Source organism: Papio anubis, chromosome 5 (assembly GCF_008728515.1).
Source record: "Papio anubis isolate 15944 chromosome 5, Panubis1.0, whole genome shotgun sequence".
In the NCBI taxonomy this organism is placed as follows: domain Eukaryota; kingdom Metazoa; phylum Chordata; class Mammalia; order Primates; family Cercopithecidae; genus Papio; species Papio anubis.
In genome coordinates this window covers 121,711,575-121,848,463 of record NC_044980.1, presented here as the reverse complement: position 1 = coordinate 121,848,463, position 136,889 = coordinate 121,711,575, and the positions used below count along the sequence as shown (strand labels likewise).

At 36.8% G+C, this 136,889-nt stretch overlaps 1 protein-coding gene across 1 annotated transcript; it reads right to left on the bottom strand.

Moving 5' to 3' along the window:
* Nucleotides 1–58,607: 58,607 nt before the first annotated feature.
* Nucleotides 58,608–126,770, bottom strand: SLC27A6 (solute carrier family 27 member 6). Its single transcript, XM_021939658.2, has 10 exons — nt 125,119–126,770; nt 112,614–112,817; nt 109,207–109,365; nt 107,792–107,916; nt 76,402–76,596; nt 68,818–68,908; nt 65,186–65,384; nt 64,117–64,214; nt 62,539–62,669; nt 58,608–59,137 (listed from the first exon to the last, which is right to left on the bottom strand). The coding sequence occupies exons 1-10, from the start codon at nt 125,597–125,599 to the stop codon at nt 58,961–58,963; spliced, it is 1,860 nt and encodes a 619-aa protein (XP_021795350.2). The 5' UTR covers nt 125,600–126,770; the 3' UTR covers nt 58,608–58,960.
* Between the last annotated feature and the right edge of the window lie 10,119 nt (nt 126,771–136,889).

The window sequence follows — 136,889 nt, the reverse complement described above, 5'->3', positions numbered from 1 at the left end:
TTAATCAGTAATAATAACAAGACAACTCAATTAAAATAGAGGAAAAGTCTCAAACACTCTACAAAAGCAGATAAATAATGCCCAACAGGCACATGATAAAGTGTTTAATATCACTAGCTGTCAGGAAAATGCAAATTAAATCTGCAAAAAAAAAAAATACTATTTCACACTCATTAAAACAGATAAACTAAAAGACAATAAGATCAATTGAAACTAGAACTTTTATACATTGCAGGGGTGCATAAAATGGCACACCATTTTGGAAAAACTGATATGGCAACATTTTACATAGTAGAATATGCACCTGTTCTTTAATCACAAAATCTCTGAAAATAAACATTCTGAAGCTAGACAGAAAAGAGTACATATTGGCCAGGTGTGGTGGCTCATGCCTGTAATCCCAGCGCTTTGGGAGGCTGAGGCGGGCGGATCATGAGGTCAAGAGATCAAGACCATCCTTGCCAACATGGTGAAACCTCGTCTCTACTAAAAATACAAAAATTAGCTGTGCGTGGTAGCGCGTACCAGTAGTCCAAGCTACTCGGGAGACTGAGGCAGGACTTGAACCTGGGAGGTGGAGGTTGCAGCGAGCCAAGATCACGCCACTGTACTCCAGCCTGGTGACAGAGGGAGACTCCATCTCAAAAAAAAAAAAAAAAGTACATATTGTATGATTCCATTCATACAAAGTTCAAAACAGATAAAATGAATATCTGGTGATAAAAATCAGAACAGTGCTCACCTGTCAGGCAGTTAGATTAATTGGAAGGGGTCACAGGAGAATTTTGTAGGGTGATGGAAATATTCTATATTTTACTTGTGTACTTTAAGAGATGCATTTTATTACATGTAAATTTTTACCTTAAAAAGTACAATCCAATGTCTTATCTCTCTGATCCTAATTTCTGCCACGACTCTCTCTACTGAAGCCCCAGTATTCCCTTTAATGTTCCTCATCCTTTGTACTTCCCATTCTTTCTGCCTGGAAACTCTCTTCTCCCAGATAGCCACACAGCTTCTGCTCCCTCATTTGTCTGTGCACAAATATGTGTCTCAAATCAAAAAGGCCTACCTTTACTGCCTTATATAAAATGTCACTATAATCCCACTTTAGGCCTATTTCCTGCCTCCTTTTTCTTCTCCTTCTTAATACTTATTACCATTTGTATACATTATGAAAGCAGAGACTTGTTCATTTTGTTCTCAGCTGTGTCACAACTCCTAGAACACTGCCTGACACTATACATATTTGTTGAAGAATTGTTACACCAAATGTATCTTCATGATACTATATTGTAAAATCAAAGATATATTCAGTCAAAGGTGATATTTTTAGGCAAACTATTTGTCTATATTGTGAAATAATCCTGATTGATATTATTCAGTCAGAGGTGATATTTTAGGTGAGTTATTTCTCTGTATTGTAAATTAATCCTGAGGTCGCTATTATTAGAGGATTACTGGATTTACTCAGCCGACTCCAAACAAGATTCTTTGACTCCATTTGTAGTTTCTCAAATGTTGTGATAAAGTAGACAAGAAAAGTCAAGTATCAAAACAGCTTTTGCAGTCTTCTCCGTGGGGGAACTCTGAAAATATTCTGCAAAGGAAAGGAAGAAAATCAAGATGGAGTTTTATACATAGATGGAATGTGCTATACTCGAGTGATTTGAAGAGCTACCAGATATATTTTAGGACCAGAAAAGACCATATATATATATATTCTAGTAAAGATGACCTAACAGAAAATTATTAATAAGAATTTATTGTTTTTATATCATTTTATTATAACCAAATAAACTATAAGACCACCAAAGGTCTTACAGTTGATTGTTGGCACACCCAGCTGTGACTATCACCAATAATGTTATTAAAACTCATGTTAATATTAAAGTGAATTGCTTGGCTTTTTCATCTATTAAATCAGTAACTATATACATTAATAATTCTGTGGTGAACAAGAAAGATGATGACCATGCTATTATAGTGTTTACAGTCTACTGGAGGTTGGTGGACAATAAACACGTAAACAAATAAATGAGATATTCCTAGTTAGTGATAAGGCTAGGAAGAAAATATGGCACTCTGCTGGAGTGATATAGGTTGCCTATGATCTACTTTCTTTAGGAGGAAACATTTAAGCTGAGATCTGAATGGTAAGGAGGAGCATTCCAGACACATGGAAAAACAAGTACAGAGGCTGTTAGAAAGTAACAAGCCTAGTATGTTTGAGGAATGATGTGGTTGGAACATGTTGAATTCTAAGAAATGAGATCAGAGATGTGAGGAAAGGCTATATCATGTAGAGCCTTGAAGGCCCCGTAAAGAATTTGGTGTTATTCTGAGTGAAATGTTTTAATCAGGGAAATTACATAAACTGATTCATGATTTTAAAAGAATCATCTTAGTACTGTTTAGAAAATTGCATGTAGGAGGCCACAAGTGGAAGGGAGACCTATGGTTAACTATTACAGTAATCCAGGCAAGAGGTAATGGATGGTAGATTGCTGTAGAGAAGTGGTTCTCAGCCTGGGATAGTTTTGACCTAGAGCATATTTGGCATTGTCTGGAGACATTTTTGGTTGTCACAATTGGGAAAAGGGGTGCTACTGGCATCTAACAGGGAGAGACCAGGGATGGTGCTAAACCCCCAACATTACACAGGACAGCTCCATACAACAAAAATGATTTGACACAAAATGTCAATTTTGTCAAGGTTGAGGAATCCTGCTCTAGGCTATTAGTATTATAAATGGAAATGAATGGATGAAAGTGCTATCAAGAAGAGGACTTTTTACAGATTAGATGTGGGGAAGTCAGGAAAAGGCAGAAATCCAGAAAGACTCCTAGCTTTTGTGCTTGAGTATCTGGCAATGCTATAGTGCCATTACTAAGATGAAGAAGACTAGGATAGAAGCACATGGAGGGGGAAAAAAAGAATTCTCTTTTGACCACATTAAGTTTGAGATGCTTATTGGGCATCAAAAGTAGATGATGGTGAGGTAGGCTGCATATATGAGTATGAATCTCATATTCATGGAGAATAGATTTGAAATATGAGACATCTGCACAAAGAAGTTATTTAAACCATGGGAATAGATAAGATCACCTCGAGGGAGATCATAGCTAGAATAGAAAATGGAACCTATGACAGAGAGTTAAAATTGAATAAATGGGGTAGGAATGAGATTCATGCATTTGATACTGAAGTAGCAAAAAAACCTGGACACCAGAGTAATGAAATTTAAGAAAAAAATATTACTATTAGATCGAGCCAAATAAAATTGCCCAAATAATTCGAAACCTACAAAAACATAAATTTCCTATATTTCAACTTAATAGAAAAAGTGGCCAACTATATCAAATGCTACTGAGAGATCAAGTATGATTTGAATGAGTATAGAGATTATGGTGACATAAAGGCTGTTAGTGACTTTGACAAGAGCAGTTCCAGAGGAATAGAGGGGTGAAAACCCTGGGTTTTTTTTTGTTTTTTGTTTTTTTTTTTTGAGAGGGAGTCTGGCTCTGTCGCCCGGGCTGGAGTGCAGTGGCCGGATCTCAGCTCACTGCAAGCTCCGCCTCCCGGGTTTACGCCATTCTCCTGCCTCAGCCTCCCGAGTAGCTGGGACTACAGGCGCCCGCCACCTCGTCCAGCTAGTTTTTTTTTGTATTTTTTAGTAGAGATGGGGTTTCACCGTGTTAGCCAGGATGGTCTTGATCTCCTGACCTCGTGATCCGCCCGTCTCGGCCTCCCAAAGTGCTGGGATTACAGGCTTGAGCCACCGCGCCCGGCCGAAAACCCTGGTTTTTTAAGTCAAAGAGAAAATTGCTAGTGAGAAAAGAATCAATCAGTTCTTTAGATTAAGAAGGATATAGGTTTAGAAAGATATCTTTTTTTAGAGATGAGGTCTTGCTCTGTCACCAAGGCCAGAGTGCAGTGACATTATCATAGCTCACTGCAGTCTCAAACTCCTGGGCTCAAGGGATCATCCCATCTCAGCTTCCCAAGTAGGTGAAACTATAGGCACATGCCACCACACCTGGCTAGAAAATGTGAGTAAAGATACAACTAAGTTACTAAGTTAATAATTTTTTTTTTTTTTTTTTTTTTTTTTTTTTGAGACAGAGTCTCACTCTGTCACCCAGTCTGGAGTGCAGTGGCACGATCTTGGCTCACTGCAAGCCCTGCCTCCTGGGTTCACGCCATTCTCCTGCCTCAGCATTCCCCAGTAGCTGGGACTACAGGTGCCCACCCCCACACCCGGCTAATATTTTGTATTTTTAGAGATAGGGTTTCACCATGTTAGCCAGGATGGTCTCGATCTCCTGACCTCGTGATCCGCCTGCCTTGGCCTCCCAAAGTGCTGGGATTATAGGCGTGAGCCACCGTGCCTGGCCATAATTTTTGAATAGAAAAATGAACTAGTTAATTAGATAATTTTCTTTCTGTTATATATAACTCTGCATATTTTTAAATGTCTATTATCCATATCTCTTGTACAGTTTATATGTATTTTACTATATTCAAGGCAGCCATAGTTTTAGCCTGGTCTGGTATTCCTAGCTCAGTCTTCTCTTTAAAGAATATACTTTTAGAGACACATTTCTATTTTGGTACATCCACCTCACTATGACCATCTTCGTGGATAGAAAGATGTTTACAATTCATTATATTTTGTATTTCAGAATTTTCATGTATCTCATCAGGAAGTTTCTGTCCAGGGCTGTGTCTGGTTCATTTTTAAATAAATGGACTCCTGGAGTGAAAGAAAAAAAATTATAAACTCTTTCCCAAACCCACAACTCCCATTGTCTCAAAAATTTATCTTTAGATCTTGAAATCATACAATCTAAGACAGTTGAGCAATATCTACACTGATCACATGTTGCCTGGTTTTAACTTGCCTAAGTTAATCAATGACTTGTTTGGAGTTCTTGGTCACATTGTTGCCGGCATCATTGCTGTGCTGCAGGTAGGCATGTCACCCTTGGCAAAGACAGCTTTGTGATTTGTCATTCTTTGAGCCTTATAGGTCAGCACAGCAGTTAGCAATGACATCTTTCCTCCAGATAGGTTGAAGGAAGTCTCCTTGCTCCCACCAAAGGCCCCACCTAGATTCTGGATACCATCCCTCAGAAGCTTCTGTTCTGCACTTATCCCCATGCCTCTCCTACATAAACAATATACCTCTGTCTACTGGATCTTTCTCATTGGGCATGATATTATTTTTAAGTGAGGAGATGATAATATAACTCCTTTTCTACAAATATCATCCCATTTTTCTTCTCTCCATAGAAAAACATTTTGAAAAAGTCTACTCAACTTCTTTCTATTTACTTATTAACTCACCCCAGTATGGCCTCTCCCTTCCTCTGTCCACTAAAACTGCTCTTGTCAAGGTCACCAATAATCTCCACATTACCCAATACATAATCCATGTGTCTGGCTAAGGACCATGTCTATGCACTCAATTACTACACTTTTCAAACATATTCAACACATCTCTGATCACTCTCTACTTTATGAAATTCTGTTATTACATCATATTCCCCCTTACTTTTCTCCTCGCTGTTTTCCTCCTCTAGGCTTCTTCCTTCCATCCTTCCTTCCTTCCTTCCTTTTTTTCCTTACTGCAGCCTCAAACTCCGAGGCTCAAGCATTCCTCCCACCTCAGAAGCCTCCTGAGTAGCTGGGACTACAAACATGTGCCACAAACACGCATGTCCAGTTAATTATTTTTTAAAAATTTTTTGTGGAGAGACAGTCTTGCTATATTGCCAAAGCTGGTCTCAGAATCCTGGCCTCAAGTGATCCAACCGCCGTGGCCTTCCAAGTAGTTGGGATTACAGGCATGAGCCACTGCACCCTACCCCATCACCTTTTTTTTTTTTTTTCCCCTTGCGGTTCTTCTATTATCTCCCTTTTAAATGTCCACAATCATAGGCTGAAGTCCTGATTACTTTTTTCTTCTTCCTCTGTTACTTCACCTAAATGATATGATCTAGGCCCATAATTTACATGTGCCGACTTCTCCCTGAGCCTCAGACTCATATCTCAAACTGCCTACTTGACCTCTCCACTTGTATATTCCAGTACTTCTAAAAAATACTATGGTCAAAGTGGAACGCTTGATTTGTATCCTATAAACATTTTTTCTTCAAAGTCTTCTTCCATGTTAGAAATTGACAGTACTTTGGGCCCAGTGACCAAGCTAGAAACCTGTGAGTTATTCTTAACTTACTGCCCTCACACACAACAGTCATTTTATCAGTAAAGTCCATTGCTTCTACCAAACTATTCTCAGGTCATTGAAGTTTCTGTAATCCATTGTGGCCACCTTAGTTGAAGATTTTCCTGCTTTAACTCTTCCCCCCGGTCCATGCTGTACACAGCAGAGTGAACTGTTGGAAACATAAGTGAGAACACCTCACTTCTCTGCTTAAAACTTCTTGTTAGCTTATTGGCTTCCTACTACATTTAAAATGAAGTATCTTGGGCTGCCAGGCCTTACAATATCTGCCTTTCTTCTCTTTTCTCATCTATGTATTCTTAACTCTTACTGCTCCAACCACGATGGATTGTGTAAGAGTTTTGCTGCTTCAAAGTCTTGCAGTTACTCTTCTTGTAAGACTGTTTCCCAGAATTTTCCCATGCTGGCTCCTTCTCATCCTTTAGGTCTATCTAGAGTAGTTTCCCTCAACTGAACCCCATATACTTATCATATTATTGTGTTTATTTTTCTCTTAGCACTTACCATTCAGCGGTCATCTTTTTTAAAAGTTTATTTATAAAATGTACACACTAAATGAAAGCAGAGACTCTATCAAACTCTTATCAGAGTATGCCCAGCAGTATAGTTCCTGGGAATAATAGAAACTCAATAATACATGAGCAAATCAATGAACATTTAAACTAAATTGAGTTTTTCTCCCTCACACTTTTAAAATCCTCTGGTTAAGTAATTTCAAGTCATTTTCCACCTTATCCCCAAAGATATTATAATATGCAGTTGACCCTTGAACAAGGCAAGGGTTAAGGGAATCAAGCCCCTGCCCAGTCAAAACCCTGTGTTTAACTTTTCACTTCTCCAAATTTTAACTACTAATTACCTACTGGTGACCAGAAGCCTTACTGATAGATAACATAAACAGGAAATTATATGCATTATATAATTATAATATGTATTATATACTGTATTCTTTTTTTTTTTTTTTTTTTTTTTTGAGACGGAGTCTCGCTGTGTCGCCCAGGCTGGAGTGCGGTGGCGCAATTCGGCTCACTGCAAGCTCCGCCTCCCGGGTTCACACCATTCTCCCGCCTCAGCCTCCGAGTAGCTGGGACTACAGGCGCCCGCCACCTCGCCCGGCTAGTTTTTTGTATTTTTTAGTAGAGACGGGGTTTCACCATGTTAGCCAGGATGGTCTCGATCTCCTGACCTCGTGATCCACCCGCCTCGGCCTCCCAAAGTGCTGGGATTACAGGCTTGAGCCACCGTGCCCGGCATATATACTGTATTCTTACAATAAAGTTAGAGAAAAGAAAATGTTACCAAGAAATGCATACGAAAGAGAAAATTCTTTTATAGTACTATATTTATTGATAGCTTAAATTTACATTGTCTGTTTCCAAGATGAATTATCTGTCTGGAATGGTGGGCAACCACAGCTGCAACCTCAATCTACAATACATATCATGCAATCTGACTTTTTCTTGTAGTGTCATGGCTTTTTGCTGCTTCTTGGGAGCTCTTTCAGCATCACTAGTGGTACTTTGTGCGGGTCCCATGGTATTATTCAAGGTTTATGATATTGCACTAAACAGGATGAAAAATACAGGAGATCCACCAGAGATTACTTTTTACTGTGATATGCAATTTGCTGAAGACATAAATGGCTCACACAGAGGTGATTGGCTTCACATGGCACGTTTTTTTTTTTTTTGAGACAAGAGTCTCACTCTGTCACCCAGGCTAGAGTGCAGTGGTGCGATCTCAGCTCACTGCAACCTCTGCCTCCTGGGTTCAACCTCTGCCTCCTGGGCTCAAGTGATTCTCCTGCCTCAGCCTTCCCAGTAGCTGGGATTACAGGCATGCACCATCACACCCGGCTAATTTTTGTATTTTTAGTGGAGATGGAGTTTCATCATGTTGGTCAGACTGGTTATTAACTCCTGACCTCAAGTGATTTCCCCACCTCAGTATCCTGAAGTGCTGAGATTACAGGCATGAGCCACCACGCCAAGCCTCACGTGGCATTTTAAGCAGATAGAATACTTGAGCTCACAGCAGTAGCAACAGGAGGTGGCTAAAAATTATTACAGTAATACAATATGCACTATAGTTAATTTTATGCATCTATGATTTAATATTTCATCTTCACATTTGTTTACATTTCTCTTTGAATGGTGCAATGTTCAGTCTGTGTGTGCATAAGTCTTGATAAATTTTAACTTTTTATAATAGACTTGTACATATTTTGTGGTAGTAAATGATAAATAGACTAGTATATCCATATATTTTATATATTCATGACACACTCAACTTTTTAATTTTTGCAATATTTCTGTACAGGTTATGAGTTTTCTCAAATTGTCCCGAATCTCCAAAACATTTTCTAATCTATCTACTTTAAAAATCAGCATATAAGTGGCACAGTTCAAACTTTTTTTTTTTTTGAGACAGAGTCTTGCTCTGTTGCCCAGGCTGGAGTGCAATGGTGTGATCTCGGCTCACTGCAACCTCCACCTCCCAGGATCAAGCAATTCTCCTGCCTCAGCCTCCTGAGTAGCTGGGATTACAGAAACCTGCCACCATGGCCGGCTAATTTTTGTACTTTTTTTAGTAGAGATGGGGTTTCTCCATGTTGGTCATGCTGGTCTCCAACTCCTGACCTCAGGTGATCCACCTGCCTCGGCCTCCCAAAATGCTGGGATTACTGGTGTGAGCCACCACGCCTGGCCCAAACTTGTGTTTTTCAAGGGTCAACTGTAGTTACATCTTCGTGTGCTCCAGGGATCTTAAGCCTAAATACTGTTTTGACAATTGAATTTATTTGTATATATCATATTTACAAATTCTTTTACTTGAAAGAAACAGAATGCCTAAAATAATAAGAGTTTATATTTTGCATATAATTAGAAGTCCAGGGGAGGGTGATGACCATAGTTGTGTCAGCAGCTGAGCAATACGATACTCTAAGATTGCCATCTCTCAGATTCTACAAATCGTTCCTCTCACAGTCCAATGGTAGCCACTGCAGTTCCAAGCATCACACAATTATATTCAGAGGCTGGAAGCAAGAGCAGCACAAAGGAGAAAACTCTCTGCTTCACTTGTCATTATTAAAAAGGAAATATATTTTCCAGAAGCCCCTCTATAAACTTCTCCTAGCATGTTATTGGCCAGAAGTGGGTCACATGCCCACCCTGAGACAAAAGAGCAGGGATTTTGATACTAAGGATAGAAGGAATGGCTTCTTTGTGGAAAACAAAGAATGAGGGCTATATTCTACACAAGTTTAGCCTTATTTGGCATTCCCTCTTTGGCTCTGCTCAGTGAAGGCAGCACATCACACTTGCCCCAGTTTCCACTCCATTACTCTACCCACAATCTTGGCAGGTCTTTCAAAACATGAACATTATGATTGAAGCAGACAGAGAGGCCTAGTGCTTTCTCTATTTAGGTAATATATGTCTGACTTTTCTACGTGGCCTCTGTGGCCAGTTTATATTGTCAATTCTGTACCCATATTAAATTTTAAAATCTAGCTATGAAGAGTTTAAGTGATTTCACATAACCTCCTTTCTGAAGACTAAATTTGGCAAAAATAGGATTTCTAAAGGATTGGAAAAATTAATATTGCTTTGATGCCAACATCTACTATCACAGGCCAGATTTTTTTTTTACCGATTTATTAAAAAATTGATTGGAATATCTTGATCTCATACTATATTACAGGAACAACCCCTCCATCACTAATATGCTACCCCCAAACACTGGTGCTACTGGATTTTTAAACTTTAGAGAGTAAAGAAAATAATCTTTGGGGCTACAACAAAGAAAAAACTTAATGGAACATTTTATGCACAAATTGTGTACCTTTTGTTAGCCTTCTAAGTCAATTGTCTACTTTCTAGGTTTCTGAATGAATTTGTGCTTTGGCTTCACCTTATTGGAATACCCTTTATTGAATATTTAGCACTAATCAGGCCCTAAATAAGCACTTTACATTCATTATTTAATTTGATACATATAGTAATCCAATGTGGCAAAGTTGTCTTCCCCGTCTTCCACCCTGGCTCCAGCAGTTTATAAAGAAGAACGAGGCTCAGAGAGGTGCAATGGCCTACTTGGGGCCATGTAACTTGAAACTGCAGTGTAAGGACTCAGTAGGAAGTCAGTTTATCTGATTCCAGAAGCCCTTACATCACTATAGTAGACCACGATCTCTTGCATGAATTTCTTATCATTCTTTGGGAAGCAAATTTTACCTCCAGCTACTGGTTAGGGCCCCTGTCTTCAAGGCTTTGATAAATGCCTTGCACACTCTTCCATGTGATTCCGTTGCCTGGAATATAAATAAGACATCTTAATTAAGCAAAAGAAGACGTTGGAGGTTGGCTGCTGTCTCCTCTAAGGCTATGCAGGCCTCTCTACCCTATTTCATCTGATTGAAGTCTACTGGTAGAAGGTGAACTGCCAAATGAAATATTATCTTTACTTTCCTCATCAGAATAACCTATCCAAAACCAAGTTCTGTAATCAGACACAAGTTTCTTGGAAATACACAGTTAGTGGTCCTCAAGCTGTTCTAGTTTGTGGTACCTCAAAGTGTGAAATTTGGCCATTGTCTTGGAACAGTAATGGCAAACACTTTCATAATGCTTAGGATATTACAGTGTGGGTCTAAGTATTTGTATTAGTTTTTCCTGTGGCTGCTGTAACATATTACCACCAACTGGGTGACTTAAAACAACAGAAATTTATACTTTCTCAGTTCTGGAGGCCAGAAGTCCAAAATAAATACCACTGGGCCAAAATTAAGATGCAGAGCTCTGCTCTCTCTGGAGGTTCTCAAAGATAATTCATTCCTTGCCTCTTCTGGCTTCTGGTGGCTACCGGAATTCCTTCATTTATGATCACATCACTTTTTATCTGAGTCCATCTTCACACTACCTTTGTCTATATCTGCCTGTGGTCAAATCTCCTTCTGTTCCCTCTTATATGAATACATGTGACTGCATTTAGGGTCCACCCGAATAACCCCCCCATCTAAAGATCTATCTTTATCGTATCAGTAAAGACTCTTTTTAACATAAAAAGTAACACTTAGAGTTTCAGGATTCAGGAATTAGGACCAGATATCTTTAGGAGCTATAATTCAGCCTACTATGGTATTTTATGCATATAACTCAATCACACAGCAATTGAGTTATATATTGTGATTATTGTCATTTACTGATGAGAAAACTGGGGCAGAGAGAGATTATACAACTTACTGAAGCTCCACTAATCACTAAGCAGACTTGTCTAGATTTGAACCCAGTAAATTTTTTACCTTAAAAATTTGCTATCACCAGAAGTAAGTGAAAAAATAATTCATATTGGAGAATTCCCCAGACACAGTGTGCCAAGATAGAAGTCAAATGACAAGAGGTTTCTCCTTTAAAGGCAGTCTTCCTAGGTTATGGAATTTCCCCACTTTCTCATCTTTGGCAGGACTCCTTGTTTCATCGTGTACTTTATCATCTTATACATACACAATCAGTTTAAGTGCAGAGCTTTTAGAGTAATATGAGAAAAGTATGCTGTACAAACTGTATGCAGTTGAGATATTTTCTGAACTAATGAATTCTTAATCAATCTATCAAAATAATGCCATGTTTGAGTTGGAAATAAGCAGTATCCAAACCTTTCTAGATATTCCTTATTATTATTATTTTTTTTGCTTTTAAACACAGACCGTTCTAAAACAGCTTGCTAGACTCCTGTACTCTCAATAACCCAGCTATTTATAGCTTCTTCTGCAACCCCTAGATCCCAGGAAAGGGTTTTGTAAACTAAACATCCGTGGACTCAAACTTGTCAAATTCCTAGCAGGCAACCCCATAAATTTTGGACTAAGGAGACATAAAGTCCCTGTCCCTTAATATGTTTGATCTGCTTTTTGCTCGAGTCAAAGATATACTCACTTTGAGCTTTAACCCAGAAGCAATATCCATCACTACCCCTGGCCCACTGATAAAAACTCATCATACACCTACCTACCTGTAAGAGAGACTGGGAATGTAGTCTAGGTATATGTCCTAAAACAAGAGAAACTGAACTTTTGCTGATTAACTAACAACCTCACCCATATAGAACCTTCAAAAGAAATATGCCTGAATATTATACCACAAACATGGTAGAGAGATAATGTAGACCCAGTACTGAGACCACACAATCTTCAGGGACACACAGGTAGACTCAGATTTGAATGCTGTCTCTAGCCCTTACAAACTGAGGCTCCTAGCCAAGTTACAAATTGTCTCATCTTACAGTTCAGATAATTAACTCTCAAGGGGACTTGGTGAAGATGAAATAAAATAGTGTGTTTAAAGTACTTATTGAAGTACTCATTCACGTAATCATTTAATAAATAATTACTATTATTATTACTATTTTAAAGTTTTATATACAACTTGTTGCGAGAAGTCAGGGACCCCAAACGGAGGGAGCAGCTTAAGCCGTGGCAGAAGAACATAAATTGTGAAGATTTCATGGACTTTTGTTAGTTATCCAAATTAATACTTTTATAATTTCTTACGCCTGTCTTTACTGTAATCTCTGAACATAAATTGTGAAGATTTCACGGACACTTATCACTTCCCCAATCAATACCCTTGTGTTTTCCTATGTCTGTCTTTACTTTAATCTCTTAATCCCGTCATCTTCTTCGTAAACTGAGGAGGAAGAATGTCGCCTCAGGACCCTGTGATTGTGTCAACTGCCCAAATTGCTTGTAGAGCATGTATGTTTGAACAATATGAAATCTGGGTATCTTAAAAAAATAACAGGATAACAGCGATGTTCAGGGAACAAGAGAGGTAACTTTGAACTGGCCGCTGGTGAGCCTGACGGAAGAGAGCTATATTTCTCCTCTTTCATAAGCAAATAGGAGAAACATCACTAAATTCTTTTTCTCAGCAAGGAACATCCATGAGAAAGAGAATGCGCCCTGAGGGTAGGCCTATAAATGGCCCCTTAAGCAGCGTGCCATCTTTTCTGGTTGAAGCCGAAGGGATGAAATAAGCCTCGGTCTCCTGTAGCACTCCCAGGTTTATTAGGAGGAGGAAAATTCCCACCTAATAAATTTTGGTCAGACAGGTTGTCTGCTCTCAAACTCTGTTTCCTGAGAAGATATTATCAACGACAATGCCTGCCTGAAACTTCATTAGCAATTTTAATTTTGCCTCATCCGGTGGTCCTGTGATCTCGCCCTGCCTCCATTTGCTTTGTGATATTTTATTACCTTGTGAAGTATGTGATCTCTGTGACCCATACCCTATTCCTGCACTCCCTCCCCTTTTGAAAATCGCTAATAAAAACTTGCTGGTTTTATGGCTCAGGGAACATCACGGGTCCTGCCGCCATGTGATGTCTCCCCTGGACATCCAGTTTTAAATTTCTCTCTCTCGTGCTCTTTCTCTTTATTTCTCAACCCAGCCGAGACACTTAGGAAATAGAAAAGAACCCAAGTTAAGCATCGGGAGCAGGTTCTCCCGATACAACTATATCTATTACAGATCTTCCTGTTGAACCAGAGCAACCTAAATATATGAGTAAGTTAATCATGGTATATGCATTCAGTAGAATAGACTGCAGGCATTTAAAAGTTATTATTGCAAAGGCTACATAATACTACTGAAAAATGTCATAAAATGTTTTAAATTTTAAAAGTAGAAGACATTTGGAAAAATGATACATTTAAATAGGTTAAAAAATTTTTAGTCACTATAATGTATGAGTTTTTTACTTTTGACTTTTTTATGTTTTTGAATTTTTAGTGACTATTTGACTGTTGGGCTTTTTTGTTCTTTTACCTAAAACTTTAATAAAATATTACAGATATCATTGAAATTCCTTTGACAATCCTAAATACACTACTCATCAATTTCACAGAAAACCATTTCTTGAGTTTGCATATGTCTTTCCTGACTAGGTATTTTACTGTTTATGCAAGTATGTTTACATAAAATATAACATTTAGTTTTTTAAATTATATGAGTGGTACCCACTCTTGCTTTGTTTTTTTTCCCATGAAATATTATGTGTCTAATATATATCTGCATTGATTCTCTAGATCTAGCTTCTTTATTTTAACAGTTCCATAGTAATTCGTTGAATGAATATACTACAATCCATTCATTCATCACCATAGTTGGATGTTAAGGGGTTTCCAATTTTTTGCTATCCCAAAGAAACATTGCAAGTAACATTCTTTTAAATATCTTCTTGTGAACATATGTGATAGATTCCCTAGCATATATTAACAGAAGCAAAATTTCTAGGTCATAGGACATGGTAATACTGAGGTTTATTAAATATAGGCAAATCATCCTCTTACTGAATCATTTTCCTCTAGGAATATATAAGATCCAATTTTCCATAGCTTTTTGTGAATTCTTTTAAGTGCCCCCCACCTCTTCCTTCTGCCAATCCTATGTTTAATGCTCTCTTTCTACGGTTTTAATTTTCCTTTCACTGATCAATTATGAGGTTTTCATTTTTCATTTTTTTATTTTTCATATGTTTATTGGACATTTAGATTTCATATTCTCTTAACTGTTTAATTCTTTCTTATTTGTATTTAACTTTAACTCTGATTTGCAGGGTTCTGTATGTTCTCAAAACTAAACTCGTTTTAAGATATAAATATCTCAAATGCCATTGTCTATATTGTGGCCTTGATAAATTGTTTAACAAGTAAAGTTAAAAATTAAACAAATATTTGTTTACCCTGGTGGGAAATTATAATTATTTCCAAGTTGTTTTTATTGTTATTAATACATGTGGTTCACTGAAGGCATTGCTGAGGGCAAATGTATATTCCACGCAAATCAAAGAGACAAGCGACAGAACCGCTTGCAGTTCACTTTTCCTGCAGCTAAAGACAACAGACTCTAAACATGCTGCCAACTGTGGAGGATTTTCATGCTGCTCATCCAGGCTTAAATATCTGCTAATTTAGATGATGGCTGCAGTCCATTAGTTAATAGTATTTACAACAAAAACATATGTCCAGTACTTGGAAGGACAGTCATTAGCTAATGTGAGTCATTTACGGATGACATAGAGATAATTCATATTGTCAGTATGAATTCGTATTGAGTAATATGACATCTACTAGTGTTGACCTTAAGAATAGATGTTGATAGTTATTTATGAATTGACCATTAAGGTGCTCTTCAAAAGTCAACTCACCCATCACCCAGTTATGAGGTACAGACTGAAACAAACACTACAGCTTTAAGGAAATCGGAGAGACATGAGAAAAAGAAGATGGAAAGAGTCAGAAAGGACTAGGAGGACAGAGATTGGGCAAATTAAAGTCTAGAGGTACTAGGTCATATTGCAGTAACAAATAATCCCTAATAATAATGGCTTAACCCAACAAAATTGTTTTGTTGCTTATGTCATATGGTCTCTGCCCAATGTAGTTACTCAGGAGCTAGACCCTAATGAACAACAGAACTTCCTCCTCAAATTGATATACAGTTGACTCTTGAACGACGTAGGGGTTAGGAGCACCAACTCTTACACAGTCAAAAAATTCAAGTATAAATTTTGACTCTCTCAAAAGTAAACTAATAGCCTACTGTTGACCAGAAGCCTTACTGTAATATAGTCAGTATCAAAAATAAAAAGGCAATTAATGCATATTTTGTATGCTACATATGTACAATCTACTATATTCTTACAATAAAGCCAGACAAAAGAAAATATTAAGAAAATCACAGAAGAGAAAATATATTTACTATTCATTAAGCAGAAGTGGATTATTCTAAAACTCTTCCTCCTCAAGGTCTTCACATTGAGTAGGCTAAGGAGGAAGAGAGAGGATTGATCTTGCTGTCTCAGGGGTGTTAGAAGTAAAAGAAAATACATGTATAAATTGACTGGCACAGTTCAAACTTGTGTTGTTCAGGGTCAACTGTATATCATTTCTGATCACATTTGGTTGTCTAAGGCAAGTCTCATGGCCACTGGAAACTTCAGGGAGAACTGATGTGCTTTCCATGATATGCCTGGAAAGAGGTGTACTGGAAATATTTGATAAACAGCATAGTGACTACCAGCAGGCACTATTCTGATTACCAGATATTGGTTCAATTGGTTCACACTCTGTTCCATACACAGAATATATCTATTCCCACCCCAAGAAAGACAACCCCAAAATCACACTCAGTCATAGCTCAGTATTATGGACCACTGTGTTAAATTTATCAGCCTCTGCCTCAAGTTTGGATGTGGCAACTTTTGATATGGAGACTTATTAACAACAAAAAAAGACAAGTTAACTTCCAATACACACACACACACACACACACACACACACGTGAGTATAGCAGAAACAGACAACCATAAGGTGGGAAGCATTAGGAGACCAGTTCAGGAAGTTAAAAACTGCTGCAAACTGCCAATTCAGAGTTTTTTTCTATGAGCCTTCCCAGTGAGCAGGATCAGGAGGCTACCTGGTACTTCCTTCATTGATCCTAAACTAGGCATAGGATGATACCTGGAAAAGACAGATACAAGGAGCTCCCCAACTCAGTGCTTTGTCAAATTAATGCAACAAATTAAAAACCCTATGTAGCATGAAAAGGCAGAATACGACACAGTTTACTTTTTAGCCTAGACTCGTCTTTCAGTTTCTAGATCTGCAAATTAAATTCCCTTGTGGACTGACTAATTTATACTCCAAGACTCCTTTAGCAAATGTAGTTCTCATCTATTTTCTCCTCATTTTCTTCCTGCCTGTGCAATTGGCAGCCCCTGAGCTCATTTGGACTGAAGTCTAATATCTGTGCTTCTGGCATCTAGTTTGTTTGGTCCCAACAGAGCCTTCCCTTTACAGAAAATAGATTTATGAAAACAAAGGGACATTTATTTTAAGATGGAAAATGTTGGTTAAAGGCAAATACCTAATATCACAACTGTTTTCAATAACTGTGACACAGTGGCTGAAAAATAAATTCTAAATGAGAGAGCACGGGGTATTTTTCAAGATGTAGATTATACTGTTCTTCAACAGGAATAACATCAAGAAATGATGGGACAATCTGAAGAGAAATACAGAATGCCACACACCAAAGGGAGTAACTCTTGAAAAGAAAGGCGTGGGGAACTTTTAAATCGAACCAAGTAAAGGAAGCTCCCCCTTGCTATCGAAGTGTAGTTTGCACACCAGCGGTGTGGGCATCATCTGAGGGTTTGGGAGAAAGCTGACTTTTGGGTCCTGAAACTTACAGAACCAGAGTCTGTGTATTAACAATATCATCTGCTGATCTGTCTGTGTTAATGTTTGTATTTATCTAAATTGTAAATATTGAAAGTTAAAAAATAGAAAAATATAATTTGTTCAGATATTCTTGCACTCTGAAAGCATCACAGTCCTGACAAGTAACTAGTTTCAGTAACCAGTAATTATTAAAATCAAATAGCCTCTTTTGTACTGAAAATAATGTGGAATATTATTGCCAAGAAAAAGTTTATGTGAATGGAAAGCAATTAATATAAAATTTGAGAAAACTAATTTAGCCAGAATAATGCCTTATCATTTATATTTACATATATCTGTACATGTACACAGATATAGAAAATGCAATATAAATAAAACTTGTAACCTTTGTCATATAAGCATCTTCATACAATAAAGGATATTTAGACACAGAGAAGTTATCCAAGGTTATAAAATTTGTTAAGTGGCAGAATATAGAATAGAATTTAGTTCCCCCAGCCATAATCTTACATTATATTTGAGACAAATATTTTTATTAAGATTGATTCCAACATATTCCATGATGAATTTTAAATAGGAATTGTGTTACAGCTTGAATGGTATGAGTTTTATTCTCATGTTCTACAATTTTAAAATTAATAACAAATTTTCATCTTGCAATTAAATATTTTTTATAATTTATAATAATATATTCTAAATATTTTATGTTGTTTTATCATTATGGACTTACTCTTCCACTTTCCAAACAAAATAGGAGGGTAATTAATTTAAATATTAAGGCTTTAACTCAGAAAAATTTTTATTTCACTGAAGGTTGTCACAAAGTTTAAAATGTGAAAGCTTTTCTCATACTTGATTGGGTTTTAATCTATTCAGTTTTGATAATGGAAACCATAAAACATATGAAGTGTTTAAAACTATTTTATTAAATAAATATTTCTCATGTGTCATTCACTTGTCCCATACTTTTTTGTATTCATAAATGTGAAGCTATCTTTGGATATCATTTTTTCTTTTTGTTTAAAAGATTAATATATATTAGCTTCAAATATTTCTATGGGTAAATAATAACTTTTTGTTTAGATCTATGAAGACTTTAAAAATAGAGAAAGTAGGAAACAAAAATATATTTGTTAAAACATCCAAAATTGCATGAATATCATGATTATAATACTAAAACATTCATGCACAAAGGGTGAAATGCAAAAATAAAAAGGCTATTTTACTAATATAAGGTTGTAACTTTTTGTCATTCTCGATATTCTTAGGATTATATATTTTTTCAATAAAAAGTGAGCTCTCTCTGTCTCTTTTTAAACATATAATTATATGTATATATACACACAGGAAAAGTGCTTTCTAATAATATGCTGTGGCATGAATTTTCTTCTTAATGATAACTTTAAAGAAATATAAGATCTTAATTTTAACTGAATTAGAGATATTAATCTTTTCCTTCATATTAATAGCCAGTGTTTGGGTTCTGTTTAAAATTTTTCAAATCCTTAGTTCATAAAGATTTTATATCATTTAAGAACCTTATTGACCTTTACATTTAGATTTGCAATCAATTTGTAACTTTTGATTACGGCTTATGGTATTAAAACATATTTTTATTATTTTTCCATATGAATATTCAATTTTCCCAGCATAACATTTTGCAATCAATATCATTTCCTCACCATTCTCCAGTGCTTCTTTTCTCACAAATCAAATGTCCATATATGCCCAGATATATTTCTGCGTTTCCAAGCCTCATCATTGTTCTATTTTGCTGTCTTTACATTATTATGACAATATCCTAATTATTTTAGCTGTATATTGTCTTTAATCATAGACTGAATTTACTCAATAGAAGAATATTTATGTTTACAATTTATTTATCCATTTCTGTAAGTTCTATTTTTCTAGAAATTCTAACATACATTTAACTGAAGTCCCAGAAGGAAAAAAAGAAAATGAGACAGAAAAATATTTGAAAAGATAACAGCAAAAACTTTACCAAAACTAATGAAAGACTTCTTCATTCAGTCCATAGATTTAAGCAACTGAAACTTATTTCCAGGTAAAATTCATGTTAGAGGAAGATAAATGGGTAGAAGGTAAAAGAAGTCACAAAATTAAGAAAAAGAACATCAAAGAGACAGGATATATAGAAAGCGAATACCAAGATTCTAGGCTTTAACATAAACACTATTGATTTAGTTATAAACTCAAATACTAGTTATATTAAATGTAAATCTACTAAGTGCTAGAATTGGGATTTCTTTTAGAAGTTCTCAGCTGACTTAAAGCTATTGTGTTGTCTCTGCAAGAGCTGATTCATTTCCAGTTTACCCTTCTTCCTAGAATGTAATCTTTTGAACCCTAATCTAAAGCATTGTGGATTTAAAAGGGTCCCCACCATTGATGGGCTATGGAGTCCAACTTTTGTCTCATATGTCAAAAATTATTTCAGCAGTGCTGCTGAGCTTCCCTGGCACCACTTCTGGGGTGATCAAAGGGGCCTGGGCCAAAGGAGCCCCAGATGCCATTCCTGAATTTCCGCTTTCTCATTCGGTAATTCGTTACTACCTTGTTAAGATGCTGATCATGTCGAGTAAATTTCTTAGAACATTTTATGCAGGTTTTCTAGGTTTTCTTTCAGTGGGAAGACTGTCCTAATTATCTAGTTTGCTGCTATCAGTTAAGGGAATTCCTCTCTCTCTCTCTCTCTTTTTAACCTGGCATAAAAGCTATCATTTCACCTCTTTCAAACCACATTAAAATGGTTTCTTCAATTCTTAAACTTCTTAAAAATAATAGTATAAAAATCTCATTAAAGTCAGAGAATCTCTTAATTCAACCATCAATATTATATTTAGTATTTGCAGACTTTGACGTTCTTGAGCACTTATTTTATTGACATATTTTGAGCACTTATTTTTAACATTTACAAGTCAAGAGTTTAGTGGATTTATTCTGTACATTCTCCAGGACCCAATTTCATCAATATTAAAATGGGCATACGTCTTATATAAGGATGTTTAATATCAGCTTCTTTTAACTTAGCTAACCCTAAGCAAAAATATAATAATAATAGATAAAATATTAGCACTTTGCAGCAAGTGGACTCCAACTACTTATAATCTGAAAAGAGCACCAAGAAGCTGAAAGGAAGTGCGGAAATGAATATGTACAGAATACATACAGAAGACAAATTCCACTTTTTCTCAGTTTTCCTAAGATCTATTGCTGCTCTTTGGATCTGCTCTCAGATAGTTGGCAGTTTAGCTAGTATGCAAATAATGTTGAATTGTAGGCTCATTTGACATTTCCTTCCCATCTAAGTTTCATAGTTGTTATGCTTGGTTATTCTTGATAATGAAAACAGAGCCAGATGGTAACAGGCTCTGTGAGACATATACCATAACTTAAATGTTCTTAAGGGAGTTAGTTTTACATAATTCAAAGGATTTTGGTTGCTTTTCTTAGTGTGAATAAAAAATGTGCAGTCAGAGACGAGAGGGACTCAGTTACTTTAATACCACAAACTTTGCTTAATGCAATTATGTTTGGAAACTGTGGAATAGGAAAGATTTTCGGGTAAAAATCAAAGTCCCTGATGACTACTGAATAAAGACTGTGATTAGCAAGGTAGTGAATGATGTTGAGAAACAATAATTAATGAAGGAAGATAATTAAGAGATATATTTTAAGGTCTTGCGTGAAAAGCAAAGAACAGTTTCTGACTTGAATGATTAGGTGGATGGATAATGAAGACATTTGCTATTATCAGAAATACAGTAGGCTGAAATCCTGAGATCTTTCAATCTTTAAGAAATGAATTTAAAAAGAGGGGTAAAGGCCTTTGAGATAAAACAGAGTAGAACTGGAAGAAAGTTATTACCGAGAAGTCAAGACATTAGAGCTTCAAGAAAAATAAGTGCTCAAAATGTCAAATAGAGTCTGTAAACAGAAAATACTGAAAACCGTTGGATTTAACAATATGTTTATCATTAAGAACTTCTAGACAGCAATTTTAACATCACTATGGCATCAAAATATAAGATTTCAGTGAGTTAAGATGCAAAGGAAGTAAGGAAATGGAAGTAACAAGGGCATAGAAGACTTTGGTAGCTATAAAAGGATGCAAAGTCAAGGGAGGGCTATTTTTTTCCCTACAAGGAGCTAAATTTGGAGATGAAGGTAGACCTAGGGGACTTAGAGGATAAATATAACGGAAAAAGTTTATAATTGATAGAAAAAATACCAAGTGAGAAAGAGGACTCTTGATAGAAAGCAATGAGAGTGGTTGGCCATGAAACTGTAGTACATTTTAACAACAGAAGGTAGGCAAAAGTCATTTAATACAGGTACACATAAATATGTATAGAAGGTTAGCTGTGTACATGAGGCACTATCATACCCTAAACTATGCAAGATACATTGATTAAGCAACACTTGGAAATATCAGTTGAGGTTGATTTATAATATAAATGTTATAAACAAGAGAAATAAAGTAATTTTAATAGTCATCCACATAATGAATACTCAAAATAGATTAATTTGTGAACAAACTTAACAAGATTTTAAGGAAAGAATCTATGCATGATTGAACTTGAATTATGTTATGAGATGAAAGGGAGTTCTTAAGTTCCAGAAAGGCTATATTCTCACCAGTAAGACTGCCCCTAGACTTCTAGGACATCCAGTCTATCAACCAAAGCAAATGTTAGTGGTAATTATAAGGTGAATATGTGAGATGGCAAAAGTAAAAAAGGAAGGCATTCCCAAAAGTGTGATACAAAATAACAGATGAGAAAAGGGGTTTTGAGGTATTAACTATAATTCATGGCATCTGGTAATCTCTAGTATTTACACTGGTCTTTGGAATTTAGATTAAAATCACACATCATTGTTTGCTTGGTTTACACATTATCACAGCACCCTGTCCCATTTAGCACTTGTCATATGGTGATCCTAGATTTTGGCATACCTGGATGAATCTTAAAACTAAGAAAGACAGTGCTAGAGTTGAGTAAATATGTTGAGTTAGAATAGCTAAGAAATTTTTGAATTAAAGTAACTATGTCCGTTGGTGTTTGCTTTAAATCAGCCCCAGCCAATGTATTTTGCCTTAATCTAATTTGACTTTGATGAACATACTTGGTATTATAAACTTAGCTGTTAAGACTATAGTAAATTAGCTAAGGCTGAACTATTGACCCATGATGAAAATGCAGTCACAGGGAAGAGGCCTAGGAGGCTCATAAACCCCTAGAAGCTTTCTCACAGCCTCCTGATAGTCTCCAGGTTAGAAGCCTATGCCCTAGAAAGAAATACATTTTCTTCAGCCACAAATGATCAGGAAAGGATTGCACTTATAGTTTTTAAAGGAGAAAAAAGAAGAAAAAGAAAAATCAAGTTAATTTCTCCTTTTTCTGTTAACTTGCTTTGCTTTCATTCTTTCCCCTTTCCATCTCCCTCCCACTTTGGGAAAATTAACCGCTAATTTAACTATTGTTTTCTGAACACAGAAATCAATGCAATATGCTCTATTGGCAGATAGAGAGGTCAGTGGTTCTCAAACTTTGGAATTAGAAACATCAGAAGGGCTTATTAAAACACAGATTACTGAGTTCTGTCCCCAGAGTTTCCAGTTCTGTAGGTAGGTCTCGAGTGGAGCCTGAGAACTGCATTTTTAACAAGTTCCCAGGGGATGCTGATGCTGCTGGTGCTGAATCACCACTGAGAAGTGCTTTATAGCTCTAGGTAGCTGCTCAAAATACTCTTTCCCTTGCATGTTACTTAAGAAATTGATTCCTTCCCCCTACCATCTCACTGCTTCCTAGATTCAATGAAAATTCAGGCCTGTATTAAAATCCCAGAGCCCTCCCAAATAGTTATGTGCCTCAGGAAATTCTCTGACCTTCAGGGAATCTTGTGGAAATTAAATAAGAACCTGTTAAGTTAAATGGCTACCAAGGTGACTCGCTGCAAATCCAGAAGTCTACTGGTTACTAACACAGTGCCAATAGGAGTCAGAAAAATAGCCTAAACCAGAGCATCTCCCGTTGCTATGGGAGTTAAGTGTGTATCACTTGGACACCTGAGCAAGCCCTTAAAAACCTCATCTGTAGTCTGGAATTTGAGAGTCTTCAGTTTTTTACCTCTGGATGTGTTATCTCCCCTCTATTTACATATATTTGTCATTGAAATATCATTTCCCCATATGGTTGCAATTTTCCTGATAATCTGCAATTTTACAGATTACTTATATTTACATGTATTATTTATTTTGTTGTTGAAATATTTCCTCCTATCATTGCAATTTTAACAATAAACTTCAATTTTACAAATTACTTAATAAAATTAAATAAACCTGAATCAGAAATTAAATAAACCCGAATTAGAATCATTGTTCTAATTGTGTAGTTCTTAACCTTTTTTTAAGCCCTCCCTGGACTTATTTTGGGAAACTGTGGAAAGCTACAGATACTTTCCCCAGGTAAACGCACACAATTTGTTGGGGAAGCAGAGATCTCCTGAGGGATCTATTTTCCAAATTAAGAACTCCATGCTGTAGGTTCTTCATATTGCTTGCTTCCTAGTGAGTGAGCCGTCTCACAATCCTATGATATGAAGCACCAGTTCCAAGAAGATTTAAGAAACATGGGGTAGGCCCCTACTGACCTGACATAGACCTTGGCATCTATATTAGTTTTAACTGTTGTGGTGAATTCCCACAAACTAAACGGCTTAAAAGCAACACAAACTTATTATCTTACAGCTCTGAATGTCAGAAGTCCTAAGATCAGGATGTCTGTGGAACTGCATTCCTTCTGCAGGCTCTAGTGGGAGAAGCTGTTCCTTGCCTTTCCAGCTTCTAGGGGCCACTTGCATTGTTTGACACAGGGCACCTGCCTCCATCTTCATGGCCAACAGCCTAGCATCTTCTAATCTCTCTGCTTTTATCTTCATATCTCTAACCACCCTGCCTCCTTCTTTCCCTTACTAGATCCCTGATGATTACACTGGGCCCACCTGCATAATCCAGGCTAATCTTCCCATCTCAATATATTTAATTTAATCATACCTGCAAAATTCCTTTTGCATTTAAGGTAACATATTAACAAGTTCTGGGAATTAAGATGTAGACATCTTTTGGATGCTGGGGACACGTTGTTCTATCTACCACATTATCTATATTATAATCTCTCTCGCACATATTGGTTTTTGGTTAATTATCATTACTTTGTATGTTAGTCAAATAAAATTAATAGTAACTGTAAACATCAGTTAAGCATTTTTAACTTACCTCTAATGCTTGGTAGGACATAGTGGTTTCAATAGCCACTCCATGGAATATGAAAAGCTTTTTAAATTAGATACTTGTACCCATAGGATATTAATGTTCTTTATTGTCTCTTTTAATCCTGTAATGTAAAATCTGTACACTATGACAACCTGGTCAAATTATCTTATATTTTGAGACTAACTGACAAAATATTTTTTAAAAAAAGAAAAATTAGTAGGCATCTTGATTTAAAAGTACATGAAGCCAAGCATGATGATGCTACCTGTAGTCTCATCTAGTTGGGAGACTGAGGCTAGAGGATGATGTGAGCCCAGGCACTTGAGTCCAGCCTGGGCAACATAGGGAGCCTCTTTCATGAAAAGAAGAAGAAGAAGAAGAAGAAGGAGAAGGGGAAGGGGAAGGGGAAGGGGAAGGGGAGGGGGAGGGGGAGGGGGAGGAAGAGGAAGAGGGAGGAGAAGGAGGAGAAGGAGGAGGAGGAGGAGGAGGAGGAAGTACATGATATAAATAATCAAAAGGTCTTGTACTTAAGTGTAAAAAATTATGAAAATGCAGTGAGAAAAATATTATTTCACAGAAATATTGTCAAGATAAAGTGTTGTGGGTTTTTTGTTGACCCCATTCTCTCTATGAGTTTTTAAGATAAGGCAATTTTAAATTGCATTAACATTAGTAACATAATATTTAGAAAAGGAAATCACACTGATTATTTCAAAAAACATTGTTTTTAAAATACCTATGTGCCAGGCACTATGCTAGACAATAGAAATACACTCCATTTTGCACTGTTGCTATGTCATTTTAAAAAGAATTTTTTTTTTTTTTTTTTTTTTGAGACGGAGTCTTGCTCTGTCACCCAGGCTGGAGTGCTGTGGCCGGATCTCAGCTCACTGCAAGCTCCGCCTCCCGGGTTCCCGCCATTCTCCTGCCTCAGCCTCCGGAGTAGCTGGGACTACAGGCGCCCGCCACCTCGCCCGGCTAGTTTTTTTGGTATTTTTTAGTAGAGACGGGGTTTCACCGTGTTCGCCAGGATGGTCTCGATCTCCTGACCTCGTGATCCGCCCGTCTCGGCCTCCCAAAGTGCTGGGATTACAGGCTTGAGCCACCGCGCCCGGCCTAAAAAGAATTTTAGGTTTATATAACCTGGAGGGATTAATCACATTGCAATTATAGGAAAAGAACTAACTTTTAAAGTCAACAAAATCAGTGTACAGTAATTTCTCTGAATTATTAAATCTGCTTATACAGATGTATTAGCAAAAAAATGCATTACAGTAGTTTGTTTATTATCATCTAGGTCATGCATGTTAAGGCTGTGACCCATCTGCTTTTCAAATATTCAAACATCGCCATCAGCACATTTGAAAAGAGTTTATTTTTTCTTTCAATTTTTTATGTTCTTCCCAAACATCTCTCACTCTGAACTATAATCACTTATAGAATTTATATTCTGTTATTTTTAAACAAACTTTTAGTATACTGCAATTTTAAACTGTAATAAGAGTGTTCTATTATTGAGGTGTTTTAAAAATTAATTTTTAAGCCAATCCACATGCACATGATACTCCAAATTGACTCAATATTTTCCACAAATCAGGTTCAAATCCCTTTTTCATTATTATACTTCAGATATACACATATTCTTAAAATTCTGAATTTGATAAATAAGTAGGCAGACACTATTTGAGTTAAAAGTTTTACAACAAAGAAGTAATTAATTCCTATCCTGCAGCAAAGTAAACATGGGAGAAGATGAGAAAACCTAAGTAGTGACTAGTGAGTGTATCAGGTCACAAAGGTGCACAGGAGATGAAATTAGTCCTTATTTACTATGATAACTTCATGCTGGCATCTGCTGAAATCTACCTAATCATATTATCCCACATAGCCTACATCACTTGCAGCTGAGTCTTCTCCCCAACCTTAGAGCTTTTTGTTCCAATTGTTTCATTACAGCAATGCCTCTCTAGAGAGCCTGGAAAAGTACTACAAGGCTGTACTCCCAAGCCATACTGGCAAAAAAATAATTCTCCCAGGCTTTCTCAGACCCTTTTTGCTCAGACCTGCCACAGGCAACTCCTGCCCACACTGTATATACCATGTTGGATGCAAGAACCCTTGGGCTCTTGCTATTGCCCAAGGATTTACTTGAACTTCTGTTCAAAACTTCCATCCTCTAATTAGGGTTTCTATTCTTCTTTTCCCTGGCATTTGGCCTGAGATTTCAGCCAGGGCACAGAACCTTGTCTCTGGGAATCACGCCAACATCTAACCCTATTGTATCCACCCACTTACAGTCTGGCAAACTTGAATATTATCTGCTGAGACAGAAAACACTGGCTGTGACTGACTTTGTGGCTTAAACTTCTGAAGCTCATAAACTAAGTACTAACTTTTTTCTGTGTTCTGCCATAATTAATAAGCCTACCTGGAGGTAATGGATACTTCTTGCCCTAGCTGGTTAAGGGGTGTTGAGGACAGAAGAGAAGGGGGTCATTCCTGGGATAACTGGGTGAGAAATACAAGTGTAAGTCTTATTCTCAAATTCATATAGACAAGGAAAGGGCAAGTATAAGAGTGAATATATGTAGGGGAAGCTCTTTAAATGATGTGGAATTCTTGAAATTAGGTGACTTGTGAAGCGAAAATGTCTCTACTTAAGAAAGCAATGAAATCAACAATTCACAAGTTTTAATTTGTGAGTGATTCTAAGTAGTGTGGTGAAATCTCATACCGTCCCACTCTGTCCTACTCTGGAAGTGAATCCTCCCTTTGTTCAGCATCTCCACGCTGTAGAGACCACTCACCTGTTAGTCACGTAGTAGCCCTGTGGATTATCAGATCAACTGTGGTGGTAGCTCAGTGGTTGGCTTCAGGTATTAGAGAGCAAAAATATTCGGGTTAGAATAAAAACTTATCTGCACAGGTGAGAGACAGAAATGTGAAAATTAACCAGTTATTTTGTGTATGTGTAATTTTATTGAATTTTTTCTTGATGTAAGTTAAATTTTAGATTTTTAAAATATTATGAGGAATGAAATGTGCTGAGGCAGAAAATAATTCACACCTTTACAGCTTGTTCTTTTCTAGTCACAGTGGTTGAAAGTTTATACCGCAGGAAAAAACGCACAAAAATAATTAAAAATGGATAACTCATCCTCATCACCTTCTCCTTATTGAAGGCCTTCAATCCTAAACCTCAGATGTTGCCAAATAATATGAGTGGAACTTCTCATTCTCTCTTTCATTAAATTTATATTTTTGAAATTTTGTTGAAGTAATAATATTGCTTTTGCTAGACAACTGTATTTTTCAAAGCACAATGTAAATATTATTCTATATGGTAACAGGAAAAGAATTCAGGCACCCACCCATGAAGGTGTTGTGTTCTCCTGGTGTAAGTAATTAATAATGCAGAGAATTAAACTCTGTGAGGGGAGCTGTATATTAACAAGGCAGGAGGCATACAGGAGTCCCTCTTGAGCCCCAGTTTTGCTTTCTGAGATTTCAGTAACCTGCGGTCAACCATAGTCTGAAAATCTTAAATGAAAAATTCCAGAAACAAGCAATTCACAAGTTTTAACTTGTGCGTGATTCTTAGTAGCATGATGAAATCTCATGCTATCCCACTCTGTCCTGCTCTGGGTGTGAATCCCCCCTCTGTTCAGCCTCTCCACGCTGTAGAAAACACCCACCTGTTAGTCACTTCTCAGTCCTGTGGGTTATCAGATCAATTGTGGTGGTATCTCAGTGGTTGGCTTTAGGTGATCCTTAATTTACTTAAAAAGGCTCAAAACCCAAGAGTAGTGATACTGGCAATTCAGATATGTCAAAGAGAAGTGATAAAATATATTTTAAAAGCTTAAAATTCTCAACTTAATAAGGAAAGAAAAATATATGCTGAAGTTGCTAAAATCTATGGTAAGAGGGAGTCTTTCATTCCTAACATTGTAAAGAAAGGAGAAAAAATTTGTGCTAGGTTTGATGTCACACCTCAAGCTCCAAATGTTATGGCCACAGTGCATGATAAGTGTTTAGATAAGATGAAAAAGGCATTAAATTTGTAGGTGTAAGACATGAACAGAAACATGTTTGACTACATGTGCTGCACTAGAAAGCCTAGAAAGCATTGAGCCTGTAAGACTTAAGCAACAGATTCCCTTGAAATGAGGGAAGCAAGGCATTTACTGCAAGTAAAGGATACTTGGATTTAAGCATAGGTTTGGACTGAAAAATATAAAATTGACTGGAAAGGTGATATCTGCCAGTGAAGAAACTGGTACTGCATTTCCAGCAGAGTTGAAGAAGCTGTGTAAGGGGAAAGGAAGCCATCCAAAGCAAGTCTCCAACTGCAGTGAAACTACACTGTTCTGGAAGAAGATGCTCAATAGAACCTAAATACATGAAAGTGCAAAGGAGGCTCCAGGGAATCACATGAAAGGACAGATCAACTCTGGTACTAAGTGGAAATGTAGGACATATGATAAAATCATGCACAGTGTAGAAAGTGTTCTCAAAAACAAAAATTAATGGCCCCCGTTATGGCTACACAATAAGAAAACGTAGGTGACAGCCATCTAGTTTATGAGATGGTTCTACCACTGTTTCATCCCAGGAGTGAACAAATACTTGGAAGAGGAAAGGTTGGCATTTAAAATCTTATTAATAATAGACAATTCACCTGGCCATCCTGAATCTCTCTGCCTTGAAAATGAAAATGTTGAGATTGCCCTTATACCTCTAAATAACAACCTAACTGCTTCAGCCCCTTAACCAAGGCATCACTTGGTTTGTCAAGGTCACATTCACTCACCTGGTATTTGGTTTTTAATAGATCAGCAATTGATGCAGACTATAATCTGGACATAATTTAAGGCTGGATATCATTCACTATTTCTGATGAAAAAACATTCATCAAAGTTGCAATGGATGAATTAAAACCAGAAGCTGTAAATGCCTGCTGGAAGAACTTACGGAATAACATCATAGTCATGAATGATTTCAAAGGTTTTCTGGGAATTTATAGAGAAATTAAGAAAATCATTCATGTAGCAGTTGTTTGAGCTTTATGTATATTCTGATTATTAATTCCTTGTTAGGTGGATAGTTTTCAAATATTTTTTCCCATTCTGTGGGTTGTCTCTTCACTTTTTCGTTTCCTTTGCTGTTCAGAAGCTTTTTAAGTTGATGTGATGCTATTTGTTCATTTTTGCTTTGGCAGCCTGTGCTTATAAGGTATTAATCAAGAAATATTTGGCCCATTGAATATCCTGGAGAATTTCCCCAAAGTTTTCTTCTAGTAGTTTCGTGTGTTACATTTAAATCTTTAATCCACTTTGATTTAATTTTTGTATATGGTGAGAGAGACAGAAGTCTAGTTCCATTTTCCTACATATGTATATCCAGTTTTCCCAGCACCCTTTACTGAAGAGACCATCCTTTCCCAAATGAATGTTCTTGGCACCTTTGTTGAAAATGAGTTCGGTGTCAGTATATAGATTTGTTTCTTGGTTCTCCATTTTGTTCCATTGGTCTGTTTTATGCCAGTACCATGCTGTTCTGGTTACTATGGCTCTGTAGTACAATTTGAAGTCAGGTAACGTGATTCCCGTAGTTTTCATTCTTTTTGCTAAGGACGGCTTTGTCTATTCTGAATCTTTTATGGTTCCACATAAGTTTTAGGATTTTTTTTCTATTTCTGTGAAACATGTTTTTCATATTTTGTTGGGGATTGCACTGAGTCTGTAGATTGCTTTGGGTGATATGGACATTATAACAAAATTAATTCTTCCTGTATAAGAACTTGGAATGTTGTTCTATTATTGTATGTGTCCCCTTCAGTTTCTTGCATCAATGTTTTATTGTTTTCATCGTAGAGATCTTTCACTTCTTTGTTAAGTTTATTCCTTGGTATTTTATTTTATTTTTAGCAATCATAAATAGGTTGCTTCCTTGATTTCTTTTTCAGATTGTTCGTTGCTGAAATAAAAATGCTGCTCATTTTTGTATATTGATTTTGCATCCTGCAACTTTACTTAATTTGTTCATCAGTTATAATAGTTTTTGATGGAGTATTTAGGTTTTTCCAATAAGACTACATAACCTGTAAAAAAAGGATAATTTAACTTCTTCTTTTCCAATTCAGATGCCCTTTATTTCTTTTTTTTTTTTCATGGTTTGATTGCTGTAGCTAAGATGTCCAGTAATATGTTGAATAATAGTGATGAAAGTGAGGATCCTTGTCATGTTCCAGATCTAAGAGGAAAGGCTTTCAGTTTTGCCATATCCAGTATGACACTAGATATGGGTCTGCATATATAGTTTTTATTGTGTTGAAGTCTGTTACTTCTATATCCATTTTTTGAGGGTTTTTTGTCATGAAGGGATGTTGAATTTTATGAAATGCTTTTCAGCATCAATTGAAATGATCATATGGTTTCTGTCCTTCATTCTGTCAATATGATATGTCAAAATGATTGATTTGTGTATCTTGAACCATTCTTGCATCCCTAGGATAAAACTGACTTTGTCCTGATGAATGATCTTTTTAATGTAATGTTGAATTTGGTGTGCTAATGTTTTGTTGAGAATTTTTACATCAATATTCATCAGGGATATTGGCCTGTAGTTTTCTTGTTTTGATGTGTCTTTGCCTGATTTTGGTATCAGGGTAATATTGATCTTGTAGAATGATTTTGGAAGTATTCCCCGCTCCTTTATTTTTTAGAATAGTTTTGAGTATACTTGGTATTAGTTCTTAAGTCTTTGTTAAAATTCTGCAGTGAAATCAGTTCCCAGAACTTTCTTTGCTGAGAGACATTTTATTAGGGCTTCAATCTTATTACTTGTTATTGATCTGTGCAGGTTTTGGATTTCTTCATGGTTCAATCCTGGTAGGTTATGTGTGCCTAGGAATTTGTTCATTTCTTCTAAGTTTTCCAATCTATTGAGACATAGTTGCTCACAGTATCCTCTAATGATCTTTTAAATTTCTGTGGTCTGAGTTGTAATGTCTCCTTTTTCTTCTCTGATTTTATTTATTTCAGTCTTCTCTCTTTTTTACTTAGTCTGGCTACTAGCTTGTCAATTTGGTTTATCATTTTTAAAAAACAACTTTTTATTTTGTTGATTTTTTGTCTTGTTTTCTTCATTTCAATTTTAATTCTGCTCTGATCTTTGTGATTTCTTTTCTTCTATTAATTTCAGATTTGGTTTTCTCTTGCTTTTCCTTTTCTTTAAGATGTACTTTTAGGTTATTCATTTAAAATTGTTTAGCTTTTTTATATAGATGCTTATAGCTGTAAACTTTCCTTTTAATAGTGCTTTCACTATTTTCCAAAGGTTTTGATATGTTATGTTTCCATTATCATTTGTTTCAAGAAAATGTTTAATTTTCTTCTTAACTTTTTCATTGACCCACTGGGCATTCAGGAGCATATTGCTTAATTTCCATGTGCTTGTACAGTCTCCAAAATTCCTCTTATTATTGATTCTAGTTTTATTCCATTGTGGTGAGAGAAGATATTTCATATATTCTCATTTTTTAAAAATTTCTTAAGACTTGTTTTGTGTGCTACCATATGATCAACCCTTGAGAATGATCCATGTGCTGAGGGAAAGAATGTATATTCTGCAGCTCTTGGATGAAATGTTCTGTAAATATCTATTAGGTCCATTTGATCTACAGTGCATATTAAGTCCAGTGTTTGTTGCTTTTGTGTCTGTAAGATCTGCCGGATACTGAAAGTAGGGTGTTGAAGTCTCTAGCTATTATCTTATTCTGATCCATATATCTCTTTAGCTGTAATAATATTTGCTTTATATACACGGGTTCTTCAGTGTTGGGTGAAGATATATTTATAATCATTATATCCTCTTGCTGAATGATGGCATTCTTTGTCTTTTTATGCAGTTTTTATCTTGAAATCTATTTTGTCTTATATAAGTATAGCTACTTTTTCTCTTTTTTAATTTCCATTTTCATGGAATATCTTTCCATCTCTTCATTTTCAGTCTGTGGGTGAAATATGTTTCTTGTAGGCAACAGATCATTGGGTTCTTTCTTTTTAATCCATTCAGCCATTTTGTGTCTTTTGATTGGAGAGTTTAGTCCGTTTACATTCAATGTTATTATTGATGAATAAGAACTTACTCCTGGACAGGTGCAGTGGCTCATGCCTGTAATCCCAGCACTTTGGGAGGCTGAAGCAGGTGGATCATGAGGTCAGGAGATTGAGACCATCCTGGCTAGCATGGTGAAACCCCATCTCTACTAAAAATACAAAAAATTAGCTGGGCGTGGTGGCACACACCTGTAGTCCCAGCTACTCAGGAAGCTGAGGCAGGAGAATTGTTTGAACCTGGGAGGTGGAGGTTGCAGTGAGCCAATATTGTACCACTGCACTCCAGCCTGGGTGACAGAGCAAGACTCCATCTCAAAAAGAAAAAGAAAAAGAAAAAAGGAACCTACACCTGCCATTTTGTTATTTGTTTTCTGCTTGTTTTATGGTCGTCTCTTCATTCTTTTTTTACTTCCTTTTTATTTAGTAAAGGTGATTTTCTTATGTTTTAATTTCTTGCTTTTTATTTTTTATTAATATCCTGTTGTATGTTTTTTATTTAAGGTTACTATGAGGCTTGCAAATAATATCTTATAACCCATTATATTAAACTAATGACAACACTGATTTCATAAGCAGAAAAACACAAAAATAAAACTAATAAAAAATCTACACTTCAACTTTGTCTCCCCACTTTTAATGTTTTATTCTTTCAGTTTATACCTTATTTTAATGTCTATGGCTTGAAATTTGTAGTTGTTATTTTTGATTGGTTCATTGTTTATTCTTCCTACTCAAGGAATGAGTAGTTCATACACCATAACTATCAAGCTATAATATTGAATGTTTTTCGTGTACTTACTATTACTGGTGAGTTTTGCACCTTCAGATGATTTCTTACTGTTCATTATTGTATTTTTCTTTCATATTGAAGAACTTCCTTTAGCATTTCCAGTAGTACAGGTCTGGCATTAATGGATTCCCTCAGTTTTTGTTTGTCTAGAAAATCTTCATTTCTCCTTCATGTTTGACATGAAAGCTACAAGACAAAATCTTTTCCACTCTTCCCTCCCCTTTCTGCAAGCAAGGAAGTCTCTCCCCATGGCCACCACAACCTCAGGCCCACAATTAGTACTGCCTGGCTACTGATGATGTTCACTCAAGGCCCAAGGGCTCTTTAGTCAGCTTGCAGTGTATGCTTCCAGGCTTGGGACTCTCTACTCAGGGCAGTGGGCTCCCCTCTGTGCCAGGACATGTCCAGAAATGCCATCCAAGAGCCAACGCCTAGAATTGGAGACCCCAAGAGTCTACTTTGTGCTCTTCCCCACTGTGGTCATGCTGGTACCTAAGCTACAAGACAAAGTAGCCTTTACTTTTTCCTCTTCTTTTCTCAAGCAGGAGTTTCTCACAGCCACCACAGTTGGGAATTTTCTGGGTCACACCTGAAACCAGCCCACCTCTGAGTCTCACCAAGGCCCAGAGCAAGTACTGCCTGGCTACCACTGCTCACTATTCAGGGCCCAAGGGCTCTTTACTCAGCAGGTGATGAATCCTGCCAGGATTAGGCCCTTCCCTTCAAGGCAGCAGGTTCCCTTCTGGCCCAAGGTATGTCTAGAAATGTTTTCTGAGAGGTAGGGCTTCGAATGGGAGTCTCAGGACTCTGCCCATTGCCCTATCCTACTGTAGCTGAGTTGGTATCCACGTTATAAGACAAAGTCCTCTTTACTCTTCCCTCTCTTCTCCTCAAGCAGAGGGAAGGAGTCTTTCCTGGAGTTGCAAACTGTGCTGCCTGGGGTTGAGGGAAGGGTAGTGCAAGCACTGCCTCGACTGCCCAGCTGATATCTCATTAGGTCAAGTGCCCCCCATGTTCACCGGCTCCAAGCCCAGCACCCCACCTGGACCTGGCCAGGAATTGCAGTCCTTGTGGCCTAGGTTGCCTTTCAAGTTTATTCAGGGTCCCAGAGCACTTTAGCCCATGGTAGTGAGGCTTGCCGGAACTCAGGTTTCAACTGCTGGGATGGGTGATTCTACTCTGCCTAGGGCTAGTATAAATATTCCCTCCACGGGTGCTGGCTGAATTCTGCCTGGTGTCACTTTCCGCTATTATGTCAGAACTGAGTTCTAATGCAAAGTCTTATAGTCACTGTGCTCTCCCTTCCCCAAATGCAGAGGTTCTCTCTCTGCCCCATGTGGCCACTGCCACATGGAGGAGTGGTGGCATCAACAATTCAAGACTGTCTTCCCTACCCCTTTCAGTGCCTCTTTCAGTAATATAAATTAAAATCAGGTACTGTGACCACTCACCTGATTTTTGCTTCTTATGAAGGTGCTTTATTATGTAGATAGTTGTTCAATTTGGTGTTCCTGCGGGGAGGATGATCAGTGAATGGTTCTATTTGACCATCTTGCTCCACCTCCTCTTCTCATTTGCATTCTTAATAAGTCACTAGTGAAGAGAATACCAAGACCAACAAGTTTTACCCTTCAAGTGAAGGTCAATTACACAAACTTTATTGTTCCTTATTAATGGAAGAGGGTAAAATCATCATTATCGTTATCACTGCCACCACTTAAGATAGGCTTAGGAAATTAAACAAATTGGGTCTTCATTACATTTTTGTTTTGTTTTGTTTTGTTTTGTTTTTTGGAGTTAGAGACTCTTACCCCTGTATCTTGCCACTTACACTCCAGTGAACTATTCCATCAGCAAGGAGCTTCAAGGAGTATCTTTCTAAATTTTCTTCTTTTTTTTTTTTTTTTTTTTGAGACAGAACTTTGCTCTTGTTGCCCAGGCTGGAGTGCAATGGCATGATCTTGGCTCACCACGACCTCCATCTCCCCGGGTTCAAGCAATTCTCCTACTTCAGCCTCCCAAATAGCTGGAATTCAGGCGTGCATCACTACACCTGGTTAATTTTGTATTTTTAATAGAGACAGAATTTCTCCACGTTGGTCAGGCTCATCTTGAACTCCTGACCTCAGGTGATCCGCCCGTCTCAGCCTCTCAAAATGCTGGGATTACAGGCATGAGCCACTGCGCCCAGCCTCTAAATTTCTTATGTCCAACTCATTTCTTCTCTTCTCATGTTCCTCCTTCAACCCTTTCCCAACCAAGCACATTCCCTCTTCCTGGAGTCTGCTAAGTAAAAGTAAATAAATGTTATATATGCTATTTATTCCTGTATTAACTTGCTGATTGTTGGATATGGAATTTAGATAGGTTTGTAATGAATAGTACTGAGGAATATAATTTGTTTTGTTAATTATGATAATTGCCATAATATATTGATTAATAAAATTTGGGAACTCATCCCTTCAGGAATGTTATTCTCCACTATAATTACATTTTTATGGGAAAGTAAAGGTATCTTTCATCATTTCTGCTGCTATAAATTCAATTATTGTCCAAATAAGTCAATGGCTATAAATTTAAGTATTATTTTTCTTTTTAGTTTAGTTTTTTTTTTTTTTTAAATTTATTTATTATTATACTTTAAGTTGTAGGGTACATGTGCATAACATTACGGGTTTGTGTATACTTGTGCCATGTTGGTCTGCTGCACCCATCAACTCGTCATTTACATCAGGTATAACTCCCAATGCAATCCTTCCCCCCTCCCCCCAAGTATTATTTTTCTAAATTAATGTGTCCATTGATCCATTCAATTGAAATAACATTGTACAATGTAACCCTGAAATTGGAGAAATGGGCATCTCTATTTTTGCAAAATGAAGGCTAAAAACAATTTTTATGTTCTGTAGATAAATGCAACAAACTTTCTTTTGAGCATATTCAGGGCCTTTATATCTTCTGTTAATTTCATCTGTACAATATTTTTAAAGGTAGACTTATAATCTGTATTTTACAGATGAAGAAAACAAGGCTCAGAGAGGTAACTTGTTAAGGTCACCCAGCTGGTAAAAAGGCAAAGCTGTGATGACAGAGAACAGAGAAATCTTGACTCCAGTTTCACTTTATTTACGAAGTTTATGACTTGAAACAACTTATGAGTTTAAATAGGAACTCATAATTGCTAGACATCAGATACAGTCAAGGTGCCAGTGAATCTAATTTTCAGAAATTATTAATTAAAAGAAAATATTTGCTACAGTGTTAAACTTATGCATCTGCAATGTGGGCCAGTAGACAGATGGCACTGTTTGACCAGAAAAATCTTTAAAAAAGTAAAAAAAAAAAAAAAAAAAAAATCACTATCAGTAATAATCAAGAACAATTTCTATTGTTTATTTTTAGTTTATAGAATATGTTCAAATGATATCTCTCCTACGTGAAGACAGTATATTTTCCCAAAGTGCCCAATATATAAGTAGATAAAATTAAAATTCCAATTATACAAATAAGCTTACTCAGTAACATATATTTTTTAAAAAAGGTATCTCTAACTTTAGCCAATTTAATTTCTGTTTAATTTAGCCTCCTAGCCTTCATTTGGTGCTGATAACTTTAAATCAAAATCATACACATTGAACAAATACTTGAATATTGATATGCAGAGCATTTATGCAGAATCACTAAATGCTTACTATACCCTTGAACCATGGGGGAAGGATGGCCAAGTAAAAGAACATCCATGGATTGAGAGGCCACAGATACACAAAGACAGAAGACTGGAATGACCCACATGGGTGATGATTTAGAGTTGGAGTCCTAAATATGAACTAATGCTTAGCTTAATATAATTATATATGATTACACCCAAAAAAAATTCACAGATATATATAGGTTAATATACCAGGTATATTTCCTTGATCTGTCAGCCAGCTGGCAGGGCCTAGAAGCAACAAAACACCAGTAACATCCCAGTCCTTGGATTCTTCTATTCTCCAATAAAAGGAAACAGGAATGGCTGATGGCCGGACTGGGGCAAGTAGTAAGCAAGTTGAGCCTAGAGTATCTCTTGTAGTGCCAGAAAGTAAACCTGAAAACCTTAGAGAAGGGGATGGATTTATTGAGCTGTCATAAAAACATTTATTAACTGTTCACCCTCTGAAATCATGTTCATACTGCAGTACATTAAACAGATTCACAGGATTTTTTTGGAGGGGGGGAATTTTTTAAAAATAAACTTTTTATTTTAGGATACTTTTATATTTACAGGAAAATTGGGTCATATAGAGAGCACCCATATATATGTCCAACACCCAGTTTCCCCTATTATTATATCTTAAATTAGGGTGATATATCTGTGAAAAATTAATGAGCAATATTACTACATTATTATTATTTATTCAATTTTCCTTAGCTTTTACCTAATGTCCTTTCCTGATCCAGAACCCTATTCAGGACATCATATTACATTTAGTTATCATTTTTTGTTTTTCCTGACCTTGGTGGTTTTCAGGAGTGCTGGTCAGGTATTTTGTAGAATGTTCTCAATTAGGATTTGTCTAATGTTTTCTCTCAATAAGACTTGGGTTATCTATGGGTTGTGCACACAGTCTTTTTTTAGTCCAGTGTCGATAAGTAACATTTTCTATAAAGCATGTGAGAAACCTGATTTATTATTTTGTTCTTTTATATAATATATATAGAACTTCCCCCTATTTTCTGAAAAACAGTTGATTTCTTTTAATGCACACTCCATTTGATCCAAATATCTTTTCATGCTTTCATATAGCATACAATCAGATCATAATAGTTTCAAATAGTGTTCTCGTTTTTTATTTAAATAGGCTACAAAGTTAAGGAAATAGAAAAATCAGATACTTTGATGTTGATAAAAAGCATTTGATCATTTATAGACTTCCTCTGTAAGTATAATAGTTTGGCTTGCTTTTTAATCATCAAAATATTTGACTAATGCAAATTTATGAAAATAGGTTTCATCATTATCTTTTATTTAAGCCAGTTAGATCACATTTCTCCTTTATTGGGTTTCTGTGGTAACATCAAAAAAGAAGTGCTTTTTTGTTTATTAAAGTCAGTCTAACAGGAATTTGTTCATTACACTTTTGCATTTTTGGCATAAGCTTTCATGTATCATCTTTAATATTTTTAGCTTATTTGAACAATAATATCATATGGTCTGAATACTGCTACTTTAATGCATTGATATTTTAATTTTCCACAATTTTTAAAACCTATGTCTGTAGAAAATGACATATTTTTGGCTCAGACATCCACTTATAAGTAATAGTACATTCAATAAATAGCACAAAGTAGAGTCACAGTGAAAAAGATAGCACATGAGCTCCCTGATTATTTGCATTTCCAATCTGTTAGCATAACATTATATGACCTGCCCTTCACTGGTATGTGTCCTGTGTTCTCATCCATCATGCACACTGTGGCTTATAAAATCTCTTGGCTGCTCCTCCCATCCCAGTCCTAATTTACAAACAGAGAGAAAGAGGCAAAATGTCTGTCAATTCTAAGAGATCCACCTTGTGCATCATACCAGAAGTTCCAAGAAGTACAAGTGATTGATAGATCATCCTCTGAGTATCTATCTGTAAAGATTCATTCAGGCAATTTTTCCTGTGTGTTAAGAATTAAGTTACCCTCTGGGGAATTTAAATTTTCTTCTAACCACAATTAATCTAATTTCCATTTTGAAAAGCAAGAGAACAACACTAATTTCGACCTTCTTTCTCCTACCATTTTCACGGACATTAGGTCTAAGTTCTTGAGAGTGTGTGAAAGACATTTGAGGAAAGAGGAAAGATAGCCTTGAGTTACCAGCCATGCAACAGTCTCTGAAACAGTCATTGTTTTATTTGGTTCCCAAATATCCACACAGTTAGCCACTGAAATGCTCCTCATTCCCTCCAGCCTCTTGAAGTCCAATGTCTTTCTCACTAATTTCCTGCCAACATTGGAGTCGTAGTATTCATTTTGTTTCTTAAATATTTTTTATCACTTCTCACATGTCTCTCCATTACTAAGACTGGAAAAATTCTTCTCTAGATGAAAGTCCCATTCTTCTTGAACTCCTCTTTTCTACATTCTCCTAAGGACATTACTTATCTTAAAAATTAAAATTGGAAAGTCACCTTTCTCCCCTGTTTTTTTGTCCTGGCAACTTGGATTTTGGCAGGAATTCCATTTCTCATATGCTTCTCCTCTCCCTCATCTTCACACTGCTTAAAGGAGCATTTGGGGAAGCCAATCATTATTTCTTATTCTTGCTGCCCCTTCCCCTGAAGAACTGCGCAATAACCCCTTTTTGACTGAAGAGCCTGGGTCCCCATGAAGAAGGATCCTGTAATACTTGGGCAATTATATAGAGTAGTAAATTCCTACTCTCCTCAGAGACCTATGGCCATTTACTTATGGGGAAAGAATACCCAAAGTTTTTTAGGACTGTTGAATCAAGGACTGATTTTAATGTACTGAGAACTGCAGTAAATCATGGCCCATGTGTTGGAATAGGAGTAAGTAAGAATCAGCAGTTAAAGTGATTATTGGCTTCCTACTGGCTCAGATGGGTTCACAGACATACCCTGTGGTCATTTCCCCAGTTCTAAAACATACAATAGAAATGAATATATCAAGCAAGTGGCACAAACCATATAGTGCTTTCTTCACCTAAAGAGTGAGATCAATAGTAGTAGGAAAATACAAGTAGAAGCCCTTAAATTCTGTGTCCTCAGCCTAAGATATACATCAAAATTAAAAATGATTTTTACATCCCCCAAGGAATGACAGAGATTTGTACCACCCTCAGAGACTTAAAGGGTAGTAGTCTCCATCACACCCCCAAACAATTTATCAGTTTGGTGCCTGCATAAAGTAGAGCGATCATAGTGGATGACAGTAGCTTACTTGTTGTTTTGATGCATGTATCATCCTACAGAATGATCAAAAAAATGCCAACTATGTTGGAAGCCTTGCTTCCATTTGTTACATTAACTTTAGAAGGTAGACGTTTCAATCTTTGTAGAAATTCTACAAAGATTCAAGGGCCTCACATATCAGTGAAGTTTTTAGAGGCACAGAAGCCCAGTTGTAAGGAATGTCCTATTGAGATATTCTCTTCAAAGTAAAGGACAAGTTACTGTTTTTTGTAACTCTTAAATAGTAAAACATGTGGGAAGTCTCCTAGGGTTTTGGGAGCAATTGCACAATTTCACACTGGTGAATATTGCTTTGACCCATTTATCAGGTAGTACAAAAGATTTTTGAGTTGTTTATGGGTCTTAGAGAAAAAAAGGGATTTGCAGCAGATGTAGGCCAAAGTCTGAGCAGCCGTGAAGCTGGCATCATATCCGCAATATTTTATGATTCAAGATATATCTTTAATGCCTGAAGTTTTCCATTTAACAATATATTTGGGAGATCTTTCCAAATTAATATGCAGAGAGTTGCTTAATTTTTATTGTAGTTTTGATGCATGTATCATAATTTATTTAAGCAGCCACCATTAATGCACTCTTGGATTATTACCAGGATTGTTCTATTACACATCATGGTTGAATTAATGACCTTGTAAATATTTCTTTTATAAATACAGATGCATCTGTTGAATACATTCCCAGAAATGAGAATGCTGGGTCAAAGACACATGGTATTATAGTGTTTATAGATATTGCTGAACTGACTTCCATACAGTTAGATAATTCTATGTTCCCACAAACAATATATGAGACCATCTGATTCCCCATTTCCTTGATAAGTGTAATTTCAATAAGTATTTCTCTTACAATAAATAAAGTTGGACTTTTTTACACCCCTAGGGATTATTTTGTCTATGTTCATGCCTTCTCCCCATTTTTCTTTTTTTTTTTTTTTGAGACGGAGTCTGGCTCTGTTGCCCAGGCTGGAGTGCAGTGGCCAGATCTCAGCTCACTGCAAGCCCCATCTCCCGGGTTCACGCCATTCTCCTGCCTCAGCCTCCCGAGTAGCTGGGAGTACAGGCGCCCGCCACCTCGCCCGGCTACTTTTTTTTGTATTTTAGTAGAGACAGGGTTTCACCGTGTTAGCCAGGATGGTCTCGATCTCCTGAACTCATGATCCACCCGTCTCGGCCTCCCAAAGTGCTGGGATTACAGGCTTGAGCCACCGCGCCCGGCCACTTTTCCCCATTTTTCTAGTGTTACTTATCTTTTACTAAACAAGACCGAAGAGATTTCCATTTAAGAAATTACGCCTTATCTGTGATGTTAATTCCAGATATTTCCCCCAGTTTTTCATTTGTCATTTGACTGTATTTCTGTCATAGTTACCATTTGGTTGTGTTGCTCTAGCGAGGTTAATGAGTGATCCAAAAAGCTGCTTGTCTTAAGTGGGTCCCAGAGCAAGAGAAGGCTCTGCAACAAGTCTAGGCTTCTGTGCAAGCTGCTCTGCCAGCAGATCATTGTGCCTTATGATCCAGTATGTCCAGTGGTACTTGAAACATTAGCGGCACGTAGGAATGCTATTTGGAGCCTTTGGCAGGTCCCTATGGTTGAATTACAGGCCTGCTGCTAAGTGTTAGTAGAAAATGCACACTTGATCATTGGCCACTAAGTTACCATGTGACCTGAGCTTCCTATCATGAACAAGGTGTTATCTGACCCATCAAGCCATATGGGCAACCACAGCAGCACTCCATCATTAAATAGAAGTGATATATAGGTTATCAGGCCCTGAAGAAACTCTGAAAACACAAGTAATTTGTATGAAGAAAGAGCCTGAATGTACATGGTCCCGACTCCTGCTACACTGCCTTCTCTCTCCCACTCTGCACTCGTAGCTTCATGGGTAGTTACCTATTAGTTGACAGAGAAAGAGAAAACGTCAGCCTGGATTACAGATGTTTCTGCAAGTACCATCCAAAAGTGGATATCTGCAATTTAAGGGCTGTACTCAATGGTTTTGCTTGATGGTCAAGGACTAAGTAACATTATTAGAAAATTGATGACAAAGAAATTTAAAAAGAGGTATACAGATGGATCATTCTGAATGGTCATGAAGCCACTCTGAATGGTCAATAAACATTCTGAATGGTCAAGATGTTTGTGTTCTACATAAATGCTTATCAGGGGTAAATTCAGCAGAGGAGTATTTTAATAATCAAGTGGATATAGTGACCTGATCTCCGGCTACCAGTCATCCTCTTTCCCTGTCACTCATTCTCATAAACAAAGTGGCCATGGTGGCAGGGATAAAAATTATGTATGAGATAAGCAATATAAACTTCTATTTACCGAGGCCAACCTGTCTACAGCCATCACTGAGTGCCCAATCTGCCAGAAGCAGAGACCAACACTGAGGCCCAACATGGCACTATTCCCCAGGCTGATTAGCCAGTGACCTGGTCACAAGTTGATTACATTAGTTCACTTCTTTCAAGGAAGGGGCAGCATTTTGTCCTTACTGGAATAGATACTCTCAATACAGATTTGTCTTCCCTACATGCAATGCTCTGCCAAAATTCCCATCTGTTTATTTATAGAATGACTTATCTATCATCATGGTATTCCACAATGTATTACTTTGACCAAGAAACTCACTTCACAGACAGAGGCAAGGCAAAAGGCCTAGATTCATGGAATTCACTGTTCTTATCATGTTCCTCTCTATCCTGAAGCAGCTGGATTGATAGGACAGTGGAATATCCATTTGAAGAAATAGTGATACTGCCAGCTAGGTGACAATACTTTGCAGGACTGGGGCAGAGTTCTCCAGAAGGGTGTATATTATCTACGTCAGTGTACAATATCTTTCTCTCAGAGCTGGGATTCATGAATCAGGAACCAATGAATGGAAATGAGAGTGGCACCACTCATCATGACCACAGTGACCTACTAGCAAAGATTTTTCTTCCTGTTCCTGCAATTTTATGTTCTGCTGGCCAAGAGGTCTTAGCTCCAGAAGAAGGAGTGCTTCCATCAGGTGATATCACAATAATCGTTGTGATAATCATTATCACAATATCACATTAAACTGGAAGTTAAGACTGCTATCTGGCCACTTGGGATCCTCATGCCTTTGAGTCAACAGACCAAGAAGGGAGTTATGGTGTTGGCTGAATACATTGTTTTTTTTTTTGTTTGTTTATTTTGTGTGTATGTGTATGTGTGTATATGATATATTTTGTTTTCTTTCTTCTCTTGTTCTCTATATAATGTATAAGATGTATTGACCTTATATCAGTATTTAAGCATTGCTAATTACATAGTACTTACGTTATGGGATATAATAAAAAGAGTAAATATCACTCAAATACTTTATCTTTTCTTCTGGGAAAGGGGTCTGTGCTTTTTCTGTTGTATGCAGGATAACTGTATCATGTCAGGTGGTATTATGACCTTGTTATTGTATTTATTTGAAAATTAGGTGTGGGTTAAGGAGTGGATTTAGGTGCCAAGTTAATAAAAGGTAAACTTGTGTTGGTTAATTTTACGTGTCAACTTGACTGGGCTAAGGAATATCTAGACAACTGGTAAAACATTATAACTGGGTGTGCTATGATAATGTTTCTAGAAGAAATTAGCATTTGAATTAGTAGACAGAGTAAAGAGTATTGGCCCTCACAAATGAAGGTGGGCATCCATCAATCCATTGCGAGTCCAAGTAGAATAAAAAGATGAAGGAAGGGCAAATTTCTCTCTTTCTTCTTGAGGCAGGACATCTATTTTCTCCTTTTGTATATTATAGCTTCTGGTTCTCAGACCTTAGGATTCCCGGACTTAGAACAGCACCCCCAAACTCCCACTGCTGGAGTACTTAGGCTTTCAGTCTTGGACTGGGATTTACAACATTGGCTCCTCTGGGTCTCAGGCTTTCTGAGTCAGGCTGAATTGCATCATTGGCTTTCCTTGTTCTGCACCTGGCAGATGGCATACTGTGGGACTTTTCAGCCTTCATAATCACATGACCCCATTTCCATAAGTTTCCTATTTATCTGTTTCTCTCTCTCTCTCTCTCTCTCTCTCCCTCCTATTGGTTCCATTCCTCTCTCTCCCTCCCTCCCTCCCTCCTATTGGTTCCATTTATGTGGAGAACCCTGATCAATATAATGTGATTTCAATCTTCTTAAATTGGGTAACACTTGTTTTGTGACATAACATGTGATCTATCCTGAAGAATGTTTTATATACACTTGAGAAGAATGTATATTTTCCTGTTGAGTGAAAGATCTATGTATGTCTGTCAGGCCCATTTGGTTTGTAGTGTCATTCTGCTGCTTCTTCGTTAATTGTTTTTCCTGGATATTCTGTCCTTTGTTGAAAACGGGGTAATTGAAATATTCTATCATTGTATTGCTATCACTTTCTCCTTTTAGATCTATTAGTATTTCTTTTTATGGTTGGGTGTTCTGATTTTGGGTGCATAGATATTTACAATTGCTATATTTTCCTGTTGAATTTACCCTTTTGTCATTATATAATGATGCTGTTTGTCTCTAGGGACAGTTTCAACTTTAAATCTAATTGTCTGATAAACATATAGCCACTCCTGCATTATTTTGATTATCATTTGCATGGAATATCTTTTATTTCTCTACTTTCATTTTGGTTTTTAATTTAAAGTGAATTTCTTGTAGAGAACATATAATTTGAACTTGCTTTTCATCCATTCAGTCACTCTACATCTTTTGATTGGGAAGTGTAATCCAATTACATTTAAAGTAATAACTGATAGGGAAGGATTTACTATTGCCATTTTGTGAACTCTTTTGGTTTGTCTTGTAATTATTTGATTTGTTTTTTCTCTTATTGTCTTTGTGTTTTATTGCTTTTTTGTATTTATAAGTTTTAATTCTTCCTTTTCCTTTGTGTAATGTCTATAGTTTTTTATGGTTAACATGGAGGTTACATGTGGTATCTTTTAGTTATAACAGCCTAAGCAGATAACAGCTTCGCCTGCATGCACGAAGTGTATACTTTTACCTCTTCTGACCCCCCAAAATGCTATTGATATCACAATTTACATCCATTTATCTTGTGCACCCATTAACATAATTTAGTTATAGTTATTTTTAATACTTGTTTTTCAACTTTTATACTAGAATTAAAAGCAATTTACCCACCATCATTATAGTAATATTATCTATATATTTATCTTTGCCAATGAGTTTCACACTTTCCTATACTCTTCTTTTGCTGTTTAGGGTCCTTTCATTTCAACTTGAAGAACTTTGTTTAGTATTTCTTATAAGGTAAGTCTAGTGGTGGTAAACTTCCTCAGCTTTGTTTGTCTGCAAAAGTCTTTATCTCCTCATTTTTGAAGGACAAGTTTTCCACATACAGTATTCTTGGTTCACAGTTTTCTTCCTTCAGTACTTTGAATATATTCTTCTACTTTCTTTTGGTCTGCAAAGTTTCTACTGGGAATAAAAAAAACACTCATTGTCTTATTGGGGTTTCCTTGTACATGATAAGTCAGTTTTCTTCTTGCTGCTTTCAGAATTCTTTGTTTTTAACTTTTGAAAATTTGATTATAATGTGTCTTGGTGTGGGGCTCTTTGGTGTCATCTTATTTGGTGTTTTGTCTGGGTCCTTCCTGGATATGGATGTTTATTTCTGTACCCCGTTTTGGGAGGTTTTCAGCCACCATTCATTTGAATAAACTTTTTCTCCTTTTCTTCATTTTCTTCTAACAGTCTCATAATAAATATATTGTTTGGCTTGATCGTGTCCCATAAGTTCCTGAAGTTATCCTCATTTTTTATTCTTTTTCTTTTTGCGCCTATAACAGGATGATTTCAACGACCTGTATGTATTTGAGTTCACTGATCCTTTCTTGTGCTTGATATAGTATGCTATTGAACCCTTCTACTAAAATGTTCAGTGCAGTTAATTGTATTTTTTAGTTCTATGATTTCTGTTTGGTATTTCTAAATATTTCCTATTTCTTTGTATCACCTGGAAAAGTTGTGGTGCTAGATGTGTGGCCCAGTTTTTTTCTCTCCTGAGGGAGAAGCTGAAAGTGGGAGTTTATGGCTGGCTGGCTCTGCATTGAGCTGAGAAAGGGAGCTGTGACAAATGCCTGCATGCTCATTTAGATTGCATGTACTTTCAAAACATTGCTTTGTTCTCTGTCTCCCCACCAGCATAGCAAATGCTGGGCCCTATCAGCTTACAAAGACAGGCAGATTAGAGGCCAGTCCCTCAGAGAGCAGCCAGAAAAGTTGAGTGGGTGGTATAGATGTATGGTCCAACTATTTCCAGGCAGAAGCTGGAGGCTTGTTTTTATTGCTGAAGGAAGCTGGAAAAGAGAAGCCAAGGAAGTGAGCACATGCCCATTCAAGTGCCCAGAGGACTAGTGATTGCCTGCCCTCTCAGCTCCCAGATGAAAGGTAGTTAGAAGCCAGATGCTCAAACAGCATCTGGAAAAGTTGTAAGTTTAAGTCTACCTTTTCAGAGAGGAGCTGAAAGTTGGGCTTTATTGCCTGCTAAGTCTGCACTGAGCTGGAGAAAGAGGTGTGGGAAGTGCTTGCACACTTGTTTGAAACTGCCATTTTGTTCTCTGTGGTCCTGGGGAGGTAGTGAATACTTGAGTTTTATTCGTTCATTCCCCATCAGTTTCCTGGGTTAGTCAAGTCAGGGGCTAGTACCTCAGGACCCTTCACTCCTTGGGGCAAAGCTGGGAAATGGGGGTTCCTTCCACATTGTATGGTACTGTGTTAGGGGTAGGGTTAATGATAAGACTATCTCAGTTTTTCTTGCCCGTTTTGATGTATTTTCTAAGTTGTCTAGTGTGCAGGAGTCCCTCAAGTAGTTGCTGGATCTTTTTCGGAGGGTATTGATCCAAGTGTAACTGTTTATTTGGTATGTCTGTGGTTAGAGAGAGTCCTGAGCCTTGTATTCTGCCATCCTGCTGACATTTAGAAATGATTCTTGAGAGGGGGAGAGAAGATGATTTCTGAAACATAAATTATGAGCATGCCTTTTTTTTTTTTTTTTTTTTTTTTGAGATGGAGTCTTGCTGTGTCGCCCAGGCTGAAGTGCAGTGGTGCAATCTCAGCTCACTGCAAGCTCTGCCTCCCGGGTTCACGCCATTCTCCTGCCTCAACCTCCCAAGTAGCTGGGATTACAGGACTCCTGCCACCACACCCTGCTAATTTTTTTGTATTTTTAGTAGAGACGGGGTTTCACCGTATTAGCCAGGATGGTCTCGATCTCCTGACCTCGTGATCTGCCTGCCTCGGCCTCTCAAAGTGCTGAGACTACAGGCGTGAGCCACCGTGCCCGGCCGAGCATGCCTTTTGATAACAAAAAGACATTCATTTCATGGCAAAAAGAATAAAAGTAACTGGCCTATAAATGTAAGTTGTTTAGGATATTATGAAAATGATGGTGTCCCCATCTGATGACTTGTATATTCTCAATTAAGAACAAGGAGAGCCATCAGCTGAACATAGTGGGGTAGGTGGGAAATGAAAGATTGGAAAAGCATGGGAAAGTATGTTGTAGTCAAAGTGGAAAAAACCTGAGATGATTAGATGGAGATTGGTATTGGCTGATCATATGAATTAGGGTGAGAAGAAAACTGTGGATCCTTTGATGAGCTTGTCAGAAAATGAGGTGTAAGGACCAAGAGGCGAGTACATTGCAGCAAAATGGCAGGGCACTCATAGGTGCAGAAAGCATAATAGTCTAGAAGGGACCATGAGGTACAAGGAACACACCACCTCTTGACAGCGATATATGGTGTACAAGAGTTAGAGCCTCCACTTTAGTGGAGTTAAATGGTATCCTCCAGGGACAGCAAGGCTTCTTTTTTATTCTTTTCTTTCTTTTTTTTTTTTTTTTATTTTGAGACGGAGCTTGACTTTTGTTGCCCAGGCTGCATTGCAATGGCGTGATCTTGACTCACTGCAACCTCCTCCTCCTGGGTTCGAGCGATTCTCCTACCTTAGGCTCCCAAGTAGCTGGGATTACAGGTGTCTGCTATCATGCCCGGCTAATTTTTTTTTTTTTTTTGTAGTTTTAGTAGAGACGGGGTTACACCATGTTGGCCAGGCTGATCTCAAACTCCTGTCCTCAAGTGATCTGCCTGTCTCGGCCTCCCAAAGTGCTGGGATTGCAAGCGTGAGCCACCATGCCCAGCCAGAAAGGTTTCTAATAAGGTAAATAGTTGGAAGGATGGCTTTGGGAATACACTGAACATTTATAAGGAATTTGATGTACTTAGTCAGGTCTGGGGTTGCAAGAGGGCCCAGAGGAAAATCTGGGAGGCAGAGACAGAGAATGAGAATAAAGAAGTAGAATATTACACATGACAAGAATTCAAAATCCTTGTTAAAAATACAAGTTCCCAAGGCTTACACTCAAGTGTTTCTGATTTAGTACATCTAGGTGACAACCAGGAGTATGCATTTTAAAAAATATCACAAAAGTTTGGTTTTGCACTCTAGCCTTGAGAAACATTTATGTTTTGCTGGATGCTGGGGAGGAAGGTAATAAAGACTTCATGTAGTGATTTTATGGGGAAGGAAGAGCTATCACTGTTTACAAGGTTAGGTGTGTTGAACTGAGAAACAGTTATTCATTCACATTTTCAAGTCTTTTACCTCATTGTTGAAATGTGACATAGTACACAGATAGTAATCATGAAGATATGATTCTATCTCTAAAAGGATTACAGTCAAATAGTTTACATAGATTAAATGTCAAGCTTCATTAAATCAAGAAACCAATATTCTGAATAAGGAAAAGCACTGCAAGAAGTTCATAAAATAAACTCCACTGACATTTCTAGTGCTGCATTTTAACTTTGATTTTAATTTACTGAAGACATTGCTCCAAGTTTCTTTGTAGAAAAGCCACAGTTCCAGTAATAAATCCCTTCACTAGTAAAACAGCAACAGATATAACATGACTTCAAAGAAAGATCATCTCGAATGTGGTTCAAACTTGGCTTTTGTTATACATGTTAAAATTTACACACAAATTTATGGCAATTTGGGGAGAATCAATAGCTAGAGTATTTTTCCTCATAAATTAACTCTCATGTATAAGATTTGTTAAAAATATCAGATATTTTGTAGTCTCCTTTTTAATGGTCTTAAAATAATTCATCTAAGTATGTCAAAAAGTGGTGAAATCTGTAGTAAAATGAAATATAGCAACAGAGATAATATCAGCTTAATATTTATTTCTACTGAGAAATGGTTATCTTAAATTCCTTCCTATTAATATAATACCACTTAATCAATTTCTTGCTTTCTGCCTTATATTTTTCTTAAAGAAAGCAATTTATTTGACTTTTCTAATTGTCTTAAAAGAACACATAAGCAGAATACAGCAATTTTTAAATTCAAATAACACAAAGAGTATAGACTAAAAAGTAACAAGTCACCTACACTCCATCCAACTCCACACTTCTTAATTAATTAAAATTGTTTAAATTGTCTTTACAAATACTTCTAATTCTCGGAGAGGATGTGGAGAAATAGGAACACTTTTACACTGTTGGTGGGATTGTAAACTAGTTCAACCATTGTGGAAAACAGTATGGCGATTCCTCAAGGATCTAGAACTAGATGTACCATATGACCCAGCCATCCCATTACTGGGTATATACCCAAAGGATTATAAATTATGCTGCTATAAAGACACATGCACACGTATGTTTATTGCAGCACTATTCACTATAGCAAAGACTTGGAATCAACCCAAATGTCCATCAGTGACAGATTGGATTAAGAAAATGTGGCACATATACACCATGGAATACTATGCAGCCATAAAAAAGGATGAGTTTGTGTCCTTTGTAGGGACATGGATGCAGCTGGAATCCATCATTCTTAGCAAACTATCACAAGAACAGAAAACCAAACACCGCATGTTCTCACTCATAGGTGGGAACTGAACAATGAGATCACTTGGACTCAGGAAGGGGAACATCACACACCGGGGCCTATCATGGGGAGGGGGGAGGGAGGAGGGATTGCATTGGGAGTTATACCTGATGTAAATGACGAGTTGATGGGTGCAGCACACCAACAAGGCACAAGTATACATATGTAACAAACCTGCACGTTATGCACATGTACCCTACAACTTACAGTATAATAATAATAAATTAATTAAAAAAAAAAAACACAAATACTTCTAATTCTCAATGTATTTTTAACAAATAAATAATAAGTACTCTGTACTCTTTTTTTTCCTCCCCTTTGGGATACAGCATGGGTATTATTCCACATCAGTATATGCTGAGATGTCATGCTGAGATGTCAGTCACTGTAATAATTGCAGAGCATAACGAAGTATTGATTTTATCAATTTTTATTTAACTTTTTTTAGGTTGTCTCCAAATACTATTATTAATAAATGCTATCCTTAATTGAACATATTTTGACATAAATCCTGGCTCTCTATCGAAAGTGATTTTTTTTTTCTTTACTCCTACAAATAGAATTGTTGGCTGGGTGCAGTGGCTCATGCCTGTAACCCCAGCACTTTGAGAGTTCCAGGCAGGCAGGTCGCTTAAGGGCAGGAGTTCGAGACCAGTCTGGCCAACATGGCAAAACTCCATCTCTACTAAAAATACAAACATTAGCTGGTGTGATGGTGCATTCCTGTAATCCCAGCAACTAGGGTGGCTGAGGCACAAGTATCACCTGAATCCGGGAGGCAGAGGTTGCAGTGAGCTGAGACGGGCCACTGCAATGCAGGCTTTCTGTCTCAAATAAAACACACACACAAAAATCAAACAAACAAAAACCCTTTCAATTAGAATTGATGAGTCAAAGTTATCTGTGTTTTATGTTCTCGTAGATACTGTTTCCAGAACACTTACACTCATTTATACTGCACCCATTTACATTCCATCAACAATGCCTATAAAAGTCCTAGTTTTTATATATTGCCAGATATAGATAGATATATCATCTTTATTTCAAATTGAAGTTTCCTAATTAGTCATGAGTTTTAAGATTTGTTTCCTGTTGCTGAATAAGTATCTGTTATTTTCCATTGGATTTGCCATTCTTTATGCTTATGGTTGCCATTTGTATTTCATCTATGGTAAGTTTAAACCAAGAAGACAATGTTATAAATTTTGCTTTAAATAGTTATATACTTTTGTTAAATTGAGAGAAATAAAATAATATTTTATATTTACCCACATATTTACCATTTCTAATAACTATTTATTTCTTCCTGAAGAGATAGGTTTCCATCTGTTTTTTTTTTAGTTTAAACAGCCTCCTTTAGCATTTCTTTAGACAGGACTATATCTAAATAGACAATCCTAGCTATGAATTCTTCTAGATAACTTTTATCTGAAGCTGCCTTTATTTTACCTTTATTGTTGAAGGATATTTTCATTGCCGGTAGGATTCTGCTTTGACAGTTTTTTGTTTATTTAGGATCTTAAAGATATTGTTCCGTTTTCTTCTGTCCATCCTACCTTTAATGAAAAGTCAGACGTATTTCAAACTGTTATTCCATTATGTAATTTTTTTTCTGACTCCTTTCAAGAATTTGTTTTAAATTTGATTTGCCAGCAGTTTGATTTTAATGCCCTTGGCGTGGTTTTCTTTGCACTTTTTCAATTTTAGGTCTGCTGAGTATCCTCGTAAGTTTGGGCTTCTGTAACAAAATACCATAGACTGGGTGGCTTAAACAACAAATATTCCTTTTTCACAATTTTGTAGGCCAGGATGTCTAAGATTAAGGTGCTGACCTATCTGTGTCTCTAGAGGGTTCTCTAGAGGGACAGAACTAATAGAATAGATGTGTCCTATTTGTTAGGATAGGACCTTTTTTCTGGTTTACAAATGGTTACTTTCTTACTGTATCCTCACATGCTTGAAATTACTTTAAATATTGTATCTATTACTTGTTTTTTAAATATTTCCCATTTGAATTCTACTTTGTAAGAAGTAAATGCCATGACTCCTGCTTTTTGTCATTGTGGTTATCACTAGTTGATATATATTTATAATTTAGCTCTTTTCTATTTATTAGGTTTATTGTAATGGTAATGCAGGTGTATTTATAGAGCAAATCTTGCTCTCTTTTTTTACCCACGTTCTAACTATTTTTTAATTCAAGAAATTTTTCCACTATAAATGTAGATTTGTGATGGGAAAACCTTTATATAATAATGAAGGTCATTAAATAAATGTTTCCTCTCATACATTTCTTAAATTGTTCAGGTGATATATTTTATCATAAAAATACTTCTAAAGTATATGTTGTAAAAGTGTAAATTCCCTTTCATTTACACTTTTATATCATATACTTTAGAAGTATTTTTATAATAAAAGTATTTATATCACCTGAATAATTCAAAATTTACTTCCTTCATCTTCTTTCCATTTCTTTACAATTCTCCACATTTCTCAATGCCTAAATACAACTTTCTTCACTAGAGATAAACACTGTTATTAGTATAATATTTTTCAGATACTTTTCTATGTATGTATACATGCATATATAAAATAGTTTTATAGAATGTTTACATAACTTTATCTTATTGTATGAATTGTTCAGCAATATGAATTTTTTAATTTATAGTATGGCTTTACGAATCAGTATATGTTAGCCTACCTTATTATTTTATGATCACATAATATTCTACCATAAGACTGTATTCACATTTATTTTTCTTTCTTCTGATGTATAATTATTTTTATTAAAAGGGATAAAGATTGATTAAGACTCTTTGTGCACATGTGTATAATGTATTAAAGGTATTACATGTTCTCTAGAAGTAGAATGCCATGTTGAATGGTATATACCTTTAGCATTTTAATAAGTACTGCCATATTGCTTTCCAGAATGGCTGTACTTATTTATACCCTCAACTGAAGTCCTGGTAAGCTAAAATTTCCCCACATTGCCTGTTCTCACATTTTTCTCATTAAAATTATTTTGCCTTTATATTTGTAAGTATTTTTTATATACTATAAATGTGACAACTATTCTCCCTAGTTTCTAGCTCTTTAAAAACTTTAATCTTTATTGTCTTGTCTTAAAGAAGTTTTTAAATTAATGACATATTATTTTTATGTCATGAATTATTTTATCTGATGCTAGAAGTTTTCTGTAAGTAAGAAAAAGGCAAGAAAATTCATGGCCTCAATTTTCTACAATTAAGTATCCTGATAATTAATAATCAGGATACTCTGTAATTACACAGAGGCCCCATCTTTGTTTTTATGTGTGTTTACTGTGTGGTTGGAGTTCTTTTTCCTTTGAAGTAGTTTTTCACTGCACATAGTTTGGTGTTTTGTTTCCCCACTCTTCTCTCATGGTTTCTTTGCTAATCTAAACTCACCTGTTTTATATTTTTTAGTAATATTTTTAAGAGAGTCTCGTTGTGTCACCCAGGCTGGGGTTCAGTGGTACAAACATAGATCATTGCAGCCTTGAACTCCTGGGGCCAGCCTCCTGAGTAGCTGGTGCTACAGGCACTTGCCACCATGCCCAGCCTTATTTATTTATTTATTTATTTAGGAAAAACAGGGGTCTCACTATGTTACCCAAGCTGGTCTTAAGCTCCTGGGCTCATGCGATTCCATTTAACCTCCCTAAGGCCTGAATTTACAGATGAGTCACTGTACCTAGTTCCAACCCTCCATTTTCAAACGGATTGTTCTCGCTATAACATTTTGTCTTTCATTGCAACAGATTTGGCAGGAGGAGGAGTTTACCCATATATCCAGTGGGGTGATATATGTATGCCTACTTCACAATCATGATTAAATCTCGAAAGTTTCTAAAGAGTAAGAAATAAGAAACATGTTCACTCAGATTCATGGTACTTAAAGAACACTTACAAATTAAAACTATGTAAATAAAGGCAAAATCATTTTTAGTGGGAAAGGCAAAAAACCAGGCTAATTACAGATATAAAAATAAATGTCTATTTATTCATTTATTAATATGTTTTAATAAAGGAAATTAATCCATTCTAATTTATATATTGGTATATGAGTATGCTTACATGTATTTTTTCTATTTACTATTTTTTGTTGTTTCTCTTTCAAAATTCCTACTTTTTACAAAATTATATGTCTCATAAAATTTGACATTTTATATCTATGCTATTTGTGGTTAACCTTTACATTTTAAAAAATGTTTTAACTTTATGACATGATTTCTCAGCATTTACAAAATTAAACTCTCTACAACTTCTGTTCCAATCAAAGCAATCTTTTTAGCATATGAGAGACTACCTGAAGCAAGGAAAACTTTCCTTTTGGTTGTACATGGAACTGGGTTTATGGGCACAGGGGGTTCTTCCTATGGAAGATACCTCACCATATTAAGAGTCATTTCTGCGGTTCTAGCTTGAAGGGAATACTGGAGCCTGGTGCTTCCAGCTTGAGATAAGCACAATTGTGCTCATTAGATTATCCTTATAATAAATTTCCCCATTAACTACTCACAAAATTGTCCAAACTTGTAGCCCTTTTTGTTTTTGATCTTGATGATAATTCCATGGTTCTATTCTAGTCTACCCTTTTCCAGTATGATGAGTGGTTTAGACAGATCTGTTGGATTTTATCAAGTTATCCCTTTTATATATCTTCCAAAAATTCCTAAGTGCTCTGAGCTTACCAGTTTTCCTGATCTGCTGTTTCATATATTTATATTCCTTCAATCATCTTAATGTGGGTTTCACACAAAGGAGATATCAGTGCTTGCATTTAGTCAGTCAGCTTTCTTTGATTGGAAGTAAACAATTAAGTACACCAGAACCAAAACTGAAAACACTTATTATTATTATACTTTAAGTTATGGGGTACGTGTGCACAGCGTGCAGTTTTGTTACATAGGTATATATGTGCCATGGTGGTTTGCAACACTCATTAACCCATCACCTACATTAGGTATTTCTCCTAATGCTATTCCTTCCCTAGGCCCCCACCACCTAACAGGCCCTGGTGTATGATGTTCCCCTCCCTGCGTCCATGTATTCTCATTGTTCACCTCCTGCTTATGAGTGAGAATTTGAGGTGTTTGGTTTTCTGTTCTTGTGTTAGTTTGCAGAGAATGATGGTTTCCAGCTTCATCCATGTCCCTGCAAAGGACATGAACTCATCCTTTTTTATGACTGCATAGTATTCCATGGTGTATATGTGCCACATTTTCTTTATCCAGTCGGTCTACCACTGATGGACATTTGGGTTGGTTCCAAGTCTTGCTATTGTGAATAGGGCCACAATAAACAAACATGTGCATGTGTCTTCATAGCAGAATGATTTATAATCCTTTGGGTATATACCCAGTAATGGGATTGCTGGGTCAAATGGTATTTCTAGTTCTAGATCCTTGAGGAATCACCACACTGTCTTCCACAATGGTTTAACTAATTTACACTCCCACCAACAGTGTAAAAGCATTCCTGTTTCTCCACATCCTCTCCAGCATCTGTTGTTTCCTCACTTTTTAATGATCACCATTCTAACTGGCATGAGATGGTATCTCATTGTGGTTTTGATATGCATTTCTCTAATGAACAGTGATGATTAGTTTTTCATATGTTTGTTGGTTGCATAAATCTCTTCTTTTCAGAAGTGTCCCTTCATATCCTTCACCCACTTTTTGATGGGGTTGTTTTTTTCTTGTAAGTTTGCTTAAGTTCTTTGTAGATTATTATTATTTATTAGCCCTTTGTCAGATGGATAGACTGCAAAACTTTTCTCCCATTCTAGGTTGCCTGTTCACTCTGATGGTACTTTCTTTTGCTGTACAGAAACTATTTAGTTTAATTAGATCCCATGTGTCAATTTTGGCTTTTGTTGCCATTTCTTTTGGTGTTTTAGACATGAAGTCTTTGCCCATGCCTATGTCCTGAATGGTACTGCCTAGGTTTTCTTCTAGGATTTTTATTGTTTTAGGTCTTACGTTTAAGTCTTTAATCCATCTTGACTTAATTTTTGTACAAGGTGTAAGGAAGGGGTCCAGTTTCAGTTTTATGCATATAGCTAGCCAGTTTTCCTAATACCATTTATTAAATAGGGAATCTTTTCCCCATTGCTTGTTTGTGTCAGGTTTGTCAAAGGTCAGATGGTTGTATATGTGTGGTGTTAGTTCTGAGGCCTCTGCTGTGTTCCATTGGTCTATATATCTGTTTTGGTACCAGTACCATGCTGTTTTGGTTACTGTAGTCTTGTAGTATAGTTTGAAGAGCAAATAAATTCAAAAGTTAGCAGAAGCAAGAAATAACTGAGATCAGAGCAGAAGTGAAAGAGATAGAGACACAAAAAACCCTTCAAAAAAGCCAATGAATACAGGAGCTGGTTTTTTGAAAAGATCAACAAAATAGACTGCAACCCAGACTAATGAAGAATTAAAGAGAGAAGAATCAAATAGATGCAATAACAAAATAATAAAGGGAATATCACCACTGATCCCACAGAAATACAAACTACCAACAGAGAATACTATAAACACCTCTATGCAAATAAACTAGAAAATCTAGAAGAAATGGATAAATTCCTGAACACGCACACACCCTCCCAAGCCTAAACCAGGGAGAAGTCGAATCTCTGAATAGACCAATATCAGGCTCTAAAATTGAGGCAGTAATTAATAGCCTACCTACCAAAAAATGTCCAGGACCAGACGGATTCGCAGCTGAATTTTACCAGAGGTACAGACAGGAGCTGGTATCAATCCTTCTGAAACTACTCCAAACAATAGAAAAAGAGGTAGTCCTCTCTAACTCATTTCATAAGGCCAGCATCATCCTGATACCAAAACCTGGCAGAGACACAACAACAAAAAAGAAAATCTCAGGCCAATATCCCTGATGAGCATCGATGTAAAAATCCTCAATAAAATACTGGCGAACTGAATCCAGCAACATATCAAAAAACTTACTCACCACAATCAAGTCGGCTTCATCCCTGGGATGCAAGGCTGGTTCAACATACACAAATCAATAAACATAATCCATCACATAAACAGAACCAATGACAAAAACCACATGATTATCTCAATAGATGCAGAAAAGGCCTTTGACAAAATTCAACAGCATTTCATGCTAAAAACTCTCAATAAACTAGGTATTGAGGGACTATATATCAAAATAATAAGAGCTATTCATCACAAACCCACAGCCAATATCATACTGAATGGGCAAAAACTGGAAGCATTCCCTTTGAAAACCGGCACAAGGCAAGGATACCCTCTCTCACCACTCCTATTCAACATAGTGTTGGAAGTTCTGGCCAGGGCAATCAGGCAAGAGAAAGGAGTAAATGTATTCAAATAGAAAAAAAGAAGTCAAATTGTCTCTGTTTGCAGATGACATGATTGTATATTTAGAAAACCCCACCATCTAGCTCAAAATCTCCTTAAGCTGATAAGTAACTTCAGCAGTCTCAGGACAAAATCAATATGCAGAAATCACAAGCATTCCTATACACCAATAACAGACAAACAGCCAAATCATGAGTGAACTCCATTCACAATTGCTACAAATAGAATAAAATACCTAGGAATACAACTTACAAGGGATGTGAAGGACCTCTTCAAGGAGAACTACAAACCACTGCTCAAGGAAATAAGAGAGGACACCAAATAAATAGAAAGACATGACATGCTCATGGATAGGAAGACTCAATATCGTGAAAATGGCCATAATGCCCAAAGTAATTTATAGATTCAATGCCATCCCCATCAAGCTACCATTGACTTTCTTCACAGAATTGGAAAAATCTACTTTAAGTTTCATATGGAACCAAAAAAGAACCCACATAGCCAAGACAATCCTAAGCACAAAGAACAAAGCTGGAGGTATCATGCTACCTGACTTCAAACTATATTGAAAACACATTTTTAATCTAAATTATGTTATTGGATTATAGGACGGGACACATAAAATTAAAATATTTCAGAAAAGTTTAGTCTTTTATTCAAAATTAGTAACTTTACATATTAGAAAGTACATTTTTAGTGATTGTCCAAACCGCTAGCCATCATTTATACTTAAACCCTTTAATATTACAGCAAATATTTAGTTATGCACTGAATCTCCAAACAGGCAAAAAGAATAATCAACTAAAGTTTATATCAATTAAAAGAAAAAATCATTATGCAACTAAAAAAATTCTCTCTCATATTAAGGAAACATAGCACATGCCTAAATAATGTTAGCTCCTTTTCCCCATTTCATAGTAAAGAATCATACAGTCTCCTCTCACTCTTCCTAAGAAAGCATATGAAAGTTCTAGATATAAAAATCTTAAAGTTTTATCTCCCCTAACATTATTTGATCATAAAGTTCCCTGGTCAGTGGAACATAAGACTTTTTCAAGTTATCCATGAAGTAAAGTGGTTCAGAAATTTTCAGTGGATTAAATCCTTCTTCCACCAACCGATACTTCAATAGTTTAAATGTTCCTGTTGCTTCCATTTTTTCCTGTAAAGCAATTACCAGGATGAGTAGAATCATTTAATAACTATAATATATTAATATAGAGTTAATACTATAGACCGTAATATTAAATTATAACATTTTATATCTAGTGATCTCTGTATTTTCTAATAATTTAACACTAGAAATAAAAAAATGTGTTCTAGAATATTAAAATATTTGATTTACCTGTAAACTTTACTCAAATATAAACTCATTCAGCATATAAGAATTATGAACATAATCATTAAACTGATTATAATTATGTCTAAAACACATAGGTTATCTCTTCAATTCAATGCCAATATAATATTATGTATAGAGAATGCTGTAAGATGCTGAGGAGATAAAAGCCACAAAAGACAGCGATTTCTACTACAAGTACACACAAATCTATTATAAAAAGCAGAATACTGTAAGAGCTAGATGGGGTACAGAATGTTCTAAAACATGGCTTAAATTTACCCAAAGGGTTTACTTGAATGCTGTAAAACTTGAGGTATGTCAGTGAATTTCCAAGGTCCTCACAGGATATCTTGTTTTCAAGAGAAACTCAGTGACATCTGTTAGTCACCACTCACAAACTACTAGCTCAAGGTTTACAGTTTCAGTAGTAATTTGTAATACATTCAATGATGTCATTATCTTTGCAAATTTGGGTTTTTGGTAGCTGCTGGGATAAAAAGCAAGTACAGCCAAAAATCATCGTGAAACATGAAATCAGACTGTCCCTGTCCAATCCAATCTAATTCCAAGGTCTGAAGAACTGTGCAGTGCCCAACTTACATCTCCTTAATAAGTGACTGCAGTTATTTGAAAATGAAATGAAAGCATTTATTTATTTATATGGATTATTTTTTCAGGTGGCTACTCATTTGTTAGACCTAAATACTTATTGTTTTTCCTTAACTAGTGAATAAACACATGTTTAGGTATTTGCTTTGACCCAAGAGTACTATGAGACATTAAAGATGCCATGAGTCTAGAAAGTTTAAGAATCTCTGTTTCAAGGTGTTTAAAGGAGATAAGAGTGTATCTCTTTGTGGGAATCTCAGGTATGGATAAACGGTCTGTTTAAGTGAGATGACATGTAGAGACCCATACAGCATTCTATGAGTAGCTTGGCCATTTTTATTTATCCTTTTGGACTATTTGAGTCAACTTCACTTTGAACCCCCTTCCCTGATCTCCCTTCCTTCCTCCATCTCCCTTGATCCAACAGTATAGATATGGCTATACAAGCACATATATCCTTTTACTCTTCTCTTAAAAATCAGCAGCTCACAGTATTTATATAATTTAGTTTTCTGCCATTTTTAAGCTTAATACTATACAAAGTATATTTTCCTGGGTCCTGTAATTTTCTTCAAAATAGAACTTAGAAAATTGTTTTATAAGGTCTCATTTAATTGTCATATTTTAATTAACTTTGCCCTTATTTATGAACTTTTAGAGAGTATCAAAATTTTTACTACTATAGTCTTTTGAGAAATGTATGCATATGTAACATTTATACATCTTTGATTACTTCCTAAGATGTATTTTGACTAAGTCAAAATATATGCAAACTGTTAAGAGTGTGATCATATATTACCAAATTGTTTTCTAGAGAGGTTATAACAATTTGTGTTTCTATGAGTAGAAATAAAAGGACCAAGTTCATTTTATCCCAGCCACACTGAATATTATAACATTTCACTTTTTTGTGACTTACTGGCAAAAAGAGTTCTATTTTTTAATTTGTGCTAAATAGATTTGTAATACAATACTTGTTTGACTCATTTTATCAGAAGTAACTTCTACTTTTGCATTCCTTTTATGAGATCATTTATTACTAACACTCATTTATTAAACAAATATTTGACTGCTGTCAGGCTTTATTTCTAACTATAGCAAATACTTGCATAAACATAACAGTCATAGTCCATGTTCTTTTTAGGTGTTTAAAGATCCTAAAATGCTTTCTAAATTTGTGCAAGGCTGATCTAATCTTCTAAAGTAGTCTTGTGCTAAAATATTTTTTCCATTTAATTAAAGTGAATTTTATGTTGCCCTGGAAAAAAATTCTTAAAATATTATTTGTCCTATCAACTTTCTACTCCATCAAAATATATTACTTATGGGGTGGGCTGAGGATGAGGAGGGACAAGAGGGAGATTGGTATGGTTGTAAAAGGACAACATGAGGGAAACTTGTGATTTTGAAATTGTTCATATCTTTACTGTGGTCATGAATGCATGAAGTTGCATGGGTGATAAAACTGTATAGAAAATATACACCCACAAATGAGTGTAAGTAAAGCAGGAGAATTTTTAATAAGATAGGTGGATTATGTTGACATCCTGGTTGTAACAGATCTGCAAAATGTTATCCTTGGGGGAAACCAGGTGAAGGATATACAAGTTCTCTCTTATTTCTTACAACTGCATGTGAATCTACAACTATCTCAAAAAATTTCATTGAAAATATATTACTTCTGCTTCATAGTTACTTACCTTTAGTGTTTCAGAGGGTTGTTGTTAAAATAATCTGAGACAATTTAAAAACTCAAAATAAAAAAGGCAAATGAAATATGTATTATGATAGTTCAGAGGATGTGTCCCATTGAATAAGCAGTGACTTGGCTGCAGTGATTGCTTGGCAAATACTATAAACCTGACTATGATACAGGCTACTGCTCCACTAGGGGTCTAATAGTGAAATAACAAATGTATTCAGAAAAAAAAATATCTGTGTGGTTGGATGTTAAGAGATGATGAGTACTAATTTGGGGAAATTATATTTGATGCAAAATATTAAATAAATGAATGGTTGAATAAATAAGTAAAGTTACCTAGTAGCTAAGGAAATTTGTTTTCTTTTTAACTGTACTTCTACCAGTAACCTAACAAGAGATTAAATCCTCATCCCAAAATAAATAAACTCAGAATTTCCCACATGGGGAAGGTCCAGGTAATGGGGAATTTGGACAGAACAGCAATAAAAATTAAAAGCAGGATTGCCTAAAGCCAAATGCCTTTAAGTTCTACACACATCTTGCCATCTCTTTGATGTCTCCTTAATGGAACCTAATTCTAGGCACATAGCACCAAATATTTTCACAAGATGTAAGTAAGATGTGGTTTTGGATTGCCACTGTCACTGGGACCATCATTTTGCTCTGAGGTCCTGACTGAAGAGGAAGAGAGCAATTCTATAATTAGGACAAAGACAGGTATGCCCTAGCATTTCACCATGCCCCCTTTATAATTAGGCTTCAAATATGGCATCGATCTGCATCAACTCCACATGCCACGCCTCTCACATAACTCACATGTTATCTAAAAGATACAATATTATTTTGCAATTAAACTACCTCCTTGTTTCCTGGTTTTATATTTAATAGTAAACTGCGCCGCTAAAATTACCTGAATTCTTAGAAATCGTGGACACGCATAAGCTGGTAAAGATGTTACAACTTGTTCATAAACTTTTTCCAAATCTAAAGATTTATTTGGTTTTAAAATAATAGAAGCCATTCCTGCTCTTCCTTCATAACCTGAAAAAAAAGTTTCAAATAGAGCCATTTGTAAGTACCAAATAAACTTTAAAAGATAATTCTGTACATGCTAATTGGCACACATGGAGACATTAAATCTATTTCAGTAATAATAAGACAACAGTAGCATAAACAAGTCTGTATCCTTCCCCGAACATATGATTTACCCCCTAGAAACATTTAAAGACAGGGAAGACCAGAGTCTATCTCTAATTGCCTATACTACAGAAATGAAATCCATGGAATGGGCAACACTATAAATTACAATGAATTTGCATCCTACCACCACTAAAACAAATATTAAGAAAGAAAACATGTATTAAATGGCAACTATATTCCAGCAGAAATATATATCCTAAGCTTTAATGTAAAATATGAAGGGCATATTTTATTTATTTATTTATTTATTTATTTATTTATTTATTTGAGACGAAGTTTCGCTCTGTCTCCCAGGCTGGAGTGCAGTGGTGCGATCTTGGCTCACTGTAAGCTCTGCGTCCCAGGTTCATGCCATTCTCCTGCCTTAGCCTCCCGAGTAGCTGGGACTACAGGCGCCCGCGACCATGCCCGGCTAATTTTTTGCATTTTTAGTAGAGATGGGGTTTCACTGTGTTAGCCAGGATGGTCTCGATCACCTGACCTCGTGATCCGCCTGCCTCGGCCTCCCAAAGTGCTGGGATTACAGGCGTGAGCCCCCGCCCCAGCTGAAGGGCATATTTTTAAGAAACTAGAAACTCGCATTTCCATAATTAATTCCACAAATCATTTAATGATTATCATGCCACCTGTGGATCTTTACAGGGGTCAGAATGTCCTGGAATCTTTCTCCAACACTCGGTGGCTATTTATTAAGTAATCATTCTCTTCTTCTGCTCTCCCATCCAAACACTCACATCACTGATCTCCCCTGCATCTAAAAGCATTTGCTGAAAAATGGAGAATGGCTGTCTTATGACTTCAAATTGGTCACTTTTCTGTGACATTTTCAACATCATGAGACAATCCTCATATGCATAACTATAAGGATAATGAGTCCAAATTTAAAAGTAATTTTTATAAAGAGCCATCTTAACTAAAAGTCAGTATTTTTAAACATTTAAAGTAGAACATGTTCTTGTTTAGTGGTATGTACAAACACTAGTCATAAAAAGAAAAATAATAGACTAATAAAAAGCTGTAACTAATTCCAAGTAGTGAGTCATTGATCAGAGTTTTCAAGCTTTACTTAAAAATACACACAGGCATTAAAATTCAGTTGGTACCTTTCCCGTGAAGTGACCATGAACTTTGTTAGCTTGGTCAAGGGCATTACTTGCCAAGGCAGTAATAAAATCTTTATCTTAACACACAAAAATTAAAATGTTGAATTAGCAAGACTATTGCAAAACTACAGAATAGTGGAAATTCTATTCTAAGAATCTTTCCCAAATCTGAAATATATTTATACCTGATATAGCCACACCATAGACGTTTGTTTCCTGTATGAAATCCAACATTCCAATAACATCAACAACCTCAGTGGTTGAGACATTTTCTCCTTTCCATCTAAACGAAAAAAATCAAATTCCAGTTAGTGCACCTATATTGGAAAAACTAGGTACCCAGTTTTAGTTTTAGTGTCTTGTATTTGGCTCTGTGCAAGCACCTACTGACCAACATAACTGTAGTTTTCAAGCTGAAAGGCATTTCTAAGAAAGCACTTTGTTGGTAATTCAACAAAATCAGCATTGGTCTTTTAGTTAAAATTACTTTATATCTCATTGTATAAATTGCTTTCTATGTTTTATACATAAAAATAATTGTAAGGATTATCATTACAAAAATATTATTTTGTAAAATAACAATGAAGTACAAAACATTCCTTTTCTCTGGTGATAAGAATTGAAAGTAAAGCTCTAGTTGCCTTTTAATACACTGACCCACTTCAGTTTCTAGGTGTTAACCCCTTTGGCTCCTTTAATGCTTTTGAATGAATATTTTGTTTTAATTGAAATAACTTTATATAAAGTGAGCTTATAACACGGTACAAGAAGGCAAGGATGTAGAAAGTTACTTATTCAAGCATTCATTCAAGTCATTGGACTAGTAAAGCAAAATAATTTCATAGACCTAAAATAATCTTAGGGAATTAAAAAAGGAAAAGTACGAAAGGGGATTTTTGCTGTTTCAAAATTTTTATCATTAGGCCAAGAATTAGACTACAGTTGACCAAACTGGCTTTTTGTTTTAACCCTACCATTTATATTTTACATCTGTCTGCCAGCTTTATTTCCTTAAAAAGAAGCTCACTGATTTGTTCTAAACTGATTCAATAAAATAATTATAAAATTTTACAACAAAATTTAACTTGTGGTTCAGTCTAGAAACAGATGGCCAATAAATTTTTTAATGAGAAGACATGGAGATAAAAGGGCTCTGTCTGCCTTGAAAGCTAAAGCATATGTGGTCTCTGATGTTTCTATAGAAGCATGGTTCACAATCACAGAACAAGCTGTGCATCCCATGATATTTCATACCTGAAAGTGTCTCCGGTACGGTCCCAAAAATAAAGGAAATTGTCCTGATCCTGGACTATCAAGTCTCCAGTGTTAAGGTAAACATCTCCCTTCTTAAAAACATCACAAAGCAATTTGTCTTTTGTGTGCTTGTAAGGCCCAGCATAGCCAAAGAAGGGATTTTTTGCATGCACTCGAGAAATGAGAAGTCCAGGTTCTCCTGCAAGAAAGAAAGACATTTTTGCAGCCATTCGATTAAAACTATTGTAACACACATCATGCATGTATCTATATTATATCTGGCCAGCACAACCAATGCTGCTTATCTCAGCTTCCTCTGAACCTATTTCTGTATTTGACATCATTTACCCTTGGTGCCTATATCTAGCACATCTTTTCATAGATTACCACAAATACAAATTACTTTGGAGAAACTAATAAAAAGGAATTGAATGGAAAGAAAAGGCTCATTAGATTTCTTATACTTCCCAGGTGGATAGACCAATGGCTACTTTTGTTTTGGATTATGTAGATGTTACCACAGATAATATTGACATTTGTTATATAAATAACAACAGTAATAATAGTGTTAATAACATAATGATAGCATTTTCTTTATTGGGCATTTACCATGAGCCCTTTGCAAATGTCACCTTGCTTATTCTGCATAGAAATCCTTTGATATAATCCCTATTTTACCAGCAAGGAACTAGGACCCAAAGGGGTACAATAGCTGCTATGCTCAGAGAGATAAATGGAACTAGAACTCAAATTTAACTTTTTATGACTTTGTGCGGCAAGGTTTCTGTATAATACTATCTCTCATCCAGTACACAAATACATTTTATTTATTATAACAAAATGGTTTATTCCTCTGGTATGCTATTCTGGAAATCTTTGATGGGAAAGAGATGAGCCATTGAAAAGATTTCCTGTTCCATGATACTTACTAGTTTCAGTTATGTTTAGACACATTATCTGAAATAATTTTCCAATCAAACGTATTCAAATTAATTAAGATTTTTCTCAGCAATCTGTAAGGTAAAAGCTACTTCGAAGAGAAGGCAAAAGAAAAAAGGACAGCAGCAATCACTGCTCTGGAAGTCTTCAAGGCTATTGTCCACTTGCTATGCCTGCTATAAAGAAATGCAGTGTTCATGTGACTAGATGAAGTTGGAGTCCAGCAAACTATAATACAGAGTGATTTCTGTCTTTTAAGGCTCTAAAAAAGTAAGTCTCACTCTGTGACCCAAGCTGGAGTGCAGTGGCATGATCATGGCCCACCACAGCCTTGTCTTACCAGACTCAGCCGATCCTCCCACCTCAACTTCCCAAGTAGCGGGGCTACAGGTGCATGCCACCAGGCCCAACTAATTTTGAAATTTTTTTGGAAACACAAGGTCTCACCAGGTTGCCCAGCTGATCTAGAACTCTTGGGCTTAAGCAATTCTCCCACCTCAGGCTCCAAAAGTATTGGGATTACTGGCATGAGCTGCCACACCCAGTCAACAGTCTTTACTCGACTCCCATTTCTCCCACTCCTGGTCATTCTGGCTTTCAAGGGCACATAGGTCACTGGCCAAAGCAAATCTTCTCTGCTCCAGCAGAGTCTGATAGCATCATCATCATCGTCGTCGTCATCATTCCCAACACCATCATATCATCATCATCACCATCATTATCATCACCACTATTATACCTATTGAGCACTTTTTGGGTAACGGTCACTATTCTGAGTGTTTTACATATGTAATCCATTTAATTCTCATCACAAACCTACAAGAAAGGCCCTGATAATATCTTCATTTTAAGGTGAAAAAACTGAGGCATAAAAAAGGAATTTGCCCAATGTCATACAGCTGTCAAATGCAGGAATCGGAGTGTGTGTGTGTGTGTATATATATATCTCCATCCAGGAACATCTGACTCCAAAGCCTCACCTCTGTCCTCTGTGATATATTCTGTCAATCTACATTCCCTATATTTCAGAATTTTTCAAGACTCTTACATCTCCCTTAAAATATATGTTCTTTGGTTTCTTTTATTCATTTTCAGGATACAGGTGACAGTTTCTTTTCTGACAAACTAATTGTTGCAAATATTTAAATAGGTCACAGTGTATTTACATCTTTCTTGTTGGGCATAATTTACATTGTGAAGACACAATGCCTTAATGGAAAAAATACTGAGTAGCTCATAATGAGAATCCAAAATAGAAAAACAGATATTTGGGGTCAACCAGCTTTTTAAGAAAACCTGAGGGTGTATAAGCACAGTTCTGGGATTCAAGTTTTAATATTAGATATTATTGTAATTGTAAGAAATAGACCAGTAGAAAAGAGTGCTTAAGTTCTTTGCACTTTCCTCAGAAATTCCATGGCCAGTGTCTATAGAATAGAATTGGAGAAACATTTGATAAAAGCCAGTAGGCTTGAAATTCAGAGATTCGGGAGATTTGTTTTTTAATAGACAAAGTTTGCATTTTTTTTTTTTTTTTTTAGTCTTTCAGCTACTAGAAAATAAAAACAGGTTTGCCACCTTATCTTCACATTTGAAGTAAAGATTTAGGAAGTCACTTCTGAAATGTAGTTTCAACATATTTTAAGGCAATAAAAATTAATTTTGCCCTGATTTATTCATACTGGATCTCTAAACAATTCTAAGTGCACATCTCTACATTTTATTTTCTAATTTTATTATATGCAGCAGCAAGTTAATTGAGGCACTTGCTCTCATGAAAATTTCTAACCTAAAATTGTAAGAAAGTCTACCTTGGTAGAGAATGGAGGGGAGTGAGAGGGAGAAGTTGAGGAGAGGAAAGTAACAGGCCACATACCAGGTCCCCCAGAAATATACATACATCCCATTTAATTGTCCTCAATGAATAAATACTGTCACTTCTACTTTACACAAAACAAAATAAGACTTAGATGGGTTAAGTAATCTGTCCAAAGTTGCACCATTTCTAAGTGTCAGAGACCATGTTTAAATCCAAGTTGGCCTGACTTTACACTATATCTAGAATGATAAAATAATTCACTAATTTCTATATTATAGTTTGGCAATGTAGGATATTAGACATTTGCCATTGTTCATATTACAAGTGGTAGATTAAGAATAGTATGAGCCAAATAGTTACCACTTTTTTATTTCAATAATTTACCATCTGAGTGATCCCTCTGGGGCTCTTAACATCTAAGTAAAATTGTTCCACCTGCATTAAAATTCCAAAGTTAAATTACACAGTGGACCTAGTCATCCTCTCCTTTTGAAATTCACTAATAATCACAGCGGGCCCTCCATATCTGTGATTCCACATCTGCGAATTCAACCAACCTTGGATAGAAAATATTTGGGGAAAAAAGATAAAATAATACAACAATAAAAATAATACAAATAAAAAATACCATATGACCCTGTTTATATAGCATTTACATTGTATTGGGTATTATAAGCAACCTGTTTAAAGTATACAGGAGGATGTGCATACCTCATAGGCAAATACTGTATCATTTTATATAAGGAACAAGCATCCATGAATTTTGGTATCTACCCAGGGTCCTAGAACCAATCCCCCAAGGATACCAAGGGATATCTGTATATGGTAGATCAGAAACTTTGCTTGAGAAGATGTCTTCAAATAGAAGTCTTACCTTTTTTCACATGAATACACCAACCCTGTTCATTTCTCATGGGTTCATATTTCTGAAAGTCATACTTTATTAAGTCAAAAGTGGAAAGAAGCTGCAAAACAAAAAAAATCAAATAGAAACAAGCATTTAGTTACTTGTGCAACGACATCTACTGTAGTAGACTATGCTAATTGAAATAAATATTGGAATATGGATTTATTAAAACAACTTCTACTGAAGACAAATTAAATATTTAAAACTCAAAACTAAAGGTATTAGTAAACAGCAGTCATTTACTGGCGTTTACTTTCATTTCTTTTGTGGTACACTTTACTTAGCAAAACACTACTAATTTTAATCAAGATACTGAAACAATCCAGGCATTCAATTAATACTCTGTTAACTGCCCATAAAAGGACCATTTTCCGCAGCCATTTATTTAAAGTAGCCCTGGAAGTGAAAAGTTTTCATAGAACTAAAATGTAAGCTACATTAATGTAAGAATGGTATTGTTTATTTTTTCCTCACAGTATCTAAACAAACAAACAAACAAAAAAAGTCAAAACACATCAAATGCCTAAAAAGTATGTTTACTTGACAGTCACTTTGTCCTTTTCCTATAAGCCTTTCCCCTGAGCCTTTCACTTTAATGCTCCTAAACTAACATTTAGTGCTTCTCCACACTCTTTGGTATAAGATGATAAATTGATTAGAAAACACCCATCACATCAGGAACCAAAAATTGGATGTCTCCTCTCATCCCCAAATATTTTCAGTTACTCTGCTCCTATCATGTCCATATTATCATGTCATGCAGGCTCATTTGTCCACTAAATTCCCACCCTGGGAGAGAACTGCAGACTGGTTTAGTCCAATCTCCTCCTATATATATATATTTTTTGAGACAGTGTCTTACTCTGTCACCCAGGCTGCAGTGCAGTGATGAGATCTCATCTCACTGCAACCTCTGCCTCCCAGGCTCAAGCAATCCTACCACCTTAGCCCCCCATGCAGCTGGGCTTACAGGCGTGAGCCACTTCACCCAGCCCTCCTCATTTTTATTCTATCAGAAAACTGAGGTTCTACTCAGCAATTAAGCAAGCTCAGTTAGAAAATGGTAAACTAACACGAATGTAATAAAATGAAGTGAAATAAAATAATAATAAGGAAAGATGAATGGGGGGAAAGCAGGAGAAGAGAAATGAACAACTATAGAACAAATATAGAACAAAGATGAATGGGGGAAAAGCAGGAGAAAATGAACAAATATAGAACAAATAAGTGGGAAAAGATGAGATGATTGAGACAGATGCAATAGTATTATTTATCATCAAAGATTAAATGCAAATACCTCTGTTCTTAGCATTAGTAAAATAAGCATGTAACTTGAATCACAACTCATTATTTGAATTAAAATATAAATGCGAGCAATGAATATTGATTGGGCACTAACTATATGCAGGGCACTGTTTAATGTAATCATCAAAACATCCTATGAGGTGGAAATTAATATTATCCTATTTTAGGATGAGAGCCAATGAAAGAGGCAACAAAGCAAAAATATTGTTATTCTAGATATAAAGACTGTTTATTAAAATATGAACTTGCATCTTGTTGGTCTTTTTTTGTAATTGGGATAACAGGATATTGGCCACTTGCCTAATGGCTAGTAGAAAGAAAGAGTCCAGCAATTCCAGAACTGCCTTTATCATCTTGGCCAAATAAGAACAGACCCCTGTCCATTACTTATTCTTTTTTCTCCTACTTTAATATGTTTTGTTTTTTGGAAAATTTGCCCAGTGACTTGTGATGTCAGCTTTAGTGTTATTTCTTTTAGATTAATTGGGCAACCATGTGCGTGGGTGAGATTCATTCCACAGCAAATTACTGTCTAGTGTGTCTGTTATCAGAAAAAGGAGACTTGATGGTAAGAAATTGAATAATTTTATAATTCAAATAAAATTAAATATATCACAGCATTTTCTAGCAGTACCCTGGAGCAGAGGACTAATGCTCAGCTAGAAATATTTCTATTCTCCTTCCTGCCTTCAGGAGGTCCTCATGATATTACAAAAATCATGTATAATGGCTGCATTATAATACAAATTCAAAAAATAGATGCCACACCTTAAAATCCCCCCAAATGTACATGTTTATGTATGTGTGTATGTGTACATGTCTGGAGCACAGCTGCAGGGGGTCCCATTCATAGCAGAACTGTGCGATGAACACACACCTATGTGGCTGTACGCATTGGCCCTGGGAGGTTTTATCCATACCAACCTATCTTTGCAGATTCAGATTTGTAAATTTATGAGTTGGAAAAGGAACACAAAGTTAATTTCCTTCGTTAATACACGAGGAAACTCTGAACCGAGAGAAAAGTAACTTGTCAAACTCACAAAGTGAAATAACGGTAGAGTCAGGAATAGAGTTATCAGTCCCTGTGTAGTAAAGAATTTAACCTTGCCCCCAAAAGAGGTCCCAGCTTCTGGGAGGTGACCTCTAAGTCCTTGGAATGTCATTCTTAATAGGAGGGCATTTTTTTGTTTGTCTAAGACCTCTGGGCAACTAGATGGCAACAGTATGATTTAGAATGGGGTCTCTGAGGCACATGAACAATGTGAGGTAGGCTGGGGGCTTTGCATCACCCAGCTTGACCTCCTAAGGGGCAGAGATGGAGGTTAAGCCATGTGAGCAGTCAACCTGAATTACACAACAAAGCCTCCAGAAAGACTGGACATCAAGGCTCCTGTGAGCTTCCCCAGTTGGCACCAGTTCGTGCGTATTTTTACACAATTCCAGGAAAGTAATGCCGTTCTGACTCCACAACACAGCATATCTGGAAGCTTCACCCTTGGTACCCTCCTGGATTCTGCCTTACATATGACATCCCTGGGATGATTATAATCTAGATCCTTTAGATGTGATAAGCTGAGTTTTGTGAGTCCTTTTAGCAAATTATCAAACCTGAGAGTGGTCTTCAGGGACTCCTGAAATTGCAACTGATGTCAGAAATGAGTGGTCTTGTGGGGACTGTTCTCTTATTTTGAAGTTGTCTAACTTTTCTTATCCCTAAAAGATGCCTACTTTTAAGGCAACAAAACAGCTTACGAAAATGGTTAAAGAAATGAGCCATTTTATTAATCTCATATATTATTTTTAAATTTAGGTTTAGATGATATTTAAATTTTAAATTCCATTGTATCTATGGATTTGCCAATATGACAGATAGGAGAATTACCATTTCTTCCTTTCCTCCCTCCCAATTCCCATTTTTGTTAGTGTTATAATTATTTTTACATTGTCAGGTTTTATTCCATGTATAAACAGTTCAGAGTGGTTCAATCATCTATATGTGAATTGACTCAATATTCACCATCAGGCATTTTAACTGAAGGTCATTCTTTCATTTCTAAGTTATGGTTTATCTTCAAGTTGGCCATTATTTTTCATTCAGTGAATTTTACAAAGAAAGATTGCATTCCTATAAATATGAGGGTATTATAGATTCTGATTTCTTAAAACTTTGAGAAAACATCCTAGAAAAATTCTTAGGTGAAGTCAACTCTTTCCTTGTTTCCTAACCTTGAGTGTTTTATTTTGAGAATGCCTGAGATGTTTCCCACCCTCACCTGTGCTACGCTTTGCTCATCCTTTGCTTTTCCTACCCCAAAATCTCCTTAAGGTTCTTTTTGTTTCATAATTTCACCAGGATATATTTTTCTTATAATTATTCTGCCCCAGATAGTGTACTCTTTTGCTAAAGATTCAAGTTTTTACCTTAAGGAAATGTTCTTCTACTAGGGTAGAAATAATTATTTTTTTCTTTGATCTGTTCTTTACTGCGGGAACACCAATTAAGGATGTATCAGATCATTGTCTATGTTTTCCAAATCCTTTTTCTTCATTTTTAAATTATCATTTGCTTGCTCTTTTTACTGTGTTTGTGGGGCTCCTTAATTCTGCTCATCTTTCTCCCTAACAACATGTACATTCCTTTTGATTTTAAGTTCTTTTATGTGATGCTCATTTGTGTAATATTTACATTTTTTCCTCTATTTTTTTCTTTGAGCTGAGCATGCTTACTTTTTAGTTCATTTTGTTGATTTATGTTTGTCCTTGATCCTTTTTCTTTCCTGCGCTCTTATTTTTAAAGAGAATATTATTGCAATTTTTCAAGCCTGTGAGAAATTGTTTCTCTAAACATTTCCTGGTCGTTTTGGGAAACTTACTATTTTGATGTGCATTCATTTTTTTTCCAGCTGCCTTTTATTTTTGATTCATTTTCTGTTGTTTTTTTTTTCTGAGCTTTATTTCATCTATGTATAAAATGTGCATTCATTTTTTTATCTGCCTTTTATTTAGATTCATTTTCTCCCTTTTTTCAAGCTTTATCTTTGTATTTTATGTTTGTCTCTCCCTATTTTCCCCAGGTGAAAATACTACAGAAAAAGAGAAGGTAGTTCATAATTCTACTTGAGTTTGTCTCTCAAATAAGTTGTCACTAAATTTTTTATATTGTTTGCCTTGGGAGGATATGGGGTACAATATTTCTTCAGTTTTATGCATTAAAATAGTAAGTGTAGCACATAAAGACAATAGGTTATAGGAACTCTGTTGCTGCCTTATAATTCTCCTTCACTTGTAACATTTTCTCTCTGGAGGCTGCTTCCCTCCCAGATAATAAGCATGAGCCTCCATTAGGCTAGCATTTTTGAGAGACACTTATCAAATCTCCTCACTTAATTATGAGAAAATCATTGAACCAAATTTTTCTAATTACCCACTATCTAAGAAAACAACATGTGAATAAAATGATAAAAGGCAGACTAGAAGACATGTAGTATTAGGCACAACTTTGTTTTTTCATTTCCAAACTGAAAAAGAAAACGAAAATGAGTTGAAAAACAGAGGTTTTCCAAATAAATTGAAGACAACCATGACTTTTTACATGATTGACATTATTACAGTTGACAGAAAATTTAAAGAATTAGAAAATTATAATGAAGTCAGTAATATAAAATACAAATCATCATACCCTTGTTGGTTGCTTTAGAATGACTCAGCTTCACAAAGGGGCTCAATATCAATACCAAATTTGTAAAGGAACCAGTGCAATGAATTGAGAAAATTAACCGCAAGGAATGTAAAACTCAGTAAAATCAGCACTTACTTTCCCCAAAATGCTTTTGTTCACAATAAAGTGCATTTCTGAGATGTCAACTATACCCTCAAAATCCCAAAAGAATGCATTATAAAAATAGTTTGCATTTTCTTTAGGTTTAGAGCATTACTGTTATTTACACTAGCTTTGAATGGGCAACTAGACTGAAAAAGTGAGCTGCTACGGCATGAAAAACACATGTCTGCCAATTCCTTCCAGACACTGAAAAAATCACCACGGATTAGAAAAGCAAATACTTTGTTGCTTCCAGGTGTTCTTTGAGGTATGGCAGTTTATCATACAGAAAACTTTACCTATAAAGCTAAAGCAGTTAGGGATGAAAGTGATAAAAATGCACCAAAGTTCGCATTATGGGATTCTTAAAGATCTCTTCAAAAGCAGCTCTAAATATGGCTTGAGTAGGGAGCTCTGGAAATCTCAAAAGCAATGATATAGGATAGTGCTACTTTCAGAGAACAGGTGAGGCCACTAAGGAAACACACCTGAGGGGAGAGATTATCAAACAAAGACTTTCCTCATACATGTGTGCCTGTAGGAAGTACTTTTGTTCTTGCACTGTTATGTCAGGTTTAGGAGTCAGAAAGTGAGTTGGAAAGTTTTTTCTCCTTCTGCATTATCTGGAAGAGTTTGTAGGAGAGAAATCATTTGCTCTTGAATATTCACTATCCTGAGTGGGAAAGCTATCTGAAACTAAGGGAAGATGTTGGAGTATGAATTTATTTCATTTAGCGTGATAAAATAATTCGAGTCAACTCTAGTAAGTTGTACGTTTCTAGAAATTTTTCCAATTCATCTAATAATTTCAAGTTTATTGATATGAACTTATTCAACATATCCTCTTTTACTGTCTTAATGTCTAAAGTATCAGCAGCAATGTTCCCTTTTCCATTCCTGATATTATTTCTGCCTTCTATCAATCAGATTCGATTTCTTTACTTTTTAAAAATTATATTTCTATCTATTTTTATATTCCTCACCAAATATTTTTTCTATGTCATTAATTTCTGCTCTTTATTACGTCCTTCCTTTTATTTCTTTTGAGTTTATTTTAGTTGTCCTTTTAAAAGTTAACTTACAGAGATGGTTACTGAGCTCCATCCAATTTTCAGCTATTCTTGGCTAAGTGCACAAGTTTTTCCATGTAATATTTTCATTAGGAGGTAGCTCACAGTATCTTCTAATTTCTATTATGATTTTTTCTTTGATGAATGGAAATTTAGAAATGTTTTTTTCCAAATATATAGGAGGTTATCTAGTTGTCTTTTACAAAAATTATTTCTACCAACAATTAAACTGTTTTCAGAGAACATAATTTAAATATATTCAATCCTTTGAAATTTGTTGGAATTACCTAACTGGCCCAGGAACTTCTGTAAATGTTTCAAAAGTGTTTGAATACAATATACACACTGCAGTTGTTAGATGCAGGGTTTTCATATGTCAGTTAGCAGTTTATTATTATAGATTATTGAAGATTTATTTTCTCTTGCAGCTATATCAGTTTTGCTTTATAAAGGTTGAGACTGCTATGTTTATTTTTGCCTTTGTTCTTAAAAAATTATTGTTGAATATAAGTTCCAGTTTGACAGTTATTTTTTCCAAGCCAGTGGAAGGTAAATGTCCACTGTCTTTTGTGTTTTGTGGTTGCTATTGAGAAATCAGCTGTCAATCTTCTCCTCCTAAAAAGTTGATTTATTTGGCTACTTTTAAGATTTTAGTGGTATCTTAATATAGTTTAAAAATTATTAAAAGCCGGTATAGAATTGAGTGGTATAAACATTGAAACATAAGTAGAAATAGTGGAATAAAAACACTCAAGGAAAACGGAAAGAGTCAAATTAACATATATCAGGGCCTATGCTTGCTATTTATAAATTACATCATTAAATTTGGAAACTGAACAAGAAAAGGCATCATTATGGTGACATGAGAGAGAAAACACGGAAGATAACTGAGGTTCACAAAACCTGTACCCTCGTCTCTCACAGAGGCCACTACTCTATTTCTAGAAATTCTCAAAAAAAAAAAAAAAAAGGTGATAATATTTACCACAATTTACAAGCACAATATCCAAGAGAGCTGGCAGACCTCAATGTGCTTTTTTTTTTTTTGGGGGGGGGGGGGGAGGAGGCTGGAGTGCAGTCGCGTGATCTCCGCTCACTGCAAGCTCCGCCTCCCGGGTTCACGCCATTCTTCTGCCTCAGCCTCCCGAGTAGCTGGCACTACGGGTGCCCGCCACCATGCCCGGCTAATTTTGTTTTTGTATTTTTAGTAGAGTCGGGGTTTCACCGTGTTAGCCAGGATGGTCTTTATCTCCTGACCTCATGATCTGCCCACCTCGGCCTCCCAAAGTGCTGGAATTAGGCGTGAGCCACCGCGCCAATGTATTTCTTTAATAAGGAAAATGCTGTACTTACTTTGTGAAAGAAATTTGCTCTCCCAATTGCTCCAATTTTCCCAGTGTAGTTCATGAAAGATATGTTTGATTCAGTAGCTGCATAAAGTTCACACACCTTTATATTTCCAAATCTGTCTAAAAATTCTCTCCATACATCACTCCGCATACCGTTTCCAATTGCCAAACGCACCTTATGATCCCCTTCTCCTTCTCTCTGTTAGAGGAAAATGTTTTACTTGTAATTAATTCCAGTTTCCAGTTGTTTCTTTCATTATTATTATTTAAATGAAAAATGTCACAGAAGTAAACTGCATTGTGCAATAATAGAAGGGAAGCTAAAATATGTGTATAAGTCTATTGCAGAACTGTGTCCAAATTCTAATGAAAGTAACACTGGCCAAGAATAATACAGTTTGTGTTTTTCCATATCTGGGAACAGCTCATTCTAAATTGCAGATCACTAAAGGCTTTTTTGAGTAAATGTCAGGTAAGGAAGAAAGCATTTTTCAGGAAGAAAAAAAGCATTACTTTGATAATATTATGAAACATACTTAAGTTTGGATGTCCAGGCTTAGCAGTAATTAGCTATATAATTCTGAACAAGATATTAACTCCTAACTCTGATTCTCAGTTTATTCATCTATTTTAAGAAAGGTAATAATAACTGTCTTCCTTATATACTGTAGTGTATAGTTAATACACAGTGCATAACATAGAGTAAACAATTAATTTGAGGCCATAGAATCAAAGTAATATTTGACTTGTAAATATTATGGCAACTGTATGTGACTATTATTTTAGAATATTCTCACATTTTTACTTTTTGTTCATATTTTAGAATTAAAGGAAGATATAGGATTCTATTTTGTTCTATATTCAATAAGTAATGTTTTAACTAACATGAACTTTTACACTCACCTAAAATTAGAGTAAGAATATATTATCAGTGTAGTCACAATAAATCCATTATTTGCTCTGATTACCTCCATCATCACCAAAAAATGCAAAATAACAAGATGTAATAATAAATCAGCAACAACAATAAAATAGAGAAATTGGCTTCTTTGCTACCTATAATTTAAAATGATCAATGGATCACATTATTCATTTCAGTTTCTTCTCTAAACACCATTTAAATGGTTTTAAAGGGAATATTTTAATCTATGAATTTTCAAGAATAAACAGAAGTGAGTTGAGAGGTAATTTTGGAAACTGAAAAGTGAAGAGACAAAAGGACACGTGTTTGAGCAGAATGGATAAGGCTGAAATCTAAGCCTGCAGCTTAGCACCCAACAAAGGCTCCTGAAAGTATCAAGCAAGCATCAAAAAGAATGAGGAAAGCAGAAAGCCTAGTAGGAAATTTGTTTAAGAAGCAGTTGTATAACTAAGTATCTAAATACAGACAAAGCGTCTGGGAGTCTGCCCTTGCTACACATTGGCCAAAGACTGGAAATTTGTCTCTGGAGATGCCTAACCAGACACCAGTTTGGGCTGAGGAACTTACTGTGAAAATTAATTTTATAAAATAGAGTCCTTCACATCATGCCCAACTAAAATGGATTCGGAGGCCATGGAGAAAGGCACTGAGGTCATGCATGCCTGTTCCAGAAACTGTTTTTGTAACTGAAAAGCAAAAGCACAAAAGACCTACTGTAACTCTAAGTCTTATCTGGTAATTGTTGACACTCATCAATCAGAACTCGCCAGCTCCAATAAGACACTGCCAGTACCAGTGAAACTTCCTTCAAAACAGCTTATATAACTTTGCTTGTTTTCCCAATTAAACCCCAGCCGTTCCTTTTGTTCCTCACACACACCTAGAGGCTACGCTGTTCTATGTGTTCCAAATTGCAATCTTTTGTTTCCAGATAATCTCTTTGCTTAGAGATGCATCTCTATGAAATTTTTATTTCAAGTTAACATTATAGAAAACAGAAGGGTTAAATGAAAGTCTACATACTAAAAGATGAGATCACTAAACTCTTCTCCTGCTCTGGTATCAGAATTCCGACACCCCAAATCATATACCAGAGCAGGAAACTATTCAGTTACTATCAAGGAAACTGGTCAGTCCAAGAGAAAAGATACTGACTTCTGGAAGTATCTCAATAAAATGGCTGGATCCTCACTTAATCACCCTAGAACCTGAGCCTTTTGTTGACAAATCCCAGCTATGTGCCATCAGGTATTTAGTGCCTCACACAAAGTACATGTCAAAAATACCTACAAGTGGAGCCCTATGGAATAATAAAATGAATGGAGAAGAGGTAATTCTGAAGAGATTTTAACTGAGAATTTTCAAAAAGTGATAGAAAGACGTGAAGCCATGGAAAAAAAAAAAAACAAAACACAACTAAAACCTCAGACAGATTAAATACCAGGGAAATACAGTTAGACATTTTTTGGCAAAATTGCTAAGAAGAAAAAGTATATAAAAATTAGAGAAACAAAGAGGGAGAATTTTAAAAGCAGGCAGAAAGAAATAGAAACATCGTTTCCAAAGGGGCAACATGAATATTTAAGGCTGACATTTCAACAATGACCATAAGCCTAGAAGACAATATGATAATATTTTAAAGCTAGTACAAGAAAATAATTGCCAACCTAGGATTCTATATTCAGCTAAAGAATTATTCAAAACTAAAGGAAAAACATGTTTTCAGACAAATAAAAATGGAATATTTTGTTTTTAGTACAATGGTACAGATGGAACACTAAAGGCAATTCTTAGCACCAAAGAAAACAATATGATATAGGAGCAAAGAAACAAAAACCAGGAAGGAATGAAGAGGACCAGAAAAGAGAAGTGTTACAAAGTTCTTGCATTGTAAAGAAGTGGAAAATATGCTATTTGAAGATAGAATGTAGTAAGTTAAAAATTAATCTTGTATCCTTCTAGGTAATTACTCAAAGACAAATACTTCAATAAATAAAACAAATATAAAAGGATGTATAATTAAAGAGATAATCAATGAAAACTAATAATAAAAATATTATTTCACAAGAAGATTAAGGGGGAAAGGGAACAAATAACAGATGAGACAACAAGAAAAAATAGGAAGATAGAAGCTATAAAAGCAAATGTATCATAAGTACATCAAATGTAAATGGACTAAATATGCAATCATGGAAAAAAACTTTTAGAATGCATAAAAATATAAAATTCAACTATATACTGATTATGAAAATTACATCTTAAATCTTACATGAGCCCAAAATTGAAAGTAGTTGGATGGAAAAACGTAAGCCATACAAGAGGAAGTTAGTATGACTATACTAATATCTGACAAAGTAGACCTTAAGTAAAGAAACATTCCTGGAGATAAAGAGGGATAATTAATAATAATAAAAGGGTCAATTCACTGTATGGATAGCAACCTTAAATTTCTATTTACCTAAGAATGTAGTCAACTATATAAAGCAAAAATTGACAGAGCTAAAATAGACTGAGATATTTTTAACTTATCTCTCTACTGATAGAATAAGCAGGAAAAAAACCATAAGAATATGGAAGTTTAAAGAAAACTAACCAACTTGACCTAATGTATGTATACAGAACAGTATAACAAGTCACTGAAGAATACACATTTTTTTCAAGAACCCATGAAACATTTATCAAAAATAGATCAATCATTTGTTAAGTTTTACAGCAAGTGTCAGCCAAATTCAAAGCATTAGGCTTCAAACTATGTTCTCTGACCACAATAAAATTAAACCATAGATCAATTACAAAAAGAAAACTAGAAAATCTCCAAATGTTTGCATAATAATAATACAAGTTTAAACAACCCATGGGTAAAAGAAAAAAATTACAATGGAAATTTAAAAAATATTCTGAACTATATAAGAAAAATAAGACAGAATAAAAATTATGCTATGCAGCAAAAGCAATACATTAAAAATACATATTTTTATATTTTAAAAAGTATACATGTATAAACAATAGTTTGATATATATCTTATATAATATACTTATATATAAGTATATACTTATATAATGTATGTATGTGCATATATTTGTATCTAACTATAATATATGTATGTATATGTATATTTATGTAACCGTATATAGCTATATCTATATACATATCTTTTCAAGGGTATTTGTGTGGCAAACAGGCTTGGAAGCTAGAGATGGTTTTTGGGTCACAGAGAAAATTTATTTACCTTCCATGATAGTAAAGTCTCCCTCCTCTTCTGGTAGAAAATTTGTTTACATACAAGAAGATTTACTTGCATATCTTTATTAACTCTTTCTCAGATATAAAGAAAGGACAGGTTTATCAGCAGCCCCTTAAATGACTGGGAAGCTCCTAAGGGCAGTGTTCTCAGCTGAGGCACAGACCTATGCCACAGATGTAGCATCCACCTAGGCCCACCTCTGCATTCCCCATAGGATGTGTGGGGAGAGGGAACTGTTGTGAACTTGAGATGTGAACAGAAGGTTATGATGTTTTCTGTGCTGTATAAATCCATCTGAGTTCATTCTTTCCTTACTAACCAGTTTTATGGAAATATGGTGAGCCAATCAAGAAGCTATGGTGTTGTTTATGGACTGCTTGAATGATTGACAGTGTTGAGCAGGTACTTCTCAAAGAATATCTCCAAGCATCCAGTAAGTATATGAGAATATGCTCAACATCATTCATCATCAGAGAGCTACAAATCAAAACACCATGAAGTAGCAACAAACATTTACAAACATTGTGATTTCTTCTTTAGCACTATAAATTTTCCAACAGGTGTTGGCAAGGGCATGGAACAACTGGGACTCTCATAGACCATGGGCAGGAGTGCCTATTACTGCTGCCACTTTGATTAGCAATATCTTCTAATGCTGAAATATGCATATAATACAACCTATCCATTCCACTCCTAATTACCAATAGAAATATGTACATACATCTGCCAAAAGACACATATAAGAATGTTCCTAGCATCATTAATCATATTAAGTCTCAATTGAAAGCAATCTAAATCCATCAATAGTAAAATAGATATTTTTTAAATGTTGTGTTATAGTAACGTAATGGAATAGTCTTCTATTAGTTTTCTATTGCTGCCCTACAAATTTTCACAAACTTGGACCCTTCAAACAATGCCAAGTTACTATCTCACAATGTCTGTAGGTCAGAAGTCCACATCAACTTCACTGGATTGTGTGATTCAGGACTCACAAAACTGAAATGAAAGTGTTGACTGGCTAGGGTCTTATTAGGAGACTCTCGGAAGTATCTGCTTCCAAGCTCAGGTAGGTTCTTGACAGAATCAAGTTCCTGGAGGGTGTAGGACTAAGACTCTCTTTTCTTTGCTGGCTATCAGCTGGGGGCTGCCCTTAGATCATAGAGGCCTCTCTCCAGTTCTTCCACATAGGCTTCTACATATAAGAACAACAAATGACACATTGAGTACCCGTCATCTTCCAAATCTCCAGCTTCCCCTATGCTGAGTCTCCCTTGCTTGCAGCCAGAGAAAATCATCTGCTTTAAATTAGTCTCATATGGTTATATTGTATCCACCCGGATAATCTTCCTGTTTTAAGTTCTGTAACTGTAATCACATCTGCAAAATCCCTTTTGCCAACGTTTCTACTGCACACATATTCACACATTCCAGCAATTAGGGTATGAACATATTTGAAGGGGTCATTTTTTTTTTTGCCTGCCATAACTAAAGCGATGAGAAAAAATGAGCTACTGCTATACCTTAAAACAAAGATTAATCTCATTGACATAGTGCTGAATCAAAGAAGCAAGGTCAAGAGAACGCATATATATAATTTCATTTAGATTCTGTTTTTGAGGAACAAGCAAAACTAATTTATACTGGGAGAAATCAGAATGTTGTTCACATTTGGGAGGACAGTGACTCACTGATTCAGCACATCAGGAGGGACGCCTTTAAAAAATACAATTTATTAAAAACACACAATATGTTATTAAATCTTACTAAGAAATGTTAGCTCCAGGCACAGTGGCTCATGTCTGTAATCCCAGTATATTGGGAGGCTGAGGCAGGTGGATTGCCTCAGCTCAGGAGTTAAGAGACCAGCCTGGGCAACAAGGTGAAACCCCATTTCTACTAAAAAATACAAAAAATTAGCCTGGCATGGTGGCGTGCACCTGTAGTCCCAGCTACTCAGGAGGCTGGGGCAGGAGAATGCTTGAACCCAGGAGGCAGAGGTTGCAGCGAGCTGAGATCGCGCCACTGTGCTCCAGGCTGGGCGACAGAGTGACATACATACATACAAAGAAATGTTAGCTATGATGGGGAGTTTGAGATGGATTTGTGATAGACATTAGAAAGCTAAATTTAAAATATAAAAATGAGACAACTATTATTTATAACGAATAAAAGGAAAAAAGTTGTAATGAAATAAATACAGTATGTCTCAGCTATGAATAAAATTTATATATTGTCGCTTCTTTACAATAATTTAAAAACTGGTTATAAAAATATTTTTAAATTATCATAATTTTATTGGTGTCACAGAGAAAGGACAAATATATGTGTGTGGATAGTGAGTATGTGAGGAGGAAGCCAGGTAGATGACAGTTCAAATGGAAAAATCAAAAAATAGTAGAATACATACTTTACTGAGAAATATGGAGATAAATAATAATTAAAAATGTCCTAGAAGAATTAAAGATGCTTACTTCTAGAGATCAAGTACTGATAATGCAGAGATATTTCTTACTCTAAGAGTACTATTTCATTTTTATAACTGTGTAAAAGCACTGTTTTGATTTTTAAAAATTCAATTGAGGCTGGGCATGGTGGCTCATGCCTCAGCACTTTGGGAGGCTGAGGTGGGTGGATCACCTGAGGTCAGGAGTTCGAGACCAGCTTGGCCAATATGGAGAAATCCTGCCTCCACCCAGAATACAAAAATTAGTTGGGCGTGGCGGTGGGTACCTGTAGTCCCAGCTACTCAGGAGGCTGAGTCAGGAGAATTGCTTGAATCCGGGAGGAGGAGGTTGCAGTGACCCAAGATTGCACCACTGCACTCCAACCTGGGTGACAGAGTGACTCCATCTCAAAAAAACAAAACAAAACAAAACAAAACAAAACAAAAAAAACAAAGAAAATAATAAGACAGCCAAAACTGTAGAATTATGTGAAACAACACCCTCACCTGTTGATTTCCTTGGACCTACACAAATGAGGTTTAAGGTAATAATTCTGCAAATGGAGAAAAGACTCCATCTGCAGCTCCTTTCAAGACAGAGGGTTCTTTTCTCCCAGTAAATACAACCCACAGCAGTTCTGTTCTGGTTCCCGCCTCCTATGGGCATGGCAGATTTTGCCTGCCTGGCATGGAACTGGCTCTTGGATTTTCCACTGCCATTTTCCCACATCAAACAGCAGCATTGCAAATCTGAGGATTTATTTTGCTTGAACAGAGAACAATCTTTTATATAGTATAAAAGCTTGGAAGCTTTTCAGGTATGAGATGAGTTTTAGCAAGTATCATTATTTATAAAATGCCTTGGCATTCTCTGAAATCCAATATGAAGGTGCTTTATAAACCAAATTCCACAGGCTTTAACTTGTGTGGGCTATAGCTATTAAGCTAGCTAAATAAAAACAATCATCCTAAGAAATTTAGTTGATACACAGAATCAAATTTTCAAAACTAGGATCAAGACTTTTGTCCCAAAATATCAAATTCATTTCTCTAATGTCCAAGATCTCTTTTAAAAATTTTGTCTTTCCTTTAAAGAAAACCCAGAAGATCATGCTTTGAAAGGTATGAGGAAAGATCAATTGATCTATTGTTTAGTGTTATGTGGGAAAAGAATATGTGTATTTCTTTTGATGTTGAAATATACATACATCATAGAACATTTAGAGAATACAGAAAAATAAAAAATGAAATAATATGTAATCTCACTATATGAATATTATGTTACATATATATACATTAAAAGTTATAATCACCATAATATGGCCATATATTATAATTTATTAATAAATTCTGGACATTATTCTAAATTATCATTCAAATATACGATGTTCCACGCTCATATGATTATCATATAATTATACCACAATTTACCTCTTCATCATCTGTTTCTGAATTGCTACATTGTTCTTAAATGTTCATCATTATAGACAGTAGAGTGAATATTTTATCTATAAATTTTTGCATCTCATTAGGACAGATCCCTGGAAGAAGCCAATAGTTGTAAATATTTTTATGGCTTTGTTACCAAATTGTTGGCTAACAAGGACATTCCTATTTATATCTTATTGAGGAGAGGGAGATGGATACCTCTTCAATGAAGAATTCTTAAAAATATGACATTTCATTTAATTTAAAATTACAATTTGATAAGAAAATATATTGTATTTAATTTCTTTTTCTTTGTTTTTAACCAAGTTGAATGCTCGTCATTTAATAGTATATTAAGAAGATTGACACTTTTAAAAATAATTACAAGCATTTATTTCTTTTAATTTGATTTTTATTTTTAACATTATATTCTTTTTTTGTTTTGTTTTGTTTCCATTTTTAAGACTGAGTCTCGCTCTGCCGCACAGGCTGGAGTGCAGTGGCATGATCTCGGCTCACTGCAACCTCCGCCTCCCGGGTTTAAGCAATTCTCTGCTCCAGCCTCCCAACTAGCTGGGATTACAGGCACATGCCACCACGCCTGGCTAATTTTTGTACTTTTGTATTTTTAGTAGAGACGGGGTTTACCATCTTGGCCAGGCTGGTCCTGAACTCCTGACCTTGTGATCCACCCGCCTCAGTCTCCCAAAGTGCTGGGATTATAGGACTGTGCCCAGCTATATTCAATGTTTTTAATAATTAAATGGATCATTCTCTGTTCTTATTAATATTGCTACTAAATATGTGATTTAAATTTTTATTTCCCATTATATAAGCAAAAAATTCTATATATTATTTTCTTCTTTACATTTACCTATTACATTCATCTAGAATTAACTTTATGACAAGGACGTAACATTTTTTACTCTATATAATGATGGTCAATTCAGATTTCATGAAAGTTTAATTTTAAATCTATTCAACTGCACTTTAGATAAGATTTACAAATAAAAGGTCTTCAATTAATAAAAGTCTAAAATTTTACAAACATCTTTACGCTGACTCAGTAAGCACACATACACAAAATACTTTAAAACAATTCTCTAAAATCTTGTTTTAAATGGTAGTTAAGAATCTAAACATAACACAAAATAGTAAAACATAAATGACATAATTTACATAAAATATGTGATATAATTAGTGTTGCTATTTTACATATTATTGAGATATTTCTTGAAAGTTACCAGTAACATGTTTTAGGTTTTTGTTTTCTTGATTCAAATTATGAGCATGGAATTATATGTAAATGAAAATAATATGATTCCTTTATTTATAATAATAATGAAAACTATATGAAACCCTGTAGAAAGCCCAAAAGTTATCTATATTTTTGGCGCATACACACACACACACACACACACATACACTCATGCACATATACATAAATGAAAGGTGGGAGAGAAAAAAAGCTTTAAAAAACGAGTGTGCAGAGGATGAAAATTTTACCTATATGGAATACATAATAAGATATTATCATAAAGTCTAAATTGGGTCTTGGCAAACTACAGCCTGCAGGGGCCAAATCTGAGCCATGTCCTGTTTTTGCAAATAATGTTTTATTAAAACACAACCAGACCTATTTATGGTTCATCTATGGTTGCTTTTGAGATACATAGGTGGAATTAAATAGTTGTGAGAAAGACAGTATAACCCACGAAGTCTAAAATATTTACTCACTTGGTTGGTGCTTTACAGAAAAAGCTTGCTGAACCTTTTCCTAAATCATAAAAAGTCCAAATAGCAAAAACTTCTTAGTATTAAAACAAGTTAAGCACCATCTGGTTAATTGGCCAATACATTGGTGCTACAAATATTGGTTCATAAAGTTTCCTTGTCCAGATTCCCATGTGTTTTCCATTTATGTTTCCTTCTCAGGAAAGGGCTTTATCCCATTAGAAATAACTGGGAGTTAATATTTGTAGTGGGGAAAATAGCCTAGTCAAAGCATTCAAAAGCATGACTTCCTATACACATTGGGCATATTGGTAGGTGGACAAAATATTGGTCAGGTGAGCTTTTAAAAAAAAAACCAACTGTTTATGTTGTGAAACTCTATTGGTGAACCCTGGAAGAAGACTGGAAGCCAGGGGAGGGCATCAAGGAGAGACTGATGATGGAACCATAACCTGCCCCCACCTGGCATGATGGGTGGAAAGTTAGTGGGGTCAGGGATAGCACCTGAAGTAGTTCAGGCAAAAGACGATGAGGGTGATGATGATGAGAACCCAGGTTGTAGTCAAGGAAATAGAACAGCAGGTTCAGCAGAATGACAACCATTGGAGAAGAAAAATCGTCAAGATCAGTAAAGAGAGTCTTAAAAAGTGACCCTGGACTATCTAAACATAGAGATGAGGGCCTGATAGTTGTTAATTATATCTGGTTTTATATTGGTCAGTTTTGAGATACTGTGAAATTAGTGGTACATCACCTAAAATACAACCAAATCTTGATAATATCCATCTGTAATTTTTCAAACTCCTCTTCTCAGTCCATAAATCCCCTTACGGCTTCTTTAGAATAAATCTCTATTCCTTTTTATTCTTCTTGAGATATGAGATTGCTACCTAAATATCACTGAATATCTAAGCTATATTGGGATAGGAATGAGAGGGCATGCATAAATATAATGAGTACAATTAAATAAATGAATACACAAAAACACACACACGCACAAGTGAAAGATGTGAAGTGACAAAGAGAGAGAGAGCGTGAAAGACTGATGAAAAGCAGGAAAGAGAGTGAAAGTGAAAGAGAGAGAGACTTAGAGAGAAAGAAAGCAAGAGAGACTCACAGAGCAAGAGAAAAAGGTGAGAGGCAGAGCCAGACAGAGTCAGAGCTAGGGAGCAAGGGGAGAAAGGGCAGACGAGAGCGAGAATATGAATGAACAAAATAGAAAAAAACACAGAGTCAAATCGACATTATAGAAACCTAAATACAGTATGACACACACAGAGACAGAGGGACTCACACTGTGAGAGGAACACAGAGAGACACTCACACACATTCATGTAGCGATCCAAATATGAACCTGAATGAGACAATCCCTCAAGATAAGTCCTGAGTGGCTAACTGGGCCTAAACATAAAATAGAACCAATGAGCTGTTTTTTGACTAGAGGTCACACACATTCTCTGAGTTCTCAGAAAGCTCACATACATCCGCTTAACTTTGAGTCTGAGGTGTTTTGTTTTGTTTTTTGTTTTTTTTTTTTGAGACAGGATCTCACTGTGTCACCCAGGCTGGAGTACAGTGGGGCAATCTCAGCTCACTGCAGCCTCAACGTCTCATGCTCAAGCAATCCTCCCACCTCACCTTCCCAAGTAACTGAGACTACAGGCATGCACCACCACACCTAGCTAATTGTTTACTTTTGTAGAGATGAGGTACCACTATGTTGCATAGGCTGGTCGTGAACCCCTGGGCTCAAGCAATCCTCCTGCCTCAGCCTCCCAAGTAACTGGGACTACAGGCATGTGCCACCATACCTACCTAATTTTTTAACTTTGTAGAGACAGGGTCTCACTATATTGCCCAGGCTGGTCTTGAACTCCTGGGCTCAAGTGATCCTCCCACCTTAAACTCCCAAAGTGCTGGGATTATAGGCATGAGCTACTGCACTGGCCTACTGTTAAGGCTTTCATAGCTGACTCTTATTGCTCATTTTTCCTGAACCAACCAATAAGCTGTGGCTTGAATTGATCAGTCAGAACTCAGCTACATCAACCAATCAAAACTCAGCAAGTTTGAGTATTTCATTTGCATAAATGGACATGATTGGAAACCTGAGCAGAACTGTTGCTATAAAAACTCAACCTTCCCTTTGTTCTCTGGAATGTACCTAAGTTTCATAACAAAGGCTGTATCTTCCAGTCTGCAAACTGTTCACTGGAATAAAGTCACTTTCTTTCAAATTCTTTTTCACAGAACTTTTATTTTAAAACTTAGACAAAGTCACAGAGAGAGAAACTCACATTCTAAGAGAGAAAAATGCAGAGACAGAGATGTATGCACACAGATTCTCTCTTGCTCTCTCTCTCTCTCTCGTACACACACACACACACACACAGAGATCAAAAAAGAAAGACACAAACTAGACATACAGAGGCATATACAAAGAAAGACATAGTGAGAGGCAAACACGCCAAAGCACACATATAAGACTCGCGTACACATAGAAATAAAGGCACTGAGACCCACAGGTACTCAAAAACCAAAGTAGAGAAAGAGCAAGAAAGAGGACAAATTCAGAGAATGCAGGACAGGAGCAAAACCCATGTGGGCTGCTAGGTCAGGGGAAACAAAGAGAAAACATGCTTGAGTCCCCATATCAAAGTATTGTATTGTCTCATGTTAATCACCACAATAACCCTATAAAATAAGAAGCATTTTTCTCATTTTGCATAGGGAGAAATGAAGTTCAGATCCAAGGTCACATAAGATACAGACATAATTTGAACTCATTAAAATGTAAGCTCTATAAAGGCAGGGATTGTTGTCTGCTCTGTCCTCTGCTGTACCCCATTACTTACAGCATGGCCTGAAATAGGACCTGCTACATAAGAAGTGTTCACAACATATTTATGGAAGGAAGGAAGGAAGGAAGGAAGGAAGGAAGGAAGGAAGGAAGGAAAGGAGGAATGAAGGAACGAAGGTACGAGGGAAGGAACAAGAGAGGGAGGGAACAAGAGAGGGAAGGAACAAGATGGGGAAGGATGGAGGGAGTGGTGAGGAAACCAGCTTTAAAAAGCCTCAAAAGCCCATTCTCTATTTACCCATCCTGTTCCCATGGCTTCAGTAATAGGAAGTCATCAAAACATGAGTTTCTAATTCAGTGGTTTTGTTCTTTACTCAATGAAGCTGAAAAAGTATTGGAATATTTCAGTTTTATTTGTCAGATGCTTATATGTTTGCATACACACATTGAGTAAGCCACATTCAAACATGTAGAAAATGCTCATTTCATCTTCAACTACTTGAAATTCCTTTTAAAATTTAAAAGAGAACTTGCTTAGTGGCCCAGAGCTTTTAATACAGACATCCCAAGGTCTTGGATTTCAATAGATATATCCCTCTAGCGTTCAGGACCATTCATCAAATTAATGTAATGATACCAATAAAGGAGTCATATCGACTTGAACCAAAACTCTGGTTTCTTCAAAAGGTTCTTTGAGAGATGTTTTCCCAGCAGTGTCTGCTGAGCTGCTGCACAGTGAGTTGAACTGTAGGTACCTCCTACAAGGTCAAGAATTTATTTATTCATTTCCCAAAATACTCAGTCCTCTAACAATGCCCTCCTAAAAACAAAGCCTCTTTCTTCTAAAACATGTGGTTATTCCTACTCAGAGAATCTCTAACATACTCAGGCTGAATAACCTCTTTATATGCCTAAGAAAAGTGAACCTCTCAAGCTCTGTTTAAATACAGGTAATTTTATATCAACTTTAAATTTTTCATGAAACAAAAGAATGTTTGTTGATAGGTGAAGAGACAGGAAAGAAACAAATTCATAGTGAAAACGAAGAAGCAAATCATTTCTGCCTTCAGCCTTAAATAACTAACCATTTAATGCATAAAAGCATGGTTTAACTCCTAAAAGATCATCTAAAATATAAACATATGTTAGGGATTATAAGACTTATTTTTCCTAAAACCTACTCACAATTATACATATACATGTGTCACACCAACACACCTTATGTAATAATAAGAAAGACAATACATTCCAACAGTTTGCTTTCTTCACAGACACTCCAATATTATACACTGAAACAATGTGGACACCAAGTCAAATGGCTATTGCAGAGTCAGTAAGAAGTAACACTAAATGTGAACAGGATGTCAGAGAACTGGGGCAGAAAACAGACTTAAAAGAGATCAGACTCTCTTTTACTGAAGCAGGAAAGGAGTGGTGAGGGGAAAGAGTATGGACTTCTTTTAAGAAAGGATTTGGTAGCATTTAAAATGAGTGACCTACAAGGTCAAGACAGCACAGGTTCCAGCTGCCCCCGAAAATCTTTTCAATGTTGCCTTTAACTCAAGCCTGAGTTTGGGTAGGCCATGGTTTCAGAGATGACAGCCATCAGTTTAACAAAGATTTTAAGTCACAAAAGATAGTTTGAAAAGACTTCTGTGATTTCAAGTCTTACAGCACAAAGTGGGCTTATTTCAAACTCCTCATTTTCCAGACATAATAGTACAGGGATAGGAACTGCCACTTACAGACTACTTACTCTGAATAGCTGCTTTCTATCCTGCAGCACATGGGAGAACGGTGGAGGGAAAGCAAATGCCCCAGACCCAGAACATTCAAAGGCACCTTGTAGAGAAAGACCAGCTCCAACAGTCTGCACGACTTGGCTCTAACTTGAATAACTGTGTTAATTCACCTAAGAAAAGGATGTGTAGATGTGAAGGGAGGCTGATTTTTCCTAGAAACTCAGAAAAACTGTCACCTGAGCTACAACTACCAGTGCTCATTAATGAAAAGTTCTGAAAAGTGCAGGGGCCCATTAGCAAGGTAATTTCCGCAGTGACCTGAATGCATCAGAGTCCCAACTCCCTGCCTGCAATGATGGAAACTTTGATTTATCCGAATTCCCTTGTTGGACTTTGTCTCCTCCAGAAACACCAACGTTCTGTAGAATTTAGCTTTCCTTGCAGGTCTGAGACTAGGGAAAGATTATGTTGGTCATGAGCACACAAGTATCCCAGCAACTGGACTTGTTCTATTTGCTACTCTCTTTTGTTTAAATATTAACAAATGTTGAGGATCTACTATGTGTCAGGCACCATTCTAGGCACTAAGGATATAATAATACATAATAGAACTTATGTAACAGTGGAGGGAAGAAGATTAAGAGAGAATAAAGAGATTATATATAAAATATGTAATGGAATTATAAGCTCTAGGAAGAAAAATAAAGCAGTGAAAGAAGCCACTTTCAAGAACAAGACAGACCTCATAATCCAGTGTCCATCTGCATTCTTCATGCATGACTGCTCACAGCTTTCACACCACATCACTATCCTTTCGTCTTCAGCAAGATGATAAGAATGCCCAGTGCTCCTTCTTTGGGCACCAGCGGTATGTGCAGATCAACATATGCAGGCCTGAAGTCCAGGAACTTTCACCCTAGTGATGTTCCTTTATCACATAGAAGTTGAGCCAGTCTTTTCCCCTGCTCTCCAGCCATTTTTGGACATGCTTGGAACTCTTCGCTTCTCTCCTCAGAAGAGTCTGTCAGTAATTAACCTTTTTGTATTCTCTTGATGCATGTATAACATCAGTCTACCCAAACTTTGGGTAGGGAGCCCATCAAGTTGGTAGGGTGACCACAACAGACATTTGTGGAGCTTGAGGTCAGAGAAGCCCACTCTAGGAGGTATTTGATGGGTTAGAGAGTGACCTATACAATATCTAGGGGAGGAACAGTCCAAGGGAGGAGAGTCCCGGTGTAGTGAAGGAAAGGCAAGGAGGCAGATAGGCTGGAGTAAACAAGGAATAAACTATGTGGGGAGCTGGGGGGTCAGGGAGATCATGGCAGAAGGAAACAGATCCCATAGAGCCATGCAGGCGATGCTGAAGAGATCTGGGTTTTCTTCCAAGTAAAACCATCAGAGGGATTTGAGTAGTAATTTCACATTTACCAATTTATATTTTAACAGAATCATTCCAACTGCTATGGCAAGAATAGAATTTAGGGGTCAAGAGCGGAGTTAAGAAGAGGCTATTGCAAAAGTTTCTAGAGGAAGGAAGCACTTACATCTAAATAACAGTGTAATTTGTAAGGTGAGGTTTGATTGTGGATATAGCTAAAGGTAGAATCTGAAAGATTTGCTCATGGATTGGATAGGACGTATGAGAGAAAGAGAAAGCTTCAAGGAAGATTCCTAATTTTTTTGTTTTGTTGTGTTTTGTTTTTTGGTTTTTGTTTTGTTTTGGTTTGGTTTTTGATTGATCACCTGGAAGAATGGAGTTGCCATTAACTAAGACAGTCAAGATGGAGACAAAGATTACATTTTGATGGAGCGGGGGTGTAAAAAGTTGGACTTTGGCTATTTTTGAGGTAAGATGTCAGATTTCTCAGTGGACACGTCAGGTAGGAATCTCGAAATCAAGGGAGAAGACAGGATTGGAGATACCAATTTGAGAGTTAAGTTGTAGATGGTATTTGCAACCAGGAGTCTATCCATGGAGTGACAATAGAGTGAAAAGAGTAAAGGTTTGAGAGTGAGTCTGGGGCATGCAAACATTTAGTCAAGAAGATCAAGGAAGGTCCGGCAATGAGGAGACTTTGAAGTCATAAACTGACATTCTTGAGCCTGGTTTACATGAGTCCAACCTAAAGACATGTACTGATAAATTGAGTCCTGGTCCTGGAAGGCTGAAGACTACATCTTTAGTTTTGGCATATTCACTATGATAATTTAAAAATCTTGTGAGGCTTCTTCCAGAAAGCACCCCCTATTGTAGTCAACCTGTTTCTATTGGAGTTAAATCATTAATCATCCTATCACTTCTGGATGTAATTGTTATTACATTCCTTATATAGATGAAAGAACAAGAACTAGCCCAAGATCACAAAGCTCATAAGACATGGTTGTTGGTTAGGCTTAAATTTCAGGCTCCCCAACTCCAAGGGGCAAATAAATTAATTCAATGAATCGCCTTATGTCACATGGCAAATTAATAGAAAAGTTGTAATCAAATCCTTGATCTTCTCAATTCATTGTGTTTTCCCCCCACTGGGAATAAATGATGTGATCATGGAGAATTCTAGTAGGTTATCATTTGCTGAATATTCTTGTATTTCCTGACAAGCCCTCACTGCAGAGCAAAGATTAACCATTCCTGACCTTCACTTTATGTGTCCATAGCAAGAGAGTTCAGGAATAGACAATTTAAGGAATAGGCAATGTAGAAAATAGCAAATGAATACTCAAAGAAATAATCCTGGACATAAGTTTTTAAATGTTAAATTAATATCAAATGTGGGAAAATCCTACTAACATACCACATCTACAATAAGAATACAGAATCTAAGAGGAGACATGCATAATATTTTTAGGGTTTCTGGTTTTTTTAGTCTTTTTGTGACAAGTCACCATAAAATTGTTAATATTTTATTATTAAAGTTTTATTTTAAAATAATCATGATCTATTTATATGGAATTTAAAAATCAGTATTACATAATTTTTATTAGTCAAAGACCAATTAGTTTTCAATACCTACAAAATTACTCTAATTTCATAAATACATTCTACAAAATTACTCTAATTTTGTTAATACATTCATGTAAAACATTACTAATCTTGCTCTGTCACCCAAGCTGCTGGAGGGCAGTGATGAAATCATAGCTCACTGCAGCTTCAAACTTCTGGGCGCAAATAATCCTGCCACCTCCGCCTCCCCCGTAGCATGGACTGCTACTGGCATACATCCCCACCCGTGGCTTTTTTTTTTTTTTTTTTTTTTTGTAGAGATGGGACTCTCACTGTGTTGTCTAAATTGGTCTCAAACTTCTGGCCTCAAGCAATCCTCCTGCCTTTGGTTTCCCAAAGTGCTGGGATTACAGGCATGAGCCACTGCACTCAACCTACCTTTTGTTTAAAAACCTTCCATTTGTATTTGGCTTCCTCATTTACAGTTTTTCACATATATCTCATAACTGGATTATGAGAATCAAGGGTCAATTAGAAGAAGTAGGTATTGTTACTTATTTTATATAAAGAGAAGAATTATGGCTTAAAGAAGAGAAGTGAGCAACTGAAAGTCAAACAACAGGAGCTTGAAATTGAGCCTATGTCATTAGGTTCCATAGCCAATGCACTGTCAGATGGATTCCTACCTAAAGCTAAATTTCTTGGGAAATTTTACAAAGAAGGGATATATGTATCCTCAATGGAATTAGCATAAATGGCATAAAGGACAGATAGAAAAAGACGTGTATATTTTACATGCAGTGCTACCTATGAAATGTGAATCATTAGCTATTAAAATTAGCACTTATAAAAAGCCTTTAATATATACACATGGTTCTAAAACACCCAAAAATATTCACAAATTCCTGTGCAATTCCACTAGCATTTAGCCTGCTAACAGCTATTTATGTTATCCCCTTGTATTTCTACATTTACAGTTTCTAAGCAGAAAAGAGTTTCTGGCACCTTACCAACTTTTCTAAATGCTTTTGTATCTATTATGAAAACGTAAATATATCTTTGACTTATTTAAGGAAAATTGGGTTTTAAAAGAGAGATTACTTTCTTAACCATATAATAATATGCTTCAAATACTTAGGGAATGAAATAATAAAAAATACATAAATATCTTTAAGTAACTAGATCTTACAGGCAAAATCGATTGTTTTGAAAGCTACAGAGAATTGTAATGAAACTATGTCAGAACATCTTGATAACAATTAAAGTTTACATTAATTTTAAAATGCTAGTCTTAAAAAGTTACTAAAATACGGTGGGAAAAGTTTTCCAAAAGTTAATACTTTAATAGATTACATCTTTTACAGGACACGAAAAGGAGGAAACATGATAAGACACTCATAGAAACTAAGAAAATGAAAATATGATGAAAGAGCAAATGTTTTTAATATTCCCATTTTCAATAGAGAAAAAAGAATAAATGGAATGCACTTAACGAGGCACAAGGTAAAGCCAAGATTTTAGCCTATGACTGTCTTTGGTCCCACTCAAAAAGTAACTGGCAAAACAAATGAACAAACAAGCAAGTTCAAGATACCAAGATCAAGTTAGCATCATTCGATCTCTCCTATTGGAATCTTATTCTCTGGTACTACTGAATCTTCTTCATTCCCATATCATATCTAGATATGACAAAGAAAACTCTTGAAGGAATGATAGATTCTTTTGGAGAAAAGAAAGCAGGTTTCCTTTCAAACTGAAACACTCTCACACTGCCATAAATTGCTTCTTGTGTTACAAAATTTTCATCTTGTCAGCCTCAGAAAAACAAAACAAAATAATAATTTTAAAAAACCCTGTAAACTCTTAGGGGCTCACTGCAGGATTGTCTAAGCATTACTCATGAAAAATTTAACACAATTTGTATAGTTTAAAAATGAATAAAAATATTTATTGAATACACTGGTACTTTAAAATAGCTCCCTTTTTATAATGGGAGACAAGTGTAAGACATTTTGTCAAATTTCAATATTCTTTACCAAAAGTATTCAGAATCATAAAGATGTTTTCTGGCTCCCAGGGAATTTCTTAGCTTTTAGGAAAACAAAACAAGGGAAAGGGATATAATTTTTAGAAAATACATTACTAATAAGTATAGACTATGCCTTGAGAATGTCAAAATGTGGGTGTTCTACATTGACATATATAGACAAATTACATAGCCTAAATGTCAAACTACAAATAGTAGCTTGAAAAATAAGCATCATACATGCATCACACTGTAGGTCCTTGCTTTGTTAATTAGGTCCCATTTTTTGTACTATTTGAGCTTCAGATTCCTACATCCAATTGCCTATTTAACTTCTTCATCTGGATGCCCAATATATCAAACTTAACAGATCTAAAAAATTAATTTTAATTCCTTGAATCCTAGTTTTCTTTATCTCAGAAAATAGTTCATAATTTTCCTAGATGTTTGAGCCAAAATCTGGGACTTATCCTCCATTCTACCCATTCCTTCACTTCCTATTCTTGATCTAACAAGTCTTGTTAGCTTTCCTTCAAAATAGATCCCAAACTGGTATATTTTTTTTCCCAGTTTTTCCTTCATCTTTTTTCAACTACTCTGATGGGAATAAAATCCACGTTTCTCCTCCAAGATTACAAAGATTGAAGCCCTACAAGATCGTGTCAATGGATTTTCCGGCACACCCTCCTTCTCTTCAAACATTCAGGTGGTGTTTTCTGTGGGCCTCTTCCTTTTCAGTTTCTTCTGTCATGACTGCCACCTCCCAGCTTTTCTGTTCCTGGATCCCACTTGTCATATCAGGTCCTCAGCTCGTTGATTACTATTTTTGTGAAGTCTTTTCTGACCACCCAGCCTAATTGGCAATGTCCTACTCCCACAGCCCATCATTCTCCATCACCGCATCCTGTTTTGTTTCTTCATAACACTTGTCACTGTCTGTAATTACTTTTCCTTGTGTTTGCTGGGTTTATTTTCTCTCCCCCTCATCAAAGAGAGTATAAATTCCATGAGAGAAGCAGTTTGATTTGTCCTGCGTGTCCCTGTATATCTAATCCTATAATATTACTTGAATGAATGAATGAACGAATGAATGAGTAAATGAATATGTTACATATATGGTCCTATCCCTAGATATATCCCTAGATATGGCTAACTGTTGACTGTGTTAGGAAGAATTATTTATATAAGACAAACTCTGCAGCAAGACTCCCCAGGAGGCTCACTGATGTCTACAGATTCCTCACCAATCAATACTAAAGACAACATTAATATGAATACAGAACTAGACCCAATCAGATTGTACGATGGTGCTTTAGTAACCTAGAAAACTTGGTAGATTAAAAGTGAGGGAGAGCTGCTTTCCTAGTCTCAGGGGAAGAGAAGAACAACTTCATCTCACCATGACTAACAGGAGTCAGTCTCTTTTTCTGGATAATGCTGCTGCCAGCAGTTTTAAAGAAGTACATATAATATTTATGCCAAAATAACTTTTGTAACTGGAGTTTCAAAAAAGAAAATCAGTGAGGGATGGGGTGCATGTTTGAGAGACGGGAATGGATAAATGCTTCTGGCCAGAGAAAACCAACCCTAGGGAGTCTTTGTGCAACTACACATAAACATTCAACTCACACTGTGACTTCTGCCTGCAGGTAAATTTCCTTTGGAATATGCTACTTACCCTGAGATTGTCAACAAATCTGAATCTGTTTTAAAAACACATGGTTTTGCTTTCTTTTAAATAACTGTCTGTGGGGCTTCAAACCATGGCTTATGAGACATTCCATTTTAATTCTTTGAAGGTGAGGACCAGGACCATGTCATGTGTTCATTCTCTGGCTCTACCTGAGTCCACTGATGTGCTGGCTGTGCAGCAGAAACTGCGCCTTCCTTTCAAGGGAATGTCATTGAAAGGAACATTGGACAGCAAAAATGTAAGATCTCCTTGAAGGGAAAAGATGTCATAACAGAATGACTTTCTCCTTTTCCTAATTTTTAATGCCAAGAACAGCTTGTACTCATTTTGTGCAAGGTCAACAAAGGGGATTAGCTAGTACAATGCTTCTCTGCTTAAAAAAAATGTAAAGTTTTCCTTTGGGTAAAGCTATATGTATTTCCTTCTTTCTTCCTCAGTTTGCATTCAGGTAAGCATTTGCAGATTATTTCATAAACATCATTTTTTCTTCAAAGATATTTAGTCAAAAATTAAAATTAAAAATTAAATTATTATTTTTTTTTTGAGTCAGAGTCTTGCTCTGTCACCCAGGCTGGAGTACAGTGGCACAATCTGGGCTCACACAACCTCCACCTCATGGGTTTAAGCAATTCTCCTGCCTCAGCCTCCTGGGTAGCTGGGATTACAGGTGGTTGCCACCATGCCCGGCTAATTTTTGTATTTTTAGTAGAGATCGTTTCCCCATATTGTATTTTCGTATTTAAATAATAATAATTTTGTATTTTTAGTAGAGATGGTTTCCCCATATTGATCAGGCTGACCTCAAACTCCTGACCTCAAGTGATCTGCCCACCTTGGCCTCCCAAAGTGCTGGGATTACAGACATGAACCACCATGCCCACCCCTAAAAATTAAATTAATTAAAAAGCAATCAGGTGTTCTGTTTTCAATTCTCAGTTCTAATTCTCTGAAGCTATAATCTTTTCTCCAAATCAGTGCAATACAGATTCAGAGAGTTAAAAAGAATATTTCATTTCATTAAAAAATTTAAAGGAAAACACTGAGAAAAGATTTGTAACCAATATGAAAAACTATTAATACCTTTATTATATGAAGTGGAAGTTCAAATGGATAAGGTAAAACATTATATTCCAAAGACATAAATGAGTACAAGACACAAAAGAGACATTTTTAAAAGGGAAATACAGCTGGAAAACTGTCCCACCTCGCCAGCAATCTTAACAGAGCACATTAATATATGTTTGTGTCTAGTCTATACAATTATAAACAAAAGTAAATACTCAAATTTACTTCTCTAATTAAAAACCACTGAGGCATCCTTTGTTCAAACAAAGTATTATTGAGGTGCTCAGGAAATTGGGTTTAATTCATGATATTTGAAAGGGTGGGCCTTGGAAATTGGCCTGCTTTTACTCTGACTCACCATGTTTCAGGAACTTTTGAGGGAGCTTAAAAGAGCTTCTAATTTTCCAAGACGCACAACTGGAAAACCACTATTTTTAATAACACCCAGTACTGACAAACACTGTGCAACAGGCATACTCCTACAATGTGCATGAGATTCTAAATCACTTCAACCGCTGTGAACAGCAATTTAGAAATATTTTGTAAAAATCGCAGAAGCATCCATATACTTTGGCTATTTACATTCACTTCTGAAAATCTAAATTAGCTCAATTGCATGAAGACACTAAATGCCGCATTATTTAAGTTGGTAAATTTTAGAAATAAGTAAATCCATGTATTCAACCATTCGATAAATATTTACTGATCAATGACATTACACAAACTAATGTCACCATTAATGGCTGACAGGAAGCAGGAATGGTGGAGCACGTGGTTTAGAAAGCAGATGAGCTTCACTAGGTAGCACCTACTGTATTCTGTACTAAAGTCATGAAATCTCATCTGAAGGTGACCTTAATCTTACTGGAGGGCATTAATTCCCTAAATTAACCTACTCCAGATATCACATTACCAAAAAGTACAACGAAAACTAGAAGAGAAAATATGTGAGGTTATGGCATTCTAAGTGTATTACTGGGGTTCTTTAGGTTAAGACTACATCCCTTATCTGAAGTAAGGTCTCCTTGAAGAGAAAAAAATTCAAAAATGTAAAACAATTATCTGGAACTCTTTGTCTTGGCTATGAATCTATGGAATCTATAGTTATTTGAAGCACTCCAGACAAAAAATGAGTAAGAATGGCTTCTGCCACATGGAGGTGGGTCAGAAGCTCGACTGGAGGTTTCTCCTTGGTAAACTCCAAGCTCAAAATAAATCAAAGCAATTTGTACATCAGATTATCCAATTTCACATTTTTTTGTGTGTCCATCTTCCCTATGTAATCTCATATCTTTAAAAAGTCTTGGGGGCGGAGCAAGATGGCCGAATAGGAACAGCTCCAGTCTCCAACTCCCAGCGCGAGCAACACAGAAGACCGGTGATTTCTGCATTTTCAACTGAGGTACTGGGTTCATCTCACTGGGGAGTGCCGGACGATCGGTGCTGGTCAGCTGCTGCAGCCCGACCAGCGAGAGCTGAAGCAGGGCGAGGCATTGCCTCACCTGGGAAGCGCAAGGGGGAAGGGAATCCCTTTTCCTAGCCAGGGGAACTGAGACACACAACACCTGGAAAATCGGGTAACTCCCACCCCAATATTGCGCTTTAAGCAAACAGGCACACCAGGAGATCATATCCCACACCTGGCCGGGAGGGTCCCACGCCCACGGAGCCTCCCTCATTGCTAGCACAGCAGTCTGTGATCTACCGGCAAGGCAGCAGCGAGGCTGGGGGAGGGGCGCCCGCCATTGCTGAGGCTTAAGTAGGTAAACAAAGCTGCTGGGAAGCTCCAACTGGGTGGAGCTCACAGCAGCTCAAGGAAACCTGCCTGTCTCTGTAGACTCCACCTCTGGGGACAGGGCACAGCTACACAACAACAACAACAACAACAAAAAAGCAGCAGAAACCTTTGCAGACGCAAACGACTCTGTCTGACAGCTTTGAAGAGAGCAGTGGATCTCCCAACACGGAGGTTGAGATCTGAGAAGGGACAGACTGCCTGCTCAAGTGGGTCCCTGACCCCTGAGTAGCCTAACTGGGAGACATCCCCCACTAGGGGTAGTCTGACACCCCACACCTCAAAGGGTGGAGTACACCCCTGAGAGGAAGCTTCCAAAGCAAGAATCAGACAGGTACACTCGCTATTCAGAAATATTCTATCTTCTGCAGCCTCTGCTGCTGATACCCAGGCAAACAGGGTCTGGAGTGGACCTCAAGCAATCTCCAACAGACCTACAGCTGAGGGTCCTGACTGTTAGAAGGAAAACTATCAAACAGGAAGGACACCTACACCAAAACCCCATCAGTACATCACCATCATCAAAGACCAGAGGCAGATAAAACCACAAAGATGGGGAAAAAGCAGGGCAGAAAAGCTGGAAATTCAAAAAATAAGAGCACATTTCCCCCGGCAAAGGAGCGCAGCTCATCGCCAGCAACGGATCAAAGCTGGACGGAGAATGACTTTGACGAGATGAGAGAAGAAGGCTTCAGTCCATCAAATTTCTCAGAGCTAAAGGAGGAATTACGTACCCAGCGCAAAGAAACAAAAAATCTTGAAAAAAAAGTGGAAGAATTGACGGCTAGAGTAATTAATGCAGAGAAGGTCATAAACGAAATGAAAGAGATGAAAACCATGACACGAGAAATACGTGACAAATGCACAAGCTTCAGTAACCGACTCGATCAACTGGAAGAAAGAGTATCAGCGATTGAGGATCAAATGAATGAAATGAAGCGAGAAGAGAAACCAAAAGAAAAAAGAAGAAAAAGAAATGAACAAAGCCTGCAAGAAGTATGGGATTATGTAAAAAGACCAAATCTGCGTCTGATTGGGGTGCCTGAAAGTGAGGGGGAAAATGGAACCAAGTTGGAAAACACTCTTCAGGATATCATCCAGGAGAACTTCCCCAACCTAGTAGGGCAGGCCAACATTCAAATCCAGGAAATACAGAGAACGCCACAAAGATACTCCTCGAGAAGAGCAACTCCAAGACACATAATTGCCAGATTCACCAAAGTTGAAATGAAGGAAAAAATCTTAAGGGCAGCCAGAGAGAAAGGTCGGGTTACCCACAAAAGGAAGCCCATCAGACTCACAGCAGATCTCTCGGCAGAAACTCTCCAAGCCAGAAGAGAGTGGGGGCCAATATTCAACATTCTTAAAGAAAAGAATTTTAAACCCAGAATTTCATATCCAGCCAAACTAAGTTTCATAAGTGAAGGAGAAATAAAATCCTTTACAGATAAGCAAATGCTTAGAGATTTTGTCACCACTAGGCCTGCCTTACAAGAGACCCTGAAGGAAGCACTCAACATGGAAAGGAACAACCGGTACCAGCCATTGCAAAAACATGCCAAAATGTAAAGACCATCGAGGCTAGGAAGAAACTGCATCAACTAACGAGCAAAATAACCAGTTAATATCATAATGGCAGGATCAAGTTCACACATAACAATCTTAACCTTAAATGTAAATGGACTAAATGCTCCAATGAAAAGACACAGACTGGCAAACTGGATAAAGAGTCAAGACCCATCAGTCTGCTGTATTCAGGAGACCCATCTCACACGCAGAGACATACATAGGCTCAAAATAAAGGGATGGAGGAAGATTTACCAAGCAAATGGAGAACAAAAAAAAGCAGGGGTTGCAATACTAGTCTCTGATAAAACAGACTTTAAACCATCAAAGATCAAAAGAGACAAAGAAGGCCATTACATGATGGTAAAGGGATCAATTCAACAGGAAGAGCTAACTATCCTAAATATATGCACCCAATACGGGAGCACCCAGATTCATAAAGCAAGTCCTTAGAGACTTACAAAGAGACTTAGACTCCCATACAATAATAATGGGAGACTTCAACACTCCACTGTCAACATTAGACAGATCAACAAGACAGAAAGTTAACAAGGATATCCAGGAATTGAACTCATCTCTGCAGCAAGCAGACCTAATAGACATCTATAGAACTCTCCACCCCAAATCAACAGAATATACATTCTTCTCAGCACCACATCGTACTTACTACAAAATTGACCATATAATTGGAAGTAAAGCACTCCTCAGCAAATGTACAAGAACAGAAATTATAACAAACTGTCTCTCAGACCACAGTGCAATCAAACTAGAACTCAGGACTAAGAAACTCAATCAAAACCGCTCAACTACATGGAAACTGAACAACCTGCTCCTGAATGACTACTGGGTACATAACGAAATGAAGGCAGAAATAAAGATGTTCTTTGAAACCAATGAGAACAAAGATACAACATACCAGAATCTCTGGGACACATTTAAAGCAGTGTGTAGAGGGAAATTTATAGCACTAAATGCCCACAAGAGAAAGCAGGAAAGATCAAAAATTGACACTCTAACATCACAATTAAAAGAACTAGAGAAGCAAGAGCAAACACATTCCAAAGCTAGCAGAAGGCAAGAAATAACTAAGATCAGAGCAGAACTGAAGGAGATAGAGACACAAAAAACCCTCCAAAAAATCAATGAATCCAGGAGTTGGTTTTTTGAAAAGATCAACAAAATTGACAGACCACTAGCAAGACTAATAAAGAAGAAAAGAGAGAAGAATCAAATCGACGCAATTAAAAATGATAAAGGGGATATCACCACAGATCCCACAGAAATACAAACTACCATCAGAGAATACTATAAACACCTCTACGCAAATAAACTGGAAAACCTAGAAGAAATGGATAATTTTCTGGACACTTACACTCTTCCAAGACTAAACCAGGAAGAAGTTGAATCCCTGAATAGACCAATAGTAGGCTCTGAAATTGAGGCAATAATTAATAGCCTACCAACCAAAAAAAGTCCAGGACCAGATGGATTCACAGCTGAATTCTACCAGAGGTACAAGGAGGAGTTGGTACCATTCCTTCTGAAACTATTCCAATCAATAGAAAAAGAGGGAATCCTCCCTAACTCATTTTATGAGGCCAACATCATCCTGATACCAAAGCCTGGCAGAGACACAACAAAAAAAGAGAATTTTAGACCAATATCCCTGATGAACATCGATGCAAAAATCCTCAATAAAATACTGGCAAACCGGATTCAACAACACATCAAAAAGCTTATCCACCATGATCAAGTGGGCTTCATCCCTGGGATGCAAGGCTGGTTCAACATTCGCAAATCAATAAACATAATCCAGCATATAAACAGAACCAAAGACAAGACCCACATGATTATCTCAATAGATGCAGAAAAGGCTTTTGACAAAATTCAACAGCCCTTCATGCTAAAAACGCTCAATAAATTCGGTATTGATGGAACGTACCTCAAAATAATAAGAGCTATTTATGACAAACCCATAGCCAATATCATACTGAATGGGCAAAAACTGGAAAAATTCCCTTTGAAAACTGGCACAAGACAGGGATGCCCTCTCTCACCACTCCTATTCAACATAGTGTTGGAAGTTCTGGCTAGGGCAATTAGGCAAGAGAAAGAAATCAGGGGTATTCAGTTAGGAAAAGAAGAAGTCAAATTGTCCCTCTTTGCAGATGACATGATTGTATATTTAGAAAACCCCATTGTCTCAGCCCAAAATCTCCTTAAGCTGATAAGCAACTTCAGCAAAGTCTCAGGATACAAAATTAATGTGCAAAAATCACAAGCATTCTTATACACCAGTAACAGACAAACAGAGAGCCAAATCATGAATGAACTTCCATTCACAATTGCTTCAAAGAGAATCAAATACCTAGGAATCCAACTTACAAGGGATGTAAAGGACCTCTTCAAGGAGAACTACAAACCACTGCTCACTGAAATAAAAGAGGACACAAACAAATGGAAGAACATACCATGCTCATGGATAGGAAGAGTCAATATCGTGAAAATGGCCATACTGCCCAAGGTAATTTATAGATTCAATGCCATCCCCATCAAGCTACCAATGAGTTTCTTCACAGAATTGGAAAAAACTGCTTTAAAGTTCATATGGAACCAAAAAAGAGCCCGCATCTCCAAGACAATCCTAAGTCAAAAGAACAAAGCTGGAGGCATCACGCTACCTGACTTCAAACTATACTACAAGGCTACAGTAACCAAAACAGCATGGTACTGGTACCAAAACAGAGATATCGACCAATGGAACAGAACAGAGTCCTCAGAAATAATACCACACATCTACAGCCATCTGATCTTTGACAAACCTGAGAGAAACAAGAAATGGGGAAAGGATTCCCTATTTAATAAATGGTGCTGGGAAAATTGGCTAGCCATAAGTAGAAAGCTGAAACTGGATCCTTTCCTTACTCCTTATACGAAAATTAATTCAAGATGGATTAGAGACTTAAATGTTAGACCTAATACCATAAAAATCCTAGAGGAAAACCTAGGTAGTACCATTCAGGACATAGGCATGGGCAAAGACTTCATGTCTAAAACACCAAAAGCAACGGCAGCAAAAGCTAAAATTGACAAATGGGATCTAATTAAACTAAAGAGCTTCTGCACAGCAAAAGAAACTACCATCAGAGTGAACAGGCAACCTACAGAATGGGAGAAAATTTTTGCAATCTACTCATCTGACAAAGGGCTAATATCCAGAACCTACAAAGAACTCAAACAAATTTACAAGAAAAAAACAAACAACCCCATCAAAAATTGGGCAAAGGATATGAACAGACATTTCTCAAAAGAAGACATTCATACAGCCAACAGACACATGAAAAAATGCTCATCATCACTGGCCATCAGAGAAATGCAAATCAAAACCACAATGAGATACCATCTCACACCAGTTAGAATGGCGATCATTAAAAAGTCAGGAAACAACAAGTGCTGGAGAGGATGTGGAGAAAAAGGAACACTTTTACACTGTTGGTGGGATTGTAAACTAGTTCAACCATTGTGGAAAACAGTATGGCGATTCCTAAAGGATCTAGAACTAGATGTACCATATGACCCAGCCATCCCATTACTGGGGATATACCCAAAGGATTATAAATTATGCTGCTATAAAGACACATGCACACGTATGTTTATTGCAGCACTATTCACAATAGCAAAGACTTGGAATCAACCCAAATGTCCATCAGTGACAGATTGGATTAAGAAAATGTGGCACATATACACCATGGAATACTATGCAGCCATAAAAAAGGATGAGTTTGTGTCCTTTGTAGGGACATGGATGCCCCTGGAAACCATCATTCTTAGCAAACTATCGCAAGAACAGAAAACCAAACACCGCATGTTCTCACTCATAGGTGGGAACTGAACAATGAGATCACTTGGACTCAGGAAGGGGAACATCACACACCGGGGCCTATCATGGGGAGGGGGGAGGGGGGAGGGATTGCATTGGGAGTTATACCTGATGTAAATGACGAGTTGATGGGTGCAGCAGACCAACATGGCACACGTATACATATGTAACAAACCTGCACGTTATGCACATGTACCCTACAACTTAAAGTATAATAACAATAAATAAATTAAAAAAAAAAAAAAAAAGTCTTATTTAAATGCCTCCAACCTAGTGTCAGCTGTGCTCTGGGTAACTGAAAAATTACATGTTCAGATTTTAGCCAAAGAGAAGAAGAGAAGATATCCCAGCACACCATTCATGCCTTAAGTAGGTGTGATGATGGCAGAGGTGATAAGTGAGAGATCCTCTAGTCTAGGAAAGGTGGGTCTCAAAGACCAAGGTTCTGTTGCCCCACCCCACGCAGGGCAATATCCTACTCTACTGTCATTCTTGAAGGGGCCGATGTGGATTTTATTTGTAAAATAATCAGATAACTAAAGATGAATTATTTATAATAATAAATAATAAAATAATATAATTAAAGAATTAAATAAATTTGATTAAAGAAAGTCACTTCTTTATAGTCTCAAGAATGTTTAGAAAATCATAAAGTTAAAGAAGAAGCATTTAGAGATATAAATGAAACCAGGAAACAGAAAATAACTTCTGAGGGCAAAAAAAAAATGAACCGATGAAGATAAATTTCAGGCTATTGCAACTGTCTCTGCTTCTCTATTTTTCAGATGGTGGCAGTTGATCAAAAGAATGTGGAAATGACTTCTTCAGGTAAGGAGACAAGTGCAAATCAAAGAAATATTTTTTTTTTTTTAATTTAAAGTAAAACAAAAAAAAAAGTCCTAATATAATCCCTTACTCAAAAGAAAAAATAGAAAATAAATTATAATCAGTGTCAGTGGTCAGTAGTTATTTTTTTAAAGAACAGCATTTTAAAAGATTATTTTAACCTTAGAATAATTGCTTTCTGTAAACATAGCATGAATCTAATTTCATAATCTGCTGCATGTTATGTTTATAGAAATTTTAATTAGTCTAAACACAAAGTCTTTGGGTCTGTCCTATCTTGCTACAGTAAAAAGCATATTAGTACATTCTTGGATAGCTGTCTGTTTATTTTCTTTCACTTGTCTTATTTTATCTTGGGGTATTGCATGCATCTTTGTAAGTCAGCTAAACTATGTTCCGAAAGAAGGTGAGAGACAGGACTAGCTGTATTTCCTAGGCTAACTAAGAATTCCTAAGCCTAGCTGGGGAAGGTGACTGCACCCACCTTTAAACACCGGGCTTGTAACTCAGCTCACACCTGATCAAGCAAGTAGTAAAGAGAGCTCACTAAAATACCAATTAGGCTAAAAGCAGGTGGTAAAGAAATAGTCAATCATCTATTGCCTGAGAGCACAGAGGGAGGGACAAAGATCTGGATAAAATCCCAGGCATTTGAGCTGGCAGTGGCAACCTGCTTTGGGTCCCCTCTTGTATGGGAGCTCTGTTTCACTCTATTAAATCTTGCAACTGCACACTCTTCTGGTCCGCGTTTATTCCGACTCAAACTGAGTTTTCACTCACCATCCACCACTGGTGGTTGCCGCAGTGGCAGACCGGCTGCTGACTTCTACCCCTCTGGATCCCGCAGGGTGTCTGCTGTGCTTCTAATCTAGCAAGGTGCCCATTGCTGCTCCCCATGGGGCTAGAGGCGCACCATTGTTTCTGCGATGCTAAGTGCCGGGGTTCGTCCTAATTGAGCTGAACACTAGTCGCTGGGTTCCACGGTTCTCTTCCATGACCCATGGCTTCTAATAGAGCTATGACACCCACTGCATGGCCCAGAGTTCCATTCCTTGGAATCTGTGAGGCCAAGAACCCCAGATGAGAGAACACAAGGCTTGCCACCATCTTGGGAGCAGCCTGCCACCATCTTAGGAGCTCTAAGAACAAAGACCCACCAGTAACAAAGGTAGAGTATAAACAAAGAAATAAAAATAACTTTTTCTATCTTAATACTTATTCTTTCTGACATATTTTTTTCTGATAATGATTACACCTACCTTAGATTGTTTGCAAAGGTAGCGACAAAGTTCTCCAATATACTGAAACACAGTCACATCATACTTCTTGCAGTCATTCCAAAACTGGCTTGCTGAGAATTTCTTCTTTAACACACAAGTGGCACCTATAAGAAAAGACAAAAACAGGCACTAGGGAAAAAAATTCAAGGGCAGAATGAACATAAAACATAAATTATGTTTCTCTGTCTAGAATATGTTTGCTCATTTTAAAACTTTAATAACTCATCGTCAGTAATTTGTATCAAACTCATTTGGAAACACTGATTTTATTGTCCAAAAACTCTGTTAAAAATATTGTAATTCTTATTTTTTAATTCTATTTTTTATTCTATATTTTTGTAATTCTATATGCTTTTTGCAATACACAGGACAAAAGCAACAGTCAAAATAAGTAAAAGAGTTAAAGTATTAGAGCATCGCTATTGATAAGAGTCATCCTTCTTCATAGAAGCCAAGAATATTCATTTACTTTTGAATTTGAATGTATACATATTATTCATTTTTAAAACTTTAAAGCAGTCTCAACATATCTTGAAGTCAACTGTTAGTAAGGTTGAATTGGCAAGATAGTACTAACAAAAAAGTTCTTAAATGACTGCAGACCCTAGTTTTCACAACAATGTATGTCCAGTGAAGATTTTAATGTCTTGACCTTCATCTTTATTTATGGGGGATATTGATAATTATATTCTAAATATTCTATTCTAAAAATTACAGCATTTTAGACAAATACAAGTAGCAAATGATCTCCACTGTTTGTATATTATGTGACATCTAGAAACTGACACATAATCTTGCATGTTTATGAATGGAATCTACTGAGTCACGAGCTCTACCAACTAATTTATTGAGTGTCTATGGCAGATTGTTTGCAAAGATGGCCTCAGCAATTTCTTCAAGGCTCTTACTTTTGCAATGTAAATTTGCTCCTTCTCCCTTCAAGAGGTGGCTTCTATTTCTCCTGGAATCTTGAATCTAGGCTGGCCCATGACTTGCTCTAATCAATGGAATGAAGGTGAAATAACCTATGTGACTTTCAAGAGTAGGCCTTAAGTATGCAGCTTCCATACTCACTCCCTTGGAACATTTCTACACCATTTGAGGAATCTGGGGCTAGATTGTTTGAGGGTGAGTGACCACAAGGAGGGAGAAGCCCAGCCAATAGCCAGCTCCAACTACATGGCCAAATCCTCAGAAAACTGTTCTTTTCACCTCAGGAAAACACTGAATATGCCATAAAATTGTGTGTTTTTTAAAAATAAATATTGTGTTATAATAAAATAATATGCATATAATCACTCTAAATTCTACCATTAAAGCTTCAAATGTTAATAAACACTTGTTCTAATTATTAGGCATTTTGAAAACTTACCAAAAAGAAAATAAAGCCTTACCCAACTCAACACATCCAGAAATTCCCAGGATAGCTGCTGAACTATGATACAGAGGAAGGGTTATATAAACAATGTCATCAGCAGTACAACCAAAAGCCCACAGGACAGCAGAACCCCTTAAAACCTGCAGCTGACTAATCACAGCTGCTTTTGGTAGACCTGGAAGAAAAGAAAAGAACGGCAAACATATATACACACACATACATATACATATGCGTACATATTCATATAACTAGAAAGGAAGTAATAGAAAGGAAGATGATGCTGATAACAACTACACTAGCAATTGACACAAAATATATCATAATCTATCTGCTTTGTAAAACAGGCCATTCTGACTTTAGCAACACTCCTTTGACAGGTTGCTAAGTAGGACTGTATCTCAAACACTATATAGTTGGCCTTTCTGTATAGGTCTAAGATTCTAGAAATTAATTACAGTGGTAGTGCACATTTGGTTTCAGTAGCTGTCTGATAAAGAGTATTTGGGAGGTAAGTTTTTGTGAGTCCTCATGTGTCTGAATATGTCTTTTTTTTCCACCCATACACTTGAATGGCTGCTTGTAAAGAATTCTAGGTAAGAAATTATTTTTATGCAGGACTTTGAAGGCATTGCTCTATAATCTTCTGACTTCCATTATATATGTTGAGCAATTATCAGTCTTTCTGATTTCTTATGCTTTGGATGCAATATGGTATTTCTATTATTTCATTTTTGGAATCTTCTATTAGTTTTCAGTAGTCTATAATATCATGATGACTTGTACTGGGACCACTCTCATCTATCCATTTCGCTGGGAAATTTGTAGACCTTTTCAGTCTAACAACTCAGGTCTTACAGTTCTAGATATTTTTGAATTTGAAAAAAAAAAAAATTCACATCCCCTTCTTCTTGTTCCTTCATTATTTCTGTTTTTTTTTTCCCCATTGCTTTTTTTGGTTACATTTATTTGTGTGTTCATCCTTTCATCTTTAGAACTCTTGATTTTTTTAAGATAGCCCTCCTGGACAGAATCACTAATTTCCTAATCTTGTCTATCCTATTTTTCTACTCTTACCTTTTGCTTTACTTTTTGAGAGATTTATTTTCCAACACTTGTGTTCTCTGAATATTCCTCTTTTTGTAGTATGTTATTTTTATATTATTGACCCTTTTTGTCCCCATCTTTCAGAATATTAGCAATAACAATTTTTTGAAAATTTCTCCTCTCTATCTTGTCAGTTTTCTCCAACATCCTTTTTATCTTTGGTTTGTATTGGTCTCAATCTAATCTAGAATATATTCAGGAGGAATTTTTCAAATATCTGGAGACTATTGACTATCAGTTTATGTTTAAAAGTGCAGATACAAAAACACAAAATAAACAAGCAAAACATTAACTAGAATCTCTGTGCCTGAAGAACACGTATTTACTAGTTGGTTTCACTGTCCAGAACATTCTGATGGGGGAATCCATCATGATCAGTGTCTTTCAATTTTTACACATGGGCTATTCAGATTCCTCAGACAAGAATCTTAATGATTAAAACAGTCAAGTGTTAAAAGAAGTTACATATATTAAAGAGAACTTATATATATATGTATACACATATACATATACACATATTTACAGAGAGGGAGACGTTCTCTTATATCCCCTACTTTTTAAATCCCTGTTCTTCCTAGTATTTTCAGAAGTTCATCTTTTCCAGAGAATACACCTCAGGACTTCTATCAGGGTAGAAGAAGCAATCCAGGACTACAGTTCCTTCTTAAACAAACTTCCCATAAAATTTCCCCATTTATTTTCTGCTCTTTGAGGTACCTGGTACCCAAGTTCTGAGCCTTTCTGGGGTTTGGTGGGGGCAAATGAGTTTTCTTCAAGGCTTTACCATAAGCTTCAGCTTCTTGGGTCTGCGGTATCTGCCACCACACTCAGTCATCATCTCCTTTTCTAAAATTTTGTAGCTGTCATCTCTAGTTCCATTCTTTTTGTCCTAAGGGACTGTGTATCTGCTCAATCTGTGAACTTCTAGACCTGTAATTATTCAGTAGATCTGTTTAGGTAGCCTGAAGAATCTCAGAGAGAAGCTCCCTGAGTCTGGACAGAGTAGCCACACACATATTAGCAGTTTTCAGTTCATTTATCAAAGCTGTTCTAATCATAGTAAAAAAAATAAAAAAAAAAAAATACATCCTATTCTCCAGTCTAAAAGGGATTACAATTAGGAACTGAATAGATTTTTAAAATGTAAGAAAAATTTTACTATGCAATAGTTGCTTACAACCTATGCACAAGAAATAAGTAACAGAATACTCTTAATATGTCTAAGTCAAATCACCAATCATCTTCAAACTAATAATGAAAGCCTATTTAGGCTACCATTAATACCACTCAGTTTTTCCTAGAAATCAATTAAGTTTAACATATCTTTTGAATTCTCTTTCTCTTCTTTCTTAAGACTGAGTCTCACTCTGTTGCCCAGGCTGGAGTGCAGTGGTGCAATCGGCTCACTATAATCCCGAACTTCTGGGATAGAATGATTATCCTGCCTTAGCCTTCTGAGTAGCTGGTATTACAGGTGCATGCCACCACACCTGGCTATTTTTTTTTTTTTTTTTTAGATATGGGGTCTCACTATGTTGCCCAGGCTGGCCTCAAACACTTGGTCTCAAGTAATCCTCCTGCCTTGGCCCCCAAAATATGTGATTATAGGTGTGAGTCACTGTGCCAGGCCCTTCTTTTGAATTCTCAGGCAGTTTTATTATTCTTTGTTATTGCTGTTGTTTACATAAAATAAAGTTTATTTACTTGATTTTATGCTGTATCTTTGTCCAAATTTGCAATGCCTTCAAGATTTCTTGTTTGTCATATAATTCAATTACCCTAACCAAAATCAGGAGAGTCAGCGACAGGTGCCTAAATTGCAGGTATACCTGGATTATGCTTAGGATTTAATAATTTACACAGGAATATAGAGAACTGTTTTCAAGTACATTAAAACACTTTTTAAATCCAAAAGAATCAGTAGAAACTATTTAAACTAATTTCTTCATTTTAGATATCACAAATTTAAGGATCAGAGAAGCTAACAAAGATCTTGCCTAAAAAGTCAAGTATCATACACTGAGCAATGAGACTGGATCAGGGTGTTTGGACACTCCCGTGCCCTTTGTACTACCAAACTTTAAGAAAATATTGTCAAATGGGACAAACGCCAAATGAACAAGATGACTTTTCAAGTATAAGTTAAAATAATTAACTTTCCATTCAAGTTGGAAAGTTCTAGCATCTGAGATCCTTACATCTTCTTGCAAGCATGCGTTCTCAGATGGTTGGTCACTACCTATGGTAGAAATTTGCCCAACACCATTGCTTTGCAAATTTGTTGCATTCATTTTAGCCTTCAGAATAATTGGATCATACCTGTTGTTCCAGAGGTAAAAATGTAAAGACAAGTAGACTTGAGGAGTGAGACAACATGGCGGCTGCGTGGCACGGGCTCATCAGATGAGGTGCTCAATTTTTCTTTGAGTGAAATTATGCCTTGTGGAACTGAATCTTTCATCCCCCAAACACTGATATTTTCTGAGAGGCTTGGAAGGATTTCTTCTACAGTTCCAAGCAAATCTAAAAGCCAAAGGGTTGGGAAGAGGTAAGCAAACCTTAAATCTCAAACCATTCACTTTGGAGTTGCTTTTGTGTATTGAAACAGGGATCAAATGTAAATAAAATGCTGATTTCTTTCTCATGTTGGACAAGTAATATCACAGCCATTTTATGGTTCTGTTTCAACAGGACCACCTGAAAGGGAAATTTAGTTATCGCCTGACAGACCAATGCAAGCAGTCCAATTCAGACTGAATTTAAGAGACTCTATTATTCAAATTATGGGTTTTCCCCTGCCAATTTTTAAATAAAACTATTTAAAACTCTGTCTGAATCTAAATTCAGGATACTGCACTGAACATTTTCCTTGAAGTACAACTCGGTAGCTAGTTATTCCAAAATGCTGTCTGTAGGTTACTCTTCAGTTTCACTGTAATGCAAAACATTTGGGAGAATCCCCTGACTGCTCTGAAACAAGATCATTGTGGTTTAGAAATCATTCCAAAGCCAAAAGTTAAGTGAGTGGGTACTCCAAAATGGGGGAGGGTGGGAGAGAGAGGCGAAGATTGAGAAATCACCTACTGGGTACAATGTTTACAATTCAGACTTTGGGTCTGAATTGTGCCTGCCACCACACCTTGCTAATTTTTGTATTTTTAGTAGAGATGGGGTTTTCACCATGTTGGCCAGGCTGGTCTCGAGCTCCTGACCTCAGGTGATCCATCCACCTTGGCCTCCCAAAGTGCTAGGATTATAGACATGAGCCACTGCGCCCAGCCCGACAGCTGGATTTTCTATGACCTTTAACAAAGTTTACATTGTAGGCTTAATTTCTGTTTTCAAAGAAGCATGTTCATTCAGAACTTACGTATTTTTTTCCTCCCACATGCAGTGTACTTTATTACGTGGGGTTGCAAGTACAAAAATGTTAATTATAATCCCTGCGTAAAATCCTTTAGCATTTATTTTACAAATTGATTTCTTGTTTCTTCATCAACATTAGATCTTATTCACATTTTTGAGACTGCAAAATATATGGGTAAAAATTTTATATATCCCTCTAATATGCCATTAGTATGAGTTATATTATTTATGCTGCACTAAAAACTATATTTTTCTACATAAAACAAGCTAATACTTTCAAAGATATGGGATGGGAATTGATTGATTATAGCTGTTAATGCATTGGTAAGCATTTCAACTTTAAACTTTTAGGCACTAATAAACCTAATATGAAATTGAGCTACAAATGGTTAACTTTAGCTTTCCATACTGCAAAGCAACATTAGAATGCAAAGTGAAATTACAGATCTTGCCACATGCTTATAGTTACCACCCTATTGTGTAGAGCAGTTCAACAGGCTTGTCACATAATGCATGGGTAGCTATGGCTTCTAAGAAAATTGATGCTTAAATAAACAATGTCTTCAAGCAATTCATATTGAGCTATAGATATTAATACTTCATATAAGGTCCAAAAATTTACTTTATCATGACTAATATGCCAGCTATTTTTACAATTATTAGTTTATTAATAATCATACTAACTCTAGGAAGTATGTTTTATCTTCATTTTAAGGAGACTGAACATAAGGAATTTGAAGGCAATTGAACATTAGAAAAAACTGACTGACCTGCGTAAGTTAATACATGATAGAGTTTGTGTTTTCATTCAAATATACTAGACTTCGAAATCTATCCTGTTAACTTTAAGACCTATACTACTACACTGCCATTCATTACATGTATTTTTAAAATCAGTTATCTAAACATGATTTATTAAATAATTCTTCTCTTTTCCATTGGTAACTCAGGCTGTTCCACTCAATTCTCTGTCTAGTTTTGTGATATTATACTTTTTAATAAGTATAGCTTTAAAATATCTTTATAGAGCTGGTAGTATTAGTAATTTCTCATTAAACATTATTTCAAAAAATTATTTCCCTATTTCACCCATTTTTCAACACAAAGCTTGCAATTAGGTTGTCAAAAACCCATTGTTCTGATACAGTTTAGAAGTTAAGCTATTTGATTTATTTTTCCTGTTAGTGGATATTATATGTGCTTTAACAACAATACTCAAAGAACGCTGGAGAAAATGGCTTATTTGACTTAGTTTTCAAACTGTATCATTTGTGAAGTTAAAAATAATTTTAGATTGCTTTTGCTATATCATATCTTTCCTCTTGATATAAAATAAAAACTAATAATAGTGTTAGAAAAATATATCAAAATACATATTTGGACAGCTTGCAATACACTGCTGTTGAAATCATCATCTGAAAGTCATGTTAACCTGATTAAATAATTTTATTCGAACACAAGCTGATTAAACTTCTATTCCTCTGGGATTTTTCAGATGTTGCTTGCCAAGATAATTTAAAGATTTGTGAATCAAATTGCTTATGCATCAATCATGTTATATTCAGTTCTGACAAATATAAATTATTTTTCCTTAAAAATATAAGGATTCAACATGAAGTGTTGGCTATATTATTTGTTTATGGGAGCAGGAATTGGAACCTGTGAGAAGGGAGTGAAGAATAAGAAAAGTTAACACCTGGAATACAGGAAAATTGCCCAAGAATGGGTTCCAACTTACACTGTGGATCCCACCAGCTTAAAAACAAAAACATATAGTTTCAGGAAAACACTGGAATTCTGGATTGATTCCCTAGAGTATAGGATTTTCAGCCAGAGAAACTGGATTCAAACGCCACTTCTGACACTTGCTAGTTGTGTGACCTTGGACAAGTCACTTCATTTATCTGAGTCTCCCTCTCCTCTTTTGAAAAGTGACTCCATACAACTTATACAGTTGCTGAGATAATTAAATGGACTATATAAACCATTCATTATAGTGCCTGACCCAGAATCAGTCCTCCTTAAATGGTGTCTGCAGAGGTTGTTGTTGTTATTACTACTACTGTTGGTTGTGATGATGATGACATACAATGAGCTCAAGCTCATTAAATAGAAAGTTTAAGGCTGAAAAGAGGAGATCACAGACCCTGGAAGGGAGAGAAACAGATTGGGAATCCAGGTCCTTACATGGGAGAAGTGCTTCTAGTGATTCTGGCGTGTTTTGTTTCCAAGTCAGACCATACCCTTCCTCTTCCTACCCAAAAGGGTATAACCAGGCAGGGTGAGTTGGGGCTCACTTAACATAGCAAAGTTCTCAAGGAATGAGATATAAAATTGATGAATAACAGAAGCACAAATCTTTCTATTGCAATCACATATTTTTCCCTGGCATGATTTAACTGGCCTGAATATATGCACACAAGTTTCTAAGTGGGTTTATGTGTTTTCAGTCTCAGTTGTTCCCACATTTTTGAGGGGAGCAGATGGAACATTATTATAACATAATTTATACATATTATTATAACCAAAATTACACAAAAAAGAAAAAGTCAAACACTTCATTTGATGTTATTTTGAACACATCACCTGTTGCCAATGAATAATTATTACTGAAATGGCACAAGAAGGCATGTTGCATCTGGCTTGCTATTTTTCAGTAAGAAAGTGGTGAAATTAGAAGAGTAAATGCAGACGAAAGCAATCTACAGACAGAATCATTAGTAAGTAAATGATATATATATATTTAATATATATTATATATAATATATAAAAATACATATATATATTTAAAAGGCAGTGAATACTAAGGTAGTATTTCTGCAAGACTCGGACCCCATCAGGGCTATTTCCCTCATGACCTCTTAGTTATTAACAGTAGAAGAACCCTCTTCTTTTTGGCCAGAGAAGAGCTAGTGACCTCACTCCAAACTTGTATCTGAGAGCATTCCAACCTTGGCCACTGAGGGTTGGGAAGTAGTTATGGATGTACTGCTACTGGAGAGGACAAGAAAGATGTTTAAAGTCAACTCACTAGGGTTGTGTAACACACTACGTGGGTTTCCCTCCATACAACAAATCTCAAATGAAGAGACCTGGGCAAAAGTGACTCCTTACTATGGGTGGCTGTCTCTGCCATTACGTAGTTAAAAATGATGATTGCATCCATTTGTTGAATATACTTTATGATTCTGGTATTCTGTTGGGTTCTTTACATTTAATTCACACAAGACCCAATGATAATCATTGATCAAACCTATGTGATATAGCCTACTACACACCTAGGCTGTACGATATAGCCTACTACTATAGGGGTCTGTCCGGCTTACCTCTGTCTGAACCACATGATTCATCTTTCTACCTCAATATACTCTCTATGGGGATATAATGATTTAATAGTACACCATCAGAAACGTCCAATGACAATCCAAGAAATCTGAAATTTAATGTGCTAAAAACAATATGTTTATATTGTTTACCAATGAGATTCCAGATGCCAACAATACAGTATTTTAAGTATAAAAGTGACTATGATCTAAGCTACATCTTATTACAAAATCTGTTAATTAATCAAAATAGAATTTTTCCATCTTTGGAAAACATATATCTCATTTATGTTTGAAGGTATGCCAGAAAGAATGGTTGACTTCTTCAGCAACGTACTTACTGAGCCAATCAACTAAATAGTCTTGGCTTAAAACTTCAGTATCCCAAAGTGGCTTTTTTAAATACAAAAACTGATTGTTGGTATTAAAAACAAAAATAAGGAAACAATGCGATTAGTTATTGGCAAGCAAAGTAAAAGCTGGCACAAGTAAAATTGCAAAATTAATTGGTTCTACTTAAACAACAATTCAGTCAACAGAAAAGTCTGAATGCTCTATTTTGAGAAATAACCAGTCCTATGTACTTTAAGATGAATCTCTCAGGAAACCAGCTTTGGAATGTTTCCATCTTTTCAGGCACACTGTGGCCCTCTTGGTTGGCCCTTGCAAACAGAACTTATGGCTTTATCAATTATTAGCACAACTTGGAGTTTACATTTGCCCCTAGACCCTTTCCTCCTGTAGTGAAAACAAGATTAAAATCAGTGCTCAACAGTAAACATTTGTGTTTTTATCGTTCCAAGATAGCTGAATAGGAACAGGACCAGTCTATAGCTCCCAGCATGAGCGATGTAAAAGACTGTTGATTTCTGCATTTCCAACTGAGGTACTGGGTTCATCTCACTGGGACTTGATGGACAGTGGGTGTGGCCCACAGAGTGTGAGCCAAAGCAGGGTGGGGCATCGCCTCACCTGGGAAGCACAAGGGGTCAGAGAATTCCCTTTCCCAGCCAAGGAGAGCTGTGACAGATGGTACCTGGAAACTCAGGACACTCCCACCCTAATACTGCGCTTTTCCAACTATCTTAGAAAATGGCACACCAGGAAATTATATCCCGTGCCTGGCTCGGTGGGTCCCATGCCCATGGAGCCTTGCTCACCGCTAGCACAGCAGTCTGAGATTGAACTGCGAGGTGGCAGCAAGGCTGGAGGAGGGGTGTCTGCAACTGCTGAGGCTTCACTAAGTAAACAAAGGGGCCAGGAAGCTCGAACTGGGTGGAGCCCACCTCAGCACAACCAGGCCTGCCTGCCTCTGTAGTCTCCACCTCTGGGGGCAGGGCATAGCTGAACAAAAGGCAGCAGACACTTCTGCAGACTTAAACATCCCTGTCTGACAGCTCTGAAGAGAGCAGTGGTTCTCCCAGCAGGGAGTTTAAGATCTGAGAACGGACAGACTGCCTCCTCAAGTATGTCCCTGACCCCCGAGTAGCCTAACTGGAAAACACCTCCCTGTAGGGGCTGACTGACACCTCATACAGCTGTGTGCCCCTCTGAGATGAAGCTTCCAGAGGAAGGATCAGGCAGCAACATTTGCTGTTCTGCAGCCTCTGCTGGTGATACCCAGGCAAACAGGGTCTGGAGTGGACCTCCAGCAAACTCCAACAGACCTGCAGCTGAGGGTCTTGACTGTTAGAAGGAAAACTAACAAACAAAAAGGAATAGCATCAACACTAACAAAAAGGACATCCACACAAAAAATGCCATTTGTAGGTCACCATCATCAAAGAACAAGGGTAGATAAAACCACAAAGATGGGGAGAAATCAGAGCAGAAAAGCTGAAAATTCTAAAAATCAGAGCACCTCTTCTCTTTCAAAGGATCATAGCTCCTTGCCAGCAATGGAACAAAACTGGATGGAAAATGAATTTGATGAGTTGACAGAAGCAGGCTTCAGAAGACCGGTAATAACAAACTTCTCTGAGCTAAAGCAGGATGTTCGAACCCATCACAAAGAAGCCAAAAATCATGAAAAAATATTAAACAAATGGCTAACTAGAATGAACAGCGTAGATATGAACTTAAATGACCTGATGGAGCTGAAAACCATGGCGTGAGAACTACATGATGCATGCATAAGCTTCAGTAGCCGATTCAATCAAGGATTGAAATGATATCAGAAAGGATATCAGTGATTGAAGATCAAATGAATGAAATTAAGCAATAAGAGAAGCTTAGAGAAAAAAAGAGCAAAAAGAAACAAAGTCTCCAAGAAATATGGGACTATGTGAAAACACCAAATCTATGTTTGATTGTTGTATCTGAAAGTGATGGGGGAGAATGGAACCAAGTTGGAAAACACTCTTCAGGATATTATCCAGGAGAACTTCCCAACCTAGCAAGGCAGGCCAACATTCAAATTCAGCAAATACAGAGAACATCACAAAGATACTCCTTGAGAAGAGCAACCTCAAGACACATAATTATCAGATTCACCAAAGTTGAAATGAAGGAAAAAAAGTTAAGGGCAGCCAGATAGAAAGGTCAAGTTACCCACAAAGGGAAGTCCATCAGACTAACACCAGATCTTTCAGCACAAACTCTACAAGCCAGAAGAGAGTGGGGGCCAATATTCAACATTATTAAAGAAAAAGAATTTTCAACCCAGAATTTCATATCCAGCCAAACTAAGCTTCATAAGTGAAGGAGAAATAAAATCCTTTACAGACAAGCAAATGCTCAGGGATTTTGTCACCACAGGCCTACCTTACAAGAGCTCCTGAAGGAAGACTAAACATGGAAAGGAACAACTGGTACCAGCCACTGCAAAAACACACCAAATTGTAAAGACTATTGATGCTAGGAAGAAATTGCATCAACTAATGAGCAAAATAACCAGCTAAAATCATAACGACAGGATCAAACTCACACATAACAATATTAGCCTTAAATGTAAATGGGCTAAATTCCCCAAGTAAAAGACACAGACTGGCAAATTGGGTGAAGAGTCAAGACCCATCAGTGTGCTGTATTCAGGAAACCCATCTCACCTGCAGAGACACACATAGGCTCAAAATGAAGGGATGGAGGAAGATCTACCAAGCAAATGGAAAACAAAACAAAAAGCAGGGGTTGCAATCCTAGTCTCTGATAAAACAGACTTTAAAAAAACAAAGATCAAAAGAGACAAAGAAGGCCCTTACAAAATGGTAAAGGGATCAATTCAACAAGAAGAGGTAACTATCCTAAATATATATGCACCCAGTACAGGAGCACCCAGATTCATAAAGGAAGTCCTTAGAGACCTACAAAGAGACTTAGACTACCACATATTAATAATGGGAGACTTTAACACCCCACTGTCAATATTAGACAGATCAATGAGACAGAAAGTTAACAAGGATATCCAGGACTTAAACTCAGCTCTGCACCAAGCAGACTTAATAGACAGCTACAGAACTCTCCACCCAAAATCAACAGAATATACGTTCTTCTCAGCACCACATCACACTTATTCCAAAATTGACCACATAGTTGGAAGTAAAGCACTCTTCAGAAAATGTAAAAGAAAAAAAATTATAACAAACTGTCTCTCAGACCACAGTGCAATCAAATTAGAACTCAGGATTAAGAAACTCACTCAAAACCGCACAACTACATGGAAACTGATCAACCTGCATCTCAACGACTACTGGGTAAATAATGAAATGAAGGCAGAAATAAAGATGTTCTTTGAAAACAATGAGAACAAAGACACAATATACCAGAATCTCTGGGACACGTTTAAACAGTATGTGGAGGGAAATTTTTAGCACTAAATGCCCACAGGAGAAAGCAGGAAAGATCTAAAGTCACTACCCTAAGATCACAATTAAAAGAACTAGACAAGCAAGAGCAAACACATTCAAAAGCTAGCAGAAGGCAAGAAATAACTAAGATCAGAGCTGAACAGAAGGAGATAGAGACACATACACACACACAAAAAAAAAACGCTTCAAAAAATCAGTGAATCCAGGAGATGGTTTTTTGAAAAGATCAAAAAAAACACAAAAAACAAAAAACAAAAACTGATAGACCACTAGCAAGACTAATAAACAAGAAAACAGAGAATAATCAAAGAGACGCAATAAAAAAATGATACAGTGGATATCACCACCGATCCCATGGAAATACAAATTACCATCAGAGAATACTATAAACACCTCTATGCAAATAAACTAGAAAATCTAGAAGAAATGGATAAATTCCTGGAAACATACATCCTCCCAAGACTAAACCAGGAAGAAGTCGAATCTCTGAATAGACCTACAACAGCCTCTGAAATTGATGCAATAATTGATAGCCTACCAACCAAAAAAAATGCAGGACAAGATGGGTTCACAACCAAATTCTACCAGAGGTACAAAAAGGAGTTGGTACCATTCCTTCTGAAACTATTCCAATCCATAGAAAAAGATGAAATCCTCCCTAACTCATGAGGTCAGCATCATCCTCATACCAAAGCATGGCAGAAACACAACAGAAAAAGAGAATTTTAGATCAATATCCCTGATGAACACCAATACAAAAATCATCAGTAAAATACTGGCAAACCTTATCCAGCAGCACATCAAAAAGTTTATCCAACACGATCAAGTTGGCTTCATCCCTTGGATGTAAGGCTGGTTCAACACATGCAAATCAATAAACTTAATCCATCATATAAACAGAACCAAAGACAATAAACACATGATTATCTCAATAGATGCAGAAAAGCCTTCAAAAAAAATTAAACAGCCCTTCATGCTAAAAACTCTCAATAAATTAGGTATTGCTGGGATGTATCTCAAAATTATAAGAACTATTTATGACAAACCCACATCCAATATCATAGTGAATGGGCAAAAACTGGAAGCATTCCCTTTCAAAACTGGCACAAGACAGGGATGCCCTCTCTCACCACTCCTATTCAACGTAGTGTTGGAAATCCTGGCCAGGGCAATCAGGCAGGAGAAAGAAATAAAGGGTATTCAACTGGAAAAGAGGAAGTCAAATTGTCCCTGTTTGAAGATGACATGATTGTATATTTAGAAAACCCCATCATCTCAGCCCAAAATCTCCTTAATCTGATAAGCAACTTCAGCAAAGTCTCAGGATACAAAATCAATGTGCAAAAATCACAAGCATTCCTATACACCAATAACAGACAAACAGAGAGCCAAATCATGAATGAACTCCCATTCACAATTGTTTCAAAGAGAATAAAACACCTCGGAATCCAAATAACAAGGGATGTGAAGGACCCCTTCAAGGAGAACCACAAACCACTGCTCAACAAAATAAAAGAGGACTCAAACAAATGGAAGAACATTCCATGCTCATGGATAAGAAGAATCAATATCATGAAAGGAATCAATATTGTGAAAAGTAATTTATAGATTCAATGCCATCCCATCAAGCTACCAATGACTTTCTTCACAAAATTGGAAAAAACTACTTTAAAGTTCACATGGAACCAAAAAAAAAGCCCACATAGCCAAGACAATCCTAAGCAAAAAGAACAAAGCTGGAGGCATCATGCTACCTGACTTCAAACTATACTACAGGGCTATGGCAACCAAAAGAGCATGATATTAGTACCAAAACAGAGAGATAGACCAATGGAACAAAACAGAGACCTCAGAAATAATACCACACATCTACAACCATCTGATCTTTGAAAAACCTGACAAAAACAAGAAATGGGGAAAGGATTCCCTATTTAATTAATAATGCTGGGAAAACTGGCTAGCCATATGTAGAAAGCTGAAACTGAATCTCTTCCTTACACCTTATACAAAAATTAATTCAAGATGGATTAAAGACTTAAATGTTAGACCTAAAACCATAAAAACCCTAGAAGAAAACCTAGGCAATACCATTCAGGACATAGGCATGGGCAAGGACTTCAGGACTAAAACACCAAAAGCAATGGCAACAAAAGCCAAAATTGACAAATGGGATCTAATTAAACTAAAGAGCTTCTGCACAGCAAAAGAAACTACCTCTAGAGTGAACAGGCAACCTATGGAATGGGGGAAAATTTTTACAATCTACCCATCTGACAAACGGCTAATATCCAGAATCTACAAAGAACTTAAACTACTTTACAAGAAAAAATTCAAACAACCCCATCAAAAAGTGGGCAAAGGATATGATCAGACACTTCTCAAAAGAAGACATTCATACAGCCAACAGACACATGAAAAAATGCTAATCATCACTGGCCATCAGAGAAATGCAAATCAAAACCATAATGAGACACCATCTCACACCAGTTAGAATGGCTAAAATGTCAGGAAACAGGTGCTGGAGAGGATGTGGAGAAATAGGAATGCTTTTATACTGTTGGTGGGACTGTAAACTAGTTCAACCATTGTGGAAGACAGTGTGGTGATTCCTCAAGGATCTAGAACTAGAAATACCATTTGACCCAGCCATCCCATTACTGGGTATATACCCAAAGAATTCTAAATCGTGCTGCTATAAAGACACATGCACACGTATGTTTATTGTGGCACTGTTCACAATAGCAAAGACTTGGAACCAACCCAAATGTCCATCAATGATAGACTGCATTAAAAAAATGTGGCACATGTACACCATGGAATACTATGCAGCCATAAAAAAGGATGAGTTCATGTCCTTTGTAGGGACATGGATGAAACTGGAAACCATGATTCTGAGCAAACTATCACAAGGACAGAAAACCAAACACCACATGTTCTCACTCATAGGTGAGAACTGAACAATGAGAACACTTGAACACAGGGTGGGGAGCATCACACACTGGGGCCTGTCATTGGGTTGGGGGCAGGGGGAGGGATAGCATTAGGAGGAATACCTAATGTAAATGACGAGTTAATGGGTGCAGCACACCAACATGGCACATATATACATATGTAATAAACCTGCACATTGTGCACATGTACCCTAGAACTTAAAGTATAATAATTAATAAACAAATACATAAATAAATATATAAATAAGAAAAAGTAAACATTTTCCACTTTATCAGACCACAAGTTGAACTGAAAAGAACTAGGAAGAGTGATAGCCTTGAAGGACTAACCCATTTTCCATATACTGCCTAACTCATTTTTGTTTGATATATAAATATTATATGATAAAGGTTATTTGAAAAATTCTATACCTTAGAGATCGCCAGTGTGTAAATATATTTTTCCATATTCTATGAGTTTAAAAACTTTATACAAGATATTGGTATGTATCTATTAATCTAAAATACTTAAATATTTTCATTATGGTCCTTGCAATTGATCTTCCTCTTTCTGCACCTTCCTTCCCCATTGAAGAAGGATCTGCATCAACCATTCAGATTACACCAAACAAGTATCATTTTTCATATTTCAATTCTATTTCATTAAGCAACCCATCTTCCTAGGTTCTTTACTAATTAGCCACTAAACCCCAGGCTTTTCTTTACAGTTCAGGGTAAATATGTGTAGCCTAAGATGTCCTAACTCCAAGGTAGGGGGAGGAGGAAGGGTAGAACTTCGTGAAAAAAAGAAAAAGATGCATGCATGGATCAGGAGAAGAAATAGAAAGGGCCCTAGAGTCTGCCGAGAGCCCACTTTCTGGCTCACAGGTGGGAGCACAACCTTGCTAGGCAAGTCCTAGCTTGCAGACAGTATAAAATAGGAGCAGACATGAAGAAAGGAATTAATGTACTTTCCATTAAACATATCTCTTCTGCAAATGTAGTCATCCTTGATAATGTACAATTAGAGGTAGGTGGGTGTGTCACAATGAAGTCAGATAACTTTCCTATTCATCATTTTGTCAGAGCTGATAAAATTTAGAACTGACCAAGTTCTCTGTGTGTTCGTGCACTCACTGAAGGTACCAATAGCAGTGAAACTGTTCCTGTCTCAAAATGATAGAAAGCAGAGATTTCATAAAAGTTTTCTGAAACTGCATGTCTGAAAGGAGGAGATAGGTGTTAAATCAGCATAGAATTGTAAAACTATTTTGTCCTCTTAACATGCACACTTCACTCACCCAAAATATTAGTTATGAATTATCCTAAAGAAAAAAAAAAAGGTAGGAAAGCAGGTGGGTTGCCATTCTGTATAAGCAGACCACACCGCATACTCTACCTGCGCCCACCACCAGGGCTGTGGGCCCACAGGCACGGATGCAATTCAGGAGGGAGTTGGAGCGAATGTTGGAGTTGAGAAAGGCCACCACGCAGCCCAGCTTGGCGAGGCCGAACCACACGTGAACGAAGTCTGGCTCATTGCTCATCAGTAGAGCCACGGTGTCCCCCTTTTTCAGAGAGGAATGGTTCAGGAAAACATGGGCCACTCTGCTACTCCTTTTGTCTACATCCTGATAGGTGTAGATGTCTCCCTCATAGATGATGAAAGGTTTCCGAGGTTGTCTTTTGGCATGACTCAAGAATTTATCCAGCACAGTCACCAGCTCCCCTCTCTTTTCGTACTTCTTCAGCCGAATTATAACGAGCATCACCTTCACCAGGAATAAGAAGTCATCCCAAAAGTAAGGGAACAGGAGTTTCTGCACGAAGTGCAGGACGACCATTCCAGCCCCTAGAACTGTTAGCCATGACAGAAGCATGGGGGCCACGGGATCAGAAGGCAGCTCTGATCTCAGCCCCACCAGCGTCCTTCTCTTCCAGGCACAGCTCTCCGCGGAGACCGCCGGTCCTCACTACTCAGGGCTTACACCTGAAGTTCTTGTCAGCTTTTCCGGGGCGGAATGGGGTGGGGAGGAATCCTGAGAAACAGAATCAGAGCTTTGCACTGAAAAGGTCGCCCCAAGTGGTGCTGAAGATTAATCTTGGGTCACTGGGCGGCTGGAGAGCAGGGAGCCTCCGACTCCTGCGAGAAACCAACACAGCCACCCTCAGGGGTCTCGGAATCTACGACCCCAGCGCTGCGCCCTCGCCTCCCAACCGCGACAGCGGCCCGTGCTCTGCGGGTTCTCCAGGACTTTCCAGCCCTCTTCTCTGTGAGGGCTGGGTCAGTCCTCCCCTGATTCTGCGACCCTAAACAAACCTCACCACCCTCAGAAGAAGGTCCAGGGACAGAAGCTTTTCTCCTCTCAGGTAGTCTTTCCCGCGATCTTGAGTTGGAGGCTGAATTCCAGCCGAGAAAAGCTGGGGTGGCGATGACTGAGAAGCACAGTGATTTAAAGTCTCTACGCACCAGAAACCGCGCAGGGGCTCAGGACCACGCCTCGGCCCGTGGCCGCAGGGCCAGCGAGTTCCAGGACTCCTGAGCGCTGCCCGCGTCCAGCCCCGCCCAACCCCGCCCAGTCCCTCGGATGCAACGGGTCCCCGAGAACTGCTCCTAGGTGACCCACACGCCCACTGGAAGGGGCTGCCCCTACCCCAGCCGCAGCTCGCACTCCGAGTGTCGAGTGTCGTTAGGCTGGCCTAGTGTAGCTCTCCTCCGAATCGCGGCAGGAGTGTTGCCCCCCTCCTTCGGCCTCCAGGCTCAGTGCCAACCACTTCCACTGGAGTGCCGCAGCTGGAACTGCCTGGGCCCCTCCGCCAGCTCGTCCCTGGGAGCGCGTCTGGAGAAGTATGTCGCGCCGACCTGCTCACACCCCAGGGAGGAGGCCCGCGACTGGTGTCTCTGGAGGGGAAGAATGTGACAGTCCTGTGGGGGGAAACCTAGGGATCTGGAAGGCTTGGGGTCACAGGAGAACCAGGGTTGCTAGAATTGGGCGGTGCGGGGGCCCTGGCGAGGCTGGTAAGGTAGAACAGTGTCGCACAAAAGGTCACCCATTGAACCAGTTAATAACTAGAGAATGGAAAGAAAAGAACGAACACCAAAAAACTGCAGAGAGAGAGAGAGAGAGAGAGCGGCAGGGAGGGAGGGAGGGAAGGAATATTTATGAACTGGACAGATCCAATAATTTTTGTAAGAAAGGCATATTTGGACACATCACAAAACTGTACTGTTCTTTACAAAAAGTATTTTTGGAAAACATATTGATAGGTTGGTTTTTACATTTATATTAGAACTCTGTCGTTAGAGGGCCAAGACAGTGCATTTTACAAAATCTGGCAACAATATTGATTGACAGCTTCAGTCGATATTCATATTTAAAAATAAAACGAAGTTTATAATGCTATTTTCAGTCCTTAAAAATAACAGGATTCCCCCCTCCCCGAGACAGATCATTTAAAGAATTATGTCTTCAAACTAAGGATTCTAAAGGGAGTGGGGAGGTAGAGTGGAGAAGTAACAAGTTAGTGGAATGGATAACAAAATTTTATACGAAGATGAAATTGTACTAAAGATAAAAAAACTAAAGAACATTTCATTACACGTATTTTTTCTAGCAGACACCATCATCCTAGCTGTCTGCTTTTAAGTGAATATAAATGGTTAATTGCATGTGTTAAAATAATTAAGGATGGTCTCAGCTTGTCAGGTGTTTCTCCCTTCTGCCTTATGTTCTGCAGATGGATTCTGGCTAACCTCAGATTCTGTAATAAAAGAAAAACTGATAATTCCAAAGACGAGCTCCAGTTTATTCATCTGAAAATGATTACTTTGAAGTCACAGTGAAGAGCTCTCTGAAAGCCAAAGGAACATAGGCTCTTAAAGCCCTTTTCTGTAAATGACAAAAAAATGCTTTCTAAATTTATTCAGAAGCTCTGATCTTTTCGATTCAGAAATATCTTTTTAATTAAAAAATAGTATCAAGTAGCTTATAACTTGCAATGTTAGTTTACAACTTGAAAAACGTCTTTGACATTCTATTGTTTTCTCTTCTAGCTTTAGTCTACTTAAGTCACCTCCAAATAACATTTAAAGAACACAAAAGAATACGGAGCAGTTGGTCTCAGACTTTTGTAGTTTTAATGAGTCAGATCTGTCCTTCTCCAGAGGAGATACAGAAAGATAGGCGTGGCATTTCTTTTATTTTGCTACATTTAAAACATTAAGCACACATTACAACACTGACCATCTACTGTTACCATTGTTTCATAAAGAGAGGATTTATTTCAACATTTTAAAGAAGGAAGGGAATGCCATTTATAATAGAGGACCACATTTTAAAATGAATAAAATTAAATTCATAAAAAAACTCATTTTGCTACACTTATTTTTCTTATCATGGACATTCTAATACCATCCTAAGGCATGAAACTAAATTTTTAGCAATTACAGATACAATGAATCTAGAATATATTCAGCACCATAAATGTGAGCTTGTTTGATTTATTAGGAAGAACTACAAGTAAGTATATGTTGGGCCAGAATTTGTACTAACCCAAACCAATTTTATGCCTGAAATCTCACCATGGAAGAAGTAATCAATGAAAAATCTTGGGACAGTTAACAGTATTGTGTATATACCTATATTAGCCCATGTATCTGTTTCTATTTTGTCCAGAAATTTTGCATTCACTTTCAAATGCTACCAAAGGCAGCTAAGTAAAATAAATACAATTTTTAGCTAGAATAATTAAGCTAGATTAATTAAGTATTTTGAAATGGGAGAAATACAACAACAGTTAGTTGCAAGTGAGTAAATCTATTATTTCACTAAAATAAAGAGAAATAAACACATAGAAATAGTCTAGACATTCCTGCTAACATTACTTTTGAATAGGAACAGTGCGATATTTCTCTGGTTCTCCTTTAGAAAATATAAAGACTGTATGTTTTTCTTTAATGTAATTTGAAAATAAAAATATTGTGACTAAATGAAAATCAATGCCAAAAAAAGTTTATTTTTAATCTACATATGGTCTCCTCAACCCCTTCTTCATTTCTCTTTAACCCACTACCAACCACCGTTGCACCCTCAGCTCTGTAGAAGACAAATTGTTTAGTGAGTAGATCAAAGTAAGACTGAACAAATAGCAACATATGACAGACATGGAGCCCACAGGATTTTGCCACTCTAGCCTAAGCATTCTGACTCTGTGCTATCAAATCACTTGTCTTCATGTCTTCTGATGCAATTCTATAGCAGTCATCATTTGGATTATGAGAGGTTTCAGTAAAAACCAAGAAATTTAGAAAGATGCCAAACAATGCTGGGTTGGTGGCTAAACATCATGATGAGTGCTTGAAATGGGCCAAGAAACTCTGACTATCTAGACTGCAGCTGGGTCTTGGGAAAGGGGATGGCAGTGAAGTGAGTGAGGGAGTTGGATGGTTCTGAAAATGAATGGGAGAATGCTGGATGCAGGAGTCATCCACTTTACAATTCTACCTGGGAATGGGGTCCTGCTCAGTTTTTAATTACTGCTTTTAGGATCTGATGATAACTTTGGTTTTCATGGGAAGTTTACTCTTCCTATAATCTAATGTTTATTTGTATTAATGAATAATCATTGTCCAGATTATTACTCAACACCAGGACTCATGAAGCAAACTGAACATTAAAAATAAGAGGCGTGCACGGAGCATTGCTCACTGCTAGCACAGCAGTCTGAGATCTAACTGCAAGGCAGTAGCAAGGCTAGGGGAGGGGGATCTGCCATTGCAGAGGCTTGAGTAGGTAAAAAAGTGGCAATGAAGCTCGAACTGGGTGGAGCCCACCACAGCTCAAGGAAGCCTGCCTACCTCTGTAGACTCCACCTCTGGGGGCAGGGTATAGCTGAACAAAAGGCAGCAGACACTTCTGCAGACTTAAACATCCCTGTCTGACAGCTTTGAAGACAGCAGTGGTTCTCCCAGCATGCAGTTTGAGATATGATAACAGACAGACTACCTCCTCAAGTGGGTCCCTGACCCCTGAGTAGCCTAACTGGGAGTCACCTCCCAGTAGGGGCTGACTGACACCTCATATGCTGGGTGCCCCTCTGAGATGAAGCTTCCAGAGGAAGGACCAGGTGGCAACATTTGCCATTCTGCAATATTTGCTGTTCTGCAGCTTCTGCTGGTGATACCCAGGCAAACAGGGTCTGGAGTGGACCTCCAGCAAACTCCAAGAGACCTGCAGCTGAGGGTCTTGACTGTTAGAAGGAAAACTAACAAACAGAAAGGACATCCACACCAAACCCCATCTGTACATCACCATCATCAAAGACCAAAGGTAGATAAAATCACAAAGATGGGGAGAAACCAGAGCAGAAAAGCTGAAAATTCTAAAAATCTAAAATCTAAAAAGAAGCACCTCTTCTCCTCCAAAGGAATGCAGCTCCTCACCAGCAACAGAACAAAGCTGGGTGGAGAATAACGTTAACGAGTTGAGAGAAGAAGGCTTCAGATGATTGGTAATAACAAACTTCTCTGAATTAAAGGAGGATGATTGAACCCATCACAAAGAAGCTAAAAACCTTGAAAAAAGATTAGACAAATGGCTAAGTAGAATAAATTGTAGAGAAGACCTTAAATGACCTGATGGAGCTGAAAACCATGGCATAAGAACTACATGACCCATGCACAAACTTCAGTAGCCGATACGATCAAGTGGAAGAAAGGGTATCAGTGATTGAAGATCAAATGAATGAAATGAAGCCAGAGGAGAAGCTTAGAGAAAAAAAAGTAAAAAGAAATGAACAAAGCCTCCAAGAAATATGGGACTATGTGAAAACACCAAATCTACATCTGATAGGTATACCCGAAAGTGACAGGGAGAATGGAACCAAGTTGGAAAACACTCTTCAGGATATTATCCAGAACTTCCCAACCTAGCAAGGCAGGCCAACATTCAAATTCAGCAAATACAGTGAACACCACAAAGATACTCCTTGAGAAGAGCAACCCCAAGACACATAATTGTCAGATTCACCAAAGTTGAAATGAAGGAAAAAATGTTAAGGGCTGCCAGAGAGAAAGGTCAGGTTTCCCACAAAGGGAAGCCCATGAGACTAACAGCAGATCTCTCAGCAGAAACTCTACAAGCCAGAAGAGAGTGGGGGCCAATATTCAACATTCTTAAGGAAAAGAATTTTCAACCCAGAATTTCATATCCAGCCAAACTAAGCTTCATAAGTGAAGGAGAAATAAAATCCTTTACAGACAAGCAAATGCTGAGAGCTTTTGTAACCACAGGCCTGCCTTACAAGAGCTCCTGAAGGAAGCACTAAACATGGAAAGGATCAACTGGTACCAGCCACTGCAAAAACATGCCAAATTGTAAAGATTATCAGTGCTAGGAAGAACCTGCATCAAGTAACGAGCAAAATAACCAGCTAATATTGTAATGACAGGATCAAATTCACACATAACAAAATTAACATTAAATGTAAATGGGCTAAATGCTCCAATTAAAAGACACAGATTGGCAAATTGGATACAGTCAAGACCCATCAGTGTGCTGTATTCAGGAGACCCATCTCACTTGCACAGACACACATAGGGCTCAAAATAAAGGGATGGAGAAAGACCTACCAAGTGGAAAACAAACAAACAAAAAAAAGCAGGGGTTGCAATCCTAAGTCTCTGCTAAAACAAACTTTAAACCAACAAGGGTCAAGAGACAAGGCCATTACATAATGGTAAAGGGATCAATTCAACAAGAAGAGCTAACTATCCTAAATGTATATGCACCCAATACAGGAGCACCCAGATTAATAAAGGAAGTCCTTAGAGACCTACAAAGAGACTTAGACTCCCACACAATAATAATGGGAGACTTTAACACCCCACTGTCAATATTAGACAGATCAATGAGACAGAAAGTTAGCAAGGATATCCAGGACTTGAACTCTGCTCTGCACCAACTGGACCTAATAGACATCTACAGAACTTTCCACTCCAAATCAACAGAATATACATTCTCCTCAGCACCACATCACACTTATTCCAAAATTGACCACATAGTTGGAAGTAAAGCACTCCTCAGCAAATGTAAAAGAACAGAAATTATAACAAACTGTCTCCCAGACTACAGTGCAATCAAACTAGAACTCAGGACTAAGAAACTCAATCAAAACCGCTCAACTACATGGAAACTGAACAACCTGCTCCTGAATGACTACTGGGTACATAACAAAATGAAGGCAGAAATAAAGATGTTCTTTGAAACCAATGAGAACAAAGACACAACATACCAGAATCTCTGGGACATATTTAAAGCAGTGTATAGAGGGAAATTTTTAGCACTAAATGCCCACAAGAGAAAGCAGCAAAGATCTAAAAATGACACCCTAACATCACAATTAAAAGAACTAGAGAAGCAAGAGCAAACACATTCAAAAGCTAGCAGAAGGCAAGAAATAACTAAGATCAGAGCAGAACAGAATGAGATAGAGACACAAAAACCCTTCAAAAAATCAATGAATCCAGGAGCTGGTTTTTTGAAAAGATCAACAAAATTGATAGACAACTAGCAAGACTAATAAAGAAGAAAAGAAACAAGATTCAAATAGATGCAATAAAAAAGGATAAAGTGGATATAACCACCAATCCCGCAGAAACGTAAACTACCATCAGAGAATACTATAAACACCTCTATGCAAATAAACTGGAAAATCTAGAAGAAATGGATAAATTCCTGGACACATATACCCTTCCAAGAGTGAACCAAGAAGAAGTTGAATCCCTGATTAGACCAATAACAGGCTCTGAAATTGAGGCAATAATTAATAGCCTACAAACCAAAAAGTGCAGGAAAAGATGAATTCACAGCCGAATTCTACCAGAGATAGAAAGAGGAGCTGGTACCATTCCTTCTGAAACTATTCCAATCAATAGAAAAAGAAAGAATCCTCCCCAACTCATTTTATGAGGCCAACATCATCCTGATACCAAAGCCTGACAGAGACACAGCAAAAAAAGGGAACTTTAGACCAATATCCCTGATGATCATCGATGCAAAACTCCTCATTAAAATACTGGGAAACCGACTCCAGCAGCACATCAAAAAGCTTATCCACTGCAATCAAGTTGCCTTCATCCCTGGGATGGAACGCTGGTTCAACATATGCAAATCAATAAATGTAATCAATCATATAAACAAAACCAATGAAAAATACCACATGATTATCTCAATAGATGCAGAAAAGGCCTTTGACAAAATTCAACAGCCCTTCATGCTAAAATCTCTCAATAAACTAGGTATTGATGGGATGTATCTCAAAATAATAAGAGTTATTTATGACAAACCTCACAGCCAATATCATACTGAATGGGCAAAAACTGGAAGCATTCCCTTTGAAAACTGGCACAAGACAGGCATGCCCTCTCTCACCATTCCTATTCAACATAGTGTTGGAAATCCTGGTCAGGGCAATCAGGCACGAGAAAGAAATAAAGGGTATTCAATTAAGAAAAGAGGAAGTCAAATTGTCCCTGTTTGAAGACGACATGATTGTATATTTAGAAAACCCCATCATCTCAGCCCAAAATCTCCTTAAGATGATAAGCAACTTCAGCAAAGTCTCAGGATATAAAATCAATGTTGAAAAATCACAAGCATTCCTATACACCAAGAACAGACAGAGAGCCAAATCATGAGTGAACTCCCATTCACAATCGTTTCAAAGAGAATAAAATACCTAGGAATCCAACTTACAAAGGATGTGAAGGACCTCTTCAAGGAGAACTACAAACCACTGCTAAATGAAATAAAAGAAGACACAAACAAATGGAACAACATTCCATGCTCATGGATAGGAAGAATCAACATCATGAAAATGGCCATATTGCCCAAGGTAATTTATAGATTCAATGCCATCCCCATCAAGCTACCAATGACTTTCTTCGCAGAATTGGAAAAAACTACTTTAAAGTTCATATGGAACCAAAAAAGAGCCCAAATTGCCAAGACAATCCTAAGCAAAAAGAACAAAGCTGGAGGCATCATGCTACCTGACTTCAAACTATACTACAAGGCTATTGTAACCAAAACAGCATGGTACTAGTACCAAAACAGAGACATAGACCAATCGAATGGAACCCAGACCTCAGAAATAATACCAGACATCTACAACCATCTGATCTTTGAAAAACCTGACAAAAACAAGAAATGGGGAAAGGATTCCCTATTTAATAAATGGTGTTGGGAAAACTGGCTAGCCATATGTAGAAAGCTGAAACTGGATCTCTTCCTTACACCTTATACAAAACTTAACTCAAGGTGGATTAAAGACTTAAATGTTAGACCTAAAACCATAAAAACCCTAGAAGAAAACCTAGGCAATACCATTCAGGACATAGGCATGGGCAAGGTCTTCAGGACTAAAACACCAAAAGCAATGACAACAAAAGCCAAAATTGACAAATAGGATCTAATTAAACTAAAGAGCTTCTGCACAACAAAAGAAACTACCATCAGAGTGAACAGGCAACCTACAGAATGGGAGAAAATTTTTACAATCTACCCATCTGACAAACAGCTAATATCCAGAATCCACAAAGAACTTAAACAACTTTACAAGAAAAAATCAAACGACCCCATCAAAAAGTGGGCAAAGGATATGATCAGACACTTCTCAAAAGAAGACATTTATGTAGCCAACAGACACCTGAAAAATGCTAATCATCACTGGACATCAGAGAAATGCAAATCAAAACCACAATGAGATACCATCTCATACCAGTTAGAATGGCAATCATTAAAAAGTCATGAGTCAACAGATGCTGGAGAGGATGTAGAGAAATAGGAACACTTTTACACTGTTGGTGGGACTGTGAACTAGTTCAGCCATTGTGGAAGACAGTGTGGTGATTCCTCAAGGATCTAGAACTAGAAATACCATTTGACCCAGCCATCCCATTACTGGGTATATACCCAAAGGATTCTAAATCATGCTGCTATAAAGACACATGCACACGTATGTTTATTGTGGCACTATTCACAATAGCAAAGACTTGGAACCAACCCAAATGTCCATCAATGATAGACTGCATTGAGAAAATGTGGCACATATACACCATGGAATTCTATGCAGCCATAAAAAAAGATGAGTTCATGTCCTTTTTGGAGACATGGATGAAGCTGGAAACCATGATTCGAAGCAAACTATCACAAGGACAGAAAACCAAACACTGCATGTTCTCAATCATAGGTGGGAATTGAACACAGGGTGGGGAACATCACATACCGGGGCCTGTCGTGAGGTTGGGGGACGGCGAAGGGATAGCATTAGGAGATATACCTAATGTAAATGTCGAGTTAATGGGTGCAGCACACCAACATGGCACATGTATACGTATGTAACAAACCTGCACATTGTGCACATGTACCATAGAACTTAAAGTACAATAAATAAATAAAAAAATAAGAGGTGTGCTGTTTGAGAATTGGGGGCTGTTAACATTACTACATGTCTGACACCTCAAACACTTCTTAAAATATAAAAATTTTATAGCACCAAATAAGTGGTCCTATAATGATAGACTTAAGAACAATTTCCAAACAAATGAAATACTTAACCGTCACTTCTACCACGCATTACAAACTATGCCTAGAAATTTATGGCAGTCAGGACCCTGCCAAGAAGATATTTTACTTATGTATTTTATTCATTTTTTTAAACAGCTGTCTTATGTCCAGATACTTCCAGTTATGACAATTCCCCTTTCTCAATGTTGACAAAATTTACTGTTTGGAAAAGATATTTATGTAAATAAATAAATGAGGACACTGAGTCCTCAAGCCAGCTTCCTTTCTATTTTATAAGCCACCTACATGGAGGAAGCTCATTTGATCATTAGTGAGGTAAATCAAAGAAACTCTCTGGCAGCTGTTGTTAGGAATTAACAATGCTCCAGTGTTGCAGTGAGTGGTTCCATGTGCTCCCACTCTTGGATTTCTCAAAAGGTCTAAGATTTAGTCTCGAGGGTGTACGAGGGGAGAGTGGGAATTCTGAGATGTACAGTGGAAATCCCACCTGAATATATTCTGAAATTTTACAGCACTGAATTTTTTTAAAATGTTTTTTCAATGACTTGATTATAATAATTATCTTTCCCTGGGTAGGCAGTTGGTTTAGCACTGGTGGCCCAGGGCTGGCACCACTTTGCCAACTGGAGGTTTCCGCTTATGAATTCAAGGCAGCTGCTTCAGCTCTTGCTCTCTCCTGGCCATCAGGAAGGGAAAATGGGCCCAGGAAAGTCATAGCCAGTTGCTGTTTCTTTGTTTCCATTTTAATTTTTAACTTTTTATTAAATAAAAAATGTGAAATATACATAATTGTAGAAACAATAAAATATTGACCCACCCCCTCAACATGCTCATCACACAAGTTTAATGATTGTTAGTATTATATTCAAATTGTCGTATCCATTTATCTTTAGATATTTTAAATAAATTGCAGACAACATGGCATTTCTCCCCCAAAATATCTCAGGGTGCATCTCTGACAAAAAGACATTTTCCTACCTAATCACAATACCATGATCAATCCTGATAAAATTAATAATTCTTTAATACCTTCTAATATTTAGTTCACATTTAATTTTTTTCATAATGTATTATAGAGTTTGTTTGCCTAAACTAGAATCAATTTCCTATCACAACTTCTTTATATTTGCCAGAGGTTTACTTGTTAGAACAGGTCACAGATCTTGTAGAGTGTCCCACCTTCTGCATTGGTCTGACTGCTTCTCCCTGCTCTTGTTTAATGTGTTACTCTGTCCCCTAATTACCCCTGAAATATGCTAAGTCTAATTACCATGTTTAATTTCATGTAAACTGATAATTATACTTACAGTCTTCATGAAACTCACGTTAAACGTTTTGGCAAGAATACTCCATAGGTGATGCTATGTACTTTATGTCATATTACATCAGGATAAACCTAATATCTGCTTGTTGTGAATTGGACAACACATTGCTATTGATGATGATACCTGACTACAGGTTTCAGGTGGTCACGTTTGATTACGTTTTTCCTCTTTCAGTGTGCTGCTGCACAAGTACCAGGAAGGGGTACTTGGACCCTCTGTGAATGTTCAGTTTTCTATCAATCTTTCACTCAATTATT

What these genes read in the sequence shown, in the direction of transcription:
- SLC27A6 (XM_021939658.2), bottom strand. Translation starts at nt 125,599, where the DNA reads ATGCTTCTGTCATGGCTAACAGTTCTAGGGGCTGGAATGGTCGTCCTG. An exon ending in TTCTGGATGTGTTGAGTTGG is followed by an intron (nt 107,917 to 109,206) that starts GTAAGGCTTTAT and finishes CTTTTCTTATAG; the next exon opens with GTGCCACTTGTGTGTTAAAG. An exon ending in CTATGGTGTGGCTATATCAG is followed by an intron (nt 62,670 to 64,116) that starts GTATAAATATAT and finishes CTTTTTTTTCAG; the next exon opens with GTTATGAAGGAAGAGCAGGA.